General features: G+C 36.1%; 9 protein-coding genes and 2 long non-coding RNA genes across 18 annotated transcripts; 8 read left to right on the top strand and 3 right to left on the bottom strand.

The window, feature by feature from the left end:
- The first annotated feature begins 3052 nt into the window (after positions 1-3052).
- Positions 3053-7002, top strand: LOC143465920 (uncharacterized). Its single transcript, XM_076964445.1, has one exon. The coding sequence runs from the start codon at positions 4946-4948 to the stop codon at positions 6020-6022; it is 1077 nt and encodes a 358-aa protein (XP_076820560.1). The 5' UTR covers positions 3053-4945; the 3' UTR covers positions 6023-7002.
- A 16075-nt stretch (positions 7003-23077) lies between these two features.
- On the top strand, positions 23078-23655 carry LOC143466244 (uncharacterized). The gene is made up of 3 exons (XR_013118732.1): positions 23078-23166; positions 23251-23331; positions 23472-23655. It is a non-coding gene; the product is annotated as an uncharacterized LOC143466244 (long non-coding RNA).
- Positions 23656-26305: 2650 nt separating this feature from the next.
- LOC143465899 (uncharacterized) lies at positions 26306-32271 on the bottom strand. Its single transcript, XM_076964421.1, has 8 exons — positions 31901-32271; positions 31563-31706; positions 30691-30736; positions 30229-30458; positions 28856-28948; positions 27780-27909; positions 27246-27309; positions 26306-26996 (listed from the first exon to the last, which is right to left on the bottom strand). The coding sequence occupies exons 1-8, from the start codon at positions 32186-32188 to the stop codon at positions 26858-26860; spliced, it is 1134 nt and encodes a 377-aa protein (XP_076820536.1). The 5' UTR covers positions 32189-32271; the 3' UTR covers positions 26306-26857.
- A 6437-nt stretch (positions 32272-38708) lies between these two features.
- On the top strand, positions 38709-67435 carry LOC143465145 (lysine-specific demethylase 5A-like). Of its 2 annotated transcripts, none has more exons than XM_076963317.1 (37): positions 38709-39715; positions 41565-41642; positions 43706-43897; positions 46412-46507; positions 49309-49395; positions 50051-50207; positions 50442-50539; positions 52625-52711; positions 52935-53096; positions 53317-53430; positions 54979-55149; positions 55529-55621; positions 55930-56036; positions 56133-56397; positions 56640-56723; positions 57004-57114; positions 57445-57629; positions 58558-58696; positions 58858-58994; positions 59327-59444; positions 59774-59926; positions 60305-60540; positions 60708-60831; positions 61193-61387; positions 62151-62251; positions 62719-62893; positions 62973-63033; positions 63675-63760; positions 63871-64109; positions 64242-64336; positions 64497-65072; positions 65228-65277; positions 65384-65529; positions 66078-66180; positions 66302-66364; positions 66551-66765; positions 67010-67435. In XM_076963317.1, exons 1-37 carry the CDS (start codon positions 39572-39574, stop codon positions 67134-67136), a joined length of 5370 nt encoding a protein of 1789 aa, XP_076819432.1. In that variant the 5' UTR covers positions 38709-39571; the 3' UTR covers positions 67137-67435. The 2 variants fall into 2 exon arrangements, with proteins under 2 accessions (XP_076819432.1, XP_076819433.1); XM_076963318.1 differs by having other exon boundaries at positions 38710-39715; positions 50051-50204.
- Positions 67436-72763: 5328 nt separating this feature from the next.
- Positions 72764-73928, top strand: LOC143465151 (SUMO-conjugating enzyme UBC9-B). The gene has a single exon (XM_076963328.1). The coding sequence runs from the start codon at positions 72831-72833 to the stop codon at positions 73311-73313; it is 483 nt and encodes a 160-aa protein (XP_076819443.1). The 5' UTR covers positions 72764-72830; the 3' UTR covers positions 73314-73928.
- Positions 73922-84128, top strand: LOC143465149 (cyclic AMP-dependent transcription factor ATF-7-like). Of its 2 annotated transcripts, XM_076963326.1 has the most exons (18): positions 73922-74062; positions 74214-74319; positions 74832-74935; positions 75447-75551; positions 75956-76151; positions 77574-77641; positions 77752-77901; positions 78148-78314; positions 79256-79305; positions 79402-79436; positions 80795-80884; positions 81116-81175; positions 81644-81774; positions 81932-82013; positions 82144-82205; positions 82366-82484; positions 82843-82928; positions 83103-84128. In XM_076963326.1, the coding sequence occupies exons 1-18, from the start codon at positions 73973-73975 to the stop codon at positions 83169-83171; spliced, it is 1770 nt and encodes a 589-aa protein (XP_076819441.1). In that variant the 5' UTR covers positions 73922-73972; the 3' UTR covers positions 83172-84128. The 2 variants fall into 2 exon arrangements, with proteins under 2 accessions (XP_076819441.1, XP_076819440.1); XM_076963325.1 differs by having other exon boundaries at positions 79256-79436.
- Positions 84129-84864: 736 nt separating this feature from the next.
- On the top strand, positions 84865-96123 carry LOC143465146 (inter-alpha-trypsin inhibitor heavy chain H3-like). Of its 6 annotated transcripts, XR_013118585.1 has the most exons (22): positions 85239-85740; positions 86213-86409; positions 86563-86722; positions 87709-87809; positions 88024-88152; positions 88342-88481; positions 89370-89531; positions 89827-89955; positions 90175-90322; positions 90705-90885; positions 91323-91455; positions 91719-91839; positions 92008-92209; positions 93345-93564; positions 93684-93822; positions 93897-93971; positions 94067-94243; positions 94336-94518; positions 94847-95052; positions 95339-95583; positions 95833-95884; positions 96043-96123. XR_013118585.1 is itself a non-coding variant. In XM_076963321.1 (20 exons), exons 2-20 carry the CDS (start codon positions 86329-86331, stop codon positions 95490-95492), a joined length of 2841 nt encoding a protein of 946 aa, XP_076819436.1. In that variant the 5' UTR covers positions 84865-85106; positions 86213-86328; the 3' UTR covers positions 95493-95649. The 6 variants fall into 6 exon arrangements, 5 of the variants coding, with proteins under 5 accessions (XP_076819436.1, XP_076819435.1, XP_076819434.1 ...); XM_076963321.1 differs by lacking the exons at positions 85239-85740; positions 95833-95884; positions 96043-96123 and adding an exon at positions 84865-85106 and having other exon boundaries at positions 95339-95649; XM_076963320.1 differs by lacking the exons at positions 95833-95884; positions 96043-96123 and having other exon boundaries at positions 93345-93492; positions 95339-95649.
- On the bottom strand, positions 96061-99339 carry LOC143465150 (uncharacterized). The gene is made up of 5 exons (XM_076963327.1): positions 99073-99339; positions 98053-98374; positions 97866-97957; positions 97416-97552; positions 96061-97104 (listed from the first exon to the last, which is right to left on the bottom strand). The coding sequence occupies exons 1-5, from the start codon at positions 99214-99216 to the stop codon at positions 96588-96590; spliced, it is 1212 nt and encodes a 403-aa protein (XP_076819442.1). The 5' UTR covers positions 99217-99339; the 3' UTR covers positions 96061-96587.
- A 2961-nt stretch (positions 99340-102300) lies between these two features.
- On the top strand, positions 102301-115172 carry LOC143464530 (uncharacterized). The gene is made up of 20 exons (XM_076962338.1): positions 102301-102703; positions 103196-103254; positions 105869-106011; positions 108508-108585; positions 108685-108792; positions 108924-109641; positions 110117-110180; positions 110305-110500; positions 110573-110671; positions 110808-110892; positions 110980-111043; positions 111121-111380; positions 111711-111926; positions 112004-112195; positions 112514-112598; positions 112706-112879; positions 113088-113165; positions 113292-113423; positions 113615-113720; positions 114065-115172. The coding sequence occupies exons 1-20, from the start codon at positions 102664-102666 to the stop codon at positions 114249-114251; spliced, it is 3084 nt and encodes a 1027-aa protein (XP_076818453.1). The 5' UTR covers positions 102301-102663; the 3' UTR covers positions 114252-115172.
- A 612-nt stretch (positions 115173-115784) lies between these two features.
- On the bottom strand, positions 115785-124779 carry LOC143464531 (TGF-beta-activated kinase 1 and MAP3K7-binding protein 2-like). Its single transcript, XM_076962339.1, has 6 exons — positions 121838-124779; positions 119799-119959; positions 119353-119449; positions 118536-118604; positions 117667-117791; positions 115785-117559 (listed from the first exon to the last, which is right to left on the bottom strand). The coding sequence occupies exons 1-6, from the start codon at positions 122847-122849 to the stop codon at positions 117509-117511; spliced, it is 1515 nt and encodes a 504-aa protein (XP_076818454.1). The 5' UTR covers positions 122850-124779; the 3' UTR covers positions 115785-117508.
- Positions 124780-137370: 12591 nt separating this feature from the next.
- On the top strand, positions 137371-138054 carry LOC143465952 (uncharacterized). Its single transcript, XR_013118677.1, has 2 exons — positions 137371-137471; positions 137720-138054. It is a non-coding gene; the product is annotated as an uncharacterized LOC143465952 (long non-coding RNA).
- Positions 138055-144179: the final 6125 nt, after the last annotated feature.

Raw genomic sequence — 144179 nt, 5'->3', positions numbered from 1 at the left:
CTACCATAAAACCACGTGTCACATATTACACCACGAAAACAAGGTACTTGAAACACTTCAATCTATGTCAGCACGCTACAAAGCTTTGCAAATATTACATTATCTAGACTGGAGAAAAATCAAAACTACTGCAATGCCAATATATATAATTATTATTTGCAATTTCTACATAATCCCCACAGAACTATCGAGACCTCGTAAAAGAAATGTTGTCCAGCATGCAAGAGATGAAATGCAATATGAGCATAAAGCTCCATTTTCTGAAAAATCATTTAGATTAGGCTTACTTTCCTGAAAACCTTGGTCACGATCACATAATTATGCGAGTATTGTGAGAAAGCCTTTACTAAGTGGCGCTCATAGAAAATGTTTAGGAGCTTCTCACCCTGATTCTGTATCCGTGTAAATATTGTTTTGGATTTCCATTTTTACCTTTTTCAACATCGTATTTTCCATTAAAGTAAAATACAGCTTTGCATTGTTGTGGTTGGTAAATAGCATTTGGTAATTATACTTTCCAGTTTCTTAATTCTGTTTCTGTTTTGGTGATGTACAATACAGAGTTCTTCTCAGTTTTTAAATAATATGTCGGACATCCAAAGTTCAATGTCATATTCAACTTTATAGCTTCGGGTTGGTTTGCGAAGACAGCATTAGTTTAATAGTTTAAAAAAATATTTAGAGTCGCAAGTATAGCAAAAATTTCCATTTTCTAATTCAATAACTTTGAGCTTTTATGTAATAAGTATATAGAATATAAGTGGTTGCTGCATTAAACTGATATTCAATTATAGCAGTTTCGCTTTTTAATTTCTGTGATTTTGTCTGCATTTCATTTTATTCTTTAATGTGATAGAGGTGTCCATATTTTTACATAAACATTATCTCCTTGGGTTGCGTGTATTTGTTTTAGCTATTTTACTAACTTTAAGTTATTTATTAAGTATCAAGATGGCAATATTTCAATATACTGTATTCAACTTAAAACTGCAATATACTTCTGTTTAAGTATATCTTTCATAACGCACTTTCAAGTTTTTCGTGATTATGTGCCCGTTATTTTACTGCTACAAACAGGATTTTCTGAAGTAATATGTCAACAAAGTAAATCAAGTGTACGTTTTGTATGATGAAAGATATGTCGGCTTCGCTTATGTTTGCAAATTTTCACATGAGTCCCAAATAATTTGCAAACTTTTTTTTAGGAAATTTGATGCTCTTTAGTTTTGTTTTACGTTTATCATACAGAGTGTGCTCTTACTCATAATTCTGTTATGCTGCAATTTCCCATCTTTTCTATTTTGTTTTCCTAGCAAGTACAGTATTTATTGTTTAGTGTGGAAAGTCATCGAGATGCCATGCAAGTTGACGATGCATTGAAAGTAGAGATTTACCGATGCCTGTCAACGTCGACATTGGCCTATGTTTTTGACTTTTCACAAACCAACGCGGTATTTTTGCACCAAAGAGATGTGGTATTTTTTGCACCCTGCATCATGTAATATACGATTTTTAAGGTTTTCCTAACCTTGACAGCTAACTTACCACTTTTTCACTTGTACACCCATATTTATCGACAGACACGCCTCATTTTGTTAAGATGTTTGTGGAAACAAAGTTAAAATTCTTTAAAAGTTTCAGAATTTACATTTCTGCAAATACAACATAAATTTAGCGGTCACCGGTTAATTTTCAATAAGTTGTGTTCCTTTAACAATTCTTTGCGTTTGCCTGAGCAAAACCGAATAAAAACTTTGTACGCTTCGCTGATAACTCCTGTTGAGACTTGAGAGCGACGCTTACTTTGAGTCCACAGTCTGTGATGTAAAATGTGTCTATTTTGACAAAATTGGGTGTTCAGGTACTTTAATTTCGTTTTTATTGTTGTGATCTTTAATCACATCTTAAATAGTGTCAGAAATAGTAATGAAATAGTGTCAGCTAAACCCAAAATAAACGTTTCCTTTTCAATTGTTCACTAGTAATAACAACAAAAACCCAAGATAAAAGAGATTTAAGCCAGCTTTGTAGACTTATGATGTTGCAATATAATAAATGCAAAATGCTATGAAAAATAATAAAATTAAATAATTTCATAACATGGACATTAGATATCATCTGTATAAACATTGTCTTAATATTATGAGCAACATAAATAGCTGATGTCTATGTTAACATGGTAAAACGGCAACAACAACAACAACAAAAGATGATATTTAAGGGTGGACTTATGTTCAAATACCTTTTCAAAAATTTGCACTTCTTGGAAAGTTTGCTAAGTGAGCAGGCTTCGTAGATAAAAATTACTTGCTCATATCAGCTAACTTTTCAATGTGGGTTATGACTTTTTTGAGTATCAATGCTTGGGTGCATCTCGTCTGGTGAAAGAGTATACTGAAGGTCAATTTGGCGATTGGATGTCAAAGGTGACAGACAAAAACAAGTTTAAACGCGTCGGAATCTAAAAATGGTAATAAATACCACAACGTCTCAAATGCCGTCATTTTCTTTATCTGTATGTGTTACCACCCAGTATTCAATAGCAAAAAAGCAATAAAAATAAAGGTTAACTTACAGTCTAAGCGGCTAACTTTAGATTATCTCCGTACATTAAACGTATAAACGAGTTATTGAAAAGTGAAAGAAACGTGTAATTTGTGTCTATATGGTGTAATATAATAATCTAAAAGCTATGGGGTTGTCACATAGACATCTTATATATAAAAACACTTCTTACTCTAATGAAGGGTTATCCCATTGCATTTTGCTATACGGTACCGATAGGCAATTACCTTAGGAAAGCTTATTCATCGATACCACAAAGATACAAATATTTACAAAAACAGTCAGTGATAGTGCGGTACAAACACCTCGGCCTTTCGAAAAACTTCAATAGAATTAGGGCTACACCTAGAATTAGGCTTTGTCTTGCTCTACCCAATGCTTTAGGGAGCAAGTGTCATCACAGATTTGCTTCACTTTTCAGCTGGAGTTGGATATCTAGGTTTTATAAATAAGATATCTAAACATCAATCTTATTCATTGTAAACTTTGGTCGCGCAAAAGAGTAATTACCATTCTATTCAAGACTGCTAAACATAGGACGCCCAGGTAAAGAAGAAGCCAGGTATAACACAAGCCCCAATCGCAATGATCGATAGGTCTGGCTGCTGGCACTAGAAAGTAGAAACCCTTGTTATTTCATAGCAAAGTTTTGTTTCCATTTTTTTTTTGATTTTTGAAAAAATGGTTTGATGAACCCTCAAATTCACTTTTTAAATGGAGTCGAATTGGCATTGCAGATTGAGACTGCAGAGTCAGGGGTGCTAAGTGCGTGTGGAGTTAAAATTTATTGCGCATACAAAGGCTATTGATTCATCTTGTTGCAATTTCCAAACACGTCCAGTGTGGAACAGAAATGCCCTATAAGGCAGTGGTTCTCAACCTTTCATGGTTTGTGGCCACCTTACTTACAGTCATTAGAAGTGCGCAATTATGGGCATTTTGATATTAAATTACACAGAAATTGATTGATTCAATCTTTTTATGACCTAAAATTTTAGTTTTTTTAGGAAGTTATGTCCCAGTCGTTAAATGCAAAAGCATGCACACACTGTTCCATGCACTGGTCTTCTTTCAGAGTATAAATTCACCGTATTGGAGAATAAAGCCATTGATGCCAGTTTATAAGGCATCAATGTTGTGTTGTTGTTGTTTTACCATGCTAACATGAACATCAGCTATTTATTTTGCTCATAATATTAACACATAACGTTTATACAAATAATATCGGACGTATATGTTTTAAAATTGTTTAATTTTATTATTTTTTCTTCATCATAAGCCTGTAATGAAATGATTGTTTATCGTTCCTTAGCCTGTAAGGGCGACCACTTCAATTACAAAGTTTGTCTGTTGAATTGTTTAATGTCCTCGAAGTGAATGAGTCTCAGGTCGTTGTTTCGCTTTTCTTAATCTTAGAATTAATTGTACACCATGACAACTGTATAAACTGATTATATTGTTTCTTGTTTAAACGATTGCATTAAATAAGACATTGGGACAGCTACATAATAAAGTCGACCACTTTCCAGGGTTAACTTAGTAGACTGTGACGCAATGAATAGCTATAAATGAAAGAATAACTCACGTCACGATTTATAACGATACACAGGAAGTCATGCATAGGCGACACCTAACGCAATGCTTTGCTTTGACGATTTCCGTAAACAAGTATTCTATGCGGCATTCGATTTGCAAGCAATTTTATAATATCATCACAAGCCTACAAAGCTGGCTTACATCTGTTTTGTCTTGAGCAGCGACAACATTCTTTATAATTTAGCTTATACTTATACTGTTTGCTATGTATAAAATCTGTCTGAGAATCTATCATCTGTTTGGCTCATTAAGGAAAAAGGTTGGACACTCCTGATCTAGCCTATACTTGTGGTGTATAGCCTCTTGCTGCTATAATTGCAGCATTTTTCTGTGCAAAGTAAGCAAGTGCAAGAGTAAAAAAATGTGAACGTGTTCAGTTTTAAGAAATTAGAATAACTCGTGTGATCACTGGTATATAAGAGCTTGCTTGTTAAAATATTGGTTCATTGACATATTAAATGCATAATCTTAGTATACTGCTAGCACATGCTGTAATTTCTTTATGGAACTTCTTTAAACTCAACCAATGTTAGGTTGCGTACAATTGATATTTTCCATATGTAATCTCGCAACTTCAACCATTTACATCAAACACATAAATGCCACTAATTGTCACAGCAAAAACTGTTGTTACAATTTTGTTTTAAACTTTTCGAATGTAAATTTTTATATTATTACTCATATTGTAGATTACGTATTATAATGTTAGTTTTTTGTTAAAATGTTTTAGCTTTTTTAGTTTTTTTCAGCAAATACTTTTTAAGTTTCTCATAGAAATCAGACCATGGAGTGTCATCCAGGCATAATTCAACTTGATGTTTTATTGAAAGCAATCAATGATCTTATTTCACAAGAATTAAAATCATTGCGACAAGAAATGAAAATGGAATTTGCACAATTGCAAGTAAACATTGAAGATATGGTTTTAAAGATTCTTGCAGAAACAAAGAAAACTGAAACCATGAACAATGCGATTCCAATTGAAGAAATATCACAACCATTACATGTAGAATCAAACATCAGCCTTAATATTGAGGAAGTTTATTCTGAGAATGCATCAGTCTTTCCTCTTGTTGAAACTATCAAAGAAGAACCTTTGCTGTTAGAAGAATATGAGGTTTCACAGCCTGAGATTGATGAACCAAATATATCCATGTTAAATAAAATTCATTCTCAATCAGATATTGGAGTGAATGCCACAGTCAAAATTGTTAAACCACAAAGCTGTGTTGCAAGAAACTCAGATGAAGAATTCAGCGATTCTGTGGAGATGAATCTCAATAAATTTACTGCAATTGAAAGAATCAATGCTTGCAAAGTAGATACTCAGTTGTTTGTTGGAAAAAACAAAGAAAAGCATTTTTCTTGCAATTATTGTGATAGATCATTCAAATGCAAAATAAACTTGAAAGTTCATTTAAGAACTCACACAGGTGAGCGACCTTATCAATGCCAGGTGTGTGAAAAGTTGTTTATCCAAAGCTTCCATTTGAAAAGACACATGAGAATCCACACTGGAGAGCGACCTTATCAATGCGATGTATGCCACAAGTCATTTTCCGTTAGCAACACTTTGCAAAAACATCTAAGAACTCACACTGGTGAACGACCTTATCAATGCGATGTGTGCAACAAATCCTTTTCCGTTAGCAGCACTTTGAAAACTCATATGAGAACTCACACTGGAGAGCGACCTTATCAATGCGATGTGTGCAACAAATCCTTTTCCGTTAGCAGTGCTTTGAAAGTTCATATGAGAAATCACAATGGAGAGCGACCTTATCAATGCGATGTGTGCAACAAATCCTTTTCCGTTAGCAGTACTTTGAAAGTTCATATGAGAACTCACAATGGAGATTGACCTTGTCAATGCGATGAATGCCACAAGTCATTTTCAGATAGCAGTAGTTTAAAAGCTCATATGAAATTCCACACTGGTGAACGACCTTATCAATGCCAGGTGTGTCAAAAGTCATTTACCCAAAGCAACCATTTAAAGGATCATTTAAGAATCCACTCTGGAGAGCGTAATAATTAATGCGATGTGTGCCTCAAGTCATTTTCCTTTAACAGCAATTTGAAGTCTCATATGAGAATTCACACTGAAGAGTGACCTTTTCAATGCGATGTGTGCCACAAGTCATATTTAGATAGCAACAATTTAAAAGCTCATATGAGAATCCACACTAGAGAGCTAACTTCTCAATGCCAGGTGTGTCACAAGTCATTACCAAACGTTACAAACTTACAATTTAAAAGATCATATGAGAACTCACACTGGACAGCGACCTTATCAATGCCACCTATGTCAAAAGTTTTTTCCCAAAGAAGAAATTTGCGGAGTCATGAAACTGTGGCGGTCGTGATATTAAATTGTAATAAATAATTTATATATTTGGCATTTTGCATAAGCTTTGGTGCTCTCCAGTTAGATTCAATTCAAGTGTATTTTTTGTAGTTTAATTCGTTATTTAACGATAGTTCCAAACCGATAGTTGAAGTATGTCAAGTAGCATCGTATTGTACGTCGTAACGTTTGATGGTATTTTGGTAAGAGCTTCGGTGACAAATAGAATAGGTTAGATATGATATGTTATACGTAGCAATGCAAAAAAATAACATCTCGTTTTCTGATTGGTGGATGTGTGTGATATAAAAACTTTGCTGGGTTTAAACCTATCTCTTCTCTACATTTCGGTTTTTATCAGTTTTAAGCTTCTGGACTGTTCATTACTGAATTGAAGTTATACTAATAGCTTTATTTTTGAATGTAAAAGGATGATGAAAATGTTTCTGATGTAACTAACCAATAATTCGGACAATATAATAATTTAGACTATATGGACGTTGTGCTGGTTTAAAGTGACAATCAAAGATACCAACGGAGTCCAAGATAAAATAGTCAAGGAGTCAATAAAGAAAGACTTTGGCGTTTGGCTTTAGGCCAACCTAAAACAATCCACATCGCCAAGCCACAAAACTATTCACACTGGAAAATGACCTTGACAATGTTTGTTATTTTTTTTCAAAAGTCATTTCCGTTGAAACAAAGGAAACTGAAACCATGAACAATGCAATTTCCCACCGAAGAAACATCACTACCATTAGTGTCAGATCACAAGTATGTGTTTTCCCAAGACTCCCATTACCATTATGCGTTGCATTTTGTTTGTCTTTTCCCTTGAATTTTTTAGCAATATGACAAAGTAATGTCTTGAAGCATTGTGTATGAGGAAATTTTATCTCGCTGAGGCATTGTTTACATTAAAACGATTGTTTAACCAGGTTGAAGACTCAACCAAGAATGGCAATTTGAAACGTTACTAATTATTATCACAGGCCAACAAAAAAATTTTTTTTCAAAAGGCATGATATGTTAGATCAGGGGTGGGCAAACTACGGCCCGCGGCCCGCCGGCACTTGCAGAAACTCCTACTCATCACTTATTGTTTTAATTAAAAAGGTTAATTAAACAGTGAACAGTTGCACAAGTCTCATTAACTTTTGTGATGATGATTGCATAGCTTTAAACGTAATGTGAATGTGTTTAATATGAATATAGTAATGTGAAATACAAAAATTGTGTTTAATATGAATATGCGTTTATTTACACACCGGGTAAGTTTTCCTACTTTGTAATGAGAGTGTGCGGCCCCCCCGGCTGCAACAGTTTTTCAAATGTGGCCCTCAGTACAAAAAGTTTGCCCACCCCTGTGTTAGATCGATTTAGGGGTATATCAGGGGCGCTTAGTCCGAAAATTCCATTACTTTTGCTGAATTGGCTCAAGTTTTTGAGATGTTGCTTTTTCCTAAATACGCCATGAAAAGTTACAAATGTATGCTATAGTGCAGGGGTGTCAAACTCAATCACACCAGGGGCCAAAACTCAAAACTTATTTAACGCCGTGGGCCGTAAAGATAAAACTTGATTTAACGTTTCGTGACACGAGTAACTTACATGAATTGAAACAGGCAGCAAAACAACACCAAATTCTTCATGTTTTTGACGATTTTTGGCTAGGCTATTTTTGATTATTTTTCTCTTATGTCAGTATGTTTCGTTCATCTCCTTACAAAACTGTTAAAGAATTAACAAACAATAAAGAAAAAAGCAGCCCAGATACAAAGCGTTAGAATAAATCTATTTATTCTATCGTATGGTGGGGCAACTGCTGTGCTGCTGTATAGTGCGATTTGTTATAATCTTGTTTCTTGCTTGAAAAAAGTAAATTATACTGAACAATGATCTCGCGGGCCGGAAATAGTTCAATGTATAAAATAACATTGCGGGCAAAATTTATTGTAAAGCGGGCCAGATGTGGCCCGCGGGCCGGGAGTTTGACACGTATGATATAGTGAGTAACGTAGGTTAACAAAAACTGAAGCCATGTGAAGCAGCTATTTAGTTTTGCCCAAATGTTGAGTTGTCTGGCACAAATTTCTCGCTTGAGAGGTAAATAAGACCTTACATTAGTTTATATTATGACGTTTAACTTATGACGTTTCGTCACTTCTAACTATTGATAAATCGCCTTATTCAAATAGAATACTCCGGCAGCAACAGAATACACTTTTTTTATTTTTCTTCAGTCGCCCAACAACTCAAATTTTGGTAATCACGTTTTTTTTTTTTATGCACTCGTTTTTTTTTACTGTCTCTCCCTCCACTCTCCCAGATTCGCAACCAAACCATCCGCTTTTTTTTAGCATAAATCCTTTTTCGTTCGTTGTTCTCTTCAAACGTTGCATCAGCCTGGCCAAGTTTGACCTCTGACGTATTTGTTTTTCAATTTCCAACCAGTTCAATCAAGGTCATCATATTATCATTTCTGATGCAGATGTTTTTCTGCACGTATGCTATGACGTGACACAGAGTCACGTGGTTTGGTTGTCACATAACTCTCCACCCGAGACCGGAACGTGACGTAGGAACGTTTTTGCAGAGGGAGCAGGCGACCGAAGCAAAAGGTCGAAATAAACAATGAATGGCGCAAGAGAAGAAATATCGCTCTGGAATCAGGGTTCCTTCACGATGTAGATGAACATTTAGGATACAATGTCTGAAACTCAAAAGCATATCGATTAATAATATCACAAACACAAGCAGATAATTACAGGTATAATACATAAGTGGAATATGATTAAAGTAATAAGACACGACACGATACATATTTGTGGAGTAACGTGAGCCGAGATCACAGCAATATACAAGCATAAGCAAAGTATGTACATCACATTTAATTGTCAGACAAGTTCAGAGTTCGTTTAAAACGAGAAAACGTAGTGCATGACAATTTCACCAAAAAAATGGATTGACAATTTGGAAAAGCCAAACAGTCCAAAGAATGGTTCAAACAAGTGATAAAATAAGCAAGATTGATAAAATGCCACTGATGACTGGGGAGTATATACTAAAAATCATTTGTAAAAAGGTGTGTTTAAAGGTATTAGAGACAGGATTCTGAACATAGGATAAATCAGCTTGGGTATTAGCTTGGGCCTGGGGTGTGCCGCCAAGAAAAGTGTAAAACTTAACCCGTATGAGGCGAGGTTGACTGACTGCTTCCAGGATGCCACCGAGATCATCATGTCCACCAATGTTGCCAGGAAACAAGTTAATGAGTGAAGAGAAATTAAGGGTGAACATTGGAGCTTCTACATTCACCAAGGACGAAGTAATGGAATGAGGGTCATTATGACGTCTGGTCAGAGTGTAATTATCGTATACATAGAAATTTCCATTAATAACAAAAGGAACTGTTTTTCCAGGAATATAATTTTCAACAAAACGCACATCTTTGTGTACAAATTCAAATTGCGCATGCTGGACGTCCAAGTAGATGGCTGAGGACTTCACTAGGGAACAAAGGGCCTATGACGTAGAAAATGTCAGCCAGAAATGACTGGATCTGGCATTCTAAGTCATGGATATCACTCGTCAGGTGATGAATTGTTTCTTTAGTGAGATCTGTTGCTGCATCCAACAAATAAGCTTTTGCAGCGTACATAGAAAAACTATGTAAAGGAATTGCAATTGTTAAAGAAGCCAAAGCAACTTGCAATGTGTTGATGCGATTGCAATTGAAAAGGGACAAGTGTAAGACCACCAGGTGTGCATTTTGCTGTGTCATGGAGGCATATCCTTACCGGTAGAGGACATGTCACCCGTTTGTGGATGGACACACCTAGTGACTTAATTTCAAGACGAAAAAGTTCATTGCGCTTATTGAAATGCATTAAAAGTGTCTCATTGTCTTGCCCTATGCGTTTGTATCGGCAATTTATTTTGCTACTTATGTAGTCCCATATGTAGCAACTTGTGCCCGAAACACAGGAGCTTTGAGCGATTTGCAAGAGGACATCGATCCGACTGGACTGCTCATTTTACCTCTCGCATGATCATAAATAGCTAAGGATGTAATAAGAATGACGTTGTATACAATATTGGAAGATTCTGTAGGCCATTTGTACGTTATAACGATTCTGATAGAAGTCGTCCAAGTAATGCCATCGGTCGTCGCTAGTGGTCCGCAGCCAGCTGCGTGTGTTGGTCTTGCCCATTCTGCATATGCAGCGGGACTGGGCGCAGGATCTAAACGCGTTTGCGCATGATGGGTTTTCGCGCCAAAGAAGTAAAAGACAGTCTTAACCGTGCTGCTGACAAGGTAACATTTGTATATCGGGATAAGTACAGTATGGGGTGTGGGAAGGTTTCTTCATAAAATACTCATTGATAATAACATTGTGGTGACAGAGGTTTGAAGAAAAGGATAATATTGGTCCTGGTAATGTCATGAGAATCACATATGAAATAAAATGCATGACTAACGATATCGGTGTGGTTTGCGGATTATTCTGCCTCGTCTAGTAGTATAGGTATCGGCCGGTAATTCATCAATGTCTTGAGGAATATCACTACTAGGAATATCCTCTTCTGTGTCTGACTCTGAGATATCGACAAAGTCAGTGAGCTGAAATGGAAGATTGGATTGTAAGTTGTCATTGAGAGAGGAAGGCATTTGCTCCTCCTCTTCAGTATGATGATCAGCGAAATCTAGGCCTGGTAAATAAGCTTGCTTTAAACGATCCAAAGAAACATTTTCAGGTTTGTTCTTAATTAATAGAGTGAAATATTTGTCTGATCGATCTAATACAAGGAATGGACCATCATAAAAGCGTGAAAGGGGCTTCCTATGCGCATCGTGTCTCACAAAAACGTGAGAACAAGTCCAAAGGTCTTTGTGAACGTACGTTTTAATGGGGTAGGGCTCACGCGGAGGAATGTATCTAAGTTTTTCCATGTCTTTACTGAGGGTAGTGACATACCTAGACAGGGGAAGGTAATCTTCAGCTGGTGGTTCAAAGAATTCTCCTGGGAGACGAATAGTGGTTCCAAAAGTTAATTCGGCAGGAGAAGTTTGTATATCAGCTTTCATCGTTGCGTGTAAGCCGAGTACAACCCAACCAAGGTTGTTTATCCAATCAGAATCTTGTGTGTGAGCTCTAAGAGCTCTCTTCAGTGTTTGTATTTTTCTTTCAACAGCGCCGTCACTACTCGCATGATAAGCTGTAGTGTGAATCAGATGAGTGCCCATGAAAGCCGCTAGATCGCGAAAAAGTACGGAGGTAAATTGGGAACCGCGATCAGTTGTTAATTTCATAGGAACACCAAAGTACGAGACCCAATTTAAAATCAATGCATTGGCAACCTCTTTAGCAGTGATATCTCGTAATGGAGCTGCAACCATAAACCTGGTAAATCTATCAGTGATCATCAGAATATAAGAGTAACCGTTACTGGGCGGTAAAGAGCCAAGTATATCAACGTGAATATGGGAAAACCTTCCATCTGGCTTCTTGAATTTCTGCAAAGGAGTTACGGCATGTCTATGTATTTTAGATTGTTGACAAGGTATACATCTTCGAACCCAATCTCTACAATCAAGAAGAAGTTGAGGCCACACGTATCGTTTGGACATCAATTTTTGCGTTGCTTTTATACCACCATGAGAAAGTCCGTGGATTTTATCAAATACCTGTCGACGAAACGACTGCGGCAGAAGGGGCCTAGGCTGACCTGTACTGATATCACATAAAATTGAAATATTCTGATTAGTCATTGGTATCTGACGAAGTTGTAATGACGTATCGCCTGCAATCAAATCTTGTAGTGTGGGGTCTGTGAATTGTTCAGACGCGATTCGCTTAAAATCAAGCGTTGGAGAATCTTCAACCATTCCAGCAATAGTTTGGTAGTGTTCTTCAGATTGTTCGTGCTGTTTGTCATCTGAAACAGGAGAGGCATCTTCAGCTGGATCAGTCACGGGCGAACGCGATAAGAGATCAGCAGTTAGGTTCTGATCCCCAGGTATGTATTGAAAGTCCGCTGTGAATTCTAAAACAAATGACAAGTATCTATACAAACGTGGGGATACTGATGACAAGTCACGCTTAACCATAGCCACTAAAGGCTTGTGGTCAGTCAAAAGAACAAAGTTTCTTCCCTCTAAATAATAGCGGAAATGACGTACAGCCATTGAAGCTGCTAAAGCTTCTCTCTCAATAGTGCTGTATTTCGATTGGCATTGGTTAAAATTCTTTGAGAAAAATGCAAGTGGCCGCTCAGTGTCGTCAACGATCTGTGTCAGTAAACCACCTGCTGCATATAGTGAGGCGTCAGTGTATAGGCGTGTCATTGAATTCCTGACAGGAAAATCCAAGGTCACAGTGTTTGCAAGCTCATCCTTCACTTTGTCGAAGGCTTCATTGGCTTCTGTTATCCAATCGATGGGCTTCTTTCCTCTTTGACTGGGTTTGATCATCTTATTTAATGGCGCTAAAAGAGTTGAGCATTTAGGAATAAATCTGCGATAAAAATTAATCATTCCCAAGAATCGGCGAAGATCTCTCATATTGGTTGGCTTTGGAAAATCAATAATAGCCTTGACCTTCGATTCCAGAGGCTGAACTCCATGTTTGGAAAGTTTGTGACCAAGAAATGTTAAAGAATCAGCTCCCAATATGCACTTATCTTTATTCACGATCATATCAAACTGCAAAAGCCTATCAAAAACTGCTGCGAGATGGGCTTTGTGATCTTTAGCTGAACTGGAAAAGATTATGATGTCATCACAATATACAAAACAGTTAGATAAACCTTGTAACACATGATCTATTGCTCGTTGGAAAGTGGCCATAGAATTTCGAAGTCCAAATGGCATTCGTTGGAAGCAATAAGTAGCTCCCTTAAAACTAAAGGCAGTTTTGGGGATATCTTCTGGAGCTACTTTAATTAGCCAATAAGCACTTTTCAAATCAAGGCGGGAATAAATACAACTCCCAGCCATGTGGTTAACAAAATCAGACAAAAACGGGGTAGAATAAGTATCCGGTGATGTGATAGCGTTCAAAAAACGATAATCAATACAAAGTCGGAATTCCCCTGGGGTTGACTTCTGTACTAACACAATATTGGAACGAAATGGGCTTGAGCTGGGAATTATTACACCCAAATCTAACATCCGGTCTAATTCCTTACGAATAATGGCTTCTTTTTCTGGCGAGAAACGAAACATTTTCTGCTTGATTGGTGCAGCTTGGGGATCGGTAACAATATGATGAGTTACGCCCGGTATTGCACGTTGAGAAAATTTAGTGACGTCAAATACTTGAGAATATTTCTGATAAACAAAATCGAATTCAGTATTCGGTTGGCTCTGTTCAGCATCCGTAGAAAAATGCGAAATTTGTGACAAAAAGCTGTCTGGTGTACAGTAAGCCGTATTTGAGGCTTTTGTCAAACGCCTAAGACATAAATCCACAAGCAAACGTTTAGACGCTAAGAAATCACAGCCAATTATATTAGACGTAATGTTTTCGGCTACCAAAAATTCCCAAGTGAAATCATCCTCTAAACCCAAAGAAATAGTTAAACATTTCTTTCCAACAACTCTAATAGTAGAGCCATTTATTGCTTGAAAATTGTAATAACTCCCTTTTGTAAAATCAGAGCAATGTTTTGCACACACAAAAGATTTAGGCGATCCGGTATCAATCATAAAGTCAAGCTTAGTTTTATCATCATATATGTACATCAAAGAATTTGATTTTACGCCGCCGATAACTTGTGATGGACCTGTCGGCGGCGCTAGGCGTTTTTTGCCAATGAATCACGCCTCCAACCACAAGGTGATTGACATTTGAAAGCATTTCGGCCATATCTGCTATGATAAAAGCATAAATTGGGAGCATTCGATGTGCGATTAGGCGGATTACAATTGCGCCTAGCTCTTTGAGCCGAATCTATGGAACCAGGAAAGAAGCGTGGTCTTTCATTGTTAAAAGCTCTGCCTGAATATTCAGCACCTCGGCTATTAGGAGAAAAATTCGGCCGAAATTGATTGCTGTAAAAGCGGACACGCTGGGGTGATCGACTCGATCGGCTGGGTCGGGCGAACGAGCGTTGGTTTGTATCAGGCTTATTATTGCTAATATGACGTTGCATTCGCAGCCTTGCGAGTTCGGTTTCTAACATGTCCACACGTTTGGTAAGAACTGCATTCATGGAAGAAAGATTGGAATTGACATTTTGGAGGCTGACTTCTGTTGGGTGAGTTTGATCAGAGTGCGACATGATTTCGTCCGCGCGCCAAGCAAGGACATCTAAATCAGCCTCTAAAGAGCCAGCAAGAATTTGACGGCAATGTAATGGCAATTTGTCAAGAAATAACTTTTTCAACAAAGACGTAACAACTGGATTATCATCAGAAAAGTTTCCAAGTAACTTTTTCATTTGAAATAAAAGTTCGGTAGGTTTTAAGTCACCCAGTTGGACATTATACAATAACTGATTTAACCTCTGAGATTCATCAAGTTCGAATTCCTTTAATAACGCTTCCTTCAACGCAGTATATGGCTTATCTTCTGGTTTATGACAAATAATATGTTCAACACGAGTCATATGTCTTGAATTTAGCGCACAAAGCACAAGGTCATACTTTTCATACTCAGAAATTATTCCGTTCTGTCTAAAGACTCCATCCGCTGATTGAAACCATACGCGCGGGGCGTCTGACCAAAATGGCGGTAAAGAAACTTTAATTCCAACGCGAGGAGGATAATAATCTAGAGTCGATTGGAAGAGATTGAAATCAGGATTTCGACTGCTAGTAGGGTAATCAGTGCCAAATTTCACTCGAGACGTTCGAGACGGTCCAATGCCATACATAAAAGAGTCAGTTTTAACACCTTCCGAGACTGGCGACGTGTTCGAGGAAGGGGTTAAAGTTTCTGAGGTTACTAGGTCATTATCAGTGGCAATATCGCTCATGGTTATTGGAGCACTTGTGGACATAACGCTCGATTGCGGTAATGTTTCAGGGGAAAAATGACTATCAATAACGTGTTCTAATGTGTTAAGAAAATTCAATTTTGAAAACATAAGAGAAGTTTAACATAAAGCCATTAACCATCAATGATAATATACAATAAAAAACACAGTACCAGTTAGAAGTATGAAGGGTGAAGTTCCGTAAAAATTAACAGCTGTAGAAAGTTGGATACAGGTATGACGAAATTCCGCTGAAGTCCCACGTTGTTAAGTTATTGCATACAAACTCTCACGTTGAAGGTCTTGGGTTCGAGTTATCGCATACAAACTCTCACGATGAAGGTCTTGGGTTCGAGTTATCGGGGCACCACTTATGACGTTTAACTTATGACGTTTCGTCACTTCTAACTATTGATAAATCGCCTTATTCAAATAGAATACTCCGGCAGCAACAGAATACACTTTTTTATTTTTCTTCAGTCGCCCAACAACTCAAATTTTGGTAATCACGTTTTTTTTTTTTTATGCACTCGTTTTTTTTTACTGTCTCTCCCTCCACTCTCCCAGATTCGCAACCAAACCATCCGCTTTTTTTTAGCATAAATCCTTTTTCGTTCGTTGTTCTCTTCAAACGTTGCATCAGCCTGGCCAAGTTTGACCTCTGACGTATTTGTTTTTCAATTTCCAACCAGTTCAATCAAGGTCATCATATTATCATTTCTGATGCAGATGTTTTTCTGCACGTATGCTATGACGTGACACAGAGTCACGTGGTTTGGTTGTCACAATATCATCTCCCATCAAGCACTAACATAAGCCTTAACATCAACACATAGCATAACATTCTTGATTCGGCAACAAAAATAACGTTTTACCGGGACAGAGAAGAAATGTTAATGCAATTTTTCTCTCAAGAAGATAATTTTGTGTACTGTAAAAACATCGAAGGACTTCTTTCATCTATGGGATTTGAGTGGTGTAATGGTTTTGGGATGGCCTAAGCCAAACCCAGTCTTTCAGTTTTATTGTCTGACTCCTATGATTGTCTTTGACTCCGTTGCGTTTACTGTCTCTATATTGCTTCTTAAATCAACACCAACTTCATAAGTTCAAATTTGCTATATTGTCCAAATAACTTGTCCGAATTAGGATATTTACAACATGATTCCAATTCCCAATTTGTTAGCAATTACTTATTCAAAATAGAATAACTCAGAAAAGAATTCAATTCGTACGAGTCAGAGAAGAGAAGAGTACTAGCAAGTCCTGAAGGGACAAGCCCTTGCAGAGCCTCGCCGGCCAGAACATCCAGCATGACGATTTGAACCAAGCTTAACCTTTTATATCATACTCGTCAGCCAATCAGCTAACGCCATGTTAATTTATCGTTGCTACGTGTATGTGTGTACTATCTATTATTCTACGAATCTATGTTATCCAAATATTTCATCAAGTACACTTCAAACTTTACGCCGTAAAACAACGCTACTTGAAATACTTCAACTACCGTCAGCACGCTACAAGCTTTGCAAACATTATTATCTGCCTGGAGAAAAATCAAAACTTGTGCAATGCCAATTTATACAACCAATTTCTACATAATCCCCACACATCTATGGAGACTATGGGTGTACTTGAGTATATACCAGAAGAATAGAGGTCATTCATTGACAGCTCCAAAAAAGGCTTGAAATGTGTGCTACTTTTCCCTGCTTTATTTGTTGATTTGGCTTCACCAAGTATCCCTGCTTTATTTGTTGATTTGTATTTGTTGAGGCTATGAAAAATAGTAAAATTAAATAATTTCAAAACATAGACATTAGATATGTAATGGAATGATTGGTTATTGAACTTGACTGTACCAGTCAATCCAATACAATCTTTGATTGTCTGAATGTTTATTGTCCTCGAAGTAAATGAGTCTCAAGGTCGTTGTCTTGCTTTATCAACCCTAGACTCGACTGTTCAGCCAAAAGCTGATTGTCTTGTGTTACCAACAACTAAAATTGTCAACTTTACACTGAGCCACTTTAGTTTGTACTCATCAGTAGATTGCACAAGAATGTTGATTGTATAAACTGATTGTATTGTTTCTTCTTTATACGATTACAAATTGATAGAACATTGGCACATCAACAGCATTTCATTCAACAGTTAAAGTTTTAGCATTTTGGCTTAGCTATATTCAACTGTATTAAATTGCTGGTTGTTGGTTATTACCAAACTTGTTACTAGCATACGCTAACACACTTACTTTTGGCAAACTGAACGCATGCGAGAAAGGCACAGATATTACGTCACAACACTGGTACAGGAAGTGATTGTGGCTCGTGTTACGCTTTGCTAAAACGACACATAAGTACGAGAATTGTATATCTTACACAATCTGTATATTACCTTTGGTTATTATTACAATATTATCACAGATATTTTCTGTATAAACATTATGAGTGAATATTAGGAGCAACATAAATAGCGGCTCGGGTTCCAAATAGCGACTGTCAGAACAGCGACTGTCAATAGAGCGACCACACGACAGCGATTCATTTAAAACAGCGACTGTCAATAGAGCGACCTCACTTCTTTTATTAAATCCAAGGCTTACGCGCACACGCACTCTTTCACCCGGTCATTAACTTCGGTCAATGCATCCTGCACGATTCTTCGTGGTGGATCCCGTGTTCTTACTGCAGCTGTTTTTACACTGTTTTCAACTCTCCTGGCTGCCACTTCCGTAGGGTTTGGTGGATGCGTGTGGACGCCACTGCTCACTGGGGGTTGTTGTTGCTCACGATACTGAAGGCTTGTCGTTAGGCGATTTTTACAACCTGTCTTAGCACATCTCCAATTGATTGTATTTAACTTTGTTTTGTCTTTCCTGTACAAAAAGCCTTCATAACTTATCATGTCACTTCCTTTTCTTGAAATTATAAAATCCATTGGGGCAAATTTTTCAAACGACCTTAAAATTAATGAATTTTTTCAAACGACCTTAAAATTAATGTGACACGTCATAGTGTTGCCTTCCATTTATAAATGCCTCATTCGACTCAGTGAATTCAACTCAGTGAATACGAGTTAAGTCTAGGCTTACCATACGTCCCGTTTTAGCCGGGACAGTCCCGCTTTTGAAGGCTTTGTCCCGGCGTCCCGATCAGTCAACTAAAAGTCCCGCTTTGGCATTTACTGAGCCAGCATTGCCCCACACTACACGAATATTAGCATGATGTGATTGGTTTGTTTAACCAATTTGCTGAAAAGCCATACCCGATGCGTGTTCTTGTTTCGTTGTGTTAAATGTGAAAGTAATTGATACATCATTGTAGCGGGTAATTGGTCCAGTGGTGAGTTGATTGTTAGCGTATTTGCTTGTTCACTGTTCAGTAATACACTAGTAGGCTAGGAGGAGATGATCTTTTTGCAGTTAGGTTATTGAAAGAACTTATTTCGTACGGTTCCGGTACTTGTTTGCATTTTCTTCAGCAAAAACCATTTGAATGTGAAAGCCCTTATCACCTGCAAAATTAAAACTGACTTTTCCTGCTGTGGTTTTTATGAGAAAATAAAGTTGAATATAGACTTCTGGAAGAAAGTATTGTCTACAGAAAAGTATGATTGGACGATTATGTAAATTTACAAATGCTTGAACATTGTTTTGTTTCCTAGTAAAATCCATTATTTTAGTTTTTCTTGGTGTCTTACTACTTCAGTTGTCCCTGACGATAGGAATCCAAAATAGTCTCATACTTCTAGTAAAATGTAAACCACATTTATCTGATAGGGCTTGTTGTTCTGAAGCGTCTCGCTTTTCAATCAAAAAAATATGGTAAGCTTAGTTAAGTTGCTATCATAACAGTCGCTGTTTTAATGCGGTCGGCATTTATACAATCGCTGTTTGGAATGTCGCTCACTTGATTACGTCGCTATTATGAAGTCGCCATTATGACAGTCGCTGTTTTGACAGTCGCTATCCGGCCTGGATGCCATAAATAGCTGATGTCTATGTCAACGTGGTAAAACAACAACAAAAGATGATATGTAAAGTTGGACTTATGTTCAAATACCTTTTCAAAAAATTGCACATCTTGGAAAGTTTGCTCAGTGAGCAGGCTTCGTAGATAAAAATCAATTGCTCATATCGGCTAACTTTCCAATGTGGGTTAAAGCTATGAGCATCAATATTAGGATTCAATCAACTAGCAATCAATACAATATTTAAAAAATGAGACACTGTGTTCTTTTTCGTCTAATGCCTCCATGTCATGCCGAGTTTATGCCACCTCAATTCAAGCCGTAATAATATGCTACATTCATCGCTGTTGTTGCTTTTCTTGATTATATTATTACTGTATTTCATATGTGAGTGTTAAGCGCTTAAGAGCAATTCCTCTTATCAGAAATAGTGCTATATAAATGTTATTATTATTTTTATTCAGTATAATGTTGCCTTTCACTGTGGATAGCCATGTGACGTTGCAAATTACACTTTAGTGTAAATGACTTTTGACACTCCTGGCATTGATAATTAGGTTGCACTGATTGCTTTTAACAAAACGTCATTTTGCATACCAACTGGATGACACTCCATTGCTTGATTATCATACAACTTTATAATGTATTTGCTGAAAAGAACTTAAAATATTTGAAGATTTTCTTGATAGCGGAAAATTGATCAAATGTAACGAAACTGTTGAAATAAAAATAATAAATCTAAATCAATTTTTTCAACATTTACTAGATAGTACAGAACAGCAGTGATTGTCACATACAAAAACGAAAATCAAAAAGATTCCCTGTGGTTTTGAAAGAATGATTATGAAGACTTCTGCGTAGTTTCAAAAAAAACACAAGAAATCATTTTAAATGACATTAAACACCAGTTTGACCTAAACTAACCCAAAATTGGCACACCACAGACAGTGCTCCAATCGTTTCCACGACATATGGCCGCGGGAAAATGACCGCGAACAAACTCACCGGGGACAACTGAACGTGACGTAAATTGACCGCGAACAAACTAACCGGGAACAGACTTACCGGAATGAAAATTGACCGGGAGGTAAATTGACCGTGCAAGTGCTGAATTATTGTGTTTAAGTTGATGGTAGTATATGATATGTAAAGTAAATATTTGTTTGTAACTATTTCCTTTGTTTTTACCAAAAATTTTTTTTTATTTCAATACACATTGAAACATTTATTGAAATAAACAGAAATATTTCCGGAAATACGAGAAATACGAGTAACAACATTAAAAGAAGTTCACTGCAAAACACATATGACACTACATAATAAGGGCACTAAAATTTACACAAACTGCTATTTGACAAATCAGTCAACCTTGACTGCAATACACATACTTAATTGGCTGAGATTAAAGCTGATGCGCGACTAGATAGTGAATTAGAATTTTGACCTTTTGACGGCCAATTTGTCGACGGTTAATTTGATCGCCGGCCAATTTGTTGTCGGTCAGTTGTCCACTACCAGTTGTCGCCGGTGAGTTTGTTCACGGCCATATGTCGTGATCCCGCTCCAATCACTTAAATGTCTAAGAGTAACACATTTAGGAAAGTTATATCAGAATTAATTGTTTAAGTCTGTTTGATGTGTTGTTGAAAATCACTAATCAATCACCATTGATGTGATTGAAATGTTGAATTGAAAATATCAATGGTATGCTACCTAACATTGGTTTAATTTAAAGAAGTTCCATAAAGCAGTTTTACAGCATGTGCTAGCAGTATACCAACATTAAGCATTTAATATGTCAATGAACCAATATTTTAACAAGCAAGCTTTTTTATGCAAGTGATCACACGAGTTATGCTCATTTCTTAAAACTGAACACGTTCACATTTTTTTACACTTGCACTTGCTTACTTTGCACAGAAAAACGCTGCAACTGTAACAGCAAGAGGCTATACACCACAAGTATAGGCTAGGTCAGGACCGTCCAACCTTTTTCCTTAATGGACTAACGGAGTCAAAGATAAAATAGTCAAGGAGTTCTAAAAAAACTTGTAATGGAATGGGTATATATGGTAGCTGAATTTGACAGCTTGACCGACTTCACTACAATCTTTGCTTGTTGAAATGTTTATTACGGGTGATGACATATGAGTCTCATAAGGTCGTTGTCTGCTTTTCTCACCCTCGTACTTATTTGTTAACCTTAAGGGAATATTGTCTTACGATGACGACAACCAAGTTGTCTAACTTCGTATGAGGTCGGCTCAAGCATATTCAGATACCAATTGCAGCCTTTTCTTCCCTTCTTCGTCAGAGGTCTTCAGGTCCTCTTGGCCTATGAGTGGGTGTAGGACACGACAGTCGAAGATGATGCGTTCTTCTGTTTGTGAATCTGCACCGCAAATGCCTGATGGTGATGTAAATTACATGGGTTTCTTGTAGAAGGATGGCGGTGACTTTGTGGGTACTCGCAAGGTGTTTCAAGATGTTGATTTTGGCTTTTGTGAGACCTTCAACATTCAGCTGTAACAGTGTGACACTTTCCTGTTCGGCAGTTCAATCTACCTGCCCTAATGAGGGCACATGCTTCGGGTCAGTATTAGGCTGCCGACACTTGACACTGAACTTCTTCAAATTGAACACAACAATGGGGACGTCAGTGAAGAACAAAGTGAGCGCTACCACCAAGATATTAGAGTTATGGAAGAGCACTACCAGGGCCGATGGGATTGCTACATGATGGCAGATTACTGCTGGAATTTGAAGAGAGAAATTTACACTACTACCCACAAACGAAAGCCATTAAAACGAAAATTTTCCGAGTTCTTAAAGATTGTGGCATTACATTGAATGTTCAACGGTCAATTTCTAGTGATGTTTTTTAACTGAACACGAGGCTTTGTGTTCGTGTTTTGCATGATTAAACATTCCAGCAGTTCTGATTAAAACAACCTCTACATTTCAAGGCGGTCTCTGATTTGCAGTATTATTTTATAATGAACATATATAAATTGTAACTTATATTATCTCAAAAACGTGATGTGATAGAAACAAAATAACGCCAGATTCGGATTCAGCGCCCCCAAATTAGGTAAAAAAGACCCAAACACAATCTGCAACAAAAATCGTGTTGACCAGTGTTGTTTGAAAGCGTATTTCTTGTTTGACCAGTCTGCAACGAGGTTAGCACGATACTTTTCATTTATGCGTTTTTTTAATTTTTATATCGTATTGCCCGAATTTGAAACTGTTAACCAGCGGAAGTGGTGTTAGGCCAAATATGCCATGTTTCAGACATACCGAATTCTTTGCTAGTGCTGAAAAATTAAAGTTAAACAGCCGACAGCAGAACAGCTGTATAGCCACTTTTGATGCTTTGCGATATATCTGTGCTACCATACCCCGTTGGCACCTTGAGGTTTTTTGTTAAAAATAATGTTTTTTGTTACCTTTCATTTAAAAAATATTAGTAAGAACTCTTGTTCCTAAACAACTTACAAGTTTATCAACGTAACTTATAAACAAAAAAGCAACGTGTACGACGTCACCAGGAATCCAAGGTTTTCGATCAGAACACTTATGCTAAGTCATGTGACAAATTTATCGCGACTCCGTCAAATCAACGATATAATACTGTGATGAAAAATTTAAAAGTCAGCGAGGTTTTGAAGTTCATCAAAAGGTCAAGCATCGTGGTTATTTAGGTAAGTCCTGCTGCCTTAAGGTTTTGTATATTTTTATAAGTTTACATGTTTAGCAAGATAAATTTGCGTGTATGTAATTTGTAGAATTCTTCATAGTTTTGGCCCGAATGCAGATCGATGCAAATTACTTGAAGCCTCAAGAAAAATGTTTGATCTTTTTCTCAGGTATATATTTTTATTATTCCGCTCAACATTTAATGTGATAAGATATTAATGTTGTATTATACTGATATTGAATGGTGTGGTAATACTGTATGTTCCAACTTTCTGAAATCAATTGCAATAAGTTGGATTGTTTACTCTAGGAAAATACACGCAGAAAATACAACAGAATTGCCATCAAGTAACCTCACTCCTGATGAAATTAGTATTCTCGAGTATGTTGGAGGATATATTCTGCGTAAACTGAAACGCAGTTTTAATTTGTATGTTACACATTTGTACACGTTTCGTCTTTAAATAAAGGTGGTGAGTCCACCCTAGGTGTGAATTCAAATACAACAAAATGTTTATGATGTAACGAAGGCTTTGTTTGACTTCAATGCTAGATGATGTAATAATGCTTGCTATCTAGTTTTGATGGCAGGAGCTAGACGTATAAACATTCAATTTATTTTCTTATCGTTGCATTTAAAAGAAAAGCGATTACACGGTTCGAAAGAGGAATGTTCTGCCGTGTCAGAAATGTTTTAGTTGTCAAAATTGACCCATCGTACGTCGAGTAATTGTAAAAATTTCTGGCTAATTTTAGTACTGGTTTTGCAAGCGTGCATATGCATGAACTTGTCCTCTCGGTATGACAAAATTTTGCTTTCTAATACTTCTGCCCATGCTTCTTTTTTTTGATACAAAATTTTTTGTTTGGTGCACTAAACAAATTTTGCTGAGGTAGACAGTTGTTGCATTCAGGCATGCAACATATACGTGGCATTTTGATATTGCAGTCTCAATCTGCAAGCATACCTGTAGATATTTAGGCCTAGTTTCACCGAGTTTTATAAATTTCGCACCATTGTAAACTTCAAAGTTAACCAAATTCAGCTAGGCCTATAGGCTATGCTGATATATACGCTTACAAACGTCACCTTCCCCTAATCATAGTTATTTCTTCGTAAGGCCAGTAAGGCTACACTAAGTCCAAGGATCAACCAAAGTCAAACGTGACAAACGGATGTGACCGCACTGAAGCGTAACGAGGGCGAAATAAAAACGGTACTTTCCCTAGCAGTTTCCTATCATGTTCTTTATATCGTTGGTCAAATCGTAATGGTAAGCTACTACGTTTGGCGATGTTGGTCAAAAAATTCCTTTTTTCAACGCGTTCGCAACTTTACAAACGCGCATGTATGATAAATAATGTACCTATCCGAAAGTTTCAAACTAACGCGTTCATAAATTGCATGCACAATAAATTTATGTCTAAAAGACATAGCTGTATTAGCCAAACAGGTCATTACTATACACGCTCTTGTAAATTGTGATCGTGTACGTTTTATGCGTACACTTTTCAATTTGTATGCAAGCTGGCTATTGCATTGCTTACGTGTTCACAGTTTGTGAATGGGTCCGTAATTTGGGGACATGTTGATAATTTGCAGAACTCGTTTGCAAGTTGTCAATAGCTTATTGATTTATGGGCGGGACATGATTGCCAGAAAAAAAGCATGCGGACAAAAGTTTGTAAAAAATATTTTGAGAACTACAAGTAACTTCAAAACTTTATACAGTATCTGTTATTTTAAAATCATTACGTTAACAAAATGGCGTCCAACGAGTAGGTGCATTGCCAACGCGTTGATAAATTGTTACGCGCTCACAATTTACAAAAGCGTGTATAGTAATGACCCGTTTGGCCGACACAGCCATGTTTTACAAGATAATTTATCGTGTATGCAATTTATGAACTCATTATTTGAACATTTCATCCAGGCAAATTACATCGTCCGCTTACATACGCGTTCGCAAATTGCGAACGTACATGCAACTTGTGACCCTGCCGACGCGAGTAAAAACATTTGAGGAGCAGCTGCTACCGCGAGGACCTCGGTGACGTGTTAACCAAGATGACTGTACAGAAGAAAGCGTCCTGCTTGTTTTGCACAAGGGCTTTACTGTAACTTTCGCCTTTCTAACAGCTGGCAAAGCTAACGATAGAACACCACACGTTATTTTGACGAAAAAGGTGTAATGTTTTTTTATTTTTTACGCAGTTTATAACAGTTGCCTTCTAGACAGGCGCACAGGCGCTCTTCTGTGACGTTTGTTCACATCCAAGTTATGACCTTATTTCGGTACATGTTACCTTGCTCTATATACATTTTACCGCTGTTTTACCTAATAAGGGATTCTCGTTCTTGTTGCGACGAATAGCACCTTCTGCACTCATCATCACTTCAACGAGAAGTTGACTTTAACGGACCAAAAAATTGACGTTTAAACATTCATCCCGAACTGTTGTGACCTTTAAGCCGTTTTATCTTTTCGGCAATTTTCGGGCGTGACCCAAATTTTCGAAGTGTTACTTCAGGGCGGATCAACGGGCAGTCTTCGATGTTCAGGCCACACAGGAAGAACTTCCTGAGAAGCGTTAACTTATATTTACTGTAATTGTACGTTAGCCAGGCTTATAGGCTGCACTGTAGTTCCGACGTTATACAAAGTTTGCCTGGAAAAAGATTCGGATTCGTGAGAATACAAACAATAGATTTTGGTGCAAATCCGTATCGAAACGTTGTTCTAATTCATTAATCAAACTTTCTACCGAGCACTTTAAACATGCGTAGGATAAACTTGTCATTTTGTTGTTAAAGGAAAAGAAATACCTGTTTTTCTTTTATATAAATAAACTAAAATTTACCGCAATCATTTAACTGTCCTTAATATGGCCGATACAAACAAAACCTTTAACGTTTTGCAGTTAATTTCCGACTTTTTGCAAAATATAGAATTCCACATGAATCTATCTGCTTGCAAAATTTTGTTATTTTGACAATAACAAACATTATAGATATTCGTGCATATTCGGATAGGCCTACAATGTTCGTATTGCTGCCGAGTTTTAAAAAAGACCTGACGTAATTGCTAGTCAGGTCATACCCTGAGGATCTACATTAGAATTAAACATTCCAAAATTGCAAAAGCAGCGCGTTGTTGAAAAGCAGTCGATAAACGAGACGACATTTTCACGAAACTTTAGAGTTCGAGAAATGGTATTGAATGAAAGCTAATACAGTGACTACCAAAGGTCTGTATTACTGGAGAAGAGATTGATTTAGACACCTAATGACTGACTATAGTTCAACAGGTAACTTACACCTTTTTAAAGCACCACAACTGTAAGATGTTTTTAAAGCAAGCTAACATCAAATCAAGTCCTGTTGATAGTTGAAAAATAGAAACCGCACTTTAACCCGAGCTGTATGCAACGATAAGGATAACAGGTGAGTTTAAATTTTGTACAGTTTTTAATGTCACCAAAGCTGAACCGCAATGTACTACTGAAAGGTAAATCAACAATAACGTTACCAAATAGGTACTCGCCAAATAGTTGGCTTTTAAGTTATTTTATCAATCACTGGTTCTACCGTTTTTCCGTGCATGAAGAAAGAAATATGCCAGGAAATTCGCAACATATATGATATCAGCAACAGAAAATAACAATCTCTCGCTTATTGTGCGCCCAAGAATGCAATTATATTTTCACTGTAAAAACAACAGGATGCGCGGAAGTGCCGGTACTTCCCCCTTTAAACAGCGCTCTTTGCAAAATGTTCGGGTCAATGTCAATTGCTTCGGTGAGGTTTTGATTGTGACGAACTTCTGTCATCCATCTGCAAATATAAAGCTACGTTAGTTGAGAGTCTTTAAGCGGGTACAAATTTCATTTATCTATGTAATAACTTCCTGCGTTTGTAAAATTCCAATCGTAGCCACAAATGATGCATTTTGTTATAAGTGAAATCGTACCAACACGTTAATTGTATTAATAATAATTAATAACTTAGATTTATATTATTTTAGCTTTGCAACAACTGATACAACAGTCGTTACAGAACATAATTTACGGAAAAATGTTTTACCTGTACTGTAAGCTCTTCTGTTCACTGATGTCTTTGAAGGCTAGTTTCATTTGCATGGGTTGCCCTGGAAACAACAATATAAACTTTGATTAATGACAAATTACAGAGCAGGCAATAGCTATAGTTCAATTCAGTTACAGTCGTGCAATAAAGCAGAGTAAAGTGGTAATATGAAAGTCGTGATTCTGAACGTGATTTTAGATTTTAGTTTGTTTAGAATCTAGGTTTTCGTCTTTTGAAGATCCTGTTCTACTGCACGGAAACCTGTAATCCTAATTTTATCAAATCAAACCTTTATTGTAAATGGCTAAGGCAGGCGTCACCAAACTTTTTTCACGAAGGACCAAATGAGCGTATAAATTGACATTTGTGTGCCGAATTCCCGTTTTGTTGAATAGCCCACCATACAATAGGCTCATTTGTGGCACAGTACAGTCAGACAACCTAGTCTCTCAGGCCAGTAGTTTGGTGACCCCTGAGCTAAGATTAAAGGTACAAGCGTTGTGCTCGGTCTTAAAAATCAACAACTCTTACCGTCTAGATCTCGGCAGTTGTACTTTTGATAAGCACGAATTGCATCAGTTCTACGAACATAGACCACCTCAGCTTTTCCTGGTTCAACTAATCTTGCTCTTCGAACAGGTCCGAGAACACTGAACAATTCCTAAATGTCAACAAATGGTAAAACTTACATGAAATGCACCTGTTTGCTTGCTTAAAAAGATGAAACCAATATTGCTTAAAATTCAATGTCATATCTAATTTAAAGGCAGTTTTCGAACAATTTTAGAAAAATGACTAAAAACGACTCATTCAGAAATTTTTGCTTTATGATTACACAATGCCTTATCAATAGAAATCTCTTACGACAGCTAATCGAAGACATCACAAAAATTTATGGAATTTTCTCTTACCAAACTGACAAGATTTACATTCGCTAAGGGTGTCAATTTTTGCTTATCAGTACTTGGTTTGTTTATAAGTGTGATTATTGAAAAATTTGTTAATGTATCTTGAATAAATTTTTCATACACTAAGTATTGTCTTGATTATGATACTTGTCCGCAAATATAAACCGTACAAAAAACAACGATAAATATATAAGCTATATCCAAGTGGAACAATTTTATTGAATACAAAATGATTACAACTGTGTACTTTAGCTCTAATATTAACATCTCTCTATTATCTCTAACTATGTACCACGTCTTATACTAAAGCAACAGAGTACATTGGTAGAAATGCAAGGAGTATTTGGATAAAATGTGGACTGGTAACCCTTTATATCTGGTCAATTGTTACAGTGAAAAACAGTTGCAACAAAGACTTCACTTTACTCATTAATTTTCAGGTTATATTCTATATATCAGCGCCGTGTTTGCGTCAGACTTACACATATATATAAGATATATATATATATACCATATATATCACATATATATCACAGACAGTACATATATACACCATCAAGCCAAAACCTTATATAGCATAATCAAGTTATGCAGCTGTAACTACAAGAACAAGAAAAATATCAAGACTAAAACACATATGCGATTCTGGAAGTACGAAGGCATCAATAAAACAATATGTGCAGTATTATTCATTCTTACCAGTATATCGTCTTCAATTACAACAGGATGAAGGTTAGATACTATAATTTTATGACCTTCTAATGGGCTTGAGTATTCCATTGCTTCAGATTCCTGCAAAAGTGTATATTACAAATTGAAAATTACTCGAACGGTTGAGTTATAGTTTATGAAACGTTTTCTGAGTTAAATGCAATAACATTCTGCAAGTGTATATTGAAACTAGTATGTATGTCCATTATGAATGCCGCAGTTTGAGGCAAGACAAAATTCATAAAAAAAAAAAACTAATCTCAAAATTGATTCCCAAAAACATAAGATGATTCAACTAAAAATTCACTGTAAGTGCTGCTGCTGTGCTCTCAACGTAAGATCTTGAAAATCATTATCAATGGCATTGCCAGTAAAACCATTTTGTAAGTGAAAATGCTAAACTTGGAAATATATCGCCAGAATCCTTAAAAAAGTCATACAACTGTAGCGACTCTTTTGCTGCTGCAGCTTGAGGTGCCAAACAATTAAAGTCTAAGCAACCTCGTGCTAAATAAGAAAAAATGAGACAATCATCATTTTAATAATTTCATTTCGAAAACGGGCAGTTAAAAATGACAGTACTTAAGTGTTCTTAGTGGAAGCAGTGACGCGATGCAGAAGACGTCACATAAGTGCTCATCAGTCATTCTAGTTCTAAGTATGTTTCGGTTAAGACTTAACAATGATAACTTTAGACTTTATAAACTTTAAATAACTTTAGATGTATGTTGATTTAAAAAATTTCCTTTAATTCTGCCATACTTGATGTAACAAATAACAGAATTTAACAGTTAACTGTAATGGGCCTCATGACATGTGGACCATACAAAAACGCAGCTTTGTACAGTTGTTGGCACATAACTGCTAAATTTTTGTGCAATATCTGCTTAATAACAAACAGTAACTTAGGCCACTTTACAATTTTAGTGAATGTAAGTTCACAATTTACCACTGAATGCTTGAAAAATGAATTTCCACCTGAATAAGGCAGTTTTATGTTAGTTAGTCAGAGTGAAATAAAGTTTGTTACTTAAACAAGTTAAATAAGTTTGTTTCTTAAACTTCCAATGTTTGTTTCATATTTCTTTATCATGCTTGTTCGAAGTTACAGGTGAGCCAATAAAAAAAACAAGTGGAGGGCCTTAGGTGGCCCACAAGTCGTCGTCCTGCTGTTGATCTATACACGCTACGTTGATCTATACCTTGTTGATTTATACACGCCATAACATTAGTAGGCATACTGGTCAACGACTGGTACCGATTGTTAAAGTATTTGCTGATTTTAATTGTTTTTAATTTTAACTTCTAGGATCTTTACTTGTAGACTGTGGTTATAAAAGCAAATTTTAACAGTAACTTACTTTTTCCCTCGCTAGTCGATATTTGGAGGAATCGTTGGAGGACTGCATTGGTCTTAATCCAAACTCTAGTTTTGCACATGGATCCACTGAAGGGTTACGATAAACGACTGATGATTCAGGTGTAACCTGACCCACCTGTGGTTTTGTAGCAGACATACTTTCTTCAGAAGGCAAGGGAGATCTCCTTCTTGTTTGGGTGGGGGGAACAGATTTTTTCAAATACAAATTTCCTAAATTAGATCAGAAAAATATGTTCCTACTAGTTTATAGCACAAGTTCCCATGGAAACGAGTCTCTTGTTAAATTGTTATGTATATGGGATTTAGAGACTCCGTAACTACTAATTAACTAAACTACTTATGACCAAATGAAAGAACTTTGGAATAAACAATGAATACTTTCAACAAAAACAGATCAAAATTATCAGAATTTTACCACCCATGAACAACAAAAAGAACCTACTTTTTGCAGAAAGCTGTTGTCTAAAAGAAGGCTTCTTGTGATGCTTCTGTAAAACATAAAAGTTTTTAGCATTTTCTACAGTGTGTAACAAATTGTTTTTCCGTGCTGTAACTAAACATGTACTGCGATTGTACGCCAAATTTGCTGGAACCTAATGACCTGTTTAGGATAGAACAATACAAACCACATCATCTATAAAGAATCCATTCATCATCGCAAAAAAAAAATTTGCTAATAGTACACTTGCTATGTGAGATGGTTGTTTTTTTGTAACATAGTTCACAATCAGTTGACGCAAGTGACTGGGTTATGCAGCAATATGATATCGACTACCCAGCATTTTAATTTCTCTTTACGAAGTGTGTGTTGGTGCCATGCATAAAGCTCGCAAGTTTTGTGGTTCTTTTCATAATTTTTGAGAAAATACAATTAGACTAGAGTTGTCCATCACAAAAGTCTCAGCACATTAAAAAGATGTTGCGATCACATATAATCTGATCATAAGTATTGCAGGTCACAGATAAAAAATGTTAGTCTCGACAAAACCATTTCATGGAAGGTCTACTAAATGTTGCAATATTAAGCAAAGAGTAGTAAGACGAAACAGATTTAGTACAATGACATTTTTTTGCTTGAAAATGTATTCTCGGCCTACAGTTAAAGACTGAAATAACAGTTTATTAGAAGCAAATAAACCTACGGCACTACTTTAAGTGCATAAAAAATAACATTATAAATTTCGGCATTATCACGTTTTTAACCGATTCAAGCAGGAGATGGACAGGCAGTCATTCATTTTTTTGCAAGTGGTCAGTCTCAGAGTCATATGAGTATTACCAACATCCAGAGTTTCCTATATTTAAAAAGCTTACCTTTGTAGCTGATGGATTATCCAGAGTCACTTTTATTCTTTTGCGCTCTTCCTTTTGTCTGGGTTCCGTATCACGAACAAATTCATTTCGAATAGCAATTTTAATTCCACTACTGTCCATTGTCACCTTGTCCATTAGGACTCTCTGTAAATTTACATGTCACAAATTACCAACAAGACAAACTGGAGTGACATCATCGAGTATTGCTTAATACTCGATTGAGTGTGAGTATAGAAAACATGGCAATACTCAACCGAGTAATTGGACTTGGATTCGAATCGGCCTACCTCTAGCACAAACTTGAATAATTTCTATCTCAAGGCACCCCTAATATTTACCTGGCCATCCTTAAACGATACAAATCCAGAAACAGACGATGCTGGTGCCGGGGATTTTGACTTCGTCCGATTTGTGATTGTCCTTGTGATGGCAGTATTATCTTCTTTGTGAATGAACTGTTTTGTTTTGATGATCTTCTCCAAGTGACTAAATTTCACATTCGTTCGTGTAACATTACTTTTCCCAGGTGGAACATTTGCTCGTCGTTTTCTTAAAATGCCTCTGGCGTCCAGAATCCTTCCCTTGTTTTTCGTTCTTGCATTATTCATAAACATTTGTGGTTTCATTTTACTTGCACAGTTGACGCTACAAATACAATTAGGAACAGCGATTTATTGAGAGCTTCTCTTAATTCACTGAGAAAAGATTTTTGTAAATATTATTGGAATTGACAAGACAAAGTCTAATTTTTTGAACTTAGGCAAACAAGAACTGCATGCATGTAAATCTTGGATGATTGACAACATATGACAAATCACAGGTTTAACTTTATGTAGAAAAAAATCAAACGAACATTGTGCACTGTCAACAACACAATGTAGTTTACAAAGTGAATGGTACCTACACTTTTGCAGCAATGTCTGTACTAAACAATATATACAAGCAAAACAAAGACATTATGATAGAAATAAACCCTTTCTGAGTTACGGCCATTGTTTTTTCAATCATCATACACTTAACAATGGAAATCCTTGACCCACTTTGATTCTTTTTTAAACTGCAAGCATTCTGGGCACTGAATAAAATTGTAGAGATTTTACTCAGGTGAGTGGCATATATGAATTTCTTTACTATGACAAACAAAAAATATTCAAACAATAGTGCAAAAGTTTTATTTTACAATATTTGCACCTCACACACAGGAATTATTCGATATGTCAGGGTACGATACGTGGTCAGCACACAGATATATTTCAAGGGCTAAATCCCATTTCTCTTTATTGTCGAAAACTGAAACCAATTATAGGTCCTTGCGGCCATGTGCTTAAGTAAAGTCAATGCACATGTAACGATCAAAAATCTTTCGAAACTTGATAATACCAAAGGTAAGAGCATGTAATGTTGAGTTTCTAATTAGTTTACATTTTACCTGGGTGGGTGATCATAGCCCTGGCATTATAAGGTTACCAGTGATATCGGTACAAAGTAATATTGTCACGCTATTTCAATAGTGGTTTTGGTACAAAATTTTTTCCCTTTCTCTATTCCCTCCTTGTTTTGCTTTCGTTTTTTTTTTTTCTCATAAGCCATATATTTTTTGCTCCCACTGAAGGCAGTTGTTTCGCTCTAACACCATGCGATACTTTTGGACATTAATGCCATAAAAAATGGACATATGTCAAAGTTATTTTATCTCAACCAGACGTCCAAAAAATTTACAACATGCCATTATACAATTTTGTACCAAAACCACAACTAAAAAAGCGTACCGATATCACTGATAATTACATTACGATGTAGGCTACCATGTGAAAAGAGTTTGGCAGTTTGTGTTTAAACTGATTGTACTACAGCGGACTTAAGTTACAAAACCTTTGTAACAGCTTAGGAAACATTTTGTTTTGGGCTTCCACTATTTCAACGAAAATATCACGCATTCAAATATAATTTTCACAGTTTCTTATTAACCTATATTAAATGTTATGACATAGTAACCCAAGCCAAACCTAAATCTAACTTCTAATCTAAATAGCGTCTAGTATACAAGTGCAGAAGTGCACAACTGGATGACGTCAGAATTTCAGTAGCCGGGGTCTAGGATATAGTAAGCATAGGCACCCTGTGGTTGTGCACTTGTATACTAGACCCTCTAAATCTAATTCTAATAAAACCTTAAATAGCTAAAATAAACTTTTTGCATGTGTTATGGTATGATAATGTTTATCCTCGGACTGAGAAAAGTCTTTGCACAACTTAAATCTGGCGATGATTCTTCATCGATCGAGACCCGATTACCGAGCTAGCCATTGTTTAAGTTCCAATTGTCACATCATTTTTTATTCTTGTTTTATTCATAATGTTACCCAAATGACCCATACCCAGGCTTACCATACGTCCCGTTTTAGCCGGGACAGTCACGGTTTTTAAGGCTTTGTCCCGGGCTCCCGGCGTCCCGGTCAGTCAACTAAAAGTACCGCTTTAGCATTCAGTCAGTCAGCATTGTCCTACACTACACGAATATTAGCATGCTGTGATTGGTCTGTTTAGCCAACTAGCTGAAGAGTAATGCCTGATGCGTGTTCTTGTTTTAAATGTAAAAGTAATTGTTACGTCATTGTAGCGGGTAATTGGTCCAGTAGGTAGTGGGTTGATCGTTAGCGCATTCGCTTGTTCAGTAATAGTAGGCTAGTAGGAGGTGTTCTTTTTGCAGTTACGTTATTGAAATAACTTATTTCGTACCGGTACTTGTTTGCATTTCCTTCTGCAAAAACCATTATCGGATAAGGCTCGTTGTTCTGAAGCGTCCCGACTTTCAATCACAAAAACATGGTATGCCTACCCATACCCATTCTCCTAACTTAGCCACTTATCTTTAACAATGGGCTGCGTGACCTACCTAAGTTGAAATTGTAATTTCGCTATCTTTTTCAACAGACTGCGTGACTTTCATATGGTGAAATAGTCACTGTGTGAAAGAAAACACTGCCAGTGCCATTCGGGTCTCTCTATCAACTCTGAGAATTCTATGATCTTTGCTGCCAACAGGGTGAACCATGGAAATCTTTAAAATATTAATGCAGAAGAGAAGAGCTTTTTAAGAGCTTTTAGTAACAAATACGGATATTTTTCTAGAAAATTACACTTCTGTAAATAGTATCAACCAGACTAACTTGTCGGGAGCCATGACGTTATTGTTATCAATTTAATGCAACGCATAGCTTAGTGTGACTCTAGAAAAGGTTTTAAGTTAAAAGCAATTGACTTGGCTTGAGTAACAGTTTCAGTAAGACCTGCATGCTAGTATTAAGTTTACTACTCGAGTACATGTAGGCTATTTTCTTTAAAAAACGTTCGAGTGCAAGAATCAGTCCAGGTGGTAAGTACCAATTACTCAGCATTGGTACTGGAGTAGGCTACTTTGTTGTAATTTTTTATCAAACCAAAATTTTATTTGTCTTTTTTGTTGGCCACACTTTATTAACAAAACCCTTTTTCCATTTTTTCTTCTTTGTATTTCTGTATTGGCTACTCTAGAGTCTAGAAAGAACAATTACCCGCGCAGTAGCTCATACTTCAGAGGGTACCATTCAGTGGTGAGATTCAGCCGGTTTTCACCGGATCGCGCGAACAGGTTCTTGGAATTTTAATGACCTCCGCGAACCGGTTGTAAACAAGCGTATGTATAGGCTTATGTGTATATCGGCCCCAGGTTAATACGGGATGCTGCTAGTGAGAAAACCGGATGTTAAAATATTTGAATCCCACCACTGATACCAGTGTATCAGGGTTGCCAAAATCGTTATCTTTTAACCTCTTGGTCTTGATAAAAGTGACTTATTCAGTTTTGTTCATTTGCACATTGGCCATCGCTTTCACTATTTTTGTAGGGAATAGGCTAAATATTTGACCTTTTATAGTATGAAGTATTTGGCTAAATTCATTATGGGGATGTGAATAAAAGCGTAAGCTTGCGCTATAGCTTAAGTTAGCATAAAATTGTGGTAATCCCTGCTTTTCAAAGATGTCGAAACATTATCCGATTCCTCTTCTCCTGAAAAACTCAGGGAGCCATCTGAGAACCGGCCTGGCAGACAACTAACAAGCGTCGCCTACAGCGTCAGAAAAGAATGAGAATTCTCAACCGTCACTGAAAAAATACTGCATCTGACTTCAAGTTGAGTTTGAGTTTGAGTCCATTTGAGCTAACACCTTTGCAGTAAGAAAACGACTCACACGTAGAAAATAATACTGTTTTCAAGTGTGACGGTTACGTCACGAGTCATGGGTTGTTTTGTAAATGCTGACATTTTATTTTGGGATTTTGTAATTTAGTTGTTGACCAAACTTAAATTCTCCTTAATGACGTTCAGATAAATCACCTCGCTTAAACTGGTGTGCCATATATATACTGTTGTAATGTTTACAATCTTCCCTTTTACCTTTTTCACTTGTTACCAAGCGCAATGTAACATTCAGTATGCTTTGCCCAAAGGTGAAAGCCTTTGTGTCTGACAATAATAAATAAAAATGAGAACTTTATCATTTAGTAATATGTATAGACAGAATTCAAGCAACTAAACAGCATTAGTCACGCCGTTTGAGGAATGAGGACTCATATCATCGAAGCAGAAGCAAAACAAGTTATCAACCATCAATCGTCCTCGCTCATATTGTAACAATAGCTGCCACTGTACGCGGTCTTTATGGCGAATATGTTTGTTGTGTAATACTTCACACAAGTAATACTACAATGGAACTCATATTTGTCATACAATAATCACCTAAGTAAATAAGCAAACAAAAGAGCAAATGAATGATCGTCCAACAGTGCACGGAAATATAATCAGTGTTAAATAACTAAAAACAAGGTAAGAAATTCAGTAAAGCAAAGAAATTAATGAGAATTGGCTACGCCGTACATAGTGGATATACAATGTTAATCGCCGCAAGATTATAATTATTATAAGAGCCCCCCACTGGGTCACTGAGAGTGAGATCTAGCAACCGATGTGTTGAGGTTCCCGTTGAAAAACAATTTCGCAAGCAATGCCGCTAAGAAACTAACAGCACCAAAGTATATAGGCTTATTGCCTACTAAGCATATTCATTCGATCTTTAAACACAATAATAATGAAATCTTTCCTAATAACTTGTTAATAACCAATTGAATGTAGAAAGTAGCCTAGTCTAAGTAAAATCGATAAGTGATAAAGTACTTCTACGTTTAACCACATTCCATATGTTATTTTTGATATTCGAAATAGGCTTATTCATTTTATGAACGCTGAAAACACAGTGAAAAATCATAACAGTAAGTATTTCAAAAATTCAGGGAACCGGTTTCTGTAGCTTCATGATAAAAAACGTAGCAAATTAACTAAAAGCTCAAAAAACACATTAGTTTTTTCTTTTGAATGAAGCGTGAGGTACCCTTTTTTGCATTTTGCGCTTTCTTGCTTATATTTTCAACAGAATTAGCCTATATGTTTATGTGACTTTTCGGCATGAAGCCTAGGTCAAGTCAAATGACTTTTCAGCGACAGCATGAGGTCTAACCATTTTTGTTATCATTGTTTTAATTTAGACAAACATAAAATCTAAATACAGCTAAGCAATAATGCCAAAGAGGAACACTGTGTTTTCTGATGAATTGCGGCAGAAATATCCTTGTTTCAAAAAAAGACGTAATGATTTTGAAGCTGAATGCATTACCCGTGCATATGCGTATAATTATCCAAAAACATGTGATAAATTATTTAAACGTAAAACTTTATTTGCATTGTACTTACTGAAGAAATTGTCCTATTTTTTGGCGATGAAAATATGGTAAGCCTAATGTACAACCATGAGAAGGAAAAGACAATATAATACAATTCGGCAATATTGCGGTTTGTTTGGCAGTATCTTAACGAACATAGTTAATTGAACGCTAGCTTTCAATCATTCCGAAAAGTTAAACTTTAATTTTTTTAAAAGTTTATGTTTACGAAATGTTCGCCACACAAACCACTAGGTGGCGACAAAGCATAAAGTAGAGGTTTTCACAAAAAAAGAATTTATTTTATTTTCTGCTTTCTTATAGGAAACGTCTTTTTTCAGGAAGTTATGTCTGTACTTCGAAGCACGTTGTTCTCGAAACAAAAGTTACTTGCAGTGGCTGAGAAGCAGCTTAATTACTAAGTTAATTCGCTATGGCGAAACGTCGGTGTACTATTAATATACTGTATTATTATTATGTGAACATGTGACTGTGCATTATGAAAACACGCTTCCTACACTAAACATAGCAAGACATAATTTGAGTGTATAGCGCATGCACCAAGAGCAACCAGTATCGTACGATCGCCATTTTATTATATAATTTTCAACGTCTGAACGCCATCCTAAAGACCAACAAAGGAACAAAACCAAAACGGTAGTAAAGCATGCATTATTACAATAGATTCAATTTTATGCTGGTTCGATTTAAATACCGTACCAAACCAACAAATTTGGTGCTGTTCATACAGCATTTAATTTTATTCATCTAAATTCGGTTTAGTTCTTACGTTAATCGCAGTCTTGATTTTCTGATGTACCGTATTTCCGATAAAAACACCGATAATGTTACAAAATGACAGCTAGAGTGCAAGGGTTTAAGCCGTAAAAGCGAATTTCGTTATTTAATTCTACGCACAGTACATCGTTGCAATGCACAAAAGTCAAGTCGATTTTGTTTTTCCTTTTGACACATGTTCATTGTTCACTAAATCTTTCTGTTTTCACTTGCTCTCCTTGTCTCTTTTTTATCCGCTCACAACCAGAAGAAGTTACCTTGTAAACTGGAGTCAAGCATGACCGCCATGTTGTTGGGTATAGTTACTGTGCACTGCTGCCGTCTTGCGGTGGAAAAATAATGTCATTTAAAATTTTGGAGAAAGTGTTCTTCCGCCATGCATTGTTATTCAATCGGTGATGGTATCATTCTTCTATTTTAAAATGTATTCCAAAATTTAGGAAGTTACTAGACAATTTCGTGAGTTATTCACCTATTTAAAGATTAAAAGATGAAAGTTAGTTGATATTGAGTTGTAAAGGCTTGCGGATGAATATTGACCTGGGAGATTATACAAAACTTTAAAGTGCTGTTATGAATTTTTCGTACGTGACTGTTCTGCAAAGTAAAGTTATTGAAGAAATGGGGTGTAGGCGGAGATAACTTGTCCAAGTTTAGCTTAACTGGTTGCTATTAATTGAGGTTTTACTATTGTCTTTACGTGACATTACCATCTATTCAACTCACCTACTGTGATGTCTTACACCAGTGCCAATGCGCTACGATGACGTAGTTCATGATTCTGCCAACAAAAGCGTTGATGTAAAATAATTGATACGGCACCAGTTATGGATAATCACGTCCAGCGAAACGATCGAACAAAAAATTATATGATTAGTATAAGTTTTCGGCCTATTTAAAACGGAGCTATAAGCGTAAATTTTCGCAAGAAATATTGTATGCTTCTGGCTCGTGCTGCGCAGTGTCGTTTAACGCGCAATCCTTTTCACGAGAAGCGTTATTGGTGAAATAAGTTTTGATAAATTAAGATGGCTATCGTCCAAACTGTGCGAAAGTATTGAATATTACGCCATTTACGCCGAAGAATGTAATCTTGTAGCTTAACAAATTCATTATTTTGGGTTTCTTTATATGTTTGTTTTGTGGACCTTTGTAGACTAGTGGTGCATGATCTCTTTCATTGTACACTGTATCATTAAAACAGGCATTAATTGGCTAAAAACATTTTATGCTAATAAAGTAGAACTTGAAATTTTTGTGCATACTCTTTTGACATGACCTACCGTAATTGTATAAATGATGTTGTTATGTGAATGTTCTGTTTGTAGTATGTCTACTGGACTAGACCATTTGATGTGTTTATATCTATTTCTACCTGAATATATACTTGGTTACTATTTAGTCAACTTATGATAACTTTTTTAGTCTTGTGCTAGAATTAAAATTGTGCATTATGATCGATGATGAATTCTTTCCCCCTCCTGAATGCCCTGTGTTTGAGCCAAATGAAGAGGAGTTTGCAGATCCATTGAGCTACATTAATAAAATCAGACCTATTGCTGAAAAAGCTGGTATCTGCAAAATTCGCCCCCCTCCGGTATGAAATTAATAGATAATTCTGTTGCCAGAAAAATTAATTTTTTATTAATCATGAATGGTTTTGTTTTACCATGGTCTAAATTAAAGCACTGTATGTTACTGAAAAACAAAAACATATTTCTAATGTGCAGATATATTACACAGTTATTAGATATATTACATAACAGTCCTATGTAATTTGTGATGTGCATAACTTCTACCATGTAATAACATCAAGATAAATTTTGTTTGTAAATGTGCAACATATAAATACCATGCTCAAAGATGAATTGAAAATATTTGAAAAACATTGCTACTCATTGAAAATAACTAATGCTTTCAAAAGAGACACATGTTTTAGCACTAGCACAGTCAATGCCTTAGTGTATTTTGGGAGTTCATAGGAAATGAGTTTTTGTTGCTTTAAACTGATCTAATGTGAATTACTGCCATGATGATTTTGGAGCAAATATTTACTAACAGTCCTCATGCTTGCACATAAAGACATGCTCCCAAATAGAGATTTTGTTATTACTTGTGACTTTGATTTAACATGAAAGCGGTTATTTGTATTAACATACTTTCGTAAATAGACAAACAACTTACAGTCCTTTTAATATGTTTCTTATGATAAAGATTGCAAAAATATTTAAAGGAAGTAAGTTATTAATATTAAAATGTAGATCAAAGGAGATTCAGTTGGCTTATTTTAAGGATGTGTCGATACTAATCCAATCCTATAAAGATTTGCCAAGTAGTTTTTTAATTGCGGGATTTAAGTGAACGTGGGTAATAAGTAGGGTAAACTCAAATACGTTATTATAACTCGGTGTAATTGTCGATTTTACCAAAAAAATGGTAGTACAGTTTGTGGCAAAGTAATTTATATCTTGGTACATCCCAGATGTTTACATAGTATGCTCCTCTTGACATTGTACAATTGCTTTGAAGTTGTTGGGTATTAATAAACCATTGCAAACTCCCTTGGTTTGAAATAAAATTTTCAATTTTAAAAGGAATTAAATTTTCTCAATACCATAAAATCTTTTTTATGTATAAAGTATTAGCATATATCTTTCTTTTTGCCAAAGTTTTGGTCAACAAACTCAAGATAAAATCTATAAATAACAGTTTAGATTATATAACATAACAGTGCAAAGTGTGGTTACTATTTATATATTTGCTTGTTTGAGGGATATTTTAGTTACGCCGTAACACATATAAAGAATAGGCCTAAATGATAGAGAATTTTTGAAAATGTGTTTGTTCGTTTATATCAAAGGTGTAAACTAAAACTAACCAAACTAAAAACTGCGGTACGCTGACATATTTTTAGTGGCTCTTCTAGCTGAATACTAATATCCATTATTGTTCATTATCCATGCATTGTTTACCGTATTTGTGTTGACACTACCGGTCTTGCGGCTCGCTGGTGTTTGTAGTTTTCCGCAAGTGACTCTTTCATTAAACAAGTTTGCCCACCCCTGGCTTATATAATTGATATTACAAATTAAACGCATGAAGGCATAAAATAAAAAGCTACAAATGTTATCCAACTGTGCAGCTTAAGACACAGAACCTGTGAGTGCAACAACTACTAATAACAAGTTTTTCTCTGAGTCCAAATCATATCTGTAACAGCAGGCACATCTGCCAGCAAGATCCACACCATGGAAGAAAAAATTCGAGTAGTTTAATACACTTAACACGAAACATGTAGGAACTACTAAGTGTATCGTTATGTTATTTTCTTTTCAGCTACGGCACATTTTCTATTGCTTTTGTACCTAGATTTTTTCCGCTAGTGATGCTTGTAACATTGATGTCTGCATATAAAAGTATTTTTATGTCTTTAACTTATTTTTCAGTATTGGCAGCCACCTTTCGCTATTGATGTAGAAAATTTCAAATTCACACCTAGAGTGCAAAGAATCAATGAGCTAGGGGTAAGTTCTGATGTGGATTTTACACTTTACTCATACTGTGCAACCAATTGTAACATTTCTTTGCTAATTTTTTTGGGTTATTTGTATTGCTTGTTCGGAATGCTGTAGATTTATGTGATGTATGTATACATATCGGTATTCTATAGAGATCAGTATTATAGTTGTTGTGTATATATTGTATTTTAAGTGGTTAGTTATATATTGATACCGATGGTCGGTCAATTCAACCCAAGACAATTTAACCATTTCACCCGTGCACGTTGGTTGGGTTGTCCTGGTTTGAAAACTTAAATCGTCCATATGTTAAATTGACCTGGAACCATAGGTACCAGTAGTTACATTTGTCTGCTTTGAAATGCTCGTTGTTTTGTGAATATGATACGCTAGTTGTTTGTTTTTGTATGGCTACTGTGTGCTACTTGTTGGACATTGATCAATGAAACTTTAAAGCATGGCTTCCAAGTACACATAATACACAAGTGGGCTACTGCAGCACCTGTTATGACCATGAGTGACCTGCTTTTTTCTTTGTTTACTATCTTGTGAAAAGTGTTTCAATGTTAGTAAACTCAGTATTTGTAGGAGACCAACTAAAAAGACTTGTTTTATATATTTCTGTGCATTGGCGGTGCACTTAATATATGACAACGAGCATGTGGTGTGCCACTGTGCGTAGGTGTTGGTTTACTCATCATACCCAAGAGCATTTTCGCTTAACATGCATTGCAAATTTCACACATTTGTAATATATATAGAATCAAAGTTGACGCTTGTTTAAAGGAATATTGATTGTCATGTTTGAAATAACTTGTACACGACTCTAAATGGAACGTATTGTTGACCTACCTTTAGTGAATCAAATTATGAAGTTACTTTGCTTCAATAATTGGGCATTGATATATCGGACTTCATTTATCTAAACTCCATAAAACCGAAATCCTTACTATCCGACATAAACTGCTAGGAATGTGTTTCTTTAAATGCATTTCATTCCTTTAATCTGGAAACCTCGTCGTCCAACTCTGACATAGCAATTTAGAAATAGATATGCCAAACAATTAGAAAAATATCCACTAATCCGGATTAAGACAAGTATTTATACATCAAGTTTTCATACTTGTCACGCGTCACTTTTTAAGCGCAATGATTGACCGATTTTCTAAATTCTTTACTTGAATCATTTACTGTAGATGTAAATATATAGTATTGTTGTTTTTTGAGTCCTAATTTAGTGTAGTCTTATATGCATGCTGTCCTGAGTATCTTGTATCTGTATCTTGTATCTGAGTTGATAGTTTCTCTCGGTTCAGTTTGCAATTTTATTTGTTCCCTTTTGGTTGTTGAGTACTTAAGGTGAGTCCTCCTTTACCAGTTTATCATAACGCTTTGTAAAAAAGTTTAGTGTAATATTGGTTCCTCGCTAAAAGCCAACACACGGTCCTTGGTTTGGGTCAATGCCTCAATGATCACAGTCAAAAATACAATATCACTTGCATTCTTGCACTTCGCTTTTGCAATTGTAAATTTTTTAGCATGCTTGGTTATGGCTTTCAGCTTTACTCTTTTGATTCAGCTACAGGCGGATTCAGTCTATGTTGTTTTTGGATCAGGCATTGATATTTACTTGAGTTAGGTATTGCTTGTGTTGAACTTAAGTACATGCTTTTGATATAGCATAACTTATATGCAAGGTGATCTATGGTAATAGTATTTTTGTATTGATCATTATTATAATAATAATTATTTCAGACCATTACTATAATTTATGCTTGTTCTTCCTAAGGGATTTGTGTCTATGTAAGGTTCCTGCATTTAAAGTTTGGAGTTCCAGGGCATTTGCATTTAATATGCATTGAGTTTGTTGGTTGAACTGATGGGTTTCACATATGAGGAAATTTTATGAATAGCTTTGTCAACCAACTTATGAAAAGACATTTTCAATATAATTACATTTTAATTATTTTAACAATCAAATTTAAGCGATGGTTTAGTATCTTGCAGTAGCATTATTTTTATATCTGAGCAAAGTTTTCATGTAACATGCCTTTGATTCTATTTTTCAGATACATACACGCATTCGATTGCAGTTCATTGAAAGCGTTGCTCGGTTTTGGGAATTGCAAGGAAATCCCTTTAAACTTCCGCATGTTGGAGGAAGAGCCTTGGATTTATATGGATTACACGAAGTGGTGAAAAATTTTGGAGGATTTCAAGAAGTTTGCCGAAGAAAACAGTGGAATAATGTTTGCACAAAGGTATATATACGTAAATGTTTTAACCTTGCCAAGAAAATTTTATCTTTTTCATTTTGCCACATGTGAGTTTAACAAATTCCTTTCATTGGGCTTGGTTTCAACAAAATGATCACATTATTCAGACGGCAATTTACAAAACAGTGCATGCTGCAGTCTGCAATTGCAAGTGCAAAATGCATTTTTAGAGTTAAAAATATTCTGGCATCTTTTTTAGTTCCAGACCAGTTTTAGTTAAACAGAAAGTTTTATACTTTTAAAGTTTTTAAAATCTTTAAAATCATCTTTAAAAGTTTTTAAAGATGATACTGCGCATATCTAACAATTTATATGTGCCCCTGCTTCTAAATGAATCTTTTGATGCTTGGAAGCATACATGACCATATGTTATCACCTTAAAGCAGACCTGTTGAAAGCATTGGTCTATTGAAGTCAACTTGTATTTGTCATGGTCACAAACCTTTTTGAACACTTTTCAACCACACTAATACTGTCATCATAAATAAATTAGTTAACTTATGAGTATGACTGATATACGGTTTTGCAGAACTACACTAAGTTCAAAATTGACCTCATTTTCATTGATTTGACAAGATACATTATTAGATTTAAGTTATACAGTATTAGATCGGAGCAAAAAGAAAATATTTTGCTTCTGGAAAGTGGCAAATGTCACATTCATTGATGGTTGCCAAACTGTATGCTTTTTCCATGTTTTTTGGCATTTTGAGTGCCATACTTTCCGACAATTTAAAAAACTAAATAAGAGAGCAAATTTGTGCTGAGAATTTGGGCAATTCATTTTGCTGTATATGTAGAATACAGTTGTTTTTTATAGTTTTTCTGGCATCATAGGATAAGGCAGACTACCCAGTGACTGCAACTTTTCTGGGCTAGGTTTAATGCTGTTGTGAAAATTAAGTAACCAAGTAGTTTTATCCTGCCCGTGATAAACTTAGAGTTTGTGTCAACAAAAGACACAAAAGTAAAGTTCCTTTTTCATTGATTTTGGGCCGCTTTAAGATTCATGATCTGCTGATCGGTAATAACTTGAATCTTGCCTATAGGCAGGGTTGCCATACCGTCCTTATTTCTAAGATTTGTCCTTATTTTAAAGGTCCGTGTCTTAGAAAATATGTTTGTCCTTTTTTCTAAGAAATGTCCTTATTTTCACTTTCGTCCTTATTTTTAGGGCGGAGGTTCGTATTTTGGGCATTTTGTCACCTTTACGATACCATTTTGTACCAAAGAGATACCAAAATTATGAACATGCAGATAGTGTCTTGTTTTTTTTTGTTTTTTTTAGGAACATTGGTTGCTTTCTCCAGTTGTACACTGTTTAAGGTGGTATTCGTCTTTCATTTTCTAGTCGTCCTTATTTTTGAGTTGAGACTGATGGCAACCCTGCCTATAGGCAAATAAAGAAGTTATTTTAGACAGCATTATCAGTATCATTTTTTGTAGTTGATCGAGCTGTTTGACATCCAAACCCAGGTTATCTGGAATTTTTTGCTGTGCTATAAATTATGAATAATATACTACCAGTTATCAGCAGTCACTATTAATATCAATTCAATTGTACTGAGCTTGGCTAACTCAAAGTGATTTCTGGAGTCCTTCAGGTTTGAGGTAATGATTCCACTACATATGATATTCTGTTAATGATACTGTATCATATATAATATCATATATAATATCATAACCCAAATTGATAAAGCCAATTGTGTCTATCCATTCCTTTGTGTCCATTTTCCTTTGTAACCTGGGCCTCATTGGCTCTACATAAACTGTAATAGTCTTTTTTGCATTCAATATCATCCTGGGAATCCAAAATTTATTCTTCAACATTTAGATCCGGGACTTGTATTTAGATGGAAAGGATAAATTGATGAAGAGTAAAAGTTAAAGTGTAACCTGAACAAACATGCTGTAACTTTTTTAGATTTAAGGTGGATGCAGGTCTGGAAATGTAAAGTCTCGTGATTAAAGTCCTTGTATTGAGAGTTATATTTACATGAGGAAGATAAAGTAATGAAGATGAAAGAGTTTATAGTGGGAGAAACTTCAAAGCGCCATGCATGGGCAATAATTTAGGCATGAAATTGTTATAGTTTTCGGCTTGTGGTCCAATCAACTCTCAGCAGGAGTGTGTTTAAAAGTCAATGTGGATGTGGCTTTAATATATTAAATTCTATTTCTTTCACCCTGATGCTACAGTTAATATGTTGTACTACCAAGAGGCCTTTTAACCTTAATGGACTTTTCTTGGAGGAAGTTCTATATTGTCGTGAATTGCTGTTATACATACAGTAGTTTTAATGCAAGTTATAGTACAAAAGTTTTAAGTCGGCATAAAATGTTATTAGTTTGACATAGTGAAATTACCTTGTTATTTTATCTTGTTTTCTGGCAAGTAGAGTAAAGTATGTAGTTTATCAGTGCAAAGATAACTACAATTAGAAATTAGAAAATAGATTTGCAAACGTCAATGGCAACCTTGTGTTTATTTATTTGCAGTTGCATCTTCCCAAGAATTTCAGCACTGCCCTGCGAATGCATTATGATCGTATACTGTATCCATTTGATATCATGAAGTCTGGAATTCTTGTTAAGGTAAAACAGTGTTATTTTGCCCAAAGTAGTCGAAATATCATGAAATTAATGATTTTGTAAGAGAGTAAGGAGATACTGAAAATCCGGAACCTCTGTTATCTGACATGAAACTGCTAGAAGCAGTTTTCTCCCATACAGTGTACCTCTTAAATTAGGAAACCTTGCTGTCTGACTCCGACAAGGCAATTTAGGAACGGATATGCCAAATCAATGGAGAAAACACCCGCTAATCCACATTACAACAAATGTTACAAATTTGTCAAGTTTTCTTATTTGGCAGACAGTTGTGTTTGTTTTAGGTGCAGTCATTGACTAATTTTCTAAATTCCTTTTCTTGAATTATTTATTTTGGACGCAGTTGGATCTTTCATACAGTTCATTTTCGCGTATTTTAAATCGAAATTGTTTGATGAAACAAAGTGGTCCGAATAAACGAAGTCTGACTGTATGTACTGTATATATATAAACCATATATATCGATAGATGAAAAACAGTAAACAGAATTAGAATGCTTCTGCAAAGTTATCTACCGGTCTGTTTTTCTTGGCTGCTTTTAAATGCAGTAATTTCATTTATGCGGTTGTGCGATACTACTATTAGTTAGTTTCTTGTGCTCTAATATAATTAATCAGTGTCAAGACTCGAAACAAGTCTAGTGTTTGTATTACAATTATGTACATACTCGTTATGTCAAGTAACAAATTTTTGATTTTTTTTTGTGGAAAAGTGGTGAGGTATACTCAAAAATATAAGATAAAAGTAGTCCAGTAATTTAAGAACAAAACTGAAGCTAAATGACACCAAACTATAACAAGACATCAGTGCAGTATTTTTTAGCATATTCTCAGCTGATATGACTTAAGACATATTTTCTGGTAGAATTATAGAAGAAAGATTAGGGTTTATGAGAGTGAATATTTACTCTGTCTCAATTTGTTGTAGGGCCTTGTGTGAAATACGTTAAACATATTTCCAGTGTTCATGAACTACTTATTTTTTTGAAGGAAACATATATACATATAATTTGATTTCACTATCTAGGACAGTGGTTCTCAACCTTCTGATCTTGGCGGACCCCTTTTGGTGCTGTCAAAGCAGTTGGCGGACCCCTGAAGTTTAAGCAAACTAAGGGTTCTGAGACTGCACTTAAATGTTGCTTTGCTTAGTTTTACTTAATAGTCTTGGTGCACAACTGCGCTATTCAGTCACAATAACATCAAACTATGCGGATGTTTTTATTTATTTCAAAGCGTTATCTATACCTTGCTCACAACAAGCTGCTAGTTACAAGCTAAAACTGAGAAAGCGATTATGTGCAATCTCCAGCAACTTAAACTGCAACTTACTGTATGCAGCTGTCTTCTGGTATAATCCGCCGATAGGCCTTCCCTGCGGGTGATAAATCTCAATAAGCTTTTGTATTGTCCCATCACAATAGGCAATTAAACAAATGTTCAAGCCTATTTCAAACAGCAATGAGAAACAGCAAAAACTTTTTAAAAACTCGTACTTTATGATGCAAATTTCGAAGTTCTCACGGACCCCCTGAAAACGTTTCGCGGACCCTTGGGGGTCCGCGGACCCCCGGTTGAGAACCACTGATCTAGGAAGTACCATTTTGAAAAATGAAGTTGTCTGCATGATTACAAAGTATGATGCATAGTGATTATAGAGAATGGTTATTGCTGCACGTAACTCAAAAAATTTAATTACATAACTTAGGTACCACTTGGGTGGCTTGGCCATAAGTAATGAAGTAATTTTTGCCACGATAGGGTATGTTGTTATTTAATGATACTGTGTATAGTACGAATCATTGTTTTTTCTTTGCAAAGCAGATTCATACCACAATCATAAATACGCACAATCGCACGTATGTGTGATATTGCAAAATTGTCGTTTTTTTTTTCAACAAGAATTTCACTAAAAAATTGTTTATTCCAATGAAGCACTATTTCATTTACACTATTATCTTTTTATACGTGTTATAAAAGTCTATACATAGAGGTTGTTTTTTTTTACCATAACCGTTATTAGTTAGACTTATTATCTGATGAACACTTTGCCAGATAAAATAAGACCTACTTTTGCGGTAAGCAAATGCTATTTTTTATTGGCTTTGTGCAGTATGATATCACTTTGACAATGTCATCGTCGTACTTTCCATACTCGATTTAGAGGTGGAAAAATTCACGATAACAACAAAGTTTTAACCATTTATGACTGCATCTGCACCGTGAAATTTCACTTTAAAAAGTTTGGCCATATCTTCCTTGATAACCCATGTCTATTTGTTTAAGCAATAGCTTTTATGAGAAGATGCTTATCATGTCACATTCCCAATGTTATTTTCTGATATTTTGAAGTTTCAGAAAACGGCCATGGGGCCTAGAGCTGAGTGCAGATATTGCACACATTTTACTTACGTTAACATGGTGAGTGTAGACAGCTTGAAAGTTAGTCAGTGATATTTAAAGTGTATAAAACATAGCGAAGAAGTAGGTTACATAATAACATAATTTATGCAACGTAATTACGCAAGCTTTATGAGTTGCATGCAACACTAAGTATGGTAATGTGTTGGGCCAGAAAAACCACTAAGGGTAGGCTGTGGCCTGGGTATAATATTATGACGTTTGGTGGTTTTACAGAAATTAGCCAGTTTTTCTGATCATCCCTACATTATGGAAAGTTAGGTTGCTGTATTTTAACGTAAATTTTCAAAGAAAAAATATGTTAAACGATACAGATTCCTTTAAATATGTGTGCTATGTTAATCCAGATTGTTAATTTTTGCATAGGCGTTGGAATCTAGTGAAGATCGTGAGAGTGTTACTTCACATTTAAAAATGGGAAATATGAAGTCAAAAAAGAGAACTATGTATCAGGTTGGTTGGTTGGATACTTCATGGTTCACTCGAAAATGTGCAAGTGGCCAAATTACTGAATGTGGAATGAAATAATTTGACAAGTTAATGCATATTATAGGGCCAGCGCCCCTAAAATTAAGCAGTTAATGCTTTAGTTTTATTATAAAGAGGACCGCTAAATATTTGTAAACCTTAAATAATCCTTAAGTCATTAGGCTTGCTGGTGCATTGGGACATAATAGTTTTGGTAATGTCATTGGCATATATTCACATTATCTCCAGCCCACTCATTTTAACAAGATTATTTGCACAAAATATTCCTAGCAATGCTCGTTAGATTTTAATTATGATCCAGTGTCTTGCATATCAACTCTAAGCCTGTATATAAACCATGTATTTTTGTATATGTGTGTCAGTGAGTATATGGAAGTATAGTATAAATATTTGGCTTATTTGTAGGTCTACAGTTTGTATTTATGAACAATATTGAGCTTTAACTAAAATTTAACAACAAAAAATAAAAACAAATAGTAGAGATGAACAAAGTTGACTGACCCTTGACATTTTATGATATATACATGATGATACATGATATATGATACAGACTTGCCCCATTAATATAAGACCAGAGATGTTTGGATTTATTTTTAACGGATTGTTATTGTTGTCATAGGGTTCAAGCATTTCCTTGGACAATTTGTTTCCAACACCAGTTTCAGTTGGCAGTTCATCTACACCAAAACAGCGGATCAAGCGTCGACCAGTTGAAGAACCTTTAATTGCAGATGTATCAAATAACAAGGAACTTGCTAAGCTTCAACTATATGGTAGTACGTTTTTCTTAGAAGAAATTATCTTCGCTCATCTAATGATCCCCGATCATCTTCTTTTGTCTGTGGTTGAATTATTGTCAATGGGTTGTATCATAAATCATAAATAACCATAAATATCATAAATAACCCATGAAAATGAATTGATTGAACGAATGAATTGATGAACTGAACACACCTAAGTCGATGAAAATTCTCTATCATCTACTCTTTATTAACTTGCAAAATTCGCAGGTGCTGGTCCGAAAATGATGGGCTTAGGTGTGACGGCTGAAAACAAGAATGGAAGTGCTGGTACCAGCATTGATAAGTGCACAGCTGCACAAAAAGAGGTAGTGTGATGTATTTATGTATGGAGTGTCGGTTGTTTGTTACTTATAAGAAATATAATGGAATATTACAGTTAATTTTCCTACACCTATTTGTGAATAATTTTTCCAATATTCAAAACAGGATGTATGGTCTTATATTTTTAGTTAAGACAAGGTATTTAGATATGGTAATAAAATTGCATTTTAAACAACCTTTGTCCCTTACCAACGCATACTGTAGGAAAGTATTATAATAAATTAGAATTAAAATCTTAAAGGCATTGTATATACAGGTACTCATATTATATACTGATGTTACATTATATCATACATATATAACGTCATATTGTATCATACTTCTATGTCATAACTGCATCACTTGATGATATGTATATATAAGAAATTTTATATTTAAAGAATTGGTTCGTCCAACACTCAATGGTCTTTGGAAATTTTATTTGTTTTTTGTTTGTGTTAGAGTAATCCAATTCTAAATGTCTGATGTGGTCTTTTTTAATGTCTATTGCATGAAAAAAGATACATTTCTTCATAATGCTATTTAACTTCAGAAACTTTTACAGCTAAAAAATTTTAATTAACTTGATTAATTTGATTCGGGCTGTACATTATTTTGTGGTGGAAATACCCTTTTTCGTTAAAAGCTTCTAAATCCTTCAAAAGCAGTCAGCATCGTTATGATGAAGAATCTTGTAGTTGCGCAAATTGCTATCATTATTTTTCAAAGTGCTTCATGTTAGTGTGCCAAAACATTTCATACACATATCGGTGTATGAAATTTTGGTAATAATTCAATGTGAACAATGGTGTTGAAAATGGTGTCAAAATTGAAATGTGTTGTGTTGAAAGTGTTCTGGATCTTGGATCTCCAGCATTTTGGATCTCTTGCATTTTCCCGACCCTTGAATTTTTTTTCCTTCGTGAGATCTGAAGTCATGTTATATCAAAAACACAAATAGGGAATGTTTGTTTGTTTGAATGATTGTGTCGGAACTTGCACAAACACTAGCTTGGTTTACCGAGGCTTGAGTGATGAGGAATCATGGTTGAGTTTAAGTTGTGCATGCCACTTTCACTTTGAGTCACTTTCGTAACTGTATATGTTGTACCATATGAGGGAAGGTCTTTTTATCTCAACATTACTCTGTCGTCGCGTAGTGTAGCAATATGAATAAAGTTGATAATATCAGCATGCACACATGGCCTTTAACAGGGTGTTTATGCAACACTTTTCATAATCTCTTTGTTTGTATTTTCATGAACATAAACTCTTAAAATGTATCGTAAAATAGTATAAGCAGTTGATAATATTTATAATGGGGCTGTATTTTTGTTACAAGGACAAAAAACTACTTAGTGACTTTATTCTATTAAACTTGCTGAAAAATTTCATAATTGCTTAATTTAAACTATTGCAGTGTGATGTGTTAAAGTTGTCTAATTTATTGATTTAAGATTTAAAAATTATTTTGAGAAGGTTTGAAAATATTGACTTTAATCAAACAAGTTTTACAATGTTTAAAACTTCTGTCACAAATGACTATATCAAAATATCTAATTTCTTCACCAAAGTTAGTTTGGTTTTCAACTTTAAATTTTTGAAATCCAGGCATAATTGTCATAAACCTTTGAATTTCTTAGAACTAGTAATGATTTTGTGGGTCGCAACCTTCGCATATTTACCAATTATTGCTTCAGCTACGTTTGTGACTTTTGCAACATTTTTACTGGCGGATGTTTGCAACAGATATTACTTGCAACCACAGGCCATGTTTCACTGATTACTTAATTTTTCGTTTATTGCTTGGCATGACTCTTCCTTGGTTTCATAACAAAGAGTTTTTAAAGGGCTTTAGTAATTATTGAAACTTATTCTTTGAAGTTAAACTTTATAAAACGTTTGCTAAGTTCTGCATCCAAGAATAGTTTTATGAAAACTCATACAACACTAATGCACTTTTCAATGCGAAACTATTTCTGTCTTACTGTAATTTCTTACAATAGTAGTCAATAGTACAATAGTAATACTTATTCCAATGATTTTGTTTAAGTAATCGGTGCTTAGTCTAATGATTCTAAAATGTTTAGGTTAGTAGCCCAGTTGCTGAAACAGTGTTGCCAACAAGGACTGTTCAGACAAGAGATAGAGGAAATGAACAAATTCCGTACTCAATAGTAAGTTGCTATATCTTACACATTACTTTTCATTTGGTCGCATTAGTTACTAACCAGTAAAAAGTTTTTTTCTAATTAATTTCAATTCTCTAATTTTCAAGTTAAAAATATAGTTTGCTTGGTTAGGTTTGTGAAATGTGCACAGAATACCATAATGTCTATATACATTGCACTGCAAGGCTGGCAGTCTGGAAAAAACATCTTATCAAACGCTTTCTTGCAGCTTGACACAATGGATAACTGTAAATTATGCGGCAAAGATAGCAATGATTCACTGCTTCTGCTCTGTGATGGATGTGATGATAGTTACCACACTTATTGTCTTATTCCTCCACTTCCAAATGTACCAGCAGGAGACTGGAGATGTCCGAAGTGTATTTCTAAGGTACGTTTTAGCATTATTTTAGACCATCGTATACGGAAATGTCCAGAAAAATTGAAAGCATGGCTTAGTTTTCAATCTATGTTTAGGACAAAGGTGATTTTTTTATCATTGTTAGCCTTTGTTCAGTTTTTTAATGAAAATTTTGAACACTTTGTCGTATTATTGTGATACAATGCAAGACAGGTAATCAGTATAACAACATTTTAACGCATATGCATAGGAATGTAACAAGAAGGTTCAAGCTTATGGATTTGAGCAGGCAAGGCGGGAGTACACTTTACAAAGCTTCGGCGAAATGGCAGACACTTTTAAATCTGAATATTTTAACAAACCGGTAAGTCTTTAAAATTGAAATGTTATGTTTTTATCTAAATTTAATCCTTATTTCCTATTCATTTACATTTCTAAACATGCTTTAAAGTTTAAATGGTCGATTTATGTGCAGATAATAGTGAGTAGGCATTGTTGCTTACAAAAACGGTCGCATAGCCACTTTATACAAGCATAAGGTTGCATAACAGGGGATGTGCTGCCTCATCATCAGAGTCATTAAAAAACTTGGTCTAAACATTTTTGCTTTCACTGCTTTCAGAACAATTTAAAACGATGTAGGCATAGGGTTACATACATTATTTATGAATATTTGACGTCATCTAATTGAATGCACACTGTATAGCAGTGTAATACTACACTTTATCATAAAATTATCAACTTGCAAACAAATTTGATATGTGAACCTATTTTCTTGGAACGTAACCTGTTTGTACTGTAAGTCAGGGAGTGCTTGTACAATACTGCATTATTAGTACCGTACAGTATGGCCATATTAATAATTGAGCTATGGTGTCATCAGTATTGCAAATACTCTAGTTGTAATCGTTTAACATTTGCGCATAAAAATCAGTGTGATGTAGCAATGAAATCATATTGAAACTTGATTTCAATGAAATGCTGTATGAGATTTCTATACATTTCATTTTACATAACAGTATAATGAAAAAGGAAAAGGAACTATGTAGCGGTACCACGGGTACCACAGTGACATTACACTAGCTCACTATCCAAGTGTCATCTATTGCATGTCAAGTAGCTTTCTTCGACAAATCATAAAACCTTTGTTATAATATATATTATCCTCACTTGATGGTTCATCTTTCGATAGGCTCTCCTCACTAATTCGAATGAACGCCTCAACCTGCTTAGTGTAATCTGCAACCTGCATCATAAGATCAGACTAATATTGAGTTTTGTCTTCAGTGCATTAGATTTCATTAAAGTAATTGTGCATAATACAAAGATGAACTAGGAAATAGGGCTGGGAATATATATTTTATCTTTTTACTTGTTATTTTAAGCCAATCGCATCGATTGGAAATTGGATTCGGTACACTGAACACTGCAATGGTGTTTACGCTTTGATTAACGGTGTAGTGTTCAGCTTTTTACTTAAAATGTCTCATTATTTATGCAAACATGAAGTTGAAATCAGATAACTATCTCAACTCAACTCTTGATAATAAAGTATGAGTGTCCCACTATCAGATGCTCATTTCACATGCATTTTATGCTTGCATGTGCTCTTCAAACATGAAACCATGAAATGTATATTATTGGTTTTATTTTTTGTGTTGGTTATAATGTTATATTATTATTGATTATATATTTATTGGTTATATTTATTGTATTTTTATTTCAATTCCATCAACCACATGAAACAGTTTAAGAGTTGCTTTTTTCTTTTATTTGAAATATTTAACTTTTCTTGGTAATTTTTGTAGAATAAATCGACTATTATGGCAGTTGCCAAGCTATATATTTTATAATATTAATAGCAATAAATTTGACTTTGGGAAAATATACATAGTTGAATGTTCATTTGCAGGTGCATATGGTGCCCACAGGAGAAGTGGAACAAGAGTTTTGGAGATTAGTTGGTTCCTTAGATGAAGATTTAGCTGTGGAGTACGGCGCTGATATTCACGTTGTAGACAATGGAAGTGGTTTTCCAAGGTTAATCGACAAAGAGCATAAAGATTTGACGTCTGAGGAAGAGGTATATAATTATGTATCAATATTTAATTATTTTCATTTTTTATTGTGGTTAATATTATTTACAACGGACATACTAATATATGTATACTTTATGCTGATAATGGGCATATACAATGGGCCTACTTTATATGTAGACTATATACCGATATACCTAGAGTTTGGTAATGGTAATAATATCTTAATGGGTTTGGTTGCAAACGTTAAGATAAAAGTAACCGTACATGGTAAAATGACAGAATGTGGTGGGCAGAATCAGAATTAAAATATCTCCCAGCGTTCTTAAATTGGATTGCATTTTATCCAATTAAAGTTTAATATTGATGTATTTGTTATTGAGTGTAATATATTTATGGTGATAAACTTTGTTATGGACTTTGTAGGAGTACGCAACAAGCAAGTGGAATTTGAACAATCTTCCAGTGCAAGAACAGTCTCTTCTTCATTCTGTGTCAGGAGATATATCTGGAATGAAGGTATATATAGTCGTCCTACGATGAACAAACTTAACCTTTATGTATAAGGGCAGTAAATTTTATTTTGACCGACTATGCACACACAATGATTGTGAATAGAAAAAACCATAGTTTAACAGAAATAGTTTTGCTCTATTGGGTTAAAGAGATTTTTATGCTAAGGCTGCATTGACTACGAAATTGAGAAGTATTATGCATGTAAGAATATATTATTAATGCACATGCGTCTTACATACATCTAAATATAACTGTGTTTGCATATAGAAGGCAAGGTTTGTTTTTCCCTCACAGCGTTACTTCTTTTATAGATTCCATGGGTATACGTTGGCATGTGCTTTTCAGCATTTTGCTGGCACACAGAAGACCATTGGACATATTCCATTAATTACATGCATTGGGGTGAACCCAAAACTTGGTACAGTATATACAAAAAATATATCAAAATTTGTGCTTTTCTATGTCTTATTGTGTACATTTGTACTCTTAAGGTGCATTCATTTTGTCTATTCAGGTATGGTGTGCCACGAGAAGATGCTTGTAAATTTGAGCATGTAATGCAAGAATCTGCTCCGGAGTTATTCAACAACCATCCTGATCTTCTTCATCATCTTGTCACCACCATGAATCCTTCGACGTTGTTGAAACGCGGTGTACGCGTTGTGCGTACTAATCAGTGCGCTGGAGAATTCATGATCACTTTTCCGCGAGCTTATCATGCCGGGTTCAATCAAGGTTATAACTTTGCGGAAGCTGTCAACTTTTGCCCTGCAGACTGGGTAAGAAACATTCCTAACATTTCAGAATTGCTTCTGGGTTACTCAAATTTTTGTGATTAATTACTTAATGATGTGATAAGGATTATTTCATTACTATTGATGATGCATAGGCTGTAGCTGTTATTTGCTGAACGCTTATACAAAGTATGTGTAGTTGTGTACATTAAACATTATTGTTTTAGAAATGAATATTTTTTTCGCTTATTGTTAGATAAATGCCTAATAAAATGTGTTCTGTATAGGTTCCTGTAGGTCGTGAATGTGTAGCACATTATCGAAAAATGAGGAAATGCTGTGTGTTTTCTCATGAAGAAATAATCTGCAAGGTTGTCTGTTCATTTATACAATCATATAAAACATCACATTTTCTGAGGAAAACCCATTTAATTTTTGTGGTTAATTCAACATTAAATTAAAGAAAAAACTGAAACTATGTTTTGTAAAGTGTGTAACAGTTACTGAGCAGCTGTTTCGTAAAAAACATCACTTTCTTTCTAAGCATGCTGGGCTTATTTGCTATAATTGTCTATGTTGAGTTAGCTAGGTACTTGCTACGCATGTTACTGTCACAAATATTGCTGCTAACGCACTGTTTACTTTTGCCAGGTCGCTCATAATCCTGACGACCTCGATGTACAAGTAGCTGCTGTCATATACAAGGACATGCTTATTATGCTACAGGATGAGAAGGAGCTCCGAAAACATCTTTTGTCGTTGGTATGTCCCAGAAATGTGCTTTGTGTCAAGATATTATGTTTATGTTGGACCAATAAAATTCAAAAACATTTTTCATGTTCGGCAAGAACAATTAAAACACTATTCTCAGCATTGAGTTTTTAATTTTTTAAACAAAATTTGTATTGTTTCAATAAAGCTTGATAATCGTCACTGCCGTAATTGCAGCAATGCACTGGCACAAAAACTGTCTGGTTGAGCACTGAACAGCAGTTTATTATAGCAAACCAGATTTTTTCAACCAAGTCAAAGAAAGCGAATAACTGGTGTATAACTTCTGTCTATAGTTTTTAACCTCTTGTTTTACAACAGGGTGTTGAAAAAGCTGAAAGGGAAGCATTTGAACTCGTGCCAGACGACGAACGTCAGTGCTTGCATTGTCGCACAACGTGTTTCTTGTCTGCTGTGACTTGCACTTGCACGCCGGAGAACATGGTTTGTCTCCGTCATGTTGATAAACTTTGCGAAAAATGCAGTGCGTCGCAATTTGTTTTAAGGTGAGTAATGTCAGTTACAAATCTTTGTAGTTTAGCTATTATGCTACAGATTAAAATGTGAATGTTAGAGAATATGGATGGGTTAATACGAACCCACACTGGAATCATTCACCAAATAATATTGAGCGAAAGATTTACGCAAGCAAGAATACTAACAGTGGTGAACCCGAACACAATATTACTTATAAATTTGTTGGCTTTGGTGAGATATGATCTATTTTGGTGGTTACTGACAGTATTCATTACAACAAAAGTAACTTACCCAACGAATTCAGATTTTACGATCGCCCTTTAAGGATACTCTTTTGAACAAAGCAAATTATTATTTACAAATTGCATAATGTCATGAAGCAAATTTAGCAACATATTGATGGAATTTTGTCATTTGGTACTTTTGTGAATAGATCGGGGATTTGCTCATGTCAGACTATATGATTCCCTGTTCCCCACGAGCCCAACTAATTTCTTTCAAGGGGCATGGCTCATCGCCAGTGAATATCCAAGCTACAGATCACGCATTTTTTACCTGCTTGCATTCGTGATAAAGCTGGATGATCTCATATCATTTTTTTAGGAATATTCTGTGTGTATTATTTTGTTATTATTTTTTACTATGTAATCAGTATGTGATGCATGTTTGCATTCAATTCAAATTGAGTCATTGAAAGTTTGGATTGTTCTCATAGATAGAGACATAATTATGGGGATTTATAATGAATAAAAACTTAAACAACTTCCGAAACCACAAAACGATACGATATTGTAACAGAGAAAACTTAGAATGAGTGTGGTGAGAATAAAAATACTCTCCCATCGTTTACCCAACCCGTGTTTTAATTTTCGAGCATTGTGAAAACATGCAACTCAATTTAGTAATTACACGCAAGGATTACAATACATCCATCTTTCCTTTGTATTCAATCTATAGATACCGATACAGCCTGGATGAACTGCCTCCTATTTTGCACAAGTTGAAAGTCAGAGCAGAAGCGTTCGATGCTTGGGGTGACAAGGTCAAAGCTGTACTTGTTGCAAAGGAGAAGAAACTAACTTTGAAAGAAATTAAGGTTTTAATGTTTATTTTTTAAAACATCAAAGTCGGTTTCCTAGTTTTTGCAGTTACTTTTGCCCTGAGTTAATGTGCTTCATGATAAGAAGCATGTCTAAAGAAATCCTTATGAAGCGTACGCATTTTACAAAGAAGACGTAATTGGCCTATTAATTGCAGGAATTATTGCAAGAGTCTGAAAGTGGAAACTTTCCTGAGAATGATCTTCTTCAAAGATTGAAATCAGTTGTTCATGAAGCTGAAATTTGCTCTCGTGTTTCCCAACAACTCGTTGGAACAAAACGACATCGAACAAGGTTCGTTCATACTTGATTTTCGTTGCTTTCCTCCAATTATTTTACAAATGTCTATTTGCGAGCAATGTAGCATTTACATATATGCTCTGACCCATTTTGCTGTAAGTAAATCTGGTGCAATATAACTATGGCCACAAGCAAGCTATAACAATAGCGATTAAATAGAGATATATTTTAATTACTTGTCCGTGAAACTTCTCTTTTCCGGTTTTCAAAGTTCTCTTAATTAACTAATTATTAAATCAAAAAAAACTTACTTCTTAACAACCCCATGCTTACAGATTATGATACAGATGTTTTGTGTTTGATCTGCAGTGTTTTTTTTCATTCAGAATCAGAGATCCTTCACAACTCCCAGAGCCTAGCAAATGCACTCTAACAATCGAGGAAATCCAAGCTTTCTGCAAACAGATAAAAAATTTACCGTGTGCAATACCATTTGCACAAGAGGTAGTTTTCCTAATTATTTCTTTGCATATTGCATTTGTATTTATCACTGTTGATTCTTTCAAGCATTAAAATGATTAAACTGAGCAGAACATTTGTTTGGGTCGATGGATCACTAAAAGCTTTGCCTCAAATTCATGCCTTCCTTTTTTCCTTCCAATGGCTAACAAATTTCCTAGTCACTTTGAGTTATAGCTACAAAGCGGCTTTTAGCAAGATAAAATTTCCCAGCCCTATTTCCTAGTTCATTTTTGTATATTATGCACAATTACTTTAATGAAATCTAATGCACTGAAGACAAAACTCAATATTAGTCTGATCTTATGATGCAGGTTGCAGATTACACTAAGCAGGTTGAGGCGTTCATTCGAATTAGTGAAGAGAGCCTATCGAAAGATGAACCATCAAGTGAAGAAATTGTGAAACTATTAGAAGACGCCAGTGAATTTGATCTTGACTTGCCGCAGATAGCGCTTTTACAACAGGTATGTTACACTGCAAGAGCAACTATCATTGCTATTGGGATGGTTGCAATATGATGTGAACACATATACGTAGATGAAGCTGGTTAATTTGAACCTGACGGGACCGATTAAGTTGTCTTGACTCTTTCAAAGTTTGAACTGTAACGAAAGTTAACGTTAATAACAGGAAAGTTAAGTTAGAGATAGTTGTTTACGCGTGTGTAATAGCCTAATAGGCCTTTCATCATTCATTGAAAATTCAAATATATTTTTGAAACCTCCGTTACCATTAATTGCTATTGCTGGCATTTCACGTATTAAATAGTGGGACATATTTTTCACTTCCCCGAGACTGGTTAATTTTAAATTGTTTAGATATTTGAATTGTTTTTCTTCCAGGCGATGCATCAAGCCAGGTGGCTTGAAGAAGTTCGTGAACGTCTGCTGCTAGAACCAAGTATTCCACAGTCAGCCAAAATTAATGTGGTCACATTGGAGCATTTGAAAAGACTTATCAACTCTGGAATGAATATTGCGCCAAAGCGATCAGTTGAACGGGCAATGTCGGAACTTAAAGAGCTGCTTGCCTTAGCGGAAGGCTGGGAGGACAAGGCAAAGATGTGCCTAACTTCAAAGTAAGAATGTCAAGAATTTGGTGAAGTCACGGAAATTTTCAAATTTACTTGACTGTGGGCACGTTTATTGAATAAATAATAATAATAATAATAATAATAAACCTTCACGATGTAGAATTTTCTTATTCTCGTCGTTTTTATCAACTTTCCATGTTTCTGTGATTAAGGCCGTCTGTTTCCCTTGCCACTGCCGTGCTGGTAACAGAAAAAGCTGGACAAATCCCAGTGTGCTTGCCACAGTGTATGAAGTTATTGGAAGTTGTCAATAAAGCCCGTGCTTGGATTTCAAAGGTGCGTTTATTTTGGAAAAACAGCTTTCTCTTATTCATGACAGCCAAAATCCTGATCAAAATAAGCGTATTTTGGTCTCATGTATATGTTGAATGGTTGTTTAAAATGTTACTATTAGGTTAATAAATTTGACATATTGAATGTTGAAACAAACTTACCCACTGGTGGTATTTATGCCGAGGTCTGAGATACTATTATCCAATATTTTTGTTTTCCAATATTTTTTCTTGGTGCATTAAAATGCACAAAACAGACGTTATAAGCTAGACTAAGCTTACCGCTTCTTAAGTTCGTACGTTCGTTCGTTAATTTGACTTAGTTGTGACCTGATGTTAACTACAGTACATTGATTCCTTTCCAGATCGAGAACCTTCAAACGCAAGATTTCTACCCTTACGTGGAAGTCCTGGAAGCTTTGGCAAAACAGGCTCATTCACTCCACGTTAAACTGGAGCAATTGCAGTTCATAGACACGCAAGTAACAAATGCTAAATCCTGGAAAGAACGCGCATCGAAGACGTTTTTGAAGAAAAACACTCCTTACTCTCTTAATGAGGTATTCAAATAATTTCGCTTCATTTTAAGATTTATTATTTGCTTTCAGCTGAACAAGTAAAACAGCTTATGGTCTGGTATTATCACTATCTGAATTAATTTCAAATGTAGTTTTAGTTTGAACGCTGTGGCGAAATGAAAGTTAGCAAGCTACACACAGTTTGTAGATTTGAAATTAGAAGCAGCTTAGAGCGCATACCTCTGTTAAGGTCATCACCTGCTAGAAATGCAGCAATATTTTGTTGCCGGCCGTTACTGTATTGCCTCGATATAAGCTGCGACTTACATTTAGTTTTCTTAATCTAGGATTCGTTAAGTGCGATATTCTTGAGAGCAGTTTATAATTATATTTTTAATGTCAGCTTTGTAGTAGGTTAAACGTCATCTATCTATCTTAAAACCTAAATTTTTATCCAAATTTCCTTGAAGTTAGACCTACTGCTTTTAATAAAATTAATTTGAGTAATTTTAGCACTTATGCTTTCAATGCATGATGAAATAAACTTATTAAAATTTCAATGTTGATGCCATGTTAGACCACAGCATTAACACACGTACATAAAATATAGACACGCTAGACATTGCGCAAGAGAACCATTTGCCCTACCACCTTATTACTGACCCTGTTAATAAAACAAGCCCTGTAAAGCAACAGTTTGTGAATGCAATGGTCAGATTGTTTTTTTGGCTGAGCAGTTACTGTGTATCCGTAAGAATGACAGTTACTTATATCTGTTTAATACAATGACAAATTTGTATTTAAGGTGTTGAATCCACGCAAAAAGGTTGCCTCGGTCAATATGAATTGGAAGAGAAGAAAGAGCACAGAAGTTGTCAATGATCAAAAAACTGATGAAGAAACCAAGTAATGTGTTTTACATGTTTCATTCATGATTTACAGTTCTTGCGGCAGAGTTTTAAAACGCTCCAACTAAACATTTTCAGATTTTAACTGATAATAATGGACAATTAACCATCAACTGTAGGCAATGTTTTTGATGATAATAGCGATGTTGTCTGAACCGTGTTAACCAAATTTTAAAGTAAAATAAAAAACAAGATGTATTTTGGCACTCTGAAGGTTAACTTTATATTTTTCTACACGAGCTTTCGCAAGCATAAGCTTGCTTCTTCAGGTGTACTGTGAAATGAACGTAAACAAACGCACCTGAACCAACGCAGTACACTTGAAGAAGCAAGTTTATGCTTACGCTTGCGAAAGCTCGTGTAGAAAAATACAAAGTTAACCTTCAGAGGCTAAACTCTATCCTGTTTTTTATTTTATGATAATAATAGGATATATTAAATATCGATTGTGATATTGTCACGCAGACTAAATACAATCAATGTGCACGACCCGCCCGATCCCGTGCAAGTTGTCGTGCAATACAAGCAAGCTGAAAAAAATGAAATGAATTTGATCAAGCAGATTCGTTTACAGAACAACACAAAGGTTGGGTCCACCATGAGAGGGTCTTCCAGCGATCCTGGATCTGACAGCAAGGAGGTCAAATGTTTATTATCCAATTTATTTACCGGTACCACTAATTTCATTAACTTACTTGATGTATTGGTTATGTTAATAGGCGAAGAAAACAACCCCGGAAGACAGTGTACTGTATTGCGTTTGTCGCAAACCGTCAAGTGGTAGGTGCCAGTGTATTTTAACATAGGTAGATGTAGATGTTGTGAACTGTTGTTTTTCGTCACCGGCACTTCCTGATTTACAAACAAGCTCAGTTGTAGGCGAAGGTTCTTTTGTCCGATTTGTTTCTAAGCTTTCTACATACCGTAAGTAGCGCGTCACTTTGCTGTTGCTTAATGTTTAATACTGCATGTGGCTACCAAACTTCAAGCAGTTGTTTTCTTACTTAAAAGACGCAAGTAAAAACAAAAAATATTTAATATTTATTGAATGATGACAGAAATGTGTCCATTTAAGGTTTGTTGTACAACACTATGCCTGCACAATGAAGCCATGCCCCTGCTTTTGTAGCACGGAATACCTCATCGGTGTAAATTTAAGCTTGTTACGCAATAAAGCATATTTGTGTATGTTCGCAAAATGCTTGTATATCGAAGTTTTGTAATTTGGGAAGTGACTGTACTTTCACTTGGTTTATGAGCTGCAAGCAATCTAAATAGCGTACTACGAATGAAACTAATAAAATTTATTTAAGTTGTTGCGAGAAACCCGTACTCAGAAGGTGTCTTTTATCAACACAGAGAGAGCACTCGCAAAAATATTTTCTTTGACAAAACCTAAAAATTAAACTATTTTATTTAAGGTTTGATGCTGCAGTGTGAAGTTTGTCACGACTGGTTTCATACAACTTGTGTTCCCCTCCCAAAACTAAGCAACGCCAAAAGCAAGGTGACCACTGCAAGCTAGTCGAGATCGAAGCGATCGTTGCCAGTATATCATGTAGTCAGCAAAAGTAAATTTGCAAGTACAATCATAAATTACCTTGTTTCAAATTTCAGGTGGAGCAAGTATTTGAGTTGAAGTTTCTGTGTCCGATGTGCCGTCGGTCGCGTCGCCCCCACCTCTCCACGATACTGTCGCTATTACTCCAGCTCCAGAAACTGCCAGTTAGAATAAAGGAGGGCGAAGCGTTGCAATGCCTCACAGAAAGGGCGATGTCATGGCAGGACAGGGCTCGGCAAACTCTTTCCTCCAAAGATTACCAAGATCTACTTAAGACTGTGGTGTCAGACTGCAGGTGTTTTGCGCTTCTTTTGTTGGCTTTGGACTCATTTTGAATATATGTTTTGTGTATGTTCTTCATTCTGACGAGGTAGCGGTAGGCATACTTGTTCAAGCGCTTCTTTTTAACACTTTCAATGTGTTGCAGTTTCGTTAACTCAAACGCGTGTCCCGAGCTTTTCAGCGTAAAAAGGGATAATGATGGAGGAAAAATTTTCCCACTCGGTTTGGAGAAAAAGATTGGTACTTGAATTAATATCTACCAATTGTCTTAATTGTAGTGTGGTGTCATTGTGGTGTCAAATCACACATTTCCATAACGTTATATTATGTTTTTTAATGTATTGCTGCAGTATGTTTATTTTTAAATTTTCTAAGTATTTTCATGCGTTGGTATCATCAGGAAAAACCGAAACTCGCGATTCGGTTGATGAAGCTATCGACGCCGTCATTAAACAATCACTCGAAAACAATGAAAGAACACAATTGTCAAGCACAACAATTAACAGTTATAAATGTGAGACTAACTCTGAAGATTTGCGTTGTGCGAACCAAGGTGGTTCATTACATGCATCTGATTCATCTGAAAAACACGCAAGCGTCAACGAAGATAGCCGAGAAATCTGTAAAGGATTTTCTCAAATGTATCCTGTTCATTCTCCCGCGATAAAGCTGGAAAAGAAAAATGGCGAAGCTCAACCGAAGTCACCGTTAAAACAATCACCCCCAAGTGTGGACTCTTCACATTCAAATGATATTGCTTCAGAGAAACCTGTTCAAATTAAAGCTGAAATCGGAAAAGCAACTCCGGGATCAACAATTGAAACATCTTTGCAAGATGATGAGATTAAAGATGAAGTGATGGATGCAGAAATTCCGATCCAAACTCAGCATAAAGCGTCTCCTAATAACGGATCTTTAATTAGTTACTCAGGAGTCTCAAGCAATAAAAGTTTTGTAAAATCTGACAAAATAATAGGTAATATAATAATTTTAATTTTTCATCTTGCATTTTATTAATGTGTTTATTGACATCTTATTTCGTTAGTAGTAAAATTTCATTCGTAAGTTTTCGGTTGTATTTCATGCTTTGTAATTTGTGTTAGTGCGCTCTAACTTTTTCATTTTGAACAGATAATGAAATTGAGGGTCTTGTTGACTCAAATACGCAAGCTTCAAACAAGGTAATGCTGTGTATAGTGTATGTGTATTATTTACATTGATGTAACGTTTAACTTTAAACGCTCAAGTCTCCGTGAGATATTTAGACGCATTTCACGTGTACTGCAGGACATGGCCGTTCCTGCACTGTCGGTCCCAATGAAAGCAAGACTTGAAGAACTTATGTTGGAAGGTGACTTACTGGAAGTAACTTTACCGGAAACTCAGTGGATATGGAAAGTATTGCAAGCTACTCAGCCACGCAAAGATGAAAGGTATGGGTCGCTATCCTACTTTGATTTTCAGTCGTTCTCAACCCTTTGAACCGGTTGCATCTCTTTTGCTTGCCCAAAAGCAAAGCCGATAGGTAACTTCTATGTCCACGGAAAGCTTAGCAGATTATGAATAAATCGAAAAAAGCGCTGACAGAATGCCTTAGCCAGTAACGTTGGAATAATGATGTACGGTCAAACAAATTCTGTATATGACGTTTATTTTGAAATTAAGATATTTTTGCCCACCCGTTGAAAACCTTCACGGACGCCGGTATGAGAAGCGCTGCTGCATTAAAATGTCTTGTTTACAAAAATTTTATTTGTGTGTGTAATACATTTTTTATTGTAAAAGTTGCCTCGTTAACGCTGGCAACTATTCTGAGATGGCCTAAATTTTTATCTTGTGTGTTGGACTTCGTTGTTTTCCCAACGTTCACTAATTTCCTATTCATCTTACTAACTAATAGGTTGTAGTTGGACTCTTTTATTATTATTCATAGAGAAGATGAATTCTTAAAAAAAAATTAAAAATTCTTTTATTCTTGCAGCTTTGTCGCTTTGCTGGAAGAGGAGAAAAAAGAATTGAACGAGCGCAGAAAGAAGAAGAAAGAAGGCTTATTCCCGGACAAGAAGAAGAAAAGCAAAAGCAATGTAATTTACGAAGCACAGTTTCAGCTTTTTGTTTTGTGTGTAGTGTGTACGTGCCGCATGCCTCGTTGAATGAAATCACGATTTTAGTTTGATTCTTGTGCCATTGTCTATGTTACTGCAGCTGGACGAGAAAGAAACGAAGCAGAAGCCTGAGAAGAGAAGAAAAAGAGTGGACGCCAAACAGGTTTGATTTTTTTCTAGAAACACACGCGAAGAGGAATCCAAACAATGTTGTCCCTGTATTTTTTAAAAACATATATTGCATACACAAATATACGAATTAGTCGTTCATGCGAATACGCAATGCGCGTGTTTCTTCAACTGTTTTTCTGCTCTTATTTCCATCACTGACTGCTGCGAATGTTTTCAGAACATCATCTCAACCAAGTTCACCGACGACGACGAATACGCGTTCTGCTCCGTCGAAATCGGCACGGAGGGTCGCCAATCGTGTCTGCAACCTGTAGGGGAGGAAGTTGACTGGCTGCAATGCGACGGGGGATGCGAGCAATGGTTCCACTGTGTTTGCGTTAAGATCAGCGCTTCGGAAGCGAGTGAATGTGAATACGTATGCGACGCTTGCAGGTGGGTTTGTGCGATTGCCCTTGATCTATTTTCTAAAAGCGTTGTGGTTCTGTGAATACATACCAGCATCTGCTACGCCTTGTTTCAAATTACCAAACGTTTATTGTGATTCCGTACCCACTATTGCCATTTACCTATGTTACGATTAATCGAACTCACCAAAAACTCGGCCTCTATAAAAACTGTCGCTTTGCCGAAAATTAGGTGTTTGATGTAAAAAGCTTTAAACGCCTTTTTCTAACAGAAAACAGAAAGAGAACGAACATTCTGGAACGTCAATGAACAACTCTGAGGAGTTGAACATTGTGGCGATGGCTGTGGATAACCCTGGAATGACCTGTGACGTGCTATGTACAAAGGCAGCTTCGTAATGGTTACCCTGTAGTTTTCACTTACCGGTTGGTTTTGCAACCGCGTAGTATTAAGTTGACCTTGTGTTTATATTTTCCTATCTTCTTACGATGTCGATTTACGTTTACGGGACTTCCATGAACAGTCCTTTTCAATGCGTTCCCATTTTTGTTAAACTAAGTTGCATATTTCATACGACCTACTCTAGAACATTCGGCGATTACTATTTTTTCCACTTGGAATTTGAACGTTCGTGGTCGTTGTTGTGTAATCATACACTTGTGTGTTTATGAAGAAATAAACTTGTTCGTGCGACGTATGGCTTCAGCCTACACGTATAAGTGACACATTTGAAATCAGGGCCAGGCTTGCGTGGCAGTGAATGTTCAGTTAGTAAGATTGCCATATGCCTTAATTAATAACAGTGCACGAGTTGCAAATGGTGCGATTTACTTTTCATTTGAAAATGCTCAGTCGCGCAGAATTTTCAGCACCAAGTAGAGTTCTCGCTTCACGGTTTCATTTCCGGTTTGCTCGTGGATTCTGAAAGTAGTTTTGCATAATCTTACCAAAAGGGACGAAGAAGAAATCCAACCATGCTGAATGTTTTGTTGTAGACTGCACTTACGCGCTGTCGAAAGAATAGCGCGGTTGAAGGATTTAATGTGCGGCGAATTTACTTCTAGTTTTCGCCATTTAAAATTAAGTAACTTGGACCGAACGGCGTTGGCACCCGATGACTTTTAGTCTGAGGTTCAAAATCAGACACGTGCGAGTACGGTATATTAAGGGTAACTATGGATGACGGTTTCCGTTAATTTGTCGTCTGTGGATTCGATCCACATTCGCAGAGTCGGTAAGGCCCCAAAGAAACATGTTACCGTCGAAACGTCCCACCCTAGTTTGAAAGCATTTAAGCTTCACCCAAACTTTTCTAGGTAGTTCTACTCCCGTGGGGTTTTGGTTCTATAGTGAGGACTGTGAGCTGGGTTGGTTTTGTAGTTTCTTCCCATATGTTGCTCCAGACACTGAGAAGGCCGAAGTTGGACCGTTGAAGGGCGGTAGCATGTCGTGAGAAGGGACGACGTAATTTTATCCGTTGGGACGTGAGAGGTTGCGCCTCCACAACTAAACAAATTAAGGTCATCGCTTGATCCAGCTTGTTGGGTGATATAAAATAACCTGTAATAGGCAGTAACAAAGTATTTATCGGAAAACTTTACACGTATATTGCTTCTATATGTGTAAGCTACTAAGCTTCACCTATGTCGCCATTTTGTCGGTTTGCAAAGCTACTGTATTCCTGGTGTCCTCGACGTTTTGTAATTTTGCCAGAAATGCTGTGATTTTTTATAGAAAGCTGTTATAACAGTAGGACCGCGATGATCAAATTGAAAAACTTAGCAAGTTTATGCAACTCCAAACAAGTTTTTACTGACTGAACATACTCGTCATATCATTGTTTTGCGTTTTAAAACCTTGAAAGCATGGGCAAGTTTGTATTTCTATCCTGCATTTTCTTGTGTGGTGGTTATTATTCCGCACTTATATCTCGAAATTTTCCTGGTGACTTACGTTACCGTTTTGATGTCATAATGCGTATTGTGATACGATGACGTCATGTTGCTTGGTGCGTCATTTGCTTCTCTATATTTTCGAAGGTTTCAAAACTATTCAAATAAAGAAAACAAATGTTTTCTGAACGGCGTGTTTCAATATGCCGTCATATAAGATGACGTCACATTGTTGCTCGTCACACTTCAGATAATTTAGAAGTTATAGGCTAAAAGACGTCTCAACGTGTTTATGAAAATCAGAAAAATGTTCATGAAAATGTGGAAAAACATAAAATATGACGTCATTTTTACGTCACGAACGCGACGGCAAAATTGGTTCCATATTAAATTTTTAAGTTAATTCCCACGGAATGGTCTTTGCCAACTTTCAAGGTAATGTCACCTTGCAAACAAATATGGCGCTTATACGTCTTCCACTATACAAAATTCGTCTTGAACCCGAGTGCGCGACATTACTATTTTAGCTATGTGTGGCCGGCACTGCACACAAATTTTCAATCGTTAATTACTGGAAAACTATACGTCGCAAACTGATCGGATTTTTACAGGTTAGTAGCAAAAACATCTGGCTTCCTGTATACATCATAATTGTAAAGCTAAAGAAAGTGCATTAAGTGTAAATTTAGTAATTCTACAAGTGATACATTTCTAGAAGCTTTTCTCCCACAGCGCCCCGGTATGCGGAAAACCAGCTGACTGCGAGAAGACAACAGTTAGTCGAGTTAGTTGTGCGTGAATGATTAAACGAAAACGATACACTTCAATGCGGAGAGAGAGCAAAATTATGACAATATTTCAATAATTACAAAATCAAACTTTATAAAACAAACACGGAAAGATAACCGAACCTTTTTTAGGAAAAGTCAACAAATTTCAAGTTTCTACAGCAAACAATGCAACTGTACGCCACGTTTTGCTGTGACTGTGTGCAGGGTCGGCCACACATAGTGTAGATAGGGTTTCGCAATATCAGCTTTGGGGCCTTTCGTTTCCACTATATCCACGATCTTGTCGAAAGGAAATTCTGCCTCCTCACTTAAGCCTTTTAAATCTCTTCTTTGGTGGTCGTTTTCTCGTTCAAAAACTGAGACGTGTCAGTCTTTTGACAGTTTTAATTTCGTTATTTCTCTTTGCGACAACCTGAAAGTTGTCCACTAAAATTTCTCCAGTACTTTTCTTAATCTCGGCAGTACGTTGAAGGACGTCAGTACCGCCACTCTGTTAGCAGTAGAATGAACACAATGGTTTTTTTGGCAAATAAGCGTGGTGTCTTGCTGCCACCTAGCCTGTAGTTTAGTTTGTGTTTTGCTGCACCTAGCGTTAAAATTATTCACCTCATTGGTTTGGTTCACCAAGGTAATCAATGCAATTATTTTCCTACTTTAGTAAGCAGGTAACTGGATACAAATTAAAACTGCAAATAAGTAATTGAATAAGTAAGTTGAATAAATAAGTGGTAAGCAGCTTCAAACCGATCAACCGATCATTATTTGAATAAGGAATTTATATTTGCCCTGCTATGCTAGTAAAAATAAGCATTTATATCGCTAGAAGCGTAATGACTAATAAGGTTTCCACTCAGTGCGAAGGTTTCGTCACAAGTTTGTGTGTGAGTGTTATTTTACGCGTTTTTCACTTCATAGTTTTTCTTGACTTCAGTAGTTTTCTTTGCTGAATTATAAAGATATTCTTTTAAAATCTTTCCCTATACAGAAGATGTTTTTCTATTGTACAGTTATAAATTGATACCGTACGGTAACAAGTAGCCTATTCTTGGAGCTTCCCGTAGCCTAGCACACACTAAAGTTTGAAAGGCTAAAATTGAAAACATTACACACCTAACATTTCCTAGCTACACCTATTTTCTTCGTTTCAGCCTTTTCAGGATTTTAGTTTGACCCCTTCTCGTTTCGTTTTCGCCTATTCATGCAGTCAACTATCCGAGGCTATACAATTTAGGTTAATTAGATTACTACGAGCTAGGAAAAAAGTTTGAAACATATGATTTTCTTTTATTGAAATACTGACAGTCTTCTCAAGCACTAGAAGTATAAGGGTACCAATTTATACTGTGCGACACTATTTTATCAATTGCTGTGAAGCCAGAAATATCATTTTTCATAATTCCTCACAATCCATGAATTAACGTTGGGAAATGGCAATACAGTAGTTTCTGGTTACTCACTGTTGAAATTAAGGTGGCATTTCTTAGATGCGTTACTTTCTTTATTCTATTCATGTAAAAAACATAATTTAATATTTTTAAAGAACTGTCCAGCCTAGTATGTAGAATATAGTGGTTTTCCATGAGAAATTTTGTGTGCTTAGGTAAAACGTTTGGTATGACAAGTGCACTACTTTCTGAATATGTTTAATACTTTTTATAATCATTCTGTTAGTCAGTCGGGCGGTGTAATTTTTCCTAAGATTTTTTAAAACATGGATCATGCCAGATTACAATATAGTGAAAGCTGGGAAGGACTGGCACCAAACCCAGCTGTGGAAATTGGAAATTGTTGGTGTGGTGGAATTTGAAAAAACATAACGTCACATAAAAAGCAAAGAAAAAACGAACTGACATGACTGCAAAGTGTGATTTATGATCTTGGTTTAGTCCATTGTTTTACACGATTTACATTATCACCAAAGGTCTCGCATAATGTTAGAGCAGAACCGTCTTGTTTAACTAAAATTTTCGTTGGCCGTCAGTGAAAACAAAAGGAATAAAGGCGCACGAAGAGAAAACGAACCAGAAAACGAGAACAAAAGAAGTGGGGAAAAATTTTTAATTCCCACTTTGAAACCAGGATGAAATTAGTTACGAGTTCTTTTGTTATTCATTCAGTAACGGTTCTTATTCAAAATGTGAACTTGGCTACCTGACTGTACTTTCGTTTTTAATTTACTTATTCGCGTATGATGTTAACAGCCTATTATGTAGTTAATCATGCTTTTACTTATTATATAAAGGCTACTTATATAAATCGCTGAATAAGTAACTAGGAAGCAGAAAACAAACCTTAAGCTAATTTGCAAACTGTTTTCTTCATATTTGCAACAACCGTCAAGGTTGGTCTTTCGAGGAGAGCATATCAGGTAGTGTCCTAAAACACTGTGTGTAAGTTGTAAAGGTCTTTTTCATGCAAAACTTTTGGCACTAAGCTCAGCATGCGACATATGCATGGCTCATGCTTGAAAAGTAGCACAAATTTTGAATAAAACGATAAGCATCTTTAGAAATACATTAATTATCTCTACCTGTGTAAGCTACGTTTTAAACCAATTGCATAGAACCGAAAAATCAGAAAAGGATATTACACAGACAACCGATACAATATTTGTGGCGTGCGTCGTGTGCAAGTCGCTGTTCGCTGTGAAGGTTATTTATGGTCATTGTGCTACTTATCCAAAAAAAAATGTTTCAATTATTTGAAGCAGTTCTTACTGCTAATGACAGACGTTTTAGTATGTGTTAGCACAGAAATACGTTTGCTTTGCTGGTCGGACACATTTGAGTTTGGTAGTTTGGTTTCCAACTTTTCATGCAAAACGAACAGGGAGAACCGAATACACAGGTGTGATCTATGATGCACGAGATTTCATGGCAAATTGAAGTCTATTGTTTACTATTTGGGCAAATGGCATTTAAAAGTTTTAAACTTTAAACAGTTTTAACTTATCGAAGTTTACATTCTATGTGGTATAAAACACTTATACCAATACAGCTTGCTTAGTTCAGGAAGCATGCTCACAAAAGTTAGCCTAAATAAGGGTACGTTCGTGTGTAGTTCTAGTTGCACACCATGGAATTATTAAAGTTCGGCGCCTATGTTGGAAAGTGTAGATCATGGTACCGGCATTCCCTACATTACACCTGCGCTTCTTTCCACTTTTACACATTTTTATTTTAATAATATAAATACAAATCTACACAGTGCATTACACAAAGTCCTGAGCACAGTCGTTCCCGAAATACAAAAACGGAATATTTACTATATCATAGATAGTTAAGCAGCCATTGTTTTCTGGTGTGTATATTTGCTATAGTAGCTTGTTACAGCACCAATTTAAGTGATATTATTTCCTGCAGTTGTAAAATACAAGGTTGTGCCCTATATAAGGCTGTGAAGAGCTAAGATGAATGGAATTGCAAGTGCGAGGCTTTCTGAGGAAAGGAAGGCATGGAGGAAGGACCATCCTTTTGGTTTTGTTGCGAAACCGACAAAGAATCCTGATGGAACATTGAACTTGATGAACTGGGAGTGTGCAATACCTGGAAAAAAGGGCACTTCATGGGAAGGTGGCCTGTACAAAATACGAATGATATTCAAAGATGATTACCCGTCGTCTCCACCGAAATGTCGATTTGAACCGGCACTCTTCCACCCAAATGTCTATCCATCTGGAACAGTGTGCTTGTCGATACTTGATGAAGACAAGGACTGGAGGCCGGCTATTACAATTAAACAAATTCTTCTTGGCATACAAGACCTTTTAAATGAACCAAATATTAACGATCCTGCTCAAGCAGAGGCTTACGCTATTTACAGCCAGAATCGTTCCGAGTATGACAAGAGAGTTAGGGAACAAGCAAAACAATTCAGCGGTCTGGATGTTTAACCCTGGAGAAACTCTAAACTTTTGTTAATTATCAATACGGCAAGTTCTCTGCTGAACACTTATATGAAGGTAAAATTACGATAAACTTGCCGAGATATCTGTTGGGGTATGTGAAGAATTAGTTACTACAAATAATTATCATGATACAATGTTTTAAACCCTGGTTGTCAATGATGTAATGTTCTTAAACGGTATGGTAATAGTTATACCAAAAAAAGTTCTGTTAGTTTAATTACTGCCATTTATGTACATTTTTGTTTTCCTGGATAACTTTTGTAGAATGATAACGTAGTTAAACTGTGCATGCAGCAGAAATTTTACACCTGCAACTTATTCAATGCATTTTAATCAGCAAGATCTAGCAGTATTTGAATGTTCGTCAAAGTATAAGATATTAAAATTGATATACTTTTTTTTTCAAGTAACATTGCTAAATTGTCTGCTGTTAAATACATACATGTAAATTTTTGTAAAATGTTAACTTAGTTATTCGTTGACATATATGTTTTCTGTGTTGGTTTTTTCTTATCTAAATGTGAGACCGTTTTTTGACACAAAATTGCGTCGTATCATGCAGAATGAATGTGAGTTTTTTTCTGTAAATACGTTTTGCAGTGAAGGTGTTTAACTGAGCAACTGCTTTAAATATTCATAAAAATATGTCTGATGCTGCTGATCCGTCAGCAAACATAGAAAATGAAGATGCAAATGAACGTCAGTTTGTTTGTCCTTCCTCCGGGTGTAATCAGGTTTGACTTATAATGTAAATAGAACATTAATTTCCAGACAAATTTTTTTTAAATTTTAAGCTGTACAACTTGCTGCTACATTTCGAAATATTGGATTATGTGAAGGGTGTGACGTTATAGATTTTTCAAACTTTTAATGTTTAATTTTTAGAAGTTTAGTAGTCCGGATCAGCTCGCCATCCACAAGCAGAAACATCAAATGACTCTAACACTCGGCTCATCCAAGCTAAACAGCTTGGCTGATGTTCTTCCAGTAGGTATGAAAAGTGATATCAGTATTGCTGGAAATGCTTTTATTTATGTTGCTATATGAGGATAGCGTCGAAGTTTTTTGTGAAATCTTACCCTTTTGAAGCCATGGTTTTAGTTTAAATGTGGATAAGTTTTAACTAGAGCTTGAAGTTTTACGTGTTTTCTATGTAAGATACAAACTTTTTCTTATGCGTAGCCTGTGAAATCCATTACAAATCGTGTATTGTCTGTATAACATTAGCATTAAAAGTAGAAGTTATGGATTACCATTCAATTATATTATGTTTTATTGATCAAGTGTCGTAATTTTTGTTCTGAGATTTCACACTTTTTTAAGTATCATTTTCTGTCCGTTATCTCATGTATGATCAAAGTACGCTCAAGTATAACTAATTATTAAGCACGATTGTTGCAGTGCCTGCACCATTGTTTTTTTTAAGATAAACAGAAAACTAACAACTAACGACTAAAACTTTAGCTAGGTCAAGCAATCAGTGCAATTTAATATTATTTTTAGACCAAACTCCCACCCCAACGCGGTTTTTACATTTGGGAAATCAAATGGGGTTGTTTGACGAACTTAATCCATTCGACAGAGAATTCAAAACGGCACAAAAAGAGGTGGAAGTTCATCATTTTGTTTTCGGTTTTATCTTGTATCGGCTCCATTTATTTTATTGGCAGCAATTATCCAATAGCAATAGCGTATTTGTTATTGTATGGTATGGATGTGGTTTTGGTTTAGCATGCTTATAGATGATTGAGAAGCAGTGCAAGGTTTAAAAAACCTCATTGGATTTTAAAAGACGTTATTGAGCCGGCAATGTTTAACTACGTTCGTTTAATCTCAGTGTAATTATTACGAGTGAAATGTATCTTGCTAACGTTCTTTATACATGTAATGAAGTTTAATAATTTTTAAAGTGTTTTTTTTTGAAAATTAAAAAGACATTGAAATAGAACCATATCTAGGTTGGAGATTGGCAAATAGGAACATTACATCACCAAATTAAGACAGCCTGCGTTAATTTTGTAGAAAAAAAACTGTCTTACTTAATGCTCGCAGTTAATGGCTACTAGTTCAAAAACACAGTCCTACCACCACTGATTTCAGATTATTACATCAATACAGAAACGGGCTGCAGTGGCCCAGCAATTGCAAGCTTTGAACAACAAGTCAAAATCTCCGTCCTATTCGGTTGCTTCAACTGATGGAACGACATATTCACTGGCTGCGGTATATAATACAGTTTATTTCTGTACTTGTATCTGTCTGTCTTGCTCTAATTCTTATGTTTTTAGCTGAGATATGTAGTTTGCTAAAATAAATCAATGACCGTGATAAAATATGGCTGCAGCAATAACTAGTATCATCATTTAACTGCTAGTGTCATAATAACTTGTAGCTGTAACTGTTATCATTAGTTATTATAATTTGGGAAATTGCATTATTATTATTTGAATTTAATTTGAATTGATTACTGCATTTGATTTTAGTAATGTTGTATTTTATTAGTATTTGTCATTTGCAGTGTATAATTTGCTTTGCCATTTGCCATTAATGCTTGTTTATGTTGATAATATTATAAAATAAATACAGATTGTGTACTTATGTCAATTTACTGTCAATCTTGTTTTCAGCCTGTCCATGTAATCGCTCTCACACCCACCTTGCCGTCACCAGTCGCCCTACCAACAGCTACTGGGCAGTTTCTGGTGCCCCCACTTTTACCGTCTCCTCAAGGACTTATTCCTGCTCTTCAAGGATACACTGCAACATCACCCATGCAAGTCCCAGCCAATTTGCTTAGCCCAACTCTAATGCCATTTCCATCTGGTAATATAGACTTTTGAAAAAATAGTTGTTTTGTGTTTGTGAATGCACATATAACTAGTGAGCAGGTCATGCTATGTGACGTAATTGGTAACCTATTCTTGCGTTGTATTATCAGAGTCATATAACATTATCTATCTTCCTAATATCTACAATACCGGTACCACCAAGTGCACTGTCTCTCTACCTAATGGACTGCAAAACGTCTTCATTATGTCCTTTTAAAATATTACGATTATCCTGTGGTTTTGTGATTATATTTTATTGTCCTCATAATTAATTCTGTTACATGTTAACACTTGCTCTTCTTGGAGTAGTATTTTACCCATTATGAGAATTCAGGTTTCTCTAAAGATAACTTGTTGTAAAACAATTATATACATCTAATTTTCTATAAAATTTTCAAAAAAAAATTCAAACATTTTATACCGGTATACTGGTGGTCCGTATTGCTCCCTTTACCCAATAAAAAATGCAACATTATTCATTATCTTATTCTCTTCACCAAAGTAATTCGAACCGTGTGACATGAACGTTTGCATGCACTTACAGCAATATATTGAAATTTATTTAATGTTATTTCTAAAAGTAACCCAATTCATAACAACATTTAAAAAAAATGTAATTGTGGCTTTTGCTTCTCTTATATAAATATCTCAGTGTGCCATGTACATAGTTTCTTTTATCTCTGTCACGCCTTGTCATAACATTGTAATATTCGCCTCACTTGTTAGTTGCTAATCAGCCTCTGTCAAAAGTTTGAAGTCCTCCCTTGGTGCCTCCCATTGAAAATCACTGTGTTACCTTGTTTAATGAACCATTGTAACCATGAATTGACAATGATGCCTTGAATTTAAACTTGGAAGTTTTCTGGGCTATAAATGTAACAGATTGACATAACACTATACTATACAACACTATACTATATATACTATATTAAAGTATACATAAGATTAAACTGTAAAAACTATACACTTATAAACCACTAATTGTTTATAATAATATAAACCATGCTGCCTTTTTCGATGTCCTAAAACAGTCTAACATGGTGTTTCTGTGGAGTTGAAAATAATTTAATAAAAGCAGAAGATTTTATGAAATATTGAATTGTTATGCAATTAAGTGTTGACGGTGTAAAAATAATGTCTGCAAAGTGTAACGCTACATGGAACTTTGAGCTTAGTATAACCTAATTTTATACATTTATAAAGTTAATTTATACTGTTAGTTTATCCTAATGCGCATACCAGTAGTGGATATTCGATGATCGAAATACGGATTTATGCTCTTGCCTTCAGTATCTATTTACCTCATTGGTATTTAAGTTGTTGATTAATGTCGCTCATGTATTCGTACAATGACATCAATCTATCTTCAGGTTTAACGGACATTTTCGGAAATTTACTTTTAGCTTTATTGTTGCAGGTTACCTCCCGGGAATGTGTCCGTCGATGATGGCTGATGCACAACAGAGAGCAGCCGCTTTCACTCACGTAAGATCATTGTTAGATCACTAAAATGTTACATCTTCCAAATTAAACGCACTTGGTTAGCAGTAGAGTTATCAACACAAGTCCAACCCGTGACCGATTATTATTTTCAGGCCATGTTCGCTGCTGCTGCGTCAGCTTCCTCGTCATCAGCGACAACCAACGCATCAGCTCCTTCCACTATTAGCCTAAATGCAAGTGAAGACAATTCAGTGTCTGAGGTGCCTTCTTCCACCATGCTACCGGCCACCTCTCACGCCCCAGTAAGACTTGTTTTCAGCATTTATAGTTTCGACATATCTTGTTGGCAAGTTCAGTATTCCAATCTCAACAAAGATTTCAAGTATTTTAGTGTATCTTACGGTTTCAAAATGTATAGTGCTCACGTGATGCAGTGGTGTCCTTCAATGTTATATATACATTTAAAGAGTGAAATTCTGTTGCAGATTGTAAATTTAGCCCCATTTGTTATATTTCGATAGAATGAAATTGCTCACTATGTTTTTTAGTTGCAGAGAAGCAGAACGTTACCGGCTCCTCCCATGGTCGAGTCAAAGCAAGAGCAAAATACATCAATCGCTAATCCAAGCAATTCGTTATCGGATATGTCACATATTCCATCAATTATCACTCAAAGTGTACCCACTTTGCTGCCCGAGAAAAACTACACTCAAAGGTATGTTTTCGTATTCTTAGCATTGTACTCTAGTTGTGTTTCACCACATCCTTACTATATGATGTCACATTTTGAATCAATCTAAAATGTGATCATTCACTTCGGTGCAGTTAAAAATTAATTCTCGTTTATTTCATGATTAGGTTATTCTTATCATTTTCAAAGAAAATAACTTTGATTTAAAATCATTATCATATTTGATGGCATACATATTTTCAGAATACTTTGTATATATGAGGTTTTTAAGCATGTATGATGTATATATACCTAAGCAGAACATGTTATAGGAAGTGAAAATGGCCTACATGGTTAATTATACTAAGACAAATTGAAAAAATAATTCTATAGTGCAAAACCTATCCCTCTAAACATTGAACACAATTACTGGAGTAGAATTACTTGGAAATGTCATGAGTCTACAAAAGTATAGAATATAGATCTTCTTTGCATGTTACTGTGCATGGCAAATGCTGTCAAAAGGCAGTTTGAGTCATTTTTAAGAGAAGATTTTGTGCTGCAAATACAGTGATATTTGTGCTACCAAAATAATTGTGTCCCTGTTTGATTTCTATGTTTTAATTATGTGGGCAGTGACGTGGTTTTTATAAACGTGAGCCAAAAGTCGGTTTACATTGTATACATTGTTTCATAAGATCTTATGTATTCCTACCATGGTCCCAAAACAGTAATTGATTCTCCATTCTTGTCCATATTTTGCAAAAATATATATATTTACAGCAACTGTAACCCTTGAGCAATGGGAAACTGTTGAAATCTAGAGTTAGTGTAAGCCTTCTTTTGGCGTACCCGTTGCAGGTCACGAAATAAATTTTAATTAATAATTTATAACCGCCTTTAATTTCAAACAAAAGTTTCACGTAAATGTTAGGCAGCTACATAGTTTGGTGATCAACTGATCAACTAATATTTTGTTTTAACAGCGCCAACGGAAGGTCAACATATCCTTCAGTTCAACAGCAAAACGGCAATGGTATGATGTTGTCTTCTCACAATCCTTCCTCCAATACTTCCTCAGCAAACCCCATAGTTGTTATATCATCTAATGACCCAATGCCTTGTTTCTCAGATTCAGATGTCTCTTCATCCAGTATCTCTCAGATGGTGAGTTAGAGTTTTGTTTATTTATTGATATATTGGACACTTTGTTAGGTTTATAGCGATGGTATCAAACGTGGGCCCATCGGCTGAAACCAGCCCGGCAAAGAAAAAACACCGATTCAGACCACAGAGTGGTTTGATAATCTGAAACAAATTGCTATCCTGTCCAATGTTATTGTTTGCATGTAACTGCTAACATATATTAATTGTATGTTTATATCCACTACTGGGTGACTTCAAACCGAAACATACAAAATACAACATGCAACATGCAACATGCAGCATGGTAGCAAGTTTCTGAATGTAGTGAAATATGTTAATGACGAAACTTAAAAGTCTATCGCATACAAACGTTGCATGAGGCAACAATTAAAGTCAACCTATGTTTTCTTACTTGAAACTTGATCTGCGATTTTTAATTTTTAGACATACAGATTGCTAGATCTAGATGTATACAACACATAGTACACGTACCAGAATGATATGAAATATTGTTAGTGACATTTGCTGTTTGACAAACGTGCCCATCGCACACCCAGTTGTTTCAGAACACTTTATTTATATAGCAAGAGCAATACGTTTTAAATGAAAGGAGAACTAGAGGTAATTTGTGCTGTGAAATTTATGTCGATATTCTGGTAAAAAAATCATGGCGTTGTCACTTTTCTGTTTTATTCTTAAACACTTACATGGTGTGTGTTGCTGTTTATTCGTCCTAATTTATACCTTCAATTATTGAAATAGTAACTTTAAACCAAGCTAGATTGTGGTCGTACTTGAACGGGCTATAACAATTCCGATGTCGTTATATGATCTGGACTGAACATGTTGTTTATGGTGATTCAATTGATACCAATTGTTGGCGTACATGAGTTTAACATGTGAAAGAGATGAATGATTTTATGGTATTTTAAATACTGATGTATTCTGTAATCCCTAATAGATGCAAGATCCACATAGATATATGCAAGGTATTGAAATCCGTATAATATATATGCAGCAAATTTCTTTCTTAGAATAGTCAAAATTATTTTCATTTAATAGCGTTGCTAAGCTTTTCAAACTTCTTCCAGCATTTTGTCGGCAACTTGAAGTAAAACAAATTTCACTTTGTTTTGTTCTTGAGTGTTAGAAATTGTAATTGCATAAATACGGTTCGACTGGCAATATTTTTCAACGTAACCAATGGCCAGAATAGAAATTTGGCTGTAATTCAAATGCATAACATCAGGAAAATTCTAACAGTGCGACTCAAAATTGATATTAATATTGTGCTATTGTGTAATGGCTGTTATGTGATAATAACTTTATACATTGCATTACAAATATTCTGGTCAACCACGTGTATAATTTTTTATTAGACCGACCAATCAAACCCATTGAATCGTGCAACCTTACCTGACTTACCAAGTGAATTTGGGAGTAATTCTAATTTATTAGATGCTAAACAGGTGAGTAACCCATTCGACTTTGGGTAACTATTTTTGTCAACTTTTTTCTCGTAGATGTGCAATACGTTATCATTTTAACCACTTTATAACCCATGTGCTAGAAATTTGACAAAATGCTTGTGAAGAATAGAAACAGTTAATTTTTATTTTCGTTGCCTTGTTAAACAATTCAGAAATAGTTCAGTCGTTGTTGTTCACAATGGTGCATTTTTTGGTGTTTCATGTTTATAGAAATTAAAAGAAACACTGACAAGTAACAATCCACAACTACACCAAGTTTTTGCCAATCAGGTATAACCATGAATATTTCTATCATACTTCAAAGTGAAGAAATCGGATGTAATAAACTTAATTCCACACATAATAATTGACTATTTAACACAGTCTTAAGTACATAGATTTCAAAAGTTGGCCTGAAGGCCTGCAAAACCCAATCATTTATTGATTTAATTGGCTCACATATTGTACCGGTAACTGGTTAACATATTTCTTAAAACCATTCTGAGAGATTTTTCAGAAGAAATTTCTATATTAAATTCCTTGCAAAGTGAAGTATTTATTACAATTTTCTATTTGTATCAGTAGTTGACAAATAATATAAAATCAATAATATCGGTAAAAACTTTGTTATATGTCAATTGTAACGTTTCCAAATGCAAAAAATACTAAAATTCAAAAAATCTGAATAAAAAATTTTACACCAACTTGCCCCAGTTTACTCTTTGATCAGCCAACATCATTGTTAATTGTTTCTCATAGAACTGCGCAGGTATGACCACTGAGACGAAGCAGGCCGCAACTGGGCGCAAAAGAGGCAGACAAAGCCAAGATATTGACCCTGATATCAAACGCCAAAGATTTTTAGAAAGAAACAGAGCTGCGGCTAGCAGGTTTAATTTACAAATTCCTCATCACAAATTGGTTTAAAATGAAGCTATGGGTTTTGACAGTGTATTGATAAGTTTAAAGTTATTTCATTAATGGTCTTTTGAAGAAGTTTGGTGCAAGTTAATTTCATATCACGCGTTATTCCATATCCTATTTTAGGTGCCGTACGAAGAAAAAAATTTGGGTAAATGGCCTTGAAAATAAGGCTAAAGGCTTATCCCATACCAACATCACGTTGCAAGTACGTTCTTATTTATTTCCTCATTAACTCACACTGCGTGTACAAGTTAACATAATTTAAACCATAACTTGCTTAACTAAATAATCTAATATTGTCGAAAAGTATTGCAACTGTGGTTGTTGTTCTTCAGAACGAAATAGCCGCACTTAAGGATGAGATCGCATCTCTAAAGCAACTTCTTCTGTCTCATCGGTAAGAATTTTATTGCCATCTATACCAAAGGGCTCCATATAAATTCAACCCCAGTGGGTTCAATCCCCTGGGGATAAACTGATTGGAGTTGAATTAACTTGTGTTGACCTACCATCATAATCCAGTGGCTTCCCTTCACCTGTTTGGATTTATTTCTTAGCGATTGCCCTATAACGAAGTTGCAGCAGCAAAGTATGGCGCTTGCCGGGATTAATCTTGATCTAACGTCGGCAATGTCACCAACTGCTGTGATCAAGTCAGAACCGAACGCATTGGATGGTATGCAACAATTGTCACCGATTAAAGTCATGCAGTTAGATTAAAAACACGATTCTTATAAAGCTGTCTTCCATATAGTTATAAAAACAAGCTGTTTTATTTTGAAAAGTAAGAAACCAATTGAATAAGAAACATTTACCTACAAAATTTATTTATAAACTTTTATTTTTAACTGTAAAAATACAAAAAAAAACAAAATTACAAGTAAAAAGATAACTCAGCTTTGAACTAATCAAACGCCTGAAAAGGAAAATATTTAGTAATTGGAAGTTGTGTGTTTTCGTATCAGAATAATATATTTTGCTTGCTTTAGTTTCTTGTCAAATGTAGTTATAATCCAAATTATTTTGTGCTTTAGAACGGGTCCACCCATCGTTATCAAACACTCTTTCTAACAATTCTGTTCAAGAAAATATTTCAACCGGGGGTCAAGTGGCATCACAAGTAACCGGCAATAAATTATCAATTGCTAAAAAAAATTTTAAAAGCATACAGCAAGGAGATTTAGTAATCGACTAGTGTTTAACAATAATCCTGAAGTAATGCATTTTGGTAGTCATATAACAATGGTTGTAACTGTTTCCAGATTTTATTAAGCCAGATAACTATATTACACAGACAAATTTGGACGTAAACCGCAGCAACGGCCCAGTGTATCTTTCCCAGCTCGCTACCACCTCGTCGTGACACTTCGCCAAGATTTCACCGTTATGTTTCATATATATGTTACATATAAATATGTATGGACGTGTCATTCCCATTGCATTACTTTTTTATATCTGCGACTTGTTGGTACCATTCTATTATTTAGACTATCACGTTGTTCTTTTTTGTTACGTTTTACTGCATCTTTGAGGCCATTTTCTATTACTGTTCTAACATATTTTTTTCTGTTTTAAGTTTTTCTTCCCTACGCATTATAAACCGAAATTATTATGCTTTTGCAAAGGTGGAAAGTTTACCTTTTTCTAGTTTTAGTAGTTACAGACCTAAATTTTAGTCTTAAATTTTAACAACAGAATAGTTTATTTTTACAGTTGAATTTTAAACCGAAACGAAAACGACTATTAATTTTTACCGTCGCGACAACATTGCTCGTAGATTGCCTATGACCAATCATTTCGCTTTTACCACACCATGCTAGCAGTATTTTCATAGTACATTGAAAGTGCATAATTTAGTATTTTTGGTTTGTCTGAAATACTGATGTTTTTATTTGTCACTTTACAAGACATGTCATTTATGTCTGCAAGTAAAATAATATCAATGGTGCCATAGACGATGAACGTCAGTGCAAGTTTAATCGGTTGAACTCTTGTTAATGACGATACAGCCAAGTATATTTTATATTGTCAATCTGAGTTCATAACTTGAAGTACTACTAACTAAGCATTCTGTCGAATGTTTTTTAACACACTTCGTATTTTATCAGGATTTATTTTTCATAACTTGTAGCATAGCTTGCCAGCTGCTTTGCGTACCACGTGTTTTTGCGCGTACGGCAGCAATGGTATGTTTACTGCATTGTTTTTTGTGCCTTCGGATTATTTTCTATAGTACTTGTATCTCTTATGTTCCATGTACATATGCACCCGAGATCTTTAACATTGCAAATGCGAATAACAAACAATGAAATCACGTGAACGACGGAGTCGTGTAGAATGAATGAGAAAGTCCAGTTTTATAAGTTTAGAATTATTGGAAGAATGAAGAGTTGAAGGGGATGGCAGAATCAATATTAGCTGATGAATCTTTTAATGCGTTGGTAAAGACACACACGTAAGATTTTTATAACCAAAGAGGCTATGACGACAGAAATATTTAGTTTCGAAGGAATTAGACCGCTACAATAGTGTATAAATGGGAAAGCTAAGTTGGCAGGAAAGGTTTTGAAAACGCCAGTCTAACATGTAACCTGGCCTATTGAATGTAGCGTCGTCGCCGGCAAAATTTTTCTCATAATCGTATCTCGCAGTGGTCATAGTGGTAATATTTTAGAAAGCGTCTACTTGGTGAAATATCAGATTTCTTGCAGGAGGAGGCGTCAAAGACTTAAAACTAAGATCTCTGTGATTTTGTTGGACGTCCTACGTAGGGCTTTAGTTTAAAATCTGTTTAGACCAATCAGAAGGCAGCATTGTTGGTGTGGTTTTCTAGCCTGGGAATTACCCGAGCAGTTGACGTGCTTCAATGTCCCGGGTCGCGTGCAGAATTTGGCTAAAAATTAGCATGAAAGTAGCTAAAATTAGGTTTTTTAGGCCAAGAATTTTAGTGTCGATTCTGTGCCTCTGTTAAAAAAGTTTGAATCTTGTTTTTTTGATGACATTTTATGGAATTGTATTACAAAGCATATTAAATTGGCATGCAAAATTTCAGAGAGCCTCATGGAAAATTTTTCGAGTAATCAGTCTTTTAATTAAACTGTTGAAATAAATAACGGAATAAGGAAAAGTTGAAGCAAAGTTCAACTGTAGTTGATTGTCGTTATAAGTATTGGGAAAAAACAAAAGTTGGTCTACGCAGTTCTCGCCTTCCCAAGCCTACTTTAGGAACTTACCGAAATTAAATGACTTGGAAAATTTTCAACTTTTTTCTGTAAATTATGTATTCAAGCGTCGGTCTGTAAGTTAATTCTCATACATAGTATTTTCAAGTTTAAAACATTTTGTTTTGTTAATTTTTAACGGATTGTTACTTGGTTAATGCTAAACTTATACTTATTAACATTATAAAGTTTAACTTATATTTTCCACAGTTTTTCTCGAACATGCTTTTGGGGTTGGTAGTTTGTTGAATGATATTTCACAAAATGACGTTTGCATTTGACTAAATTCACGTAGGCTATATAGAATAACGAAGTTATCTGCCATGTGATATGTCCTCTACGTCGGTTCGCCGGTTGCTTTACACTTTAAAACAACTTTAACGGCGCCATTGATTCATTAAATGATTATATGTCATTTTTACTGGTCATATCAGCCCGCTGGCGCTGATATCATCAGATTCAGATCATCAGAAAATCAAATTTCTTGCAAAAATGTCATTTCGCAGGTGACTTTTGACGAAATCACTTGCTCTCAAGCAAAACCGACCAGCTGAGCAGTGAACAGAGACATGTATTATATGTATTGAAGTTTTGTTATTACGTTTAGGCCTATTGGAGTTTGTTTTTTTGCATAAAACGAAATATAAGTGAAAGTATACAGCATGGTTTTTAGTCTAACATATTTGGCAATCATTACTTGTATCTTAAAAGGTAAGCAAGCAATTCTAAGAACTTGTGTTTGTTCAATTTTTTAAATTACCTAACGGATGTGATATTTTAAGGCCTACTCTGCTGTATAGGTAGATATAACTTAACATATAACATAACATATAACATAACATGTAGCATAACATATATAACATAACATATAACATAACACATAACATAAACATAGATATACATAAAAACAGATATAGGCAGATAATGCATATATACTCGTATATATTATCTAAGTTTTCCCCGTGTTCTTTATAAATATTTTTTTTCTGAATTAGATGTTTGCTTATTCGAAACGAATTTCCACTTCAATTGTAACTAGCTATTAAAAATTGAAGGTTTTGAATTAAACTGTAACAATTTTTATTGACAGCTTAATTTTAAATTAAGTTGTTTGAATCATTTAGTTTAAACATATAATGGAAATTTAAACTAAACTAAACTAAACTAACAACTAATGATTTAGCTTTTTCGGCCGAAGCAAAGAATGTGTTCGTCTATTTGAGCGCGTCGCCAAAAACCGAATCATTCGCTTCGCAAAATTATCCACGCAACTATCCCAATAATGCAAGCACCGTTTGGATGATAACTTCGTCTACCTCCGACCAAGTAGAGCTCAAACTATTGGGTTTTGATACCGAGAAAGACTTTGATATTGTACAGGTGAAGCGTAGCGTGTGTTTTTTGCGAATTTCTATTTCTTGCGCAAAGATTAGCCCAGTGCTACGTATAGTAGATAAACGTGTAATTTCTGATTTTATTTCTTTGGCAAGACAAGTCAGAAATTTTTGTTTGTCCTCGTTTATGGCTATGAAGATTCGCGATGGTGACAGTTTGGAATCTATGTTGTTGGCAACGTTTCATGGGCGAGAAGTTGACACAAACTCAATCGTCTCATCTCGAAGAAAGCTCTTGGTGTCATTTACTACGGATGGTAGTGTGTCGTATCGCGGTTTTAACATATCTTACAGGACAGGTAGGTCATAACCGAATGTTTCATTGTTTTATTTTTCATTTATTGGACAATGATATAGTGTATTTGTAATTGTAATAAGCCTTATATTATATACATGGCAGAAATTAAGTGAAATGTTTCAACAGTCTTTTTACCAATGTTTTTTATTAGCTTCTTTGACACCATTTACTTAAAAACGTGTAAGCTCATATTTTATAAGAAAATCTTGAGTCAAAGCAACCTGACTACCGTATTTCTCCGAAAATAAGACCTACCCTAAAAATAACACCTGGCCTGAATTTCGATAATGATTTAAATATAAACCCTACCTTTAAAATAAGACCTAGTCAATAGAGCGATGAAACCTTTATTGCTCAACACGAAAGAGTATGTGCAAAAATTCGGCAGGAAATACAGTTAAATGAAAACTTCGTTGGAACTTTGGAACCTAGTGACATCCAAGACATTACAGGGGACGATGATATGATCATTTTTGAATAAACATAATTCTCAACTTTGTTTTTAATAAATGAAAATAAAAAGACATCCCTTAAAATAAGTCCTAGTGTCACATTTTTAAGCGAAAAATAATATAAGCCCTGTCTTATTTCCGGAGAAACACTGTAGTAGCTCAGCCCTTGTAGCTCCTAAGTTTCTGTAAAACCGTCACAATTAAAGTGTCTTACACGCGCGATTTCCTAATGCATCAAAACATAATTTTGCATTACGCTTTAAGATAAGTTGGGAAGAGCCAAATTCACTGTTTCAAATTTAGTAAATTACAGAAGTTAAATCCATGACCTCAAAGCATTTGAACAAAGGCCTGTAATTTCATTTACCACGCATATAAAACCAGTAGGCTACATTAGAGTATTGGAGAGATTTGCATTGACTATTTCATATGATTTTTCAATCGAGATGTTCCATACAGATAGTAATCATTACAAACAGATACAAGCCTCACTGCTACGTTGTTTATGCGATGACACGTTATGTTTTTCATCAAGTTCTTTTCACCGACATCAAGATTACTTCATTCATTCATTCCGGTTTAGTTGACACATGCGTTACAAGTGACGTGATTAATGATAGTAACATCACAAGAACGGTAAGACCTCATTAATTTTTAAAGTATAAAACCTCATAACATTGTCCATTAACTTGTTGATTCGTTCACGAAGTAATTTCAGCAGCTTGAGCTATACACCAACGGTGTTCCGTATTTGGTGAATAATTTAATCGTTACAGAAATGTCTTTTTATTCATTGGTGGCGATACCGTACCACGCTTATGATTTAATCTCAGCGCCATATTGGTTGCAGGTTTCATTTTTACACATTCTGCCAGAAAAAGCTTTGATAAGTTACTTCAGTATCAAAATAAACAATACCTATATACCCGGAAGATTGATGACTAAGCATTCCTTACCTACAATTTACGAGGATCACCCGGTACATATTTTGCACATGTATAACCTATAAGTAAAAAATTACTGATTTTGGTAATACGCGATTGTAATTCTTTGCAATCCGCTTGCAACAGATGCTTTGGTGCAACTTAATTTGTATTAAGCGTAAAACTTGTTTTCGTATTTTCTTGAATTCACTTTCATTCTCCACCTCAATAAATTTTCTAACAAGGTTCATCAGTTGAAGAAGAAAACTCATCCTGAGTCTGGCGAAGTTCTTCGAAAATTTGAGATGATTTACAGAATGCAGCCTAATACTGGGATTCAATTTAAGCTTAAATATTCTCACGTCCTCTTTCGCAGTCAATCAAGGTTAATTATCAATTAATTACCGACTGGTTGTTAATTAATCGCTACAAAACATGTTGTCACTCTGAACGAACACAAATAGGACACATAGGCTATATGTAGTCTAGTTTGTGAAATCGGTGTTTAGGGCGGGCTGTGCCAGACGATTACAAGGACGGTCAGACATAATTTTGTAGTCATGAAATTTATTTCAGTGACTATATATTGTAGAGCAGATAAACTTATAATTGTGATATAATTATTCAAGAAATCAAGTGGGAAATGAAATGATTGATTCCAAACCAATACAGTTGCCATATCGAAAGGTATTATAAATTGTTCCTTTTCGTCCCGCATAAAGTCAAGATATAAGGTATACACAAGATATAAAGTTATATCAGAAGAAGTAAAATAGCTCAAAATAGCGCTTTGCTCTAGTCTAGTAACATACAGAACGTTCCACTCTTAGTGTTTCATATTGACTTGCATTGGTAGAAAACTTGTTTCAAGTTGACACTCGATAAGTATCATGTATTTTTTTGGGGTATACGTTATGCATTTTGAAAAACAATAAAATTAGCGTATCATGATTATAAAGATTTGAAAGAATTTTATCACAAGAGACACCTCAAAAACCATTCATCCCAAGACAACGAGTGAAGTTTGGTTCATTTTCAAGTTAAAATTAGAGCAAACAGTTTAGTACCGCACAATAACATTTTGAAAGAGACATAATAAGTACGGAAATAAATGTTCACGTAACGTGTGTAGGCTATGTAGTGTACAGTATCTATATGAACAAATAAACTGTAGTAATTTAATCCAAGCACAGAAATATTGAAATAATTGCAGAAATGATATTCGTTGAATTACGCAAACAACCGTTAAAAACAAATATGTTAATTTTTTCAGATACCTCTACAAGGGGATTTTTCTGAGGGAAAATCTGGTGAATAGCTTAATAGCAGATGTTTACGTTTGCACAAACGTAAATACAAAATTTCTTCGCACCCCAACGCCAAGTATATTCAGCGAAATGGATATTCTACATGGAACTGTTTTGGAGAAAAAAGGGTAAATTTTGCAAATGTTGCAAACTTTTTGAATGTTAAAAATTTCACTTTTAAATCAGTTCAGATTTAAAAACTTGTTTAAGTTTACAGATGCAAATAAGAGCAAATTTTAGAAAACCTAAATCTTTGTTTTCCATTATTGTTTGCTTATTGTCTGATTATTCTACAAGCCTTGGTCATGAAAGCAATACATGCAGTAGTTTGGTTGTATGTGCGTTAAAGAGAGTTTAAACTTAGCAATTTTTTGTTTATATTGCGAAAGGCTCGTAAAGTTATAGATTAAAGTTTATACTCAGAAATTTTTCCCATATCACATTCCGTTCTGTTGGAAAACACAACAATCCGCTTTGGAAAAGTGAAATTTACGTCGAATATGATACAGAAAGAACTGCTGAAAGCGGGTGTGTATTTGTCGACGAGCGAGGGTAAGTTGAATATTTTTGTCTACTGTATATTTGAATCCCTTTGCATTTACCAGAACAATATCAGAAGACATTATAGCACGCTATACTGTAAATATCTTTTGCTTTTTTGCTGGGGTTAAAATGTTCTATTTTCTCAGAGTTACTCAATGCTATTAAATTACAAAATTAGCAAATAAGTTCAGATAATTATTCATAAGAATGATATTTTTATTCAAAAAGGTATTTTATTCATAAATTTTCCCCAAACCTCCCGGCTTTGCCGCGAAAAGTCATTTTCGTTCTTGACATCTCTGGTTCAATGGCTGGCCGTAAGATTCAACAAGTTAGATCAGCGGTGTCAAATATCTTACAAACTCTGGGCAACAAGGTATACGGAGTGGCATTCTAGACCGAAAGAAAAGCTTATTATCGTGTTCGTAACATTTATTTGTTTGCGAATAATAACTTCGGCACTTACAGCCAAAATCCGTGCAAAATTTGCTCAAATATTTCGATAAAAAATTTGTTTTTGCGCCTATACTTACATGCTTTATGCTGTCTTTTTGGCAAATTATATTTAAAATCATATGCATGAATTCTTAACCCAAAGCTAATAAATTATAGTTACAAATTTATTTTGCAGATACAGTAAAAACATGCCTTTATGACAACGAGATTTTTGTTTACAAACATGTGTTGTTATGGTGTTGAATATGGTGACAATGTTAATTTATTTTCTCCGAGGTAAATCAAAGTGTTTATGTTAATAGGATTCTTTCAACATCGTTCTGTTCGAGTCAGTAGCACGTGTTTGGAAAACTGACGTAGGTTTAGTTCGTGCAACAGCAGGAAACTTAATTTCAGCGAGGCGCTATATTTCCGCCATAGACCCGGAAGGAGCCACCAATATTAATGAAGCAATTGTTACCGCGCTTGACCTATTACAGAGAGGTTCGTTGAAAGATTATTCTTTGAAATCTGGTCAAATTTTCATTGCAAGCTATGCATAGCTTATTCATGCGGTTTGACCAATAAATAAGAGCGGTATAAATAATCAAGCTTTTAAAATTTTGAGGTAAATTTATTTGGATGTTTTTTCCGTTTATGGTCTATGTTTTTATTAAACAATTAACATGTAATTATTATATAATAGCTATCAGGGTTATCGTCGATATTACCTAGGAGAAATACTCTTGCAAGAATTAAAAAAGCAAATAAAAAATGTGATTATATTTGGATTTATTGGATTGTAAAATAGCAGGTGTTCTTTTTGTGAGATGTTAAAATAAAAATAAAGTAATTAGAGTAAAGATTTCATTAATCTTATACCAGCGAGAGCTACATATACCGACGTTTTTGCTTCTGCATAAAAATTAAAAACATTACAGATAACAAAGAAGATTCGAGTAAGGTGAATCCATTCCTAGACTTCATAATATTTCTCACAGATGGTCAACCCACTGTTGGAGCGAGGTCAACTGATGTTATTTTAAAAAATGTTGAGAAGAAGAACAATCAAGGGTACAACAAAATGTTTTTTGAAAATTGATTTTCTCAAGACAGACTTAATATCAACAACTCAAACGCTTGTTGTTGAAATTATGCTTGGTGACAAACATAGTATTTATACACGTAATATATTGAGAAAGAATATTTCGATTAATTTTGTTACATTTTTTATATTTCTAATGTTTATAAAAAGTATCACGCAATACAAAAGTTTGTTGTATAGACAAATCAGTCTACAAAAAGTATTTTTTTCCTGATTACGTTTTTCTTTCAAGTTACGGAATCATAGCAATTGGATTTGGAAAGCATGTTGACTCTGGATTTTTGCAAGAATTAGCAAAAAAGAACAAAGGCATCTGGGGTCATATCTCTGAAAAAGCAGACGCTTCCATTCAAGTAATTTCATAAAATGTTGCCATAAAAAATCAACGATAATCTTGATTGAAATGTCACTATTTATAACCTGCGGGTTATTTATAGCCTAGTTACTATTCATTTACACTACAGCCTTCGATGTTCATATTAAGAAACTTATTACTGTAACGCATGGTTATACCGCAACAGATTCAAAAGTTTTTGACTAAAACTTTGATTGCTCCAATTTTATTCGACGTTAAACTCACATACCGGCCAAATATTGCCACACTGTCCACCAAACTTTTCCACAGCGTGTTACGAAGAGGAGGAGAAATCGTTGTTGCTGGTAAAATAGAAGGCACCTCTCGTATGCCCGCTACCGGTGATATCGTTTCTTTAATTGCTACTGGTAAGAGCATTATTATAAAAGAATTATTTAATTTATATAGTTGAAACGTCAAGTAAATGCAGATTTAAAGAGAATAGGTTATAACTAGGGCAACCAGTTTTTTGACCTAAAAAGTTTAAATTTTGACCTTAAAATTTGCAAATTTTGACCTTATTTTGACCTAAAAAAATGATCTAGGCATGATCTAATTCTAAAATATCTGAAAAAACAAAACTATTGTGGCATCTAAAATACTTGCACAATATGTCAACAAAAACCTATCCAGTCGCTTGCTTCAGTCTAATTGCAACAATCAGCGCAATATCGCATCAACATTTCAATCGAATTTTGCTTCGGTGTGTGAGTGTGGCGATTGTGACATAATAAACGAAAGAAATTGTCGGCAACTTAGATCTACCAATGCCACCTAGAGAAGTAATAACTTGCGTATTGTAAAGCTCACTATGCTATGATTGTTCTTGCATTTTAAAATCAAAAATCTGGCATGTTGCTAACTAAAAAACGCTATACTGATAGTCTCTACACTGTCTACAGCAACTTTCTAATCTAAAGCTGCATTTAAAATTGACAAAACGCTTTTCTAGTGTTGACTTTTTTCGTTTTTCGCGTATTAAGATTGACAACTTGCAGTTTCAAATGCAATGCCTTCACATCGTGACGTCACCAGACGCGCTGAAAGGCCTTCCCTCTCTTTGTGGCTTTGGTTCTAAGTATAATTTGGGGCACTGGAATTGTTTGCGGTACAAGAAAAGAGAAAAAGGGAAGAATAACATTATAAAATGGTTACAAAATTACAAGTTTAATAGATTTTGACCTAAAAGAAACAATTTGACCGTATTTTGATCTAACGTAACATTTTGACTTTATATTGACCTAATAACTTCTATACTACACGTTGTACAAAGCTGAAATTTGTTTTGTGCTTGTTTGATAGCATTCTGAGCAGGTTAAAAAAAATTGACCATATTGACTTTTGGTTGCCCTAGTTATAACCGTTTTGCTAACGTTGTGCTAAACATAGAAATGCTGTGCTAATTTACTTTGCGTTAGGTACAGAATAAAACCACCATGAAAAAGCATTTAGGCTAGATTTACAAAAATTACGAAATTAAACCGCGATTTTCTGCTTGCAAAGGAAAGACAGACAAAGACAAAAAAAACATGACATACGAGCTAGAAGTGTGCCCAATTCAAGACTGTGTAATACCCGACGCTACAGAGGATAAAAAAGAAAATTTAGCGGAACGCTTCTATGCTATATTGCGGCTGCGTGATATTTCGCGGTACATGAGATCAACATTAACCGCAGAGGAAAAGAAAAATTACCGACGTGAAGCCACTGAACTTTCGATCAGGTAACAAAGATAACGATTTTATAAAGCAAAGGAAAATATGTCACTTCAAACGTTTTAGTGAATTAAACTGTTATCGTGTCTTCTTTCAAAACGGAAAGCTCTTCTTTATACTCTGATAGATATTCTTTAGTCACCAACATGACAATTCTCATAGTGGAGAAAAATAATTCGAGGCTGCCGACGCACGTACAACCGCGATCGCCAAACTTTCCTGGTTTACCTGTCAATTCTGGTGACGTCTTACCCTGGATATTTGAGGTTCGATGTGTGTCAACTCAAGAAAACCAATTTATCGAAATATATTGTCTGACTCATATTTTAAAACTTTGCAGGGTGACCCACATTTTATTGTTCGACTTAATCAGAAAATAAAAGTTTGTTTCACACTTGGTGGAATACCTAATAAGGTAAACAAAAACATGCAAAAATACAATAACCAACGCTGTTTATGAAAACGAAGCCTTAAACATGTCATTAACAATGTTATTTATACATTACATAGGTTTACAGAATTTTACACGATTCAAAACTAGGTGTGACGGTGAATGGTTTCATAGTAAGAGCTCCTCCTAGCGGACTAACGGATGAAATTCACAAAACTAATTTCCCAAACAAGGCACCGGAAACGTATTTCCAGCGGTTAAGCTTTATTTTCACACGGGTCAAATTATCATTCCTGGTACGCAGTGATGCTGGTACTACTATAAAGGTTATTTGAGCTGATGTATTTATTTTCAATAGTTTTTTAAGCATGTTTTTAAATATACGCAGGTTTCGCCCCACAACGTTACCATTGTGAATAACACCAACACAAAGAAAAGCCATGAATATACCATAGATGCTTCCGATGACTTTTTTCTTCTCAATGAAATTGAAATTAAATTTTCAATATATGGAGTAGGAAAAATGTACTCTTATGTTAACTTGACTCTTCCAGAAAAAGTGACATTCATCGTGAGTAAAAAAGTTAATGTACTTATGATAGTGAGCGTAAGCTGTATATCGTTACTAAGGGACCCAAAGTTAAAACTTCATCGATAGAGAGACCATAAGTCTTTTTATAATTGGTCACGAAACAAAACTTCTACATGAAAATAAATTTATCTTTGACGCAAAAAATATTTTATTAGTTATTAACCGAAGATTATAGTAAAATTTTAACCTTCATATGAACATATCTGCAATTCGTAGCGTCTAGGCTTAACGAATTGAGAAATTTTGAATTTTGTCGTTAAAAATTTCGTTAACACCTAAAAATTCATAATTATTTCACTTTTTGCAGGTGAAACTGCACAGGACTCGAGATCAAGTGCTCCTCAACCACACCGAGCATCGAGAAGATCACCTTGATATGGAGGTGGATGGAGCCCAACATCTTTCGAAACAGATATCTGGGATTTTTGGAGACATTGCTTCAACATCACTTCACTCGAGTTGGCAAAATCCTAAAATTTTAAAGCATGAAAAGCAATTCATTCTATTTTACAGGTTATAAGTTAACTTACGCATCCCGGTTTTAAGCTAAATGTTTTTTAGAATATTCTATGAATGTTTAAATGCATATAGTGAAGATTTCATCTACAAAGAGTATACGAGTATAGTATACGAGAATAGTATACGAGTAGTAGCCTGAGTATACGAAAATGACTGACATTTGTTTGCTACTCAAATATTTTCACAGAAACTATCAGCAGATTTTGAAATTTAACGAAACAGCTGACTAAACTATATCATAATACTTTCAATGTATTTGACAATCAATAATAATTTTCAGAAACCAACAAACCAAGGTCCATAAAGCATTTCTTCACAATCCAATGAAGCGACATAGTTATGTTCCATGCTGGCATGTGTGTGATTCGCGGATTTTAACCGGAAAGCCAGTATCCAGTTATCTGGTGCCCGATCTACTAAATACCGGCTCCTAACCCAAGAGACATCGTATTATTGATAACATGTATAACCACATGGTGACGCTGTTTGCTAAAATCTTCAAGTTAGCCACTGGATGTCCACTAGGTATACTTGCTGTGTTTCCGTAACAATTTAGTGCATATGGTTTTCAATAAAGATGTTTTCTGGGTATCTTTAACGTCTCATACTCCAGTTTTGTCGAGGCTAAATTTGTCATTCTTTTATCAAGCAAGTAATAATCACGACATATAACCGTGAGAGAGCTTCTTTAGGCGAGCATAGATTTGATGTAATGCCAATTCGAACGCGTAGATTCTTAAGAATACTAATATAACATATGTTTTAATATTCTAGTGAATTGGATTCGAAACTGAATCTGCTAACTTTGCCCATTCCGCTCAGTAAGGTAATCTTGATGAGTTAGGAAGCTGTATGTTTAGACTTGTGATCACAAAAGAATCCACTCGTTTTTCTATCATACGAAAAATTTTCACAGTAAATCCTTTACATTAAACGAACAACCGAAAACTACAACGCTTAGTGTTTATTTACTTTATGCAAAAGAGAGGAATCGCTTCAAATTTGCTTGCAAAGTTCTTTCTATTTGTAAGAAGAAGCTGAAATGGCCAATACTTGTACTTGATGCTCGGATTTGTGCCCGATTCGACGCAACTCTGTTACTCCTTTTCGACTTGCTGGATAATTTTTTTGGTTAGACACGGTAGGCTAAGCTAAAAGCCATATTGAGTTCAGAGACCGATCATTTAGATGAAATTCACTTTGAAACAGGTGCCTAACGCAAGTGTGCGCTATGGCTGCATAGTGTTAATATACAAATGAACTTCCATGATTTGCATGCAGTGTAATTAAACGGTTCGTCATTATATCTGTCTTACTGGGTCACTAAAGATTCGGGCAAACGTTTTTTTACAAACAGCGGTGCTTTTCATAGACAAACCTTTCCTTTCCTTTTTGTCAACGAACATTGATTAGAGAAACAGACCAAGTAATTAATCCAACGGTATACAAGCACAACACAAAGTAAGAAAAAAATATCCTAAAATTTTAATTGTGTAGTTCCCCTGTTTTTTCGAAGCCGTCCTCCTTTCTCAAGTTTTCACACCTGGTTTCAATACTTCTTTATCTTCGGTGGTCAGCAGATTAAAAGACCGAAACCTTCGTTTCGGCCACATCTGGAACGGTTCTTCCCCGGTTAAAAACACCAACTCCGGCGAACCGAAAAGAGCTATTCTAGCAGCCGTCCCGTACACGGTATCCAAAGTTCGGAGCCGATCCTCGGACCAACCCAACATACTGGAACCGCCTTTGTCCGAAAAATAAGAAGGGTGGACATGTAGGAAATAATTGTCGGAAATATCCAGTTGAGCAGTGGATGTAGCGTCCCAACCGTCCACCCATGGGTTAGGACGATTAATGGATGATTCCTCCATGTGGGCCCGCAGCTGGGGATATTTTCGATAGAGTTGCATTGGGATATTAACGCCCCAATAAGCGTAAGACTTTATTCCTTCCTTATAATTTTTATACTCGTTGTACCAGGCTTCAATGAAAGGAGCTTTTTTCTCAGATAAGATTATTCCGTTGCTGATTTTATTTGACACAGACCTATAACAAAAACAAAACAATTTTTCATTTTTTTGATAAAACATTTTAATAGTTTTATTTTTGCATGTTCATGTAAATTGTAAATAAATAGATTTTAGATAATTTATATTTCTAAATAAGTCGTCTGCATAATTGCCAAAATCAGAGACCGGAATGTTAACAGACCATGCAATGATTCTACTCATGACGAAACCACAGATCATAACTCCTATATCATCTTAAAGCTAGTGGTCCGTGTGGTATAACTTTCTTTGATGTTTATGATCATGTACAGTAGCCCATTCAATTAACTTTGAAAATCTTATACTAACCGTCCAAAGGTCGTGGAATAAACACGCAGCGGATCGAATTGTTTCAACGTGATCACGTCAAGATCCAAATACACCCCGCCGTGCTTGAGTAAAATTTGTAGGCGTGCTACGTCAGAACGCAAAAGATGAGTTGAAATCTTTAATAAAGCGAATAATCTGTATAAATCTTTATCCTTACACGCTGGAACGCAAAGAATGTCGTGTTAACTATGAGCCACTATCAATTGCCGGCGATTAAGTTGCCTGACTTGCAATTAAGGAAATGATCAATATCCTGGTTTGAAAATTGGTCGGGCATATAAGCTATTCCGCACGCTTGTATTGTCCTGAGCGAAGACAAGATTATCAAAGAACATTTGATACAGAATCAGATGCTCCGGTTCCAAAGTTATATTAAATAACAAAAAATTCAGTCTAAAGATTAATAAATATCAATATTCAAAAATTCACCTTGTTGTTAAAAATTGAAACAGGTTCTTCGTGGTGTACAAAGTGAATGCAAGGAATTTCTTTTACAATGCGATTCAAAATGACGTTAGATCCTGGAAGAGGCAGAAATCAGCAACATAAAGCCAACCGTTTTAGAACCATGCAGTTAAAGTTAACGATTAACATACATTTTAAATAAGTACTTTACCAGATCCATTGTTTGCCGTATTATGATGGATGTATATTGCGTCGGGCTGCTGTAGACTTGCAACTGACCGTAAAGACAAGAACTGATAAAACTGACTTATTTCCAAATAGTTTCCAAACCAGATGAAATGTATAATGTTGGGAACAACAAAGTCCAACCCGGTTTCATGCTGGCTTTTAGCTTTCCGCTTTGAATCACTACACTGTATTTCAGTATAGGGCAAGCTGTCACATATCACGTAAGTCATTCCCTTATTGAACCTGCAATTTGATCGTACTCTTGCTTTTTGAACCAATTCTTCTTGGAAATCGTAAGTTTCGTACTAAACAAATACAAGTGGCCGCACATTATCCCAATGCAAAATTTTTAACATCATTTTTGTAATTTTAGGTTAAAAATAGTTTTCAAAAACGCCGGCCTTCAATTTTTGTGACGTCAACAGTCTTTTCCTCTCAACAAATAAAAAACGAACCAAATTTTGATAAAATTCATCGAAATATAAAGAAGTTGCTTTAGCAAAAAGTACCATTATTCCAGAAGTAAAAGAAAAGAATATAAGAAACAAAATTCGAAAGCAATGAGTTGGAAACAAAACGACTTCAAATCATACAACATGGTTTAGCAAATAAATTGTTTTAAATTTTGATGGATTTTATCAACCATTTGTTGCCATTTATTTCACTTCAATTTCGGTTTTAGTCTTCATTCCACTTATATTAACTTCACACGTTATTAGTGAACCGATCAACCACTTAACCGGGTTTGTTACCGGTGAGTTAAGTTACTTTTCGTCTGGCTACTTATGCAAAAGAGAAGCAGGATATTTTTGCCTGGACCTAAACCGCTACTGTTTATCACAAACCTTGAATATAAGTAGCAAGAATACATTTAGGAAAACGGTGGTTAACCAATGCTTTTGTTTATTCTCAATGGATAACTCCATACGTAAATAGCAAGTCATGGGCAACCACATTCACTGGCAGTTATTAATATTTGAAACATTTTTTTTCACGCACTTACCTTGTCTGTTATATTCGTTGTAAAGGTCCTGCGTCCTTTCAAAGAGATTTTACTCAAGACAAGAATAATTGAAGCTAATACTATTATTTTGAATAACGCATACTGCAACCTGTGCCTCTTGAGGTAGATTTTGGAGTAGTGCATTTCAAGTGGAACAGCTGTTGCTCTTAAACTCACGTTTATCTCACTGCTGTAAAGGCACGATATATCAAAATATTTTTCTCACAACACAAGCCAAACGTTTTGCAAAATATCAGGAAAAAATAAATGATTAATGTGGAACAGTTGCATCAGGATGATTTTATTGTCGTGAATGTTTATGCGACTTATTTGCAGTTTCCGCCACGCGTGCTTATAGCAACCGCGCAAGCAGTAATGCAATGCAATAGCAACAGAAAAAAGGACGAATAACTGACCTTTACCTGAATTGACGGTAGACCTGGTATACTACTGACGGTTTAGTGAAAACCGTATTAGGCTGCTGTATAAGTAAAATACAGTCAGACAAATGTCAGACAACAATCAAAATTTTAGTGATGGAACCTCAACGTTCGGTCTCCACATTTTTAACAAATGTTTTTAATACTTATAGCAAATTTTTCCCTTTTGTCTTTTCCTTTGAGTGGTGGTGTGCTTGTAAAGTATTTTTTAAACATGACTTAGCCATGGCATTAAACGAATATGAGATACAGTATGAGATACAAATGAACTTTAAACAATATGAAAGCCTTTACAGGTTATGATAATTGTAATTTTGTTTAGAAAATACTTAACCTATTTATTTTCCAGTTAAATTTCAATCAAGAATCATTATACATCTCATTCCGAACTTGTTCGAATGAGTTAAACGGCACAACTTTGTTCGATAGTTTCTACTTCAGCAAGGTGGGTTCGAACCATAGACATTCTATAATCTATACATACCAACAACTTATATATTACAACTTAAATATAAGATATCCATGGTTCAAACGTATTTGTCACGCTTGAGTGGACCTCTAGAAAAGGAGAAAATATCAACAGACATAAAGATAATGGTTCCGCAGATACCTCAGCTTTGTTATGTATCATTCCTCGCTTTCTTCACTTTTCTCTCTATCTCTCCCTCTCTCTCTGTCTCCCCAGCAGTACTTTTTGCGTCTGCGTGGTTTGCTTTCGTATTGTCGGTGCGAAAATGTAGGGGTGGATTGTTAGCGTTAGATCAAGTTGCGCAATTACGTTGGTATTTGTCACGTTATTATACTCTAAACCCCCTATTCAGTGGTTCGATACCCGGAAGTTCTCAAGGGATTCTTTGAGCTGTGAAAGCAAGAGATGTTTTCTGGTATTTTGTGCTTTGTAGATTGCGAGGTAGGCTAGTGACTTTGTAAAGGTTTATGTACATTGAATATTTCTATTGATAGCTTACTACAATTTCAATAACGTCCATACCCGAAAGACTTGAAACTTTGTTTGCTTTTGCTAGAATGCTTGCGAATTACCCTGTATGGGTGCCAAGGTGCATAGTCATAGCATAATACTGTACTGAAGATGGCCATACTGTTATGATTTCAGAGAAATAGAGTAACCGAGATTAGAATATCATTTGCTGCAACCTACGTTTCGTGAAAGAAGCAGACAGACACGCGACCGTTAGACAACAAAACAGCTCTTGTGAGCTTCGTGTATTAAGGTCAGCGAAGTGGAAAAGTTACTCCAACTTGCTACGCTGTGTTCAGATCAGATAAGATAAATCAAGTATTTCTGTATTCGGTGTTCACGACACGTTACTAGCCTCAATAGGTCTCCTTTGTTGTGTCTTGTTGAAATAAACCTAGGTAAGTATTTACGGCCGCCGAAGCCTTATGAGTTATGAGTCTGAACGACGGTTTAAAATCAATGAATGACGCATGCTCGATTGCTCGGGGAAAGCTATAGAATACTGTCGAGTACATCACTGATGTATTTTACCTAACAGATTCATTGATAACGGTATTTGATAAGCATGCTTTTAGCGATGCAGCCACTGCCGATCGATATGTTTCTTGTAAACCGTATAAGGCTAAGACGTTGCCGTAGTATATCCATCATGACTGAAGGATATACTTTCAGAGGTTCGGTGTTATTTTTAATCGAACGATGGTCGTCTGTACATTACTTAGCGTCTTAGACACCAAAATAACCTGTTTTAGGATGTAAACAGTTTAAATGTATGTCAGGACAGCACGCTCAACTTTTTATTGTTGCGTAGATTGACACTGACAATGGCTTTTAAATGGCTGTCAGTTAATTATGTTTCTAACGCTTTTACGATTTTCCCAACGTTCCATGCTCTTCTCTCTGGTGCAGTTGAACGCCTTTACGTTGAATACGACGTCGTCAACACGTTTATTTGAAAGTGCCAGTCGTATGGCGTAAGTGTTCGTCATTTTGTAATTTTCTTGTATGTATCAAGTTTAAATTTGCCGTCGTATGAGTCAAAAATTATTTGTATCAAAACAGAATTAGCAACAGTAGTTCTTTTTGTTTCAGAAAACTGTGAATACGTGAGTTTAATTAATCAGCGAAATAGACAAGCTTGACAAACATTAGACGCTACATCAGCCTGGGGCGATACTTGTATTTAGAAGCTAGGCTGTATGGTGCGGTATTTGTTACAAGTTAGAAGTTTACATGTTGATCCTGGTTTTAATTAGGGTCATTCAGGCGTTGTCGTATGACCAGGACAAAGACCGCGAAATTATTTTGTCATGCTATTATGATGTCATTATGATTATTATGTCCAAGGAAAATCAGATTGTCGTATCAGAAAACGAACTCCAACTGACACGTTTGATCGTCATTCCTTTAAAAAATCCTATAAACAGACTTCACAACTGTTCCGGCGTTAACCGATTATGTACACATTGCCACAATGGATGGAATTTTATAAACGAGTATTCAATGCGCTGCTTTTTGAGTTGGTAAAATTTGGTTTTTGGCTCAACTCGCCCAACCTGCTATGTACATAGTTACGCAACAAAAGCGAAGATGGCGCAACGATAGAAGTCGAACACGCGTAAGTAACAAGTTAGTAATAATTAACCCTTGTTTTCGTGGAAATTCGAAGTTGATGCTGTCACCAAAAAACATTTTGTATCTGGGTTAGGAATGTTGTTCAAACTTTTAATTCACTTCTACACGCACAAACAATTTGTTGATAATTTTATTCGTTCGTTGCTACAGTATATAAGCGCTAAAACTTGTGTCTTAATTACGTTATTGAGTATGTATAGCGTAATACAGGCGTTTTTCAACTGTTTTTTTTTGCGAAAAAATGCCCTTGGACTTCAGATAAATATTCGATATTTTTTTGATTTTTGTTGTAAGTTATCGAAAAGTAGGTGTAATGAATGTATGCTTTTTATAACAGACATAAAAAATCATTCGTCATTTAATCTATGGGTAAACTACTACATTTACTCTTAGGCTATGTGTTGTTGCAAAGGAGTTAATATATACATATACAGATAGAAAAGGTGTATTATGTAAACCAAGGAAAATGCTCCACTGTTGTGCAAGAAAAGCAATTTGAAAGCTTTGGATTACAGAATACTTTTCGGATTACATAACATGAAATGCCAAGGCCATTACCCGACATGGAAAAGTTATTGTAAGTCTAATGAACAATTTATGAAATTAAAATTGACTTATTTAAGATTGTTTATTATTTATTGTACATTTCAACCAGAAAAGCGTATCATTTGTGCTAGTTTATGTTTATCATGATAACTAACCGTAAAATACGTCATCGATACTTATAGTAATATACTGTGAACCTAGTTTATAAGAAGAAGCTGTGTCTTCGCGAAGGTGTCCACAAGTATCTTGCTGTCTCCAATACTTTGAACCCAACGCCGGAATAAATGTAATCACTCGATAAGAATCCTAACTACGAAATGGTGGCAATTTTTTAAGTGTTGTTTAATACAATTTCGAAAATTTTCCCAAAATATCCTAAAATATCGAAATGATAGACCAGAATTTAATTCTGACGTTTCTATGCCTTGCCTAGTGAGATTATTCCGGTGTAGGTGAAAGTGCTGGTCCCCGTCGCGAAGCCTAAGGTAGTCGCTTGTAAATAATACGTACATGTTTACTTTAGTATTTCGATTGCAAGAGGAAGCCCCCAAACCAAAGCTAGTCGTTTGCCAACGCGGAGAGGTAAGCATTTCGTTGTGAAGTTTCCATGTTGGCTTTGATGAACAAACGATCTTCCAAATCGTTGTAACTGTAGTACTACAACGACCCACGTTACTGGATGGGCGCGTGGGAAAACTTTTGCACATTGGATTTAAGGAGCTACTGTTACAGAAATAAAACACCGTTATTTGAAATGCGAATGCTGCTGTAAGCAATATGTCTTGCATTCGCCCTGGCCATCGCTTGTGAATAAAGCTATTGTTATACACCTTCTTTTTTACTAATTACTTAGTCGGTAAATTACGAGAAGTCTTTATTCTGGTTCTGGCGGTTTTATGTCGAAAAGTCAATGCTATTTATTTACCTATTCATAAATTATACAGGCAGTGTTTTAGCGAAATTGCAGCTTTTACTTGACTTTAGTTAAACAATGCATCGTATATTATCGTGAGGTGTTCAACAACGACCATGCACGTTTAAATATTTGTCCCATAAAGCCGATTAACGTGATTGATACTTTATGGTGAAATAACTTATGGGTAAACGGGGCATACACCCTTGTTAATATACAGCTGAGGGCAGATTTGCAACTTACAAAGCTTCTTCATAAGATATTGATGACGTGTGCATTTTTACCTCGCCGGCATTATGGTTCCAGATTTGTGTAAAATTTCACGATTGCCATCTGTTTATGCTGATGCATCTGCCATGGAGCTGAGATTAGGTGTTGCACTTTGAATTTTTGATTATTACACCATATCACTAAGGAATTGCTCAATAACATTGTTATGCAGGTGTATATCAACCGATGCGTTTTAACAAATAATTACTGATGTGTCTAATATACTAATAATTATGATAAGACTTATATCATACTGATTACAATTCACTCCTAATTGATTTTGAAAAGGTTATGCTGATTAAAATAAGGTCTACAACTACGCGGAAATGGTGCAAAATAAATGACTGCACCGTCGTTTTTATTATGTAGAATTTTTTTGTTATTCATCTAAATCTACAAACCATCTAAAGAATATTGTCGTGAACTCCAATCAACGCATCATGCTTTATATAGGCTTACGTATGTATATATATGTACAAAGAAAGTTAGAATAAACCTTTTCATATTACACACTACGCCCATTTGGTGTCACTTGTTTAGCGTATGTTGGACTGGGCTCTATATTTGATTTGCTTTTCTCTGAACTGACGAAAAGATTTTACTTAAATGCCCATAATTGAGATACATAGCTTGAAGTTTTCAATAACATCCATGTCTACTTCCTCTTAAAAGATTTAAGAGAACCCTTAAAAATGTTCAAAACGGTTATACGAGTTTCTAGTATTGTTAATTCTTCTTCTTATGTCGCAAAAACTAAATCAAAACCTGAATGAAGTGTAAATATCATACCTGTGCGAACGCCACGCGGCAAGAGTTATTGATTAACTTGAAGCTATGACAATCCCGCAGCTCATAATCGCCAGCTGTTCGCGAATCAGCTCTTTGCCAGTAAGGTTCCGTTTATTGATTTACTTTGTCTAGGTAATGTCATTAAGCTCCGCGCTTTGCTGATTATTACACCGTTCCCTCTACTGTACATCTGCGCTCAGGCACAGGTTATAGACAGGGTTTTATGTAACATTTCGTAAGTTTGTTGCATGTTCCTTTTAATCTGCTAAAAGTATGCATACAGATATGTTCACGCAGCTCAAACGTATAGCTTAATTGAATGGGATGAAGCTAATATCGGTACGATCAAAGTTAGCTCGTCACTTGAAATTTTCCGATGTAGTAATTGTAAAGTTCATAACGATTAACAACAAGGGTGAAAAGTAACAACAGGTGTATATATTCACAACATCGCAACACAGGACGAATTTATGTCTCTGCACTATGCAATATACTGGCGGTGTCTTTGCGGTGTCGGGTTGCAGCAAACTGGACGAGAATGTCGCATTTTTGTCTGCTACATGTTTCGGATTTTAAGTCGGTAAAATGTCGGCTTAATGACGTATACATACCTTGTTCGTTTCACACCAGTTGTTACAATGTTTCAACAATCTAAATTACGGAGCTACGTCTTTAGTCATTGGCATTGTTTAGAAACATTCTACAAATGCGCGTAGGGTTTTAACAAGTGCGTCATCTATACTTGCCCAAAGAACCCGCTGACTACCTTTGATTATCACCCTCGGGAAATAAAACTCGCGTTTTCTTAATCATGTGCGAGTGAAATATTGTTGTAAATCATGTAACCCGCGTTTAGCTGTCCAACTAAATTGGCCACTACTGTCAAGTATTAATCCGGTTTGATTTGAATTGGACTGTGTTTCATTCGATTCAAAAAAAATCTGCAAGATACAATTTGACAGGCTTAATGAGAACTGTGTGCTTTGAGACTTCATTCTGTCAGTCTCAAACTAACATTTACAACAAGTACGTCGTTACAGTTTACTCGTCTGTACTTGAAGCCATAGATAAGTCCAGCAATGACATATAATATCGCCACAACCTGTGTTTCTGGTCACATAACAAGTTAATTTTGTTTGTGAGTGTTGTTTTTTGTGTTGTTTGTTGTTAACTTTGTTTGTGAGTCGTTGATTCAGTTCCAAAATGCAACCTTTCTTCTTTCAGGTTTCAAACCGACCTCATTTCTATGGAGAAGAGTATCACGGTTTAATAAGTCGGGATGCAGGAGAGAGATTATGTAAAGACGAAGGAAACTTCCTCATAAGAGAATCACAAAATGATCCAGGAAGATTTACGTTGGTGCTAAGGTGCAGTTTCACTCATTGATTATAAACAGTTCTAAAACCAATAAATCACTGCAGCGTCTGAAGTTAATTTAGTGAATTTACATAAGTTTGTTGTAATATAATGCTTGGGACCACTGAATAGATTTACGATCCTATTCTCTTATATCGAATACAACTGGTCAAACACAGAAATTCATTCTTTCCTGAAATTTATTCTTGCATAGTTTTCGGGCTTCCGCAAATTATTATATTAAATATACATACACATTTGGGCTACAGCAAAAAATAATGTCATTAAAGAGTCACTACCGGCGTTACTACAGTAGTATAAAGACTATGAGGTAATTAGCAATGGGCGCTTCTTACATTCTTGTAGACATACCAGCAGTTATCGACTGGAACCATTCAGCCAAATGATGAATCATTACATTATACGTCATGTTTGTACTTTGTGAGTTCAAATTCGTTTAAGGCTTGCAGAAGGCGTAATAAACGTGCTCGTATAACACATTCAAGGCCTGTCGTTTGCTGATTAAAAATCTTTCAGAGTTAATCATGTGCCACACATTGCTTGATGAAGCTGAAAGTAACTATCGTACGTGTAGACTCGTACGTAACTGAAAGAATTCGATTAAACGAACGTATCGGTTTGCTTAATAAATCAAATTTGGATATATGGGGATTACATGTTGAGTAAATGTGTCATGTTTGAAACGTTTTAAGCTTTAATGCTCATTCGTGCACTCGTGTGTTAATCTTCGGACGTTGAGCTCTCAGAAACAATTTTTCAAAATAGTTGGAATACTTTCGTTAGGGTTGGTCCATGATGAAAATCCCTCCTCTAGCGTATGAAGAACACTCAGACGATATTACTGTTAGATCTTCCAGCGAAATGAATGTCGATAGCTGGTACTTTCGGTCAGTTCTGGTTTGGAGCATCTCTTGGGTCTTGAAGATGAATTCTCCTTTCCTGGCTTGATAACCCTAAGCACCCCTTTATAACAATCGAGCCTTCAAGGTTTAACTTCTAATTGGTTTTATGTTGTCATTAACCGCCGGTTCTGAGAGCACTTTAAGCTTTTAAGAACTGGTAACACTGACAAAAACGACGCTTGTTTTCGGTATTTCATGACGTTTACCGAAGCAGGTTTACATGGCTATTAATTTGCAACTACACAAAGAGGATCATTTAATGTTAGAAAACGTAATTAGTGTAATTAGTAGGCGCTTGCTAGAGCGACCGTTTTATTAACCTATACTTGTCTAATAACACCGTTTGAAGCCACGTTTAGTAATTCCGTTTAACGGCGCGGCATATTGAAGATTATCATTAAGTTTGCTATACTGTGAAGCTGACAAGTTAAAGATAGAATGACCGATGTACAATTAGATAAAAATCGACCGACAGCACACCCGACTAGCAGACCCTCGACATGGTGATTACGTCACAGAAAATATTTTGATCAACTCCGGACCGTGTACGGTACCACGGTTGCTGAATATGCACAAAAAAATGTCTAAAATTTTACAGAAAAAGTTTGGCATTTGGCGATATTTAAGTGCCTTGATAAGTGATATACAAGAACCTGTTATCCTTAAATACGCTCGAATAAATCAAACTACGTAATACACTACCTGCTCGATTCGGTAATTTATTGAGTTTTATACAATGGTTTTCCAAGAAACTCAAACTCTGAAAAATTCTCCTTAAATGTCAGAATTATCTTAAAACGTTAATTTCGTTGTGAAGTGAAAAAATTCCAGTTTATATCTGCGATCACTATGAACCTTATAACTCTCCATACCGGGCAGCGCCCTCGGAACATAAGATAGGCCACTTTTAATTGTCACTTTTGAATTGTAAAGACCAGTGGTTGGATACAAAGTATGAAGTAGCATAAACTGAAATGTATTCCGCACATAGATGCAATCCATAAAGGAAATATACCTTTGCCTAATAAAAGTCTATGAAATGTCATTGATGTAAAGTGCGGGAATTGTTCTATTCCAAGCATTAGGCGTGTTAATTATACACTGCATACGGTTATACGAAGCAAAAAGTATCAATTTAACAAGGCCCATGGCGAAAATATCTAAACTGCTCAATAATTATACTTTACCGTCGGCTCATTCTAACTACCGATTAGCATAGTCAGTTGTTCACGTCATTTTGTTCTACTTTGTAATTCTAGTCTGTGTGGTCATTACGCCACTTCATAAAAATACCTTGCCGGGTGCGGAACGTTTATTATTGCTTGTAAAAAGTCATGGCTACACCGTCTTTTACCCGTCCTATTGGTTTCATTAATGGGCCCAGTCGCAGACGTATAAAAATCGTGAAATTTGGTTGCGTAATTGTTTGCTACCGGTATTGTTCTACAGCTGTCTGCCATTATACATCAAAGTCACTGGAATTTAATTCTGTTTCTCTAGTTTTTCCAAGTTTTATTTGTTTTATTTGTTTTTCTACTGTTTCATATGGTGCGTATTTTTTTATTTGTGTCACTTTTTTTTCAGAGTTCTAAATATGGTCAAAAATTTTAAACTCTACTACGAGGATGGGAAGCATTTTGTAGGCGAAAAAAAATTTGACAGGTACACCGCTCTAATACAACACGCAATGACAATACTTAAATATTGTATAAAAATGACGTTGTTTACACTTGAACCAACGCTTAAAATTCCTTTTCACAGTGTGTACGACTTGGCCCAGGATGGACTAATAACTATGTATGTTGAAAGCAAAGCACAAGATTACATAGAAAGCATGGCCCGTGAGCCTGTTTACAACAGCCTAAGCAGGTAACATTGAGCTAATTACTACAGAAAAAACAATCAGCTAAATGTAGCCTCAACGTATATTCTGGTATTGATGTTAATCGTGTAGATAGCGTTTATGGGATATGTGGTTTGATAGACTAGTTATGTCGTAGGTATTCCTCCATCAGCCGGACTCACGATAAGCGGAAGCAGTTGACTGAAACACGCTCCGGTTCCCAATCACCGCGTGAGGAGACTATCGAGAGGATTCCGGGAAGTCAAAGTCCTAGAAATTGCTCCAGTTCCAATAATCCATCTCCTGTACATTTCACTGGACTCGACAAGTGCGGTATTGCCCGTCAAAATGGTGTTCTTCACAACAACCACGCTAAAATCCGACCTGAGCAAAGTGCTGGATTACGCGATAATAATCTGAAATCTCACGGTGACGCATTTGATGAAAAACAACTATTTTATGAAGACTGTCGGGAGCACTTGCCTCTGTGCACTCCTGACAAATTCCCGCCCTCTCTGGATGACCAGTATCTGAAACTGGATGGAGGAAAAAAGAAACTGACTCCAACATCTTCCGACGAAAGGAAGCGGAATAAAAAGCGCGTCGCTATGGACGGTAGCTCTTCCCCTCATACGGATGTTGAGGAAAGGACTCACGTAGCTCCTCCAGGGAGTGAATCTCCCGACATGTCCGGAAAACAATATGCCGTGTATAAGAACGATGCTTACAAGCCTGCGCTCTTAAGAAGACTCTCCTGTGACACGGCCATACGTCCCGTCCAAAGGTCTCCTTACCATCAGGTTAGCGTTGCACAGAAACACCCAACTACGGTCGCCCACGTTCGGCAGATCGGTGGCGGCTACGACCGGGGCAAGGTAAAATTAAAAGTTACAGACCAGCTTTTGTTTTGGCTTGATTACGCGTACTCGTTACGTATCATGTTTAACTATCGCGCCGTAAGCGCGGTTGAAAATGACATAACCGTATTCACTCGTTCATTGCCTTTTTGATCAGAAAATGTTAAACGTTATTTTCCGTCCATGCCACTGTCCTTTTGTATCTTTTCAAAGCGATTAACGAGACCCTTCAGGGTGATAAATGTGCTTCGACATGGTTCATTGAAACGGTTTAATTCCATTACCCTCATTACTCTATTGATGGGTTGGGTCGCCACATGAAAACCCCTCAATTATTTTATATTGGTTCTTCAATACACGGCATTCAGTGTTGAAATGAAAAGGAGAATGTCACAAGACTACAATAAACCTCTATTGTGTGTTCTGTTTGGCGTAGAAATATTTACTATGAAAATTTTAAGTGTCCTATCTCTAAATGTTCGGTGTTTCACAGGCTTCAATGTACAACCACATGAACGGAAAACTTCAGGATCATAAGCAACCGCCTTATTATGAAGGTACATAAGTTATGTCTTAGCCGTGTGTTTCGAATGAATGATGGTGAAAACTTATTTCCATAAAATTTCCTCAAAAGTCCTTCAACCAATGACAAGCGTAACGGCGTTTGATTTTGCTATTTAGGAATCTTTGAACATCAAGACCAAAACAATGATTTAAAAGCATCACTTTCTACGGTCAAAGAGATAGGAAGCACGCCTGGAACTGCTCTGTCTCACCCGAAACTAAAATACGGGCATTTCCAAGATACTAGGAAATTAATCCACCATCGACAAAGATCTGAGCCAATTATGGATCCGTTTTCCCGAGCGTATGAAAGGTGAGCAAACGTGAAAATTAATGACCCGACTGAAGTGCGCCTAAAAGTACAAATAAATGACTCGAATTTCAGTGACAGCCAAGACTTTGTTCACGAGAACTACCTCCACAAAGAAGGCAGCAGGGTACGTTTGAGTAAATTACCAACGAAGACTCAAGGTATTATCAACAGGTATATACCAAGCTGAACCGCACTGTATATATTATAACAAAGAACTTTATGATAAGTGTAATCAAAATATGGTTGAAAACGTTGTGGGCTATATTACTGCTCTTTGTATTCACCGAGATAAATGTTTGTCCTCCAGAGCTGGAAGCACCGGATCTTGTGAATCAGGACTCAGTAATGACTCCGGAGGCATTGAAAAGTCCGGTTCCTCTAACGTGTCACCGGTGAGTGTAACTCTATGAATAGATTTTCGAAATGGAGATGTCAGACTGTTTCGCAGTGACTAGAAGGTGTCATTTATTTTTTTTCAGCACGGATCGTGCCATTTTTCGTCCGAAGATGACCGCAGCACCCCGTCGCCCCGGCATATGACTGGTACTGGTTGAAGTTTTTTTAATTTTTGAGCGTCAGTTCCACTGTGTGTTTTACAAACTCTTTAAAACTTTATTCAGCTTTTCACCGAAGCACAAGTGAAACACCGAACTCCTCCTCTCGTTTATTTGATGCAAGGAGGAGGGATCTTCCTCAACAGCAGCCGGGGTCACCGTGGAAATATCAGCGTGAAGACAGATTGGAAGAAAGTGGAAGCGGATCTTCGTCTGGAGGACGAAACCGAAAACCTCTTGGCATCATCAGCTCGTCTAATCACGACAACAACGAAGCAGTGAATTTGACCGCACAAAAGAAATGCGACGTGGCATATGAACACGAGGTATGTCGGGCGTCGATAGTTCCCTTTGTATCTTGTGACACGACTACGTCATGAGAAACACAATTCTGTTGTTTTAAGCAAGAGGCCACTGAATATCACATTATTCATTGCTAGATAACAAACGAAAAAAGCACTGAGTGTTGGTACGGGGTTTTTAAAGCATTAAATTTACTTGCTCTTACTTGCAATGTTTTTGATCAACCGCCTTCGGCTTTCAAGTCTAGTGAAGCGCATAACTCCGGTCTGATGCCAATTGTAGTTTACATTGCCTGTGTACTTTGCTAGCTTACCATTCCTCAAGTTTAAAGGGTGACTCGTGTCTTAAAATAGGTTCGTGCTACCTTGCACAAAACGTATTCAAGTCCTTCTCGGGTAGTAAGCGAGCAGGAACAGCATTTAAGCTGCCACGACGTTCGAAATGACAACAAAGGAAGAAGGCTGGCGCAGCACTCTGTCAAAGATGACGTTGCTAGCCCGGAAAAGGAGAGACCAAACTATAACGATATTAAAATAAACGATAAAGGAAGATCGAGTCCACACAACCAGGTACTCAATTTCTTCTTTAACCTTTAATATTTCCCATACAAAACTTTCAGGCTGGGTTCTTAATGCTTTGGTCTTAGGTTGATAATAGACCGAGACATTCGTCATCATTTAAGACGAAAAAATCATCGGTCGCCAAATCATCATCGTGTCGTCATCAGGGCCCTTCGTCACCCTCGAACAGACATCGCGACGTGACGTCATCACCTAAAAAGGGACTAAACGGAAAATGCATGGCCGCCTTGAACTATGACAAAGAACATCATTTTAAGGTATACCCGGAATTTTCATCGGTTGACAAAGCGTTGGCTCCTTGTGCTGTGATAAACAAAATTGGGGCTTTGTAAGCATAAACCAGTGTGGAGTCAAATGCTTTGCATTCTTTCTATTGCGCTCTACTACGTGAGAGAATTTCGGTGAAAATAGACGAGTTTGTTGGAACTTCTCCACCAAACGACAGAAGCAAAACTTTATTGCGAGAGTGTGGTCACTTTAGTGGATGAACAAAATATTGAAGTTACTTATTCGTACAGTTCACAATAATTCACGTACTTATGGTCAAAATGTAACTTTTATTGGATTTTTTTCAGTCTCACACGTACAGAGGACTGCAGTGGTGTGAATACTGTGGAAATTTTATGTGGGGACTAATACAGCAAGGCGTACAGTGCAAAGGTAGAAATTGTACCGCACTTTGTTATTAGATTACAAATCGTATAAGGGTGAACGCAGCGGTTTTCTTACATCTACACAATATGTGAATCTGTTTTTATTTGCCGCAGACTGCGGACTGAACGTGCATAAGCAATGCGCCAAATTAGTCCCAAACGACTGCCAACCGGCGCTGAAACATCTAAAGCATGTTTACGGGGTCGATCTCACGACGTTAGTGAAGCTGCATTGCACTTCTCGTCCTGTGGTGATTGACAAGTGTGTGGCTGAAATAGAAGAACGAGGTAAACGTTGAAATAACAGATAATTTCGTCCATAAACGTCGTTGTTAGTGTCATGATTTTTTTTATTTCGTACAACTTTTTAAATTATTGATGTAACATTGGTTTGGGACGAACTGACGATGTGGAACCCCAAAATTATTGCAAAATGGCCTTCGTTGTAGAACTACTGCCAAGTTCACTTAATTGACAATAATTTTCTTCCTTGAAGGAATGCAGTCTGAGGGTATATATCGCGTCCCTGGATCTCATGACGTCATCGTAGCGTTGAAAGCAGATTTCGACCAGTGTAAGGAACATAGCCTAATATAAGCAGCATGCTTACAATTTCATACAATATCGTGAAATAGTATGTTTTTGCCCAAAAGTTTCTCACTGTGTTTTGATATGTTGTAAGAATCTTCTAATATTTCAGACGGCTGCGACACAGACCTTTCCCATTATGACGACATAAACATAGTCGCGGGTGTTCTGAAGCTCTACCTGCGTGAACTTCCGGTCCCACTTCTGCCCTATCATTTGTATTCACGGTTCATCAACGCCGCCAGTAGGTTTATTGAAGGTTTAGCCGTAAGGTCTCCGATAAACGCATTTTTACTTCAAATACTGGCATTGTGTGGTCCTTGGGAAAGAATTTTGTTTCAATGGAAACATTGAGAATAAATGAAGTTAAATGTTGTTCGTTTGTAATAGTCCTCACCCCAAGATATTGTGTTCAACTTATTTTTACCTTCATAGAGATATCTCATAACGATATAAGGTTGGACGCCATACGCATGGCGATGAGTGCGATGCCCGGCGCTCATCTGGAAAGCACAAAGTATCTAATACAGCATTTGAGCAGGTACTTTGAAGCATCTCAGCCGCCTGATTAGAAGTAGGCCTACCGTACTTTGTCATTGGTTGTTGTACTTTATATCAGGACCGAATTAACCAACTGCGCGGCCTTTGGTAAATTTGCAGCCTTGTGCTCGAAAAATTTCATTTTAATTTGCCATGTGAACAGTTTTAAAGCAAATTTTTAATAAATAAATTAAAAAACAGCTTTGACTAGTGCCCCAAAATGCCCGAATTATATCAACAGCCTATAGATTATATTTACTTGCCACTACGTTAATCATTCGCTGCTTTATACCTCAGTCTTCCGAGGAACCTTAGTTTAACCCAGCTTACTTTTTTGCATTTCAGGGTTTGCGAACACTCCGGGTCTAACCAAATGTCGCCCCACTCGCTTGGCATCGTGTTTGGACCAACCTTATTGCGGCCCCCGGAGAAAGACGTCCACGCGCAATATAATCTAAACGACACACAGCACCAGCAAGAAGTGGTTGCGACAATGATAGAATTTTGCAGACACTTGTTTGGAAATGGTTGACCTTTGACTCCTACGGACAGAGCGAGAAGAACCCGATTTGTGACGAAGTGTCGCCGTCGTTTTGAGATTAATTTTTTGGGTTTTATTTTTGTTGATCTGACTTTATTTTTACAACTGCAGGCCATTGCAAGAGACACGATTTCTGCACACTACACCACCGTTGTCGTCATTACGAGCCCATGGAATGGGTCCTAATTTTTGTTCCAATTTAAGTTCTCAGTTTGCGAAAATTATGTTCAATTAATATCTTGACGCTGGTGGAAATGTGTTTTAACGCTTTTTGTTTACATTTATTTTTGACTGATTTCTGCAAAGGAAACGTGTAAGCAACATGCTCCCAGCAATTTACTTGCTGGACAGTTTTCTTTTTTTTTCTTGTTTTTTTCAGTATTGGTTTGCAGTTGGCTTTACAAGGACCACAAAGAGCAATAATGCTGAAACGTTTCCATATTATCTTACCGCCGGCAGTAAAAATAATTATACGTTGACTTCCAATGAAAGTGTTTTCAGCTTAAGCGTTGGTAACTACACGTATCAGTTCCAATGTGAGTATTTTGTATCGTTAACTTTTAGCAGAATCAAGTGCTTATTTCACAATACCGTGTTATCGGTTAAGTAACAGAGGGAATGAAGAAAATTGCTGTTATTTACGATAGCGCGTACATTTTGGTAGCATATTTTTTCGAGTCGGTACCCCTAATTTATTTGACTGCATATACGCTTGTAACTGAAAAATGCTTATTGCTGTAATATTGCTCGTATGCAGTGTTATTTTTCAAATTTTTGTGCGGACTATTTCGGATCATTGGGACGAAATATCCAGATCATGTTCCCTATAGCACTGTGCTACTTGCAATAATTTGGCTCTCTTTTTAAGTTGCGCAATAAAAGGCGGAAATTTTCTGCTATTCTACAAAAGAACGTTTATATGAGTAGTTTTGCCTAAATCGTACAACATCCAGTTAACGAAATTTACTTTTTAAAGCCTGTCATGAAATTAATGGAAAGTTTTTATGTGAAAATTCCAAGTTGTTATCGCAGATATCAACCCTCACATCGCTTCTTGAATCTGCACAATGGAACAATGCCCCCTCAAATTATGGTGGCGTTTTTTTATTCGACAAAGCATTAGACAGATGAGGGGGGGTGTCTATCCACCGTAAGCCCAGACGATGGTGCAGTTTATCGGTTACTGTTCTACTTAACTCGTAACTAACTTCTCCATTTTAGCATTTATGAAACCCAATGATTATTTCGTGAGAAAAGCTACCTACCCTTCTGGTCATATTGTTACAGCTTGACATGTTTACTGTTCAGCTAAAAAAGCTTGAAATTTTGCGTCACCGTATTTAGAAAACATTTTGCATTTTAATGGACGTGAAGGCGCAAAAAGTTTCGTTCTTAATTCTCAGACCAATCATACACAATATACTGTGTCATTAATCATTATCTCATAGACTTATTGCGTCGGAATGGACAGCCTGTAATGTATTGCGAGGATGACGAATTTTCGTGACGCTATGCACCAAAGCATTCGGAATCTTCTGGTATCATTAATTAAATGTCAACGATATCAAATCGATCAACACAAATCCACCAACAGATACTATCAGCACTATTCAACACTAGCCACGGGTCTTGCGCAGCCTAAATAAGCCCTTGACGAAACTTCTATAAAGGAAAGAAGATAGATATGTTTATGTGAAAATCTTGACTAAACCTCACATTGAATGCGTATGCAAATCTACTTCAATAGACTAAAATTAATGTAATAATGAAGTAAGCATAAAAATATTACCAACAGGATTATCTGAGAAGCGTGATAGAGTTCGACACAGGCGGGAAACTTTTCATTTCGATTATCAAGACGAAGGGAAACTTGGTATTAACGAATATTAAGTGCAGGGCAAAAACGGATGGACAGGAGAAAAATATGAAAAATACAATCATGTGGAATTTAACAAGATCAATTTTATCTCCACGTCTTGTTGCCAATCACTACGTCCAACGGATCGAAACCGTGAGCAAGTTTTAAATAAAAGCACCGAAGAAACATTGTAAAATCATCGTTAGCAAAGCGCCGTTCATTTCAGCATTCAGGGGGCAACACACATACAAAATTATATATTGCACGAAAAATTCTACATTACGCCAGGAACAGGGTGTAATAAGATTTCAACTTCCAAAATAGGTTCATGGCGTAGTACTTGAATTGTAGAACGAATCCCCGTGGAAGCAACCATGACAATAATACCGTAACCGAAAAACAAACACCAATACCAGACCCTATATAATTATGTATTGAGTTGTTGAAAAATACATCATAGTACAGCATTAGAGATGGACAATTCATAAAAGTTCGCTTCGATCCAAAACTCCGAAAGTGATAGTGTTTGTGGCCGACACTACATGCAACTTTCTTTCGGACCACTACAATTAGGAAAGAAAATGTGTTGTTCCTTGCAGCAAAATACACTGAAGCCTCTGCATCAAAAATCATACTAGCTGTGGACATAACGACTTTGTTTCGGCTTCAATCTGGGGCTGGGAATTTGGCCTTAGCCGGCTGCCATAAAAGTTGAAAAGTGTTGTATTAGCGACGTACGTCATCCTAAACTCTAAAATTTATCAAGGAAACAAACTAATCAAGTGTTAAAATGATTAACAGAGCAGCATATTTCCACGAATCGATGGATTACCAAAACTTTTGCACCAAATTTCCCCCACATGGTCGCCGTTTTGATCCAATCCTTGTTCGAATACTTAAGACTACAATTAAAAAAATGATCAACACAGTATCGGTTTAGATCGGTTGAGACCTGTTTGGATCAAACTAAACCCTGCGTTAAATTCACAAACATACTGTCACGCTAATTGCATGTTTCTGAACTGAAGTGTAAGCAGCGTGACTGGTAACGGGTAAGAAATGGCACCGCATGTAGATAGACCGAATACTGTAAACTTATACGATTAAGGCGAGATCAACACTGAACCATTGTAGAGTCATAAAAACAGCTGAAACATCAAATAGCTCACGACAGAGGAAGATCGGAAAAAGGCACATTACTGTGATAGAACATATGTGAATTGGAACATTTTACTATTTCAGGCGCGGCGTACAGATCTGCGTTAAAACTGTTCACTTGTTTGTTGAACGCGGGAATAACGTGTTTGGTTGAGGGCACAATCCATCACATAGTCCCAGATCAGCGCGGTACTGGAAAATATGGCTGGCACGTTAGTGTTCGTGGTCACAACTATGGGATGCGGCCTCTTCCTGATTGGACTTCGCGAGGGAAGTCACATATCTACAAGGAATAAATACAAGGAATCGTTAAATGTGGGAAACCTGGAGCAAACCACTTTTGAATAACTTGATCTCATTTAAACAAAAGTTTTCTGGCTCTTTTCGCACCTCACACTTGTTAAGAGCGGCGTGATTGTCGAAAGTGCAATGACTGCATCTCCACTTCGGTTCATCATCTGTGTCGTTTGAAGGAATGGCTGATGTCTCACCGGGCACAGAATGTGGTTTTGGACCTATTACAACGGTAGTTGATCAACTGAGTGACAGTTCATTTGAGTGACACATTGGTAAGTACTGTTCAAACTACAGTAATGGGTTAAGGTTAGGGTTAGGGTTAATTATGTCACTCGAATGAATAATTAATTTATGTCATAATTATGTCACTCGAATGAACTGTCACTCAGATGATGTACACCCATTACAACAACCAGTAAATGTAAGCTTTTCCGCTGGACGTTTCAGGCAAAGTATGTATGCCTGTTGCATACATACCAAGTATACATGTAAGAACTGTTTCTATGTTGGAAACTTGTTAATTTAACCCTTTTGACTTAAAAGTTGGGCAATTCAAAGCAACCAAACTGGTCACGACAAAATTCCTGTATAGTAACATCAAGTACACGTGTTTTGAATATCTCAAAAATAATTTATGGAGTCACTTTAGACATGGCTACCACGGTTATACTACTGTATTTGCATATTCTAAATTGAACTTTAACCTACATATTTTGGCTACATCCAGTCAGACAGCTAATCAATAGAACAAAATACGAAAAAGACCTGGTTTCCAGACCCTTTGGCCACCATACACTTAACAACTTAGCTCATTTACATGCATTTTGTTGTCAACACTGGCTAGTTAGAAACAGTGCTAAAGCCAAGGGCAAGTACAAATAAATGCTATTAATTGATTTCAAGCACAACGAAGCCAGTTCTTAAAACATATCAAATCGCATCGCACTCAAAGCATTATTTACCTGGCTTTTTATTCTTCACAGTTGAAGGGCGATTGTACCTTGAATAAAAATCTTCCCTCGTGCTGTCACCTGAGTAATATGCATGATATTATGTAGGTACGGCAAACTCTGTCTATAACCTTATAGGGCTCTAGCACTACCCTTTTGCACCATGCAGACCATCGACTATCTATTGTCACAGACTATTACAGCAAAGATATTAACAAAGTATTCCGATAAACAACGTCCATTTAAACCAGTGGTTCTCAACCGGGGTGCCATTAACGTTTCGCAAGGGTGCCGCAAGTTCTTGCGTACTAATCACTAGTCCAGGAAAACGGTTGCGAAAATTTTTTTTTTATGCAGAAACTTTTTGGTTTGACTGTGGGTGCCGCCAAATCTTTTGGTTGTTTGCAGGGTGCCGTAAGCCAAAAAAGGTTGAGAACCACTCAATTTGTGTTGCTATTATGCGCTGTTAAATATTTTGGTTAAATCCAGTTGTTTAACACATTTTACAAGTATAAAGAAAACTATCTATAACAAATGGTTTACAATGAACACTTATATTTTATGGATATGATAGTCAAATGCAGTGGCATGTGAACAGTTTAACGACATTTTAGAAACCAAATGACCATATGTGTTGAGTTATTTTCATTTAATCCTGTAATAACTTATAATATAAACTATGCAAAGGATGCACTATTTCCCTGTTTGCTTTAGGTGAGTACAAATACATACACAATACCCAAACTCATCTAAGTAGCCTTTTTCTGTAACTTTTTCCTGGGATGAATTTTAAATGCAAATGTGATCTATGTATACAAAGACATCTTACCATCTCGTGAAAACAAATCCACTTCTTTGTGCATGCAATTGCAATCTATCTCGAGTTTCCGATTGATTTCACGAAGCCTTGCAACATCGGTTTGAAGCTTTAACAGAAATGGAAAAATTAAGATAATTTTGTACTCATTTGTTTCGCCAACTTTGCTAACAATGTTGTTTTCTTGTCCCCAACAGTCTTGGATACAGACACAGCTTGTATTAAAAACAGTGTTGTACAGTGAACAACGAGTTCTGTACAACAAGCTCATACACAAAAACTCCAACTTAGAATGAATTACGAATGACTCTAGTCTTGCACAGATAGTGATATCAAGGCACAAGCATGCAATCAAGCACAGAAAGACACAATCAGCCGCAAGGGAAATAACGAACCACAGCACAAGTACACATGTAACAAGACACTGCTATCAATGCTGACCCAATGGAGGTACTTACTGTCGCAAGTGAGGAAGGGATTTTGTATCTTGTGTTATTGCGTTGAATCACTCTTGTTTCTAAGTCTTTTATATCAGCCACGAGCAAGGTGAGCTCCTTTTCTTTTGCTTGAAACTCAGCCTGCAATCGGGCCATTCTCTCATTTTGGTGTTGAAGTAAAGCTGAATTAAGAAGAAAGCAGCAGGAATTACGGGTTATATATAAATAAAAGGCAACAAAATAGTAGAAAACGTGCTTATTTGCAAACATTTCGGTAAACAAAAATATATATACTTAATTTTTATCAGTGCATAAAGAACAATGGCAACAACGAGTTGAATTTTGAATTTGAAAGAAGAAGGTTTGAAAAAAAAACAAGTCCATATCTCGAAAGGTTGTTCATCTCATTTGTCACATGTAACAGGAGCTGTCTTAAAGCAATGCAATTGAAGGTGGGATATAGTTTTATTAAAGCTAACTAGTTTCAGACTTGCTTGCCATATCACTACATCTGATGAATTATGTAACCTCACAAAAACTGTTTAATTTACATACTGGATTTTTCGTTTACAAGTACTTCTGAACGAAGCCCTTTTTATATAAAGGTTACGATTTAATTTTCGTATTTATTAAAAAATTCGCTGACATGAAAGGCCCAAGTAGGTCGGAAACTGGTTAGCTTTATGTATCTAAATATATGTATCCACCTGCAATTGTGCTGCTTTCAGCAAGCTATTGGTACTTGAAAACTAATTCAATTTTACCCAGCTCTTTATTATCATTCGTTACATGTTTTAACACTCAACAAACCAACCTTTGTTGTTTTCGCTAAATTCTTTTACTGACTTTATTCTCTAGTTTTCATTGTTTAAAAATTGTCTACTCAATTGATCTTGTGTAATATCGTAATGGTTAATGTTAGGTGTAATTTAATGGTTGCAGCACTGACAATAATGCTTGCTACTTGTTTTATGTCGTTTTGGCTTTTTTGATGGTTCTGAGAAAAATTGAATAAGATTCCAAAACTAATCTTATTATGCACATGTAATAGCATAAAATGCATTGCCTGGTACTAGAAATATGCACCACATGAATTAAATCTACCTTAATAAAGCTAAATGTGGCTGACCATTCACCAGCACGTGTGTTTGTGTGTGTTTGCTTTGTAAATTGGGACACACCGAACCTATAACTAGGCATACATTATTGCTTTTGGAAATGATATGATTCTGAGGTTGAAAACTTATGCTTCAACATCTTGGATAAGTGTTTGTATTTAAAGTAATATGAGACAGATGAAATTACGAAGTTCATGATAAATAGATCAATATCACTTTTTGGAAAAAATGAAAGTCCTGTGACTGGAAAACTTTATTTGGTGACTCAATATCTGGGATTTGCGTTTGAATGAGGGTGGTAAAATGATGAGAAACAATCAAAGTGGACTACATGGATGTACGGAACAGTAATTTTCCTCACTTCTTCAAGTCTATTATGTTGATAAGAGAACGTTTTCGCACTTTTAAGTACAGTGCAGGTGTTTTGGTGACATTTCATGCGCTTTCTGTTCAAGGGTGCCTTCTAGTGAAGTAAATACAATAGCCTACATCTACTGATACATAACACACGTGGATAATGATTTTATATTGTGACGTCATAATTCCTGCCACAGGCATTATAATTTAAGTGGTTTATTGTGATACATTTTTGGCAATTATTATTTAACCACTAAACGTTATTGAAAAATTCTTTTGAGTCTATTATTAGTACTGACTATAGTGCTTTGGTTCAAGATTTGTCCTAGCACTTGCTCTTCAATGTAAGAAACTAAACTGCTGCAAATTTTTGATATAAAATATTAATGATATATAATAAACACATATTCAATGTTAAACAATTGTTATGAATTTGGATTAATATACAGTGAAGTGAGAAAATGCCTCATGGAAGGTGAAATTAGCACATTCACGTTCTAAAAAGTAACCTTACCATTTCCTATAACCACTGCTTTACAACATTACATATAATACCGAATATAATGAATAAACATATCAACTGACCTTTCGTATAATCTTGGTCATCATAGCTCTCATTACTTTGCGAGCCAGAAGCAGGATCAGGTTCTGCTATGATGACCGGTACTGAAGATGGCGGCATGAAGGTATCAGGATGGTGGAATGGGATAAAATTTGGAATGACGCCCGGCTGACCATGCACCGATGATATAGCACGCCTGGGGTAGCCCTTGTTTTTAAAATTCGATTTGTCTGTAGCAGGTTCTGATCTCCTTCTGTCTCCAGGATTCAAAGCGTGATGTCCAGTTGTAACAAATGACTGGGTTCGAGGTGGAATTGGTCCATGTGAATTTTGAAAGCTCTTTCGATGACCATCAGACACTAATTGTTGAGGGCCGTGTACAAGATTACCACCCAGCAAACTTGGTGACGACACTTGTCGTGCTACGTGTGGTGAAGTGTTTCCAGAAGTGTTACCGTAATTGTATGCAAAACTATAATCAGTGCTATTCGCAGGAAAATTATGGGAATCATTGATATGCATTCGTGGCATATTGAGTTGGACATTTGGAGCAACATTATTAGTTCCGACACCAACTGTTGATATGTGAACGGGCTGGTTCACAAACGATGGATTCTTTACGAACGTAAAATTTGACTTAGCATGTTGTTTATAGTCATATGCTTTTTGTAAATCCCTATTGGAACTATTTTGTGGAGGGTTCATTGCGTTTCCTCCCCACTGAAGTACAAAACCCTCCGGAAGAACGGGTGCAGATTGGGGAGGGGTCGCTAATTTTGTTTTGTCTAAAGGTTTGCCTTGAATGTCACCCTCGCTTCTCCGGTACATCGGATTATGAGGAGGGTGTGATTTTGGCGTGCGGCTTTTAACTTGAGCCCCAGGGGATGTTGATAGATTTGAATTTACTTCATCTGCCCACACATGCATTTGCTTCAAGTGATTATTTATAGTTTCCCATTGCTTCTGTGTCGTTTGATCTGTATCCAACTCAGCAATATCGTCATTTGTTTCATTTGCTGCCTGTTGTTCAGTCATTACAGCTATATCTCTACCCTGTAATGAGCATGCAAAACTTTATAAAAAGCTCATGCTGCACAAGTTTAGACAAAAACAATTGGGCTTATAAGAAACCATGTTGATTACAACTTTAAAAATTGCAGTGGCTTTGTCGCTAAGTGCTGCAAAATATCTAAAAAGTTGGGAACGACAGACCTATTAACTACTTAAGTTAACTACAAACAAACTGGTGGGATGTTCTTTTTTTAATCAAGCTGCTCAATTCGAACAGCTCAAACTAATATTGAATAGTCACTTGAAAGTTTTTAAATGCTGCAGCAATTTGAGTGAATAAAATCACCAAAAAAACAAAATTTGACCCAATTTAGCAAATGTATGATATTGTTTACTTACTACTCACAATGCAGCAAAATCAAGCAACATAGGCGTTCTAAATGTTTCAATAAGTTAACAACAGCAGTGCGCTTCAATTAATTTGTAGGGCTGTTTACATGTCATACACTTTTCTACGATTCGGTATACACTAGTGATTGTTCTGAAAACGATGAGAACAACTAAAGGTAAGCATGATATTAATGGGAAAATATGAAAAAAGCTTGGATAGCTGTTACTAACCTACAGTAGCACTATCAACATAATGACTGTAAACAAAAAGCTAAATAACAAGAATTTTACAGCGTTTAATCTTGAGACATATTTTCTTTTGAGTCAAACTCCATATGAGTAGGTACACTATATCATTCATGACATTGCACATAGTGAGTCGCTACATAGTGTTACGTTTCCATGTTAGGGATGAATAAAATCAGCAACCTTTAAGGTTCTATCAAAGTCTACATTCCCATAATGAAGCAAAAATGGAAAAAATTACAGCCTAGATTGGTAAAGTAAATATGCTAGTCGGAAGCAATAGCTTAATAAAATTTCAACACAGTAGTGTTTAACTATGTGACTAATCAACCCTTTACATTTGTGCTAGATGAATTAAAACAGTAGTCTCTCACTTCTTGTGTCAAGTTTCTTTTGCTGCTTGCCATTAAAGCAATTGTAAATCCCTTGTTTTGTAATATAACGCAAACTCACATGATGAAACAAGCATCCATGTTCAAATTGTTCATGCAATGCTTGACAGATTATAACAAAACAAAGTCAAAACAACCGAATGCCTGGCCTATAAAGCTTGAATAAGTTTATCAGTGCAAGAAAAAAGTTATAAAAAATCTTTCAATGACTTAAACTCGACAGTGGTTTCACATCATTCAAGTCACAGTTACTGAGCTTGCCTTTATGCAAGTTCCAATAGACACACACATGTACAAGTTAAATTGCCCTTAATTACAACCGTTGTACTAGTGCGATGTCAAACACGAGCTGCAATGTTGAGAGAATACCACTCTAGCCGCGCTTCCACTGAGTTGAGGTCATAATTTAAAACATGAATGAGCAAATATCTATTACACCAGTATGTAAACTAAGCAGAGTGTATATACGTAGTTGATTATTTTTGCAGTAAAAGTGACCAAGATAAACACACTTAATGTTATTTGCAAATTGTACTCAATGAACCTGCAAAATGTCTTCTAACGGTGTGCACTATTTGATGTTATATCAAAACATAGGCACATTTTGGCTTGATATGGTATCAAATCAAAGTCGGACTTGAAATTAGTGACTCTCAGGATATAGAATAAGATATGCACGTTGAACGTATTCACTATAGATGCACTCGCAGTGGAGCCTCTAGACAGGGGGTGTTCGGATGTTGCAAAACATCAGGGAATTGACCTGTTTTTCATTGTCATACTATTATCCCTCTCTTAACGCCTTCATTGTTATGTCATCTCGACCTGAATAGACTGAATCCTGTGACAATAACGACAGTTGATCCCAATTGGCATGATATGAACCGGACAAGAACACAACTTTGAACAATAAACAAAAGAATGTCCTTAAATTATTGGAAAGTTTGCAACGTCTATGATTGATTTTGTGCCTACTTTGATTAATTTCATGTTCCAAACAATCCCAAACAATCTCATGCAATCTCCATGCATTCTGTCCAATTCACCTCATCATCTAACAAAAGTTTAATTTTGTACAACATTGAAAGGAAAATAGACTTTGTTATACCTCGGAATTAGATGTGATCAAAATAAAGAATTGACAATACAACGCACAAAACTTTTTACGCCAAGTAGGCCAAAGGGAATATTAGTATGATAAACCATTAATTTAACAACGTCACTGAAAAGCAAAGTTCCAGCAACTGCAGGTTATTCAAAAAATAAATATTATAACTTAAAAAGTAGCAATCAATTTATTAGTACATATTTCGAGTTTCATCAATGTCTTATCAATGTGACAAGAAACGTTTTACCGAAAAATTTTCTGTTTTACTCTAATTGGTTCCTTGAAAGTTAAAACATAAATTTTATCTAATTTAGATTTAGTTTGAACAGCCACATTGAATCAAAAACCACTACGATGCGAATGTGACGTTGTAACTAACAGTACTTTCATAAAGTCACAATATGTGACAAATTAGCTAAAGCTTTTAGTTGACATAAAACCTGCCAATAAATATGAATAACCGCTTGGTCAGTATGAACCAACCTGGTACTCTTTCCTTTGTATTAAGTGCACTTGGATTAGCTCTAGCAACATATTTCAAGTTACAATTATCTCACTAATCACATGTGGTGCGAAAGGTTGCACGACGTAATAGCTGTCCCTAGTTCGGGAAATCTACAACTTCTAATCGGCCTGGGAACACCCCTGTCAAGAGTTTGAGATCCACCACTGTGCACTCTATGTTTACAATATAAGTCTGCTATTTTTAAACATGTAGGTTAGGTAATTTCAGCACAAAACATAGCATGTGTAAGAATTCCACATTTGGTAAGTTGGTTCCTTTGGTTGGCAGGTTAAGGAAATCGTCAACTTCCAGAAAAGGAATATTAACATACATGTATCATACACAAAGTATCACATTCTACATATTTTGTCTCCGATGGCAGAACTATACACATGTTTTATAAAAATAGCTTTTAATGACCACCGCTTATTTTTTAATAGCCTAGCAAGAAACTACAAGTAACATAGGAATCCTTGTTATTTTTTTCTCAGCAAAAACAATGGCCATGATGCCTTATTATTGCACTTGGGACTTGGGAAGGGTAAAATCTCGAAAAAAAGCTATGTTCATTTTCATTCCCCAAATACCGCGTCCCATTTTTGTAGAGGTCACAGAATTACTATCAAAAACAGACCCCTAATCCATTTGGGGAAAGTGTGGCACCTGCACACACAGGATTCGTCAACATACACGCCAAACTGTTTTATCTTCATGCTAATTTGTAACAAATAAAGAAAAGCTGGCTGTTTAAACGCCAATTTATAATCATTACACAAAGAATTGAAGCTTCTGTGCATGCCAAAATTTGCGTCTTTGCATTCACGATTTCTTGTCGAAAACTGGCCATATTTTCCAGTTGGGCTCCAAATGAACTTTCGTAGAGCTTACCAGACTGCAAAATGCACTTGGTGAACCATCTTTCATCCAGATTTTAGCCATCCTGTACCCTCGAGATATCGTCAATAATTGCCATACTTTCCAGTACGGCTTTCAATTGTCATCTTCATAGCCAGAAAAGTGGAAAGAGAGAGAACTTATTTGCTAAGTTTTTCAAAGTAACTAATACATTAAAATTAAAGAAAATCAGTGATTGCTTCGCGTGGGGTGACGAAAGACTTCACGGTTATCCAAATGTGCCGACCCAATAAGATTAATCTGTGGAAATTACTAGTGAGAAAGCGCTGGGGGTAATTTAGTCAGCAATAGTAAGAGTTGGGGTCAATGGGGGCTAGTTTTCGGTTAATTCAGTGTCTGTGACATCTGCACTTTTGTAGATTAGTTTTGCACTTATTATCAAATTATCACTAAACGATGTGAGTGTAACTTAAACATTAAAGAAACATGAAGCAATTTAAACTGTAAAAACTTCGCTGAAACATCATTATCTCTTGTCAAAGTGGGTTTGCTTTACTTTTACAATAACATCATGCTATTAACTGTTGACTGCACAATAAATCACATGTTAAAGTCCATGACGAAATAAACAGCAGACTGTCATTGTTCGTGTAGCATCCTGCTGTTATTGGTTGGTGCTGGAAATTGGACAGTTCACTGTTTGTCTATAGCAAGGGTGTTTAAGAGTATCAAGATGTGAACATAAATTAAGTATATCCTCACCCACACAACCAATCTTTAAATAAGTATAGCCTATGTATTTAAATATACGAAACACAAACAATGCAATGGGAGCACAGTTGAGTTACCAGGTTTGCACACCCGAGACCTCGGCGAATCCGGCCATGAAATAGGCCTACAGACCGGATGACAGAATGCAATTATTTACTTATCTATTAAATCATTAGCCTAGGCCTCCAACTTGGCGTATGGGCTAGATCGAAAAGTTAGGTGTGCACGTTGATTAGTCCCTTCATCCAGGAATTAGGTTCCACACTTTCCACTATTATAAATAGAGAACTAGGCCTAGGTTACCGGTAATTTTGGACAGTTTTTTTTTGACAAGAAATCGCGTGCTTAAAGACGCAAATTTTGGCGTGATGAGGTACACTGAAGCCTCAATTCTTTGTTTATTTGAACTGGCGTTTTCAGTTTTTTCATTCATGGTATTAAGCAATGGTTCAACAGAAAAATTGAAGTGTTCAAGGTCATAAAAGCATGTAGACAGCACTAAGGCACAGGATTGCAATATTCGTCACCACGTTCCAATAGGCAGGTACAGAAGTACACAGACACAGGATACATTTGTGTACTACAACCCATCAGTTACTCAAATTGTGACGGCATCTGGTTGTCCAGTTCTGCACTAGACTCCAATATAGCCTAGGCCATGTTGCAGTATTAAGCAAAAACCCTTTGCTTTTATGATTAACATAAACATGGCACATATCAGGTTACAACCTAGCAGTTTTTCTACTTTCTTTAACGCTGTTTACAAGTCATAACATATTTCTTCTTCGCCTACATTGAATATCTCAATACCAATAGGCTAGCCCATTCCCTAAAAAAACATAGTTGGACTAGTCTTCGCATCTTGCCACCTTTGCCAAGCTAGCACACACTTTTGTTTTTGGGACAAACATTGTCTGCTAGCTTAACAAAGTCGGACGAGCAGACAATTTATATTTGCGAGAAACTACGGTAAAAGTGAAAATAATTATATTGCAAACATAAAAGCGGTAAGGTGTATGAGTATCTTTATCCTCAGAATGAGGACAGTCTTTGCTCAACTTAAAACTGGGGATAACAGGACCTGGTAAGCTTTGGTATGGTATGATATAATCTTTATCCTCGGACCCAGAATAGTCTTTGCACGACTTAAACCCTCTTGATAATTTCTCATCACTTGAGCCCTGGTTACAGGCCAGCGCTTCTTAACCTTTTTGGTACTGCGCCTCCCTTGAGAGATGGTTCTCCGCTTAAAACCCCCTACACTTATAAATAAATACAAACAGTAATGTTGCAATTTCATTTTAGTTATTGATTATAAACCAGTGAGACATTTGACACTACACTTCTTATCAACTAGCTCTTTAATGAGAGTTTTAATCACAGACAGCGCACACCGTAAGTTTCCTTCAACTTCCAGCTTGTTTCTGTACTTGGTATTGATGGTAACGAGTGCAAAAAATGCTGCTTCACAAAGATAAGTCGAACAAAGACTTTTTTTTTGGTATAGAAGTTGATCTTTGATATCCTAAAACATTTCATCGATTCTCCCTTTGGCTATACCATTTGATAGTGAAATTTGAGAAAGCTTATTTGCTTTGTCTTCGCCCAGTACTAGTTCTGCTGCTACGAGCGTGCTAGGTTTTACAAGAGACTACCCGATGTTATGGCTGTTCTTATTCTTTACAATTAACATGGCAATCTCGTAAGATGTCTCAACCACATTCGAAGATCCTTGTTGCCAAGTCCCATTCATGTCTAACTTAGCATTCTTCAAGGAGTGCCTTTTATTACAAAGCATGCTTTAGGTTTGTTGGCTAAAGCAGTATGCGCTGTTGTCAAGTGCCGTTTTAAGTGTGAGGGACGCATTCAGTGGTAGGATTAGAGTAAACAATTCAACTTATGGCAATTGATTTCAGAACATTGGAATATATTACCTCACTATTCAATACTAGTATAATACAATATATTAGTAGTTTATCAAAATAAATGTTAAGCTGAATCATAAAAATAGTTACCTGAGAAAAACATCAAATATTTTTCTTGTGGCTTCAAGTCATTTGCAACGATCTGCATTTGGTCCAAAGATATGAGCAATTCTAGATAAGCCATCTATACTAAATGTTGTCAACAACTCAGATCCATATGGTTTGGTGGCGAAGATGTTCACAAAGCAATCAACATCTTCTTCCATCAAACCATCCGCTGATGCACGTTCCTCAGCCCACATATTTTTAATTATTTCGCAGGAATACTTTTTAGAGGAAAAACCTTCAAAAATGTTAGTTTGTGAAAAATCCTGTATTTGACATACATGCAAGTTTAAAATGGTAAACTGATGAAAATATATAAAACTTTAAGGCAGCAGGTCTTACCGAAATAGCTACGTTGCTTAACCTTTTGATGGCTTTCAAAACCTCGGTGACTTTGAAATTTTTCCTTACAGTATTTACACTTTATGTCATCAATTCTCCTGGTGTAAGAGAGAGTTTTTAAATCTTTTAAAGCTATAAGTTATAAGCTGAAAGAGATCATTAGCTTGCAAAGCAGAAGATGTTGCAGGCTTGATTCTACAATCTTCATGGTCGACAACGACTTTCAATAAATAAATACTGATGCAGAGGACATGTTAGCAACTGACAGGCAACACACGCTTGCATCGTCAAAATCTGAAAACAACGAAAACAGCAACTTCAATTCTTCGCAATGGACGTCACGGTAACAAAAAGATGAACGAACCATGTGAATATGTAAAACTTTTCCGCCAATCGCCACTACTGGCGAAGGTGTAAACTTAGATTACTTTAAAGTAATCTATGGTGTAATGGTGTGAAGGTTTGGGCGAGTAAGTGTACGAAACCATGCGTGACGCGGGCGAAATAAAACTTTCTCTTCTCATAATAAAACAAACAAACGAGGAGGAGGTAGTTTCTCATCATGTTATTTATATCCTTGCTTTAAATATTGTGTGTTTACACCTCATTTTCTATTAACAATCATGCAATGAACGCAATAGCTTGGGATTGTTTTCTCTTTTCAGTTTCTTATCTTCTCAAAATATCAATACGAGCTTAACCGATAGATTACTTTGGGGTGGCTTCATAAGAAATATGGATATTAAAGTTTAATATCAATAATTAAACATGGTGTAAAGATCTAACCGCGAGATGGCTCCCCTGCCTCTGTCTAACAAATTTATGCTCGTGGGCAAATCACCTTTAAGAGCGTCGCGTGCGCGACGCGTTAATTGATGGAGGTAGATTTGTTCGCTTTCGTGATTCAGTATCATTGGTATGCTATTTCTGAGTTTGACAGCTGCGACAAGCATGGTTGTAAAACCGTCCTCTTTTTGGTCGTTTGGTTTTGTCAGCCTTTCCGTACAATTATCACAAGCACCAGCCGTCGCTTGACAGAAGGGCGAATTTCACATTGTTTTCCAACTTTTCTCCACTGTTGGCTACCGGTCGGCAGGATTGGCGTTCCAGTAGCCTTTTCGGAAGACGTAGAGGTAGCAAATCTTTGTTTCCCTTTTTTTTGGTTTAGCCTAACCGGCTACAAGTTTCAAACCCTACCTTGTCGGCAGTTGACCCAGTTTCCTTTTCGTTTTAGCCTTACCGGCCGAAGTTAAGAGCTAATATCTGCAGTGGAAGCAGTCGAATCCGGTTTGTTATTAGTTGGCAACAGTTATTCTGCCAAGCCTGCCGTGTTGGCAATTGATTACGGTTTCTTCTTGTTTCGCTTGATCGACCATAGCTGGTTACTAAAGCCTGGTCTATCCGATCGAATCGGTTTGTTATTAGTTGGCAAAAGTCTGCCAAAGCCTGGTTCAGAACCTTACCTTGGAGGCAGTATATTTCTGGTTCGCCCGGTCGGCGACCAGCTCTAAGCTTAAAGCCAGCCTGGTTCTTGACTGTGATTAGCCGAGTCCGCCATTGAACCTAGATTTCGAAGTCTTGATTGTTGGCAGTCGATTTTTTATTTTTTTTGCTAACTTTGTTGGCTAAAGTCGACTTGCTTGCTACTGGCAAGTCGCTCCAACCCCCCCCCCCCGAGTTTTGGCAAATTTTATTCGAAATCATAATTATGACCTGCTATTTAAATGCTTTGGTAAGACGTTCAACATACTCACAGAGATGTTAGTTTTAGCCGGTTTGACGGCATCACAATAGATCAGATCGTGCAGTTTATGGAAGATCTTTTATTAGAGCAAACTTAAACAAAACGAAAACTTAAACATATAAATAACTAAAAGGATGTAGGTCGTAGTTCGACCGAAGCTTGCCTACACTGTGTGCCACGAACTGGCACAGGGAAGCAGAATGGGCAATTCCTCGGAACCACCTAAAATCAAGTAAACGTAAAAATTAGTTTACTAAACTAAGTTGCAATCAGTTCAAACCGCGCAGTTTTGAGGATCATTTGTTACAGTAACATTTTGAAACGACTGAATAACTTAAAATATAAATAAGTATAGGAAAGGAACGAATGCTGCTTCACCTATCCTTCAGCCAGCGGCGGCATATTGATGGCATGGTGGAGAGTGAACAAACAAAGATTTGGTAATGTTTCAAGGAATGAACAATTGGACTCTGCTATTTTCAGCATTGCTACGAAAAAGCGGTCCGCCGGAGTGGAAACCGTTCCACTCCGTTTGAGATCGATGCAGCCCGAGCGTTTACTGATACCGAGTCTGTAACGCAGACGCAACAGACAAGTTAGCGAGACAATTTTGTAAAACGTCACAAGTATGGTTGTAAAAATGTCCTGTTTTTGATCGTTTGGTTTTGTCAGCATTTCCGTACATTTGTCACAAGCGGCTAATTTTACATTGTTTTCCAACTTTTCTCCAATGTTGGCTGCCGGTCGGACAAATATCTTGGTTTCCATTTTGTGGTTTAGCCTAGTCGGTTACAAGTTTCAAACTCTGCCGTGTAGGCAATTGACCAAGTCTAAGTGCCAAACCCTGCAGTGGAAGCAATCGAATCCGGTTTCTTTTTAGTTGGCCACAGTTAGTCTGCCAAGCCTGCCGTGTTGGCAATTGATTACGGTTTCGCTTGATCGACGATAGCTGGTTGCTAAAGCCTGGTCCAGAACCTTACCTTGGAGCCGGTTTATTTCGAGTTTGTTTGGTCGGCGATCAGCTCGGAGCTCAAAGACAGCCTGGGTCGTTCGTGTACATGTGTTGAATGATACTAAATCCTCAGCTAGACAACTGCTGGGGAGCTGTTTTCCTCCCGGTTGTATGTCATGTTAGACCTGAGTACGTTCAATGTCAACGAAATAACAATTATAAAGTGTATTAACTCCAAAACTAAACTTTCTCAGTAGATCTGAAGACCGTTGTTGTAACAGACTTTTAGTCTTACAGTTTCGAAATGAAGGCGGCCAACTGTTTACCCGATATTCCGTGAAAGTTTCGCACCGACCAAGCTTTACGTCCAGTTACAAGTGCTCGATGATAAAAAAATTTGCACTTGCCACGAAGCGCTACTATAAAAACCTTCATAAACCCTGTTTGCTTTCGTGATTGCGATAATTAGTATTACATTTTTCTGCGAGTTTTCCTACACTTTCAAAAGCCAATTAAAGTTGTTAACGTTACAAAACAAGAATGACAAGTGAGCATGGAGACTTTTATTTGGTCGTAACTTAGAGAATGTAAACTTTCCTTGTGGGTAGAAATTCGAGCCGAGATTTCATTGTTTCGATGTTTTCCAATCTCTTCACATATTCACGCATTGTGTCTGTCTTTCAGAGCGTTTGAATCTGCGCTCCTTCATCTGGAAAGGAATTTGATTGTGAATGCCAGTTTTAAGCGTCTTTCCAACACCAACTTTGTATCCCTGATGGCTGACCCAGCCAGGCCCCCAGTGCCAGTAGCAACCTGTTTGTGGAAAGTATTGTTTCATGAAGTCGAAAAAGTAATCTATACACATAAACCATCACTTCCCGAAAAAACTGAATATGGTGTTTTCTGATGCTAGCCAACCATCCGACGGCAATGCACGATCCCCGACGCGTTTTTCTGTTCCATTGAACATATGGCGAATCGTACAGAAACTGTTGGCTTCTTCCAACTCCCTTGAGTCTTGGAAAATTTTAATCAAAAGCATAATTATAGCCGGCTATTTAAATGCTTTGGTAAGACGTCCGACATAATCATAGAGATGTTAGTTTTACCCTGTTTGTCGGCATCACAACAGATCAGATCGTGCAGTTCACGGAAGATCTTTTATTAGAGTAGAATTAAAAAAAAAACGAAATAACTTAAAAAAAGAAATAATTCTACTAATGAAACGGCGGTATATCATAATTCGACCGAAGCTCGCTCGATCCGTGTGCATACTGGCAAGATGACACAGAATGGGCAATACCTCGGAACCACCTAAAATGAAGTAAACGTAACAATTATTAGTTTATTTAACTAAGTTGCAATCATAAACGAATACCCTTGTCTTAATTCTTAACAGAAAAATTCACTTATTGTTCACATATCTTCGTCTTGTATCTATAAACCTTGGAAATATCAGGTAGTTTATCTATTTCGTTATGCGCTAAAGTACACGTCGACCGATACCGACATTTCTCGGTCGATTGCAAAAGTGCGCAGGGGCGTCTAGTTTTGGACATTTCACTGTGTTCGCCCGTATTGCAGGACAAGTAAGGCGACGTCCCAATATGTCCACTTCAGCAACATTCCCGGACCGTAATGAACTTACTTACTTACACAATGACCGACCGGTCAATACGTTGCCGTTGTTTGGTGGAAAAATAAATCCCCTTACTAAAATTACTGAGATAACACAAAATGTAGGAAAAATAATTAATTAATCGACACATTCCATAAGTTACACCAAAAATGTTCCGATCGTCTAATAAAGCAAGAAAGCCAACGCTTTTATTTGTTCGTAACGGCGGTGGTATTCGGAGAATCAATTTGGAAGGTAAAAATCCTTCGGCCGTCTGGTTTTCTCAATATTGAATCTGCGCCATGAATCGCTGGTTTTACGTAGCCCATGCTTTTGAAGGCTTCATCTAGAGCTCTTTGTGGGAAGTCGATAGGAACCCAGCCAACTGTTAGTTTTACATGCTCATCTCCGTTTACGATTACGTTCGATACCCCTTCGACTCTTTTCAGTTTTTCGGACACTACTAAGAGCTGTTTCTTTTAAATGGCATGTAAATTCAACAATTTTCCTTGTTCTTTGCACTATGGCATCTATGGCGGCGAAAGCAATTTTGGCATTTGTTAGGATCTGGTAGATGCTAGGATTGGTAGATCTGGTGGATCTGGACTCTCTTTAAATGGTTCGATAGTTTTACTGAGACCTCTCTGTCTTTTTAATCTTACATTGGGGAGCTGCTTTCTTTCCGGTTACAACATCTCCGGTTGGAACTTTTACTCTGACAGTTTCGATTAAAGGTTGCGATTTCAATTTCGACACACGGTGCACGGTAACATACGATACCAGTTCCACTAGTTTTCAGCCAACTTTTTACCCGATAACCCGTGAAAGTTATCGCACCAACCAAGAACCTTTATGTCCAGTTGGTAAACTAAAGGTGCGATGATTGACCACTTGTTATGCCCAACTTAAATAAGAAGTATTTGTGTAACCAAGATTTTCCTCAGCCAGGAATCTTCCCGCTCTAACGGCTAGTCACTTAGCCAGTTCCTGCTCACCTATTTTTACGAGCATTCTTTCAATAAAAACAAAGGTCTTTCTTGTATTAAAAACCAAAAGTAGACTGATTTAACTCTTCTCCAACAAACCACAGCGCAATCAATTAATCATCATTAGCATGCGAGGATGGAAACTGCGGGCAGCGTAACATACCTCGGGGGGAGTTGCGGTGCGTAAAACGTATGCGTTTGTAGAAAACTTACTAACAAGAAAAGGAATCACAAGTGAAATATCGATGAGTTACTAATACTAAATAAAAACGCAGTCACACTTTATAGCCACAACAATACGGGTGAAATACATCTTAATATAAATCTAAAAACACATCGTGGAATATACAACTAACTATACAACTAAAACGTATCAATGTGCGGTGCTACATAATAAAACAAGTGCGTAAAGATATTCTCGTGACATTTGCATGTTGCGAGTTCTAACGTTTACAAAACACTTACTGGGACTTGGGAGTGTGTTAATTTTATAGGATTTGATTGTACGAACAACCATGCAATTGTTTTTGTATTGATTTCACTAGTTAAGAAAATGCAAAGAACCTTGTAATGAATATTCCCTTTGTTAACTGGCCTCGATCTATTTTAATTATTCCTTGCGCTTTGTTTCTGCTTTGGGCAAATGTTTTTTCTTCGTTGTAGACTACACGGTTTGCATTGTGACAAACGAACTTCTTTGAGCTATGAGGTTGCGTTACTTTGCATATTCTTATGTCAGAAGATATGATTTTACGTTTAATAAATCTAAATATAACAGTATCATGAAGTATGCAATATGAAGTAAATTGTGGTTCTAAAAACACGGATCATAAATCTCCAGTTGTCACATCACGACGAATCACAAAGAAATCGAAAAGTCATCGTTTTCTCATTGAAAACGTTAGCAATATGTTAATTACTCAGCCTACTGAAATATTTTACAAAATTTTGTCTTATAACATTTTACGTTTAAAATGTCCAGAACTAACCAACCACTGTATGAGATACTGTTAGATGGACATTCATTCAGGTTGTTCACGTTTTGAGAACTGAAGGCGTTAAGAAACGTAATTAAATATTTTGTTTGTCTTGTTTAGTAAAAACCCCAAATCCGAAAATATAATTCCTAACAAGACCAATAAACTACGTAGGGTAATTAGGGACCAGCTTTGGTGGGGACCCTATCATTCAGGCGCATATTTCTTTGCCAAAACTCGCTCAAAACAAGCATATCAGAGCTAGATGTTGTTACCAGCAGCACTATATGAACCGAATACACACGCGTATACAAGTATGAAATTTCGGGAGCAATAAACTGCTTCCAGCGGTAACCTTGACCCCTACTGCCAAGCATATGTTGTTGTTATATACGCTGATATTGTGACAAAATAAAATTTGAATAACGTCTTCGGCTCCAAAAAGCGAAAATCATCAGAAAAGTTTTTTGGTTGTGTTTCAAACTGCAAAATTTTGGGTGATAGATGTCAAGTTTATATCACACTCCATGCGTATGACGCAGTGACGTATTTTGAATTGCGTTGAGGAGATAAGCATTTTCATATTTATTTGTAAGTAGGACTACTGTATTTGTTGCAATGAAAATTCAAAAATGACTGAAGCCCACAAAACGTCTTTTGTCAGCGACCTGTGCATCCGGTTTTAAATTAGTTTCAGTAAATCGCTTTTCCCAGCAGTGCATACCAAATAAATACGCAAGGCAATTCAAATACTGGGAAAACTAAAAGTTAAATAAGACAAACTTTGAAAACTTTGATGAACATTTCTTCATTATACAACACTGCATGCGGTTTCAATCCCCACCGTAACGAAAACGTTCAAAGTTTTACACTCATTTCTAATTAAAAAAAAAACATTAATTTGGTCAAAACATGTATCAGCGACTGGACATAAAGATATACATTTCAAAACAAATACACTTAGGCTATATTTGGTCGTTCGTCTGACACAACTTAATTCTTGAAATCACAACACGTGTTTGACCTAGGAAATGTAGGATAAGTTCAACACTAATTATCGCAAAAATTCAATCAGTGTTTAAACCGCTTCGTGCTGGCAAGTGCAAATTTATCCATTGTCTTGTACTTAGCATTTTACACGACCTCAGCAGCAGGTGCGAAAAGTTTTTATCTACTTGTCAGTAGTCGCACCTTTTGTTTACCAACTGGATCCCAGTCTTGGTCGGTGCGAAAACTTCAGCTATAAAACATTGGTTGTCTGGTATATAGGCTGTATATAAGAGAGAATTTCGCTGAAAACCAGCAGAATAAGTTTCGCGTTTTCCAGGGAAAATTGTCAGACTAAAGTCACTTTGGTTGTTACTTGTATTCAGATCTGCTGCATGTATATGTTTAGACCTGTATTTATATATAGGTTAAAAGATCAATATTCTTGGAAACACACGAACTTGGTGATTTACGGAAAGGTAGCCCAGCCTGTCTACATCAACCAGAAAGTAGCCTAGGGTATAGCTGATTTGGTATTTTTATATAGCTGTACATCTTCAGACACAACCAATGAATTTATTCGTGTGCGTTCCGCTGCGAATTGTTTTTGTTGGAGATTTCCTGATGTGTCGCTTTCATTGCAGCTGTTGTCAGTTTGTTAATCATAATATTTCTATACATCTTATTTGAAAATTATCCCAACTCCTGAGAAATGAACTTTAATACGGAGCCAACAAAAACAGGTGAGTAGGCTAAACATGGGATGCTTGTTTATATCCAAAGTTAAACGTATCTACAATCTGTTTACAGTTTAGTTTTAAAGTATTCGATATATTGTAGTTTCATGTTTAATAATCGTAGTTACTACTGTATTGTACGTTATCTTGTGGTTCGCAATGCTGTATATACAAATGTAAACAATCTTTGAACTGCAATATAAAGCATTTTTTTTCTTTCATTATTTGATTTGAACTTTCGTTTGTATTTGCAGATACAAAGTTAATGTTGGAAAGACGCCTAAAACCCGTATCCACTAACAAATCGTCTCCGACCCTTACCACGATAAAGAAGCGCAGATTCAAACGCTCTGGGTCCTTATGGAAGACGGTCACAACGCGGCAATATCTGAAGAGGTTGGAGAAAGATCTCGAAACGATGAAATTACGGCTCAAACTTCACTGCAGACGGAAAGTTTTTGAAAAATTGCCTTCTCCAACCTATGAACAAATATTAAAGTGTCCGTTCATCTAATGTATGTTATCCTCGTACCATTTTAGTAATGTGTCATGTTTCGCGCATTTTATATGTTATTTTTTGTTTTATCGTGTCCAGCTTCATTTCGTTTAATTTTTAATAAAATATTATTTAACAAAAGCCAAAACATACTTTATTAGTGGAAATGAACGGAATACTAAGAACAATTTTGCGCAACAAATATAAACGGCATATAATGCAAACAAAAGCTTAACGAACGGAAACCGACCCAAAGCCAAAAAAAGCCAGAAAAAGTAGATTAAATTTATAAAGTAGTTGGTAGGTAGTTTTGTGATATGCAGATAGGACCTTCTAGGTTCTAGTCATGATATTTGATAATGCGCAATCCCTGACAATTTTACCTCAGTTCATTGACCAACTTTAGAATATTACCAAAGTAAATTTCCGCCATTGCTTTTTTGTGAAAGAAGGATAAACACGAAACAAATTAAAAAGAGCAAAGAAAAGTTGCACGAATGCAACTTTTCTTCTAAAGAGCAACGTTTATAAAAACGAAAATTAGCACAGAAGTTTTAAAAAATACGATCCAAGGTAATTACAAATAATGAACGTATAGCAGTTTCTAAACAATACTCAACTCTCCCTCATACCAATCGTTCTTTTGCAAAGATCTGAATTTTTTCAATAAGCTTTTGTTGGACTTCAAAAACACATAAAATTCCAATTTTAAAAATTCACACACTTGTAAGCACATTTTAGCATTTCTCCCTGATACAGATTTAAACACTAAATTCCCTGACATGTCAGGGACAATCCTGACGTATGGCAGCCCTATTCTAGGTATTCGACCTTCTTGGTTATACCAGATGAAGGAAAATTAGCTGCTTTTTTGTAAACATTTCAAGCTCTACCTAACAAAGAATTGTCATAAAAAAATTCATCTTTCTTTGATATTATTTGTTGATATGTTAACCGCTGGTGTCGTGTTATGTTTATTTGGGTAACTAGAGTTCTACATAATCTACGATACCCTCAACTTCTACCATATTTCTTCCCAATTGCCCACCGCGATGTTATTCACAAAACCTGTCACTAATTAAGTCATTTTTTGCCATCAAATGCATCCAGTGTTCTATTTTCCTGATGTATGAGAGAGTTTCAAAATCTTTTAAAGATATAAGCACCATTTACTTAAAAAGTCTCTGACGTCATGTTAGCAACTGACAGGCTGCACACGCTTGAATCGTCAAAACAACGAAAACAGCAACTTCAGTTCTTAGTCATAGACGTCACGACAACGATGAACGAACCATCATAATGTGTAAAACTTTTCGCCAATCGCCACTACTGGCGAAGATGTCAACATAGATTACTTTAAAGGATTACCTTAAATTAATCTATGGTGTGAAGGTGTGGGCGAGTAAGTGTACGAAACCATGCGTGACGAGGACGAAACAAACTTCTCTTCTCATAAAAAAGAAACAAACGAGGAGGTAGTTTTTCATCATGTTCTTAATATCCCTGCTTTAAATATTGTGTGTTAACACCGCATTTTCTATTCACAATCATGCAGTGAAAGCAGTAGCTTGGAATTGTTTTCTCTTTCCAGTTTTTTATCTTCTCAAAATATCAATACGATCTTAACCGGTACATTTATTTCGGCTAGCTTCATAAGAAATATGGATATTAAAGTTTAATGTCAATAATTAAACATAGTGTAAAATTCTAGCCGCGAGATGACTCCCCTGCCTAACAAATTAGGTTTGTGGGCAAATCACGTTTAAGAGCGTCGCGTGCGCGACGAGTTAATTGATGAAGGTAAATTTGTTCGCTTTCGTGATTCAGTATCATTGGTATGCTACTTCTGAGTTTGACGGCTGCGACAAACATGGTTGTAAAACCGTCCTGTTATTGGTCGTTTGGTTTTGTCAGCATTTCGGGAAATTTGTCACAAGCTCCTAATTTTACATAGTTTTTAACTTTTCTCCATTGTTGGCTACCGGTCCGCGGGATTGACGTTCCAGTTGCAATTTCGGAAGACGTAGAAGTAGCAAATCTTGGTATCCTTTTTTGGTTTAGCCTAGTCGGCTACAGGTTTCCATCCCTGCCGCATAGGCAGTTGACCCAGTCTCCGTTTCGTTTTAGCCTAACCGGCTATAGTTAAGTGCTAAATTCTGCCGTAGAAGCAGTCGAATCCGGTTTGTTATTAGTTGGCAACAGTTAGTCTGCCAAGCCTGGTCCAGAACCTTACCTTGGAGGCAGTTTATTTCGGGTTCGTCTCGTCGGCGATCAGCTCGGAGCTCAAAGCCATCCTGGTCCTTGACTGTGATTCGCTGAGTACGTAATTGAACCTAGTTTTCGAAGTGTCTATTGTTGGCAGTCGATTCCCATTTTTTAGCTAACTTCGTTGGCTGTTAATTTGGTTTATGCAACTTGCTCACTGTCAACTAATTTGCGTGTTGTTTTGCTCCACTACCGTTTGGACAATCATATTTAGTTTCATGAATACACAAGGGGGCGCCGAAACTTGCCGGAAGCGCTTCGAAAGGGCGGTCGTTTAGATTCGTCAAAGGGCCATGAAAATGTATCGAAGTGTTGACATAGTATAGAGACAACATACTGCAAGCGACACCTCGATTTCAATGAAGTGTGCGACGATATGCTCTACTAAATCGCTACAAGGTTTGGTCAGTAATGATTGCGATAGCCAGATACCCTGACAGTACGTCCTACCTTTCCAACGCCTAATTCCAGGATCGACTCTCCTGTTTTCAGCATTGTACTTGTGATTGATTTATTTCCTGTTTTTATTTAAGTTCCGTTTGAGATCAATGCAGCCCCAGCGTTTTCTAATACCGAGTCAGTTTACGTTCTTGTAGACGCAGACACAGTTTTACTTTCAACGACAACCTTGTTTGGAGGCGTCGTCAAATGTTTCTGTACCCATTTGGCTTCGAATCTTCACATACTCGACAATCTACAACAACAACGATATATTATTTTGTTGAGTAATAATTTAATAAAAATTAAACGAACCGAAATGAAACTGGACACATGACAAATTGACATAAACGGACATTTCAATTGGTCGTAAAAAGTTTCAAAAACTTTCCGTCTGCAGTGAAGTTCGAGCTGTAATTTCATCGTTTCGATGTCATTCTCCAACCTCTTCAGATATTGTCGCGTTGTGACCGTCTTCCATAAGGACCCAGAGCGTTTGAATCTGCGCTTCTTTATCGTAGAAAGGGTCGGAGACGATTTGTTAGTGGATACGGGTTTTAGGCGTCTTTCCAACATTAACTTTGTATCTGCAAATACAAACGAAAGTTCAAAGCAAATATTGAAAGAAAGAAATGATTTATATTGCAGTTGTTCAAGCCTCTTGTGTACATTTGCACATGCAGCATTGCGTTGCACAGTCGACTAATAAACTAAACAAATTCTATAAAACAAATACTGTAGCATGTAACACGTTTTAATTTTGGATATAAACAAGCATTTCATGTTTATTTGGTCTACGTGACTCTGTATTAAAGTTAAAACCTAAGTATAATTTTCAAACATGATATGTTTAAATCTATCTCTGATGGCTGACTCAGCCAGGCCCCCAATGCTGCTGCGTTGAATGTTTTTTTTTATTGCAATTAGAAATGGTAGCGTCTCGTGTTTAGTACTCTCAAGAGTTTAGAAAATTTTTCAAATTTTTTAATTTAAATGATATTTTTACGTTTTGTTGTTCTCACTCTTAGAATTACAGGCACGTGTTTTATTTAAAAGCAGTTAGGTCAAGTCTTCGTTCACATAGCTCATTTCAGGAGATCCAATACAAAACTGTCAGTGCAACTACTTGTCGGACACACGTCGATAAAAAGACACATGTGCTTAATTAACCACGGAAACGCGCAATCGGCCGCCAGGGAGAAACGTAACAGATACAGGGCAAAAACAAGTGTAACAATATGATTAAAAAAATTAGGGAAATTTACAAAAAAGGTAGGTTTCAAAAATTAATAACATTACCTTTGCGACCATTATTGATTACTTTCACTAAAACAAAATCCCCTGTAAGTGTTGAATGATACCAAATCCTCAGCTAGACTTATGATGCTTTAATCAAAATCTTGATTGTTTGTACACGCTTTGGAGCATTTCAGTTTGCGCATTTCAGTTTCCTCCCTTGCTGTTGTGCCTGTGGCCGTTTGACTTCTAATATAAGTCCAACGAGGACTTTGAAGAATGTTTGCATCGGCATTGACGTAGCCTACATATTGCTTTTAATCTGATTGTTATGATAACGATGATTTCGCTTCCAATCAAGGTTTGCAAAAGCCAATATTTAACCAAATTGCGTTGAAAAAGCTAGTACATGATCTTGATCTTCCCAAATTGTATTAATTATATTTAAATATTGCTATATAACATATATTTAATGAACATATAAACATGGACATATAAAATGAAATATATTTTTATGTATATCGATTGCTTGTGTGGCTCCGTTGGTTTTTATTCAAAACACAAAAGGTTAATGGCTGTGTTTAGTATAAGACTACTGCTGCTTTAATTACTGAGATAGAGTGAAAATTCTAGTATCGAGATGGCATCCACACCTGACCAATATTCATTGAGTTTTCCTTGGTATTTATTTATTTGTATATTTATGCGTCGTGGACAGTTCGCCTTTAAAGCACCTCTATCACAGCAGCGTTAATTATGACGTTAGTATGCGCTTTTCTTTTTCAAATAGTTGGGCGTTGATTCATTACTGTTTTGACGGCCAGACAGAAACCACGGTTTAAACTTTAAAGAGTTCCGGCCCTCACTGGTGGAAAAGCAAGTGAGGAGTCAGGGACATAACCTGGACACAGCTCTGTTGAGCACCAGCCATCCCTGAAATGCAGATTTTAGATTGTTTGCCATCTCTTCTTTATTTTTGGCTGCCTTACCGGTATATGAATGTTAAGTTGGCTGCAGGAGTTGGAATCCTTTTTAGAAAGCATAGTTTTAAAGCATTAGTTTATTCACCCATTCAACTCACGAATCGTAATTGGCAGAAAGCTTGGTGGACAAACGTTTCCATTTTCAACCTTGTTTTGACATGGTACATCCAATAGCAAAAGCCAAACGAATCTTCATTGGAGAATGATCCTGATACTGTTTTTTTTCTGTGGTTTTGTCTGGGTTGATTTAATTAAAGATCTTCCGTTGCGGCCAATCCTGCTACACCAATACAGTCGCATATTTTCTTCATTTGCTGTGAAGCCATTTACATACATTTTGTCCCTGCAGTGTTTGTGGAAGCCTGATACGCTCAAATTTTTAATTCCACGTGTTGAAATAGGTCACCCAGCATATTTAAGATAAGCAGTCACGGGAATTAGATGCAAAAATTGAAATTAGGTTAATGTAAGATTAAAATTTAGTTAGGTCACTGTTAACAAGGAAATTTCAAAACTAGCTATTAATTTCAATGATACAGTGGCAAAAGGTTTTGGTTCTGAAAACAGTTTCACATATTTCTGTAATTTCCTGTTTTGCTTGTGGAAACCAGTCACATTCAATTTTTTGGAAGTGACTATTTCACCGTATGCAGGACATCTGGCCTGGTTTGGTTAGGAGAATGAGTTGGCACAACGTTGCTTTTAGCAGAGTTGGATTAAGGCAAGAAGATGGATTTTACTTTACTGTTGAATTTAACAAGAAAGTTTGAACTTTATATTCGAAGGCAACTTTTTTTTATCCATGAATTAGCTGTGGTAGTCAGTTTCTTTCATGTTTAATATTTCCCTGCGTTGATTGTGGAATCAGTTGCATTCAATTATTTTTTCGACGAAGGTCACCCAGCATGTAAAAGAAAAGCGCTTATGCTGTGAATCCGGTTACCACTGTTGCTAGATATCATGTAAAACAATTAACACTGGATCACAAACTTTTACATCTTCATGGTTGCAAGTTGCAAAGCATTTCAAGTCCACTTAGCAGCATATATATGGAGCAACCGAAATGGATGTAGCTTTTGATGTTGGGAGTTTTTTCTATGAAATCTTTAATCATGTCCTGCGTTGGTTTCAATAAACAGCAGAATTCTCCTCGACGTGATATCGCTTTAGACTTGAGAAAAGAGAGTGTGACAATGACAAAAGAATTGTCATAAATTTTGGTTTCCTTAACCAACTACAGTTTTTGTCAAAACTCTTGTTACCAATATCAGCAATGGCTTCTAGAGCCAGTTCTGA

Source organism: Clavelina lepadiformis, chromosome 7 (genome assembly GCF_947623445.1).
Source record: "Clavelina lepadiformis chromosome 7, kaClaLepa1.1, whole genome shotgun sequence".
Taxonomy (NCBI): Eukaryota; Metazoa; Chordata; class Ascidiacea; order Aplousobranchia; family Clavelinidae; genus Clavelina; species Clavelina lepadiformis.
The sequence above is the reverse complement of the archived record's forward strand: the minus strand, read 5'-3'. Positions and strand labels throughout refer to the sequence as shown.

Coding starts and splice junctions, on each gene's coding strand:
- LOC143464531 (XM_076962339.1), bottom strand. CDS start 122,849: ATGACTGAACAACAGGCAGCAAATGAAACAAATGACGATATTGCTGAG. Junction 119,960..121,837: donor TGACCAAGATTATACGAAAG/GTCAGTTGATAT, acceptor TTCTTAATTCAG/CTTTACTTCAACACCAAAAT. Junction 117,560..117,666: donor CCGCTCTTAACAAGTGTGAG/GTGCGAAAAGAG, acceptor TATTCCTTGTAG/ATATGTGACTTCCCTCGCGA.
- LOC143465899 (XM_076964421.1), bottom strand. CDS start 32,188: ATGAAACCACAAATGTTTATGAATAATGCAAGAACGAAAAACAAGGGA. Junction 30,737..31,562: donor ATAATCCATCAGCTACAAAG/GTAAGCTTTTTA, acceptor TATGTTTTACAG/AAGCATCACAAGAAGCCTTC. Junction 26,997..27,245: donor CAGAAGAGCTTACAGTACAG/GTAAAACATTTT, acceptor TTATATTTGCAG/ATGGATGACAGAAGTTCGTC.
- LOC143465151 (XM_076963328.1), top strand. CDS start 72,831: ATGAATGGAATTGCAAGTGCGAGGCTTTCTGAGGAAAGGAAGGCATGG.
- LOC143464530 (XM_076962338.1), top strand. CDS start 102,664: ATGAAATGCCAAGGCCATTACCCGACATGGAAAAGTTATT. Junction 108,793..108,923: donor GTTTACAACAGCCTAAGCAG/GTAACATTGAGC, acceptor GTTATGTCGTAG/GTATTCCTCCATCAGCCGGA. Junction 113,166..113,291: donor GAAAGCAGATTTCGACCAGT/GTAAGGAACATA, acceptor CTAATATTTCAG/ACGGCTGCGACACAGACCTT.
- LOC143465145 (XM_076963317.1), top strand. CDS start 39,572: ATGATCGATGATGAATTCTTTCCCCCTCCTGAATGCCCTGTGTTTGAG. Junction 39,716..41,564: donor GCAAAATTCGCCCCCCTCCG/GTATGAAATTAA, acceptor CTTATTTTTCAG/TATTGGCAGCCACCTTTCGC. Junction 57,115..57,444: donor GAAAACATCTTTTGTCGTTG/GTATGTCCCAGA, acceptor GTTTTACAACAG/GGTGTTGAAAAAGCTGAAAG.
- LOC143465150 (XM_076963327.1), bottom strand. CDS start 99,216: ATGCACTACTCCAAAATCTACCTCAAGAGGCACAGGTTGCAGTATGCG. Junction 98,375..99,072: donor CAACGAATATAACAGACAAG/GTAAGTGCGTGA, acceptor GTATTTGTTTAG/TACGAAACTTACGATTTCCA. Junction 97,105..97,415: donor TATTCCACGACCTTTGGACG/GTTAGTATAAGA, acceptor TTTTTGTTATAG/GTCTGTGTCAAATAAAATCA.
- LOC143465149 (XM_076963325.1), top strand. CDS start 73,973: ATGTCTGATGCTGCTGATCCGTCAGCAAACATAGAAAATGAAGATGCA. Junction 75,552..75,955: donor CGACATATTCACTGGCTGCG/GTATATAATACA, acceptor TCTTGTTTTCAG/CCTGTCCATGTAATCGCTCT. Junction 76,152..77,573: donor TCTAATGCCATTTCCATCTG/GTAATATAGACT, acceptor TTATTGTTGCAG/GTTACCTCCCGGGAATGTGT.
- LOC143465920 (XM_076964445.1), top strand. CDS start 4,946: ATGGAGTGTCATCCAGGCATAATTCAACTTGATGTTTTATTGAAAGCA.
- LOC143465146 (XM_076963319.1), top strand. CDS start 85,692: ATGGTTTTTAGTCTAACATATTTGGCAATCATTACTTGTATCTTAAAA. Junction 86,410..86,562: donor AAGACTTTGATATTGTACAG/GTGAAGCGTAGC, acceptor ATGGCTATGAAG/ATTCGCGATGGTGACAGTTT. Junction 92,210..93,344: donor CGTTTCTTTAATTGCTACTG/GTAAGAGCATTA, acceptor CTGCTTGCAAAG/GAAAGACAGACAAAGACAAA.